The sequence below is a fragment of the Bos grunniens genome, chromosome 23, assembly GCF_055505025.1.
Source record: "Bos grunniens cultivar Pamir isolate PY7600 chromosome 23, Bosgru_T2T1.0, whole genome shotgun sequence".
Classification (NCBI taxonomy): domain Eukaryota; kingdom Metazoa; phylum Chordata; class Mammalia; order Artiodactyla; family Bovidae; genus Bos; species Bos grunniens.
Window position 1 is genome coordinate 39,530,643 of NC_141187.1, and position 135,078 is coordinate 39,665,720.

Genomic DNA, 135,078 nt, shown 5'->3' on the forward strand with positions numbered 1-135,078 from the left:
GAGGCACAAGAGATATGGGTTCCATCCCTGGGTCAGGAAGATCCTCTAGGGCAGGGCATGGCAACCTGCTCCAGTATTCTTGTCTAGAGAATCCCATGGACAGAGGAGCCTGGTGGGCTACAGTCCACAGGATTGCAGAGTCAGAAATGACTGAAGTGACTGAGCATGTGTGCACACAACTTTACAAGACAGGCGTTAGTGTAACCATTTTACAGAGAAACTGAGTCTTAAGGGGGTTAACATTTTGCTTAGGGACTCATACAGGCAATTCCATGGAACCAGAATTCAAATGTGTGTCTATTTGAACAGAAAGTCCACCCTCATGTAAACTCGGAAATTACAAGAGAGAGCAGAGTTACACAGAAAGAGAAGAGTTGAGAAGAAATCTGGAACTACAGGGTTGAAGAGAATTGGGAAGGAAACGGAAACTACAGAATAACTGGCCAATTATCTGATCACGTTTTGAGACAGAGATTTGACAGCTCATCCCGAGCCTGGTCTAAATTGTTGGGTTTAGATTAAACTGTTTAAGAAATGCACAAGAGGGTTAAAGTATAATCACTTTCATTGCTTTATTTAAGTCATAAAAAAGATTAACATGTACTGAGCTGAACTGAAATTACAGGGGCAAAGCTAACAAGAAGTAATTTTGCTTTTGACAGATTCCCTTCCTTATTCCTCTACTTGCTCCAGACGGAGGATTATGTAAACTTTGTATCACAGGAATAAACGCCTATTGATTGATTAAACATTGATGATGGCACTCTGTCTCCATCTGTATAGGGAAGTGGCTGTTTTCAAAATTAACCCTTTTATAGGTCTGACACATGCTATCAAGATGCATCCTGAATTTTGGAAGCCAGACTGCCCACAGCTGTGCAATTATGTAAACTAGGCTAGTTTCCAGACATCATTTGCATGCAATGGTAAAAAGCTACTTTTGTAGTTTAGTTTAGATACAACACACATTGGAATACTGTTATTGACTTCCTCTCTTCCCCTGTGCAGGATGCTTCCTCATTATTTGGGACGTTCCATTTATTTCACAATAAACAGATTTTCCCTGAGTACAAGTTCGCCATCAAGGAGTTCCCCATATAGTTGCAATGAACATCCTTCCCTTAAGATTTCTATTTCTTACCTAGGTAGTCTTTTGGGCTTGATGAGAAATACATGGATCCTCTTCCTTGCAGTCAGAATAGAAACTAACTGAAGAATTTGTATCTATTTTCTTTTCAAGTTCCAACAGCAGTTTTTCTCTCAGGTACAATCCCTCATTTGGCCTGTAATTGTGAAGGGTGAGAATTGTGCCTGGTTTCCACCTGCAATTCTTCCCACCCATGGCTCTGACTTAGGATTTAGTTTATGGGTAGGTCTGGTTCTACCGGCTTCCCTGGCAGCTCAGCTGGTAAAGAATCTGCCTGCAGTGCAGGAGTTCCCTGTTTGATTCCTGGGTCAGAAAGATCCTCTGGAGAAGGGATAGGCTACCCACTCCAGTATTCTTGGGCTTACGTGGCAGCTCAGCTGGTAAAGAATCCGCCTGCAATGTGAGAAACCTGGGTTCGATCCCTGGGTTGGGAAGATCCTCTGGAGAAGGGAATGGCTATCCACTCCAGTATTCTGGCCTGGAGAATTCTATGGACTGTGTAGTCCATGGGGTTGCAAAGAGTTGCATACGGCTGAACGACCTTCACTTTCACTAGTTCTACAGGATGTGAATCTTAGGCTACTGATGTAAATCCAAAGTATTCTTTTCTTTTTCTTTTTCTTTTTATTTAGCATCATCTTATGAGCAGCTAGCATGAGCAAGGCATTGTTATGCACCACAGAGTACAAACAACATATGAGACACAATCACTGCCTTTAGAATTTCGTAGGGAAAATAAAATGGGCATGTTTGTGTGTGTTCAGTCACATCCAGCTCTTTGTGACCCCCGTGGACTTTAGCCTGCCAGGCTCCTCTGTCCATGGGATTTTTTTCCAGCAAGAATATTGGAGTGGGTTGCCATTTCCTCCTCCAGGGTATCACGGACCTAAATGTAAAGCAGTCAATTATAATTGCTATGAGAAAAGATAAATTAAAGTGGGGGAGGGATGTTCAACCAAGATTTTTAATATAAGGCCATAAATTATGGATACATTGTGTATAAATTTAATCTAAATCCTTGGACATTCTCCTTTCCACCCCCTTCAAAACCAGGCTTTCCTTTTATTGGCTTGTGGTCGGTCTACTGAATGACAGGTCATAAGTTATGGTGTCCTCAAAGACAAAGTTTCAAGTCTGATCCCCCCTTATTTTTATAATGAAATTATTTAACCTAATATACAGCTAGGTGCTGACCGACTACAGAGTCCTAAAAGGTCGGCATACAGGATGTCACCAGCCATGAGTCAGAAGCAGATTAGCGTGCAAACAGGCACCTCTAGGTTAGCAGGAAGTATGTTTTCACAGGTAGGATGAATTACTGGTGCTATTTCCAATTCTGCCCCTTGTTCACTGGGTAGTCACTTAACTGCTCTATATTTTAGTTTTCTTAGCAATAAAATGCAGATAATAAGATGTTAACAGCCATTATAGGGAATTAACAGTAGAAAGGTCTTTGAAATCCTAGTATTTATAATAATAATAATAAAAAAAGCACCATTTGGTCAATGCCCAGGTATAATACACAGGGAGAGAACGTCAAGTTGCTTCAAAGCAACAATATGAACATTTCACAAACGTATAAAGATATTTTAAAAAGTAGATGACTGGTGTTTAGTCATTGCTGTGTTATCTAATGCACACTGTCTTCTTCCTTTTTCAAGCATCTCATTTTCTTTGAAAGTTCATATTATTTTAAGACTATAAAAAATGGTCTCTGGACATCCCACCTTCAGCTGCCCCCGTCTCTGTCGACCATTGATGTCACCTGAACTCAGACTTGCCTTTAGGCAGGAGGAGAAGACCCGCCTGAAACGAAGCCCCGTAGTCTTTGTGATGAGCAGATTGTTTTCAAGGTGACCTGCTTACAACACTGCGGAGGACTCCTGAGCCAAAATCAGGTGTAACAGCTCTCTGGCTTTGAAGTAGGGGGTGTGGTGTACTTTCCTTTCCCCCTTCTAGTTCATGCTTTTGTCACAAAGCAAACTTTATGGGGTGATTGAGGTGGGCAGGTAGGAAGAAAAAGATCTATCAAGTGAATGCCTATAAACTGCAGCACCTTAGGGACTGTAATCAATATTTGATTGCCTGGAGCATGGTTCTTCCTCAAGCTAGGAAACAAACTCTCCTGGCAAACTGCTTAGATACTATGTTTCCCAAGAGTTAAAAGAACCAAACAGTCAAGGTGGCATTCCTCTAAGTGGATTTCCACCCAACCTGTCTGAGCAAATAACTTGGCTTTTTTCATGTTTCACCAAGAAAATGGAGGCTGTCCGGCTCTTCTACCCATAGCCCTGGGCGAGAGGGGCCCTGCTCTGCACCTGTGCTGTAAAGAGCACCATGCTGGCCTCTGCTGCCTGGGCTCCTCATTTTAGGGCCCAGGGTATGTGAAGCTAAGGTGACACATCCATCCAGAGCATACACTTTACTTTCCTGTTTCATTTCTCATTTCCTCATGGAGGCTGACCCTAAAAATAACCTATCAAAGCTGGTTTTCTGTTCCAATCTCTGACTGTTTAACCTTGGCAAATTACTCAACCTCTCTGAGTTTCAGTTATCCGTTTCTTAAAAATGAGAGCATTGATACTCAAAATACCTTAAAGACTTAAATATAAGATATGACACCATAAATCTCCTAGAAGAGAACATAGGCAAAACTTTCTCCAGCATAAATTGCACCAATGCTTCTCAGGTCAGTCTCCCAAGGCAACTGAAATAAAAGCAAAAATAAACAGATGGAACCCAGTGAAACTTACAGGCTTTTGCACAGCAAAGGAAACCATAAATAAAACACAAAGACAACTTGTGGGCTGAGAGAAAATATTTGTAAATGACAAGGCCAACAAATGCTTATTTCCAAATACAGAATCAGCTCATACAACTCAATAACAAAAAACAAACAATGCAATTTAAAAAATAAGCAGAAGACATAAATAGACATTTCTGCAAAGAAGAAATACAGATGACCAATCAGCACATGAAAAGATGCTCAACACCACTAATTATTAGAGAAATGCAAACCAAGATGATAATGAGGTACCCCTTCACACTGGTCAGAAAGGACATCATTTAAGTCTACAGATAACAAATATTGGAGACAGTATGGAGAAAAGGAACCGCTACACTGCTGGTGAGAAGGTATATTGGTATAGCCACTACAGAAAACAGTATGGAGATTCCTCAAAAATCTAAAAGCAGAGTTACCATACGATCCAGCAATCCCACTTTCGTGCATATATCCTGAGAAAACTCTAATTAGAAAAGATACATATACCCCAACATTCATAGTAGCACTGTTTACAACAGTTAAGGCATGGAAACAGCCTAAATGTCCACTGACAGACAAATGGATAAAGAAGATGTGGTGTGTACACACACACACAATGGAATACTACTCAGCCATAAAAATGAACCAAATAATGCCACTTGCAGCAACCTGGATGCAATGAGGGACTATTATACTAAGTGAAGTTAAGTCAGAAAGAGAAAGACAAATATCATGATATCACTAATATGTGGAATCTAAAATATGACCCAAATGAACTTATTTGTGAAACAGAAATAGGCATAGCAAACAAATTTATGGTTACCAAAGGGGAAAGGGGGTGGGGAAGGAGCAACTTAGGAGTTTGGGATTAGCAGATAGAAGCTACTATAAATAAAGCAAACAACAAGGTACTACTGTATAGCACAGGGAACTGTATTCAATATCTTAGAATAAACCATAATGAAAAAGAATATATATACGTAATATATATATGAATCATTTTGCCATACACCAGAAACTAACGCAACGTTGTAAATCAACTATATTTCAATTGAAATAATGAGGGGTATTTTACAATACCTACCTCCCAGGCTGTGGATGAGATTAACGAAACCATGCGTGTGAAGTACTTAGCCCATGCCTAGAAAACAGTGGCACTTAATCAAGAGTGTGGTGGTGGGTCTCAGGCTGAGAATCACCTCTGGAATCATGTTTAGCTTCTGGGCTTTAGGGAAGTACTGACGCACTGACATACATTTGGAGGAAAGAGATGTGAGTGACTCTTAAAATACTAATTACCCTACAATGAGGAGAGCTAAGCATCATTTACATTGATGGTCTTCAGGCCCTCACGTGGATTTGGGTCTGGATGAAAATGGCTCTTCTTATTAAGAGGCCCTGGTCTGGTGTGGGGTTATAATTCTACCATTACAGGCCTGGTCATCTCCTTCTATTTGCACGATTCTTGCCCTACACTGAACAGGAGAGCCCAGGCAAGATAATGTCCTCATTTGTATCAGTTAGGGGCTCAACCTGCTCTGAGATGTTCTTCATTAGGCTTGTAAGCTGTATTTATTTTCATTAGCCTTGTACTTGCAGACCTGTTTGCCGCTGCCTTCTTCTGGACATTTCTCCCTGCAGTGCTCATTCTCCGTGTGAGAAATGCATCTTATTTCTTCCTGTGCCATGCATTCTGTTTTTAGAAATCACATGGCTCTTCTAATCACTTACACACATATTCCCTGGGTCCACGTCCATCCTTAGAGAGGCTGGGCCAAGACTTCTCTAAGATCTCTGTGACCCTTGAGAGTCCCTCTACCCAGCGTCTATCTTCCCACCTACTTTAGTGCCCTGACCTAGCGGGCATCTTCCTTGAAATGTGCACACAGATCGCCGAAGGTCTGAATTTGCGGGTGGGGGGCGGTGAGGACAGGGGGAGGAGGAGGTAGATTTGGGGGGGACATACATAGTTAATCAAGGATTTACCACTAAGTATCCTGCGACAGGAACTGGGGCACCAGAACTGCGGGTGCTCAGGGCCTCAGGTGTAACTGGGCCAGGGCTCCAAACCCAGAGACTGGGTGGTATGTCTCCAGGGTCAGCAAAGGAAACCTGTTTTCTTCTTCTTTTTCTGATTGAAGTGTAGTTGATTATAAGGGTTTGACTCTTTCAAGGGCTGTGTGCTATGGGGAGGAGCGCCCAAGCCAAGCATAGTGAATAAACAGAAAATATCGAAATGGAAAAAACACTGGCTTTCCCTTCTCAAAGCCATCAGACAACCAATCAACCAGAAGGAAGGTCTTCTGATTTTGAGGTTTGCGTGGAATCTCCAAGGAGAGAGACCTCAGCACCAAAGGCATGAAAGCCAAGGGCATGGCTGTTGTAGGAGCTGTGACGACGCTTGGTGGAAATAAGTCTGAGACCCAGACATGCTGAATGCAGGCTGGGAAAGTGAGACCTTTCCAAGGCCCTGGTTGGGAGCAGTGATTCTGGCATCTCCTGTCTCTGTACAAGGTCTCTGCATTCCTGCTGGTCGCCAAAGGCGCCACTCAGAGCGGCAGCATCACAGAAAACCGCTTCTGAGGAAACAGAACTCTTTTCCAAGGTGCCACTGCTGAAAGTAGAAACATTACTTGGTATTTACTACAGCCCTTGCTCCCACGTGGTCTTCTCACAGTAACAAATGTAATTCTGCTAGTAACTGTTTTGGTAAATGAGTCATATTGTAGCAATCTTCATGAATCAAAGCTAATTATATTTTTACTCAGCTAGCACTGGTTAAGAAAACTCCCTCATTCTTCAATTAGCTGCCTTTTCACTCTGCTATTTATCTAGAGGGTCTTCCGCATAATTTTAACCTAGTTCCTTGCTCCCTTTTCCCTATCAGTTGACGTCTTTTTGATTTCCATGCCTCCCCATGTGTTCTTGTATATTCTTTGTCATTGTGCTTCTTTTTGCATTTGTAGGAAACCACAGCGGTGAATTTAACTAGGCTTGCCTGGAGGAGACAGAGATAGTAGTCTTTTATAGCCAGGGGAGTTATTTATAAACCACAATGTTAGTTTTTCATTCTGTAAGGAGAGGATTATTGTTCACATTTGATCTGTCTTTAACTTAAAAACAGTTTTGTTATAGTTAATGTTTCTTGAAAAGTGAGGTGAAAGCCGCTCAGTCGTGTCCGACTCATTGCAACACCATAGGGTACAGTCCATGGAATTCTCTAGACCAGAATACTGGAGTGGATTACTTTTCCCTTCTCCAGGGGATGTTCCCAACTGAGGGATCGAACCCAGGTCTCCCACATTGCAGGTGGATTCTTTACCAGCTGAATGGCAACCCACTCCAGTATTCTTGCCTGGAAAATTCCATGGACTGAGGAGCTTGGTAGGCTATAGTCCATGGGGTCTCAGAGTCGGACATGACTGAGCGACTTCACTTTCACTTATAAAAATCTTCCTCAAAATGACCGTGGAGCTGAAATTGAATTACCACTAATGACAGCTACTGTTTTTGCACATGAGTACCCCAAACTGTCAACAGCCTTATTTAGCTCCTGACAGGTCACAATGGCTCCATGAATGAATTGCTATCTTCTCCATTTTACAGATGATCAAACTGAGGCATGGAGGTTAAATAATTTGCCCAAGGCCACAGAGCTGCCGCAGAGCTAGTTTTGACTCTAGCAGCTATTCCATCCTGCCTCCCTCCCTCCCCTCCCTTACATACCCAGGGTGGTGCATGGAGACTTTAAGAGCCATCTTGCCGTTCTTGCCCTGTGTCAAAGTGAACCCAGAATCATCACCCTTCCGGTCGAGATCACAAGAGTCTGCTGTGACTGGCTCCAGGTCATAAAGTTGCCAAAGGATGAGATGATTGGATGGCATCACTGATTCAATGGATGTGAGTTTGAGCAAACTCCGGGAGACAGTGGAGGACAGAGGAGCCTGGTGTGCTGCAGTCCACGGGGTCACAAGGAGTCGGACACGACTGAGGACTGAACAACAACACAAAGTTGAGCTGAGCTGGACCATCTCTCTGGGCTCTACTTCCTCACCTACATTTCCTTTTCCTGAAGACACCTCAGTTCAGTTCAGTCGTTCAGTCATGTCCGACTCTTTGTGACCTCATGAATCGCAGCACACCAGGCCTCCCTGTCCATCACCAACTCCCGGAGTTCACTCAGACTCACATCCATCGAGTCAGTGATGCCATCCAGCCATCTCATCCTCTGTTGTCCCCTTCTCCTCCTGCCCCCAATCCCTCCCAGCATCAGAGTCTTTTCCAATGAGTCAACTCTTCTCATGAGGTAGCCAAAGTACTGGAGTTTCAGCTTCAGCATCATTCCTTCCAAAGAAATCCCAAGGCTGATCTCCTTCAGAATGGACTAGTTGGATCTCCTTGCAGTCCAGGGGACTCTCAAGAGTCTTCTCCAACACCACAGTTCAAAAGCTTCAATTCTTTGGGGCTCAGCTTTCTTCACAGTCCAACTCTCACATCCATACATGACCACCGGAAAAACCATAGCCTTGACTAGATGGACCTTTGTTGGCAAAGTAATGTCTCTGCTTTTGAATATGCTATCTAGGTTGGTCATAACTTTCCTTCCAAGGAGTAAGCGTCTTTTAATTTCATGGCTGCAGTCACCATCTGCAGTGATTTTGGAGCCCCCAAAAATAAAGTTTGACACTGTTTCCCCATCTATTTCCCATGAAGACACCTGGGCCTCTGCAAATTGGAATACAAATGAACATGTCTTTGAGGCCCTTGAACTTACAGTTTGTGCCCTGCAGTCCTCTCTGAGGTCCTCGCCTCTCTAAAAAACCACTCACGGCAGGCCTTGACCCTCAGAGACTATAACTGCTTTAGCCTGGACTGTGGCCTGTGCATCAGGTGGCTCCAACATGTAGCCCAAGCCTGCTTCTTAAGTCTTGGCAGGCACAGGAATCATCCAGATTCTGACGCCACTGGATGGCAGGGTGGGGGTGGCGGGGGCCTGGCTGAGAGTCTGAATTTCTAACAAGCTCACAGGGACTGAAAGGCCTGACAGATTGGGATTCAAGTTGTCAGAGGTGTGGCCCAGTCATTAGCATTAAAAAAAAAAAAACCCTCAAATGACTATAATGAGCAGCCCAAGTTGGGTCCCTCCTGTGTGGGGCCTGCTGTCTCTCCCAGTCAGAACTTGTTCTCAGATGTGTTGTGTTTCCAGGTCAAAACCTGGAACAACCTGAGTTAGGAGGGTTTTCTGGGTATCTCATGGGCTCTGCTCCACTAACACTGCTGTCTGAGATCTCCCTTCTGCCAGACCTTGACCACAGCATGGACCAAAACGGCTCCGCTATGTCCCTGCTGGGTGACACTGGCCAAATCTGTCTACCACTCTGAGCCTCGGGTTCTTCGCTGATAATAAGAATTGAGCCAAATGTGCATGAAAATTTGTGATTCCCCAAGAAGCTTGAAAGTGAAAGTGTTAGTGGCTCAGTCCTGTCTGACTTTTCACAACCTCACGGGCTGTAGCCAGTTACGTTCCTCTGTCCACGGGATTCTCCAGGCCAGAATTCTGGAGTGGGTAGCCATTCCCTTCTCCAGGAGATCTTCCTGACCCAGGGATTGAACCCAGGTCTTCTGCATTGCAGGCAGATCCTTCCATTGCAGGCTTCCCTGGTGGTTCAGACGGTCAAGAATCTGCCTACAATGCATCTGCCTGCAGTGCAGGAGACCCTGGTTCCATCCCTGATCCCCTGGAGAAGGGAATGGCTACTCACTCCAGTATTCCTGCCTGGACAATTTCATGGGCAGAGGAGCCTGGCAAGGCTACAGGCCATAGAGTTGCAGAGTCGGACGTTACTGAGTGGCTGACAAGACAGTCATACTGGGACAGGGTTGTCCTTCATCTGAGGGGGAAGATCTGTGATGGGCCGGTCTTGGGGACAGGGTGTGGGGGCTCCCTGCGAGGGTGGAAAGGCAGGTGGGAGGAACAAGAGATGGCTGTGGCCTGACGGAAATCCTTGGCCCAGCACACAGCCACTTCCAGGCCTGTCATTTGGGCCTCAGGGAATATCTGCTATGAAATACAACTGAAAAAGACCTGGGGGCCCCTCAGCCCTTTTCCAAGGTGATATTCACACGGGGGAGGCGAGGAGCGTCTGCGATGACGGGTTTCTCCGTCTGAGAGCTAGCCCCGACGGCACATGGATTCCTCCTCGTGAACCGAACGCGCCCGCGGAGGGATGGGACTGCAGGCTTTTCCAGGGAATTCGCTCAGTATCTCTCCTGTCAGTGATATCTGTGAGAAACAGGAAACTGTTTTCCCATCTCATTCACATAATAGATAAGATGAGAAATTAGCTGCAGGACGAGCGACCAGGGGGCTGTTCATTTTATCACAATAAAGAAGACTGCTGCTGCGGCGCCGCCTGTGAGCGTGCGTCTGGGAGCACGGGAACGCATCACATTTCTCGTTGGGGGTCCCCCTCCCCCAGATGCACCCCCTCGGATGCTTCCTTTTGTGTTTCCCCCTCTGACCCTACTGAAGGTTTTTCCAGCCCAGAGACATTGGAATCTGCGGAGGTTTGTAGCCACTGAAAGCTTTGCCTCCGGGCCACCAAGAAGGACCACCCCTGTTCTAAGCCCCCTTCCCACACCTCCACCTTGTGAGGGTCCAAACCCTGCACCCCAGGCGTGGTCCACGCGCCAGCAGCGTGGGAATCACCCAGGAGCTTGTTGGTAAAGCAGCTTTGAGCGGGTCCCACCCCATACTTAACTGAGTCAGAGCATTTCAACAGGATCCCCAGGCGAGTCACTCCTACGCACGTTCAAGTTGGAAGATCACGGATCTGAAAGTGCGCAAATGCAAATCCCGGAGCTGAGGACCTGGAGATACAGCATCCTGCCTGATTGTTCGGGGCTTCCAAGCAGCATTCCCCTCCCCTGGTCCCTCTCGAGGATAGGCCCTGGGTGGCTGCTCTGCGCTGGCACCAACCAGGGACCACAGAGGGGAAGCGGCTGCATGTGTGCAAGGGCCCTGGTCTAGGCACCCGGTACCCATAAATGCCTCGGGGTGCTAGGTGGGAGGGCTCCGAGCCTCTCATACCCTCAGAAGCGGGGATAGCGCTGGGCCTTCAGGGTTCTCTTTCCCTCCTTTGCCTTCTTTACAGTTTCACCTAAAGGGATGAGAAACCGCGGGGAGCCGGGCGGGGGCGGTGGGGGAGGTGGGGATGTGAAGACATTGAGGGGAATTGGATTAAGGAGACATTCGGGGTAGAAGTGAGGGTTCCTTGATCCCTGGGTGTGTTGGACGTAGATGCTGGGTTCGTTTGCTAGGACTGTCCTAACAAAGCACACTGATGGGGTGGCTGAAACAACGGAAACGTGTTCTCTCACAGTCCTGGAGACCAGAAGGCTGAGATCAAGCTGTTGGCAGGGTTGGGTCTTTCTGGAGCCTGAGGGAGGAGCTGCCCTCTGCCTCTCTCCTGGCTGCTGCAGTTTGTCCATTACCATGGAGTTTCCTGGCATCTGGATGCAGCACACAGATCCACGCCTTCATCTCCAGGTGGCATTCTCCCCTTGGACCTGTGTCTGGGTCTAACATTCCCTTTTTATAAGGATAGCAGGCAGATTGGATTTGAGTGCACCCCCAACGACCTCATTTTACCTTGATAACCTCTGCAAAGATGCTCTTTCCAAATAAGGTCACATTCTGAGGGTAAGGACTCCAGCATCTTTTCTGGGAGGAATGGCACAGTTCAGACCCTGATGGACACTGAGTGTGAGGATTCATGTAAATGGTACCTTGTGTCTCTGGGCAAAGGGAATGTCTCCTGCTCACTCCTACCCTCTTTGTGGAAGCTTTCGGGATGAAGAAGGTGGGCCTGATCCTGAGGACGGCGTTGGCAGTACAGCTGGAAGAAAGAAAGTGTAGCCAAGTCAGGCTCGTTGTTGTTGTTTAATGTTTAGAAAACTAAAGAAAGGGAAATCAATTATGGGGCCTACCTGAATTTTATTTCCTCACCAAAAACCAAATTACTCAGCAAACTTATCGCTTGCTATTGCAGGCTTTGGTATTAAAGAAAACAATCAGGCGGGCAGGATTAATCTCTGACAGCTGCCTTATCTTTAACTTGCACCTTTGTTATTTTCTGATGAGCTTCTCCTTTTTTGCTGCCACGTTGTACCATACCTCACTGGTTCCTTTCATTTTATCATCAGGCAAGAGCGGAGGACCTTTCAGTTTATTAAAAAACCTTTATTTGTGAAGAACAAAGAGGGGGGGAAAAGGCAAACAATGAGGTCAGACAATCTCTTTCCAGCCAGGAGTCACTCACCTGTTATTTAGAGTGTTATCAGTTAGAGGAGACTTGCCTCGTGGAAAATGAGGCTGTGACAGGAGATTCGGTTACACACACACACACATGCACACACACACATGCACCCAAATCTGACTGACGCACATCAACCTCCACAAAAGGCCCTTGACTGGCAGAGCAGCAATACTTTCGTTTCTAAGCTTCTAAAAAAAATTAAAAAGCCTAACAAGCCTGTCCCTGTTTCTCCCCACTTTCTCTTTCAATGCAGTTGAGGCTTCCTGGAAAGGATAAAGCCCTGGGCATTTAGTGACCATGTCCTATGTATGAGCTGGAGCAACTTGGCTCTCAGAGGAGTTGGAGTGTCTCTTTTGCATCTTATTTGCTGTTTATTAATTTGGGGATCAGTTGTTGGCACACACCATGGATTTCTGTCTGGAAGGGCAGTGGCACACGTGCCATTATTTGTTAGGTGGCAGAACCTGTGCTTTGTCACAGCTTCCTGAACTGGAAAGAATGTTGCAATCCCCTAATCTCTCCAGGCCTCAGTTTCCTCCTGTCTCGAAGGCAGGGGGCTTCACCCGGATGATGTTGAAGACTCTTGCAGTTTCTAATACTCTGCATTCTTGACCTTCTTGACCCATTTGGCAGCAGATCTTTCCAGGTAAGGGCATGTTGAAGTCTGACCACTGCAGTTGCCACTAACTTGCAGAGTGGTCTTGAGCAAGTCATCTAAGCCTCTCTGAGGGCTGGAAATGATGTTCTCTGTGGCCTCACGTGACGCTGTGAGGCTGTGAAGTGAGTACTGATCAGCTGTTGTGCATTACAAGGAGCGAATCAAAGACACTCAAGGTCCTGGTTACACCTACTGCTTATGTCCTCCATCCAGTGGCAAGGTGCATTCAGGTTTTACTGCTGAAAATTCTGACCATGGTTTCTCAGGGTCAGAAGCCCAGGCATGGGTTAGCTGGGTCCTCTGGTCCAGGTGAAAAGCAAGGTGTCAGCCAGGACTGTGATCTCATCTGAGGCTTGGGTGGTCCTCCAAGCTTGTCTGGGCTGTTGGCAGCATTCACTCCCTTGGGATGTAACACTGAGGCTCCTGTCTTGTTGGCTGTCAGTGCCCAGGCACTGCCTGTGGTGCCCGCCTGTGTGCCCCCCACTCCCAGGGCAGTTCAAAACACGGTGCTCACCTCCCTCCAGCCCATGGCAAGAAGATCTCTCTGATGCTTCCTCTTCTTCTAAAGGCTCCTCTGATTAGGTCAAGCCCACCCCGGACATCCCCCTTTTTATGTTAGGGTGATAGCCCGTCATGTTCCCTGGCCCCACCCCTGCTCAAGGGGAGAGGTTTATATATGCATGTCAGATGATGGGCATCTCAGAATCCCACCTACCAGCCAAGTCTCCAGATTCTCTGCTGGCTTTTCTCTAGGACCCTTCACCCGCCCTAACCAGGTTTAGCATCTTTCTCCAGCATGTTTGGTGGTGGGGGCAGACCCGATTTGACCAGGGTGAGAGCTCTTCCGTGTGTGCTCTCTTCACTCCACTGAAGAAATGAGAAATATATGTAATGGTTTGTTTAATAGCTTTTTGGAATAACCGCAAGGGTGTTATCTCCCTCTAGCGAGAGTAGGGGCTTCGCAGGTGGCACAGTGGTAAAGAACCAACTGACCCATGCAGGTAGACACAAAAGGCATGAGTTCGATCCCTGGGTGAGGAAGACCCCCTGCAGTAGGAAATGGCAACCTGCTGCAATATTATTGCCCAGGAAATCCCATGGAGAGAGGAGCCAGGCAGGCTACGATCCATGGGGTCGCAAAGAGTCAGGCATGACTGAGCTGCTGAGCACAGGGATGGAAGATGAGCTCGTGAGAATAGCTGTCAACTGGGTGGAAAAAGACACGCCACCAGGCATAGCCAGGGAGTTGGGGGACCTCAAAGCATGTTGGAAATCTGCTTCTCTGTGCTTAACAGGTCTTTGTCAGTGACCTTGAACCCTACTACCTCCTCATTTTTTTTTCCTGCCTCTAATTTCCTGTGTAACTGATCCCAATTTAGAAGCTCAAATTGGACCTTCTGGTTTTTTGACCTTGTTTCCTGTTATTTTGCCTCTACTTTAATCCAGATCCTAATCTCTGAGGTTTTGACCTCTCTGGTAACCTTACCCGGATTCTTGATTTCTCCCCTGTTAGTATTTGATTCTATCTTGGAGTTTGAATTGGACCCTGCCTGCCTACAATTAGCTCCAGCAGCTCAGTGAGAGGACCCAGTCCTGTGTCCTAGTAAAGACTCTCGTAGGCCTGTGTGTCCCTCTGCTGGGCCACACCGGGCTCTGATGTATGATCTTGCTCCTTCTGTCTCCTCTGCCCTACACACCCCACTCCCTCTCCCTCCATCCCACTCCCTCTCCCTCCAAGTTTCTGAAGAATCTTTAGGAAATGAGTTTGAAAAGATATGGAAAGATGCCAGCGCCTCAGCCTAACAGGCTTGTGAACTTGCTCACAGCCTTTGGGCTGCGATCAAGAGCTATGTCCTTTCTCTGGGGACTGCTGTCCTGGCCTTACTGAGAGCATGGGGCTCGGAATCTAATGACAGAGGTCTTTTCCGGCCCCAAGAGAGGAAGCTACTCTCTTTCCATCTTTAGCAAGTCACACACACACGGAGGCAATCAGAACCTGGTAGTGAGACAGATACCACTTTGCATCCGTTAAGATGATATTTATTAAAAACAAAAAGCCAAAAAAAAAAAAATCCAAAACAGAATGGAATATGCCAAGTGTTGGTGAGGATATGGAGAAAGTAGAACCTTTGAGTCTTGGTGGGAATGTGAAATGGTACAGCTGGTGTGGAAAGTAGTGTGGGGTTTCCTTGGGAAGTTAAACTTGGAATTACCATTTGGCCAGCAGTTTCCACTTCTGGGTGTACACCCAAATGAACTGAAAGCACAGACTCAAACAGATACTTGGACTTCAATAGTCAAAGTCTTATTCACAATAGCCCAAAGGTAGAAGCAACCCAAGAGTCCATCCACAGATGTATGGATAAACAAAATGTGCTCTGTACACACAATGGAATATTATTCAAGCTTTAAAAAGGAAGGACATTCTCACATGTGCTACAACATGGTTGAACCTTGAGGACATAAGCCATACACGAAGGACAAATATTCTAGGAAGTCCCTAGAGTAGTTAAGACTGATAGAGACAGGAAGCAGAATGGTGGTAGCCAGGAATGAGGAGAGGGGAGATGGAGAGTTACTGTCTAATGGATACAGAGTCTCTATCTGGAGAAAATGAAAAAGTTCTGGAGATGGGTGGTGGTGATGGTTGTACACCACTGTCTTGTCAACGTATTTAAGTGCCTGTGAATTGTACATTTTAAAATAGATAAAATGGTACATTTTCTTTTTATGTATATTTTACCACAATAAAAATAAACACCACATAACCAATTTGTGTTCTCTGAAAGCGTACAAGATGCAGATTATGTAGTATTTTAGAGATATAGAATTCTTCTGGAGAAATGCTGTACTTTAGTTCATGACACCCTGCCAAGAGGATATACGGCAAAAGGAGAGCATCAATGTGTGTGCGTTCTTTCCAGCAAGCTGACATCATAAGCAGTTCTAATTATTTCATATTTATAATCAAACACACCAGCATCATGCTAAGTAAACCATGGTGTTGTTATGTTCAATTTTTCAAACATGGGAAAAGTTTATTTTGAATGTCAAGAATTACCTACTCTGTTCTTCTCTTACAGAATATGTTTAAGAGGATATAAAAATGACCCTAAAAGAAAAGATAAAATAAATTGGCCGTATTAGCTCAGAGAAGAAAAGGCCAAAGAGCTCTGGCAGGGTGGGGTCAGGGGAGGGTGGAGCCCACCAAATGGTGGGCTTTGGTCAAAGGCTAATCAGTTCTATGACTTTTTAACAACTCCTTTAACTCCTGGGGATCTCAGTTTCCTCTTATATAAAATAAGTGGGTTGTACTAAGAGTCACTTGGGCTTTCCTGATGGCACAGTGGTAAAGAATCTGCCAGCCTGTAGGAGATGCAGGGGATACAGGTTCAATCCCTGGGTTGGGAAGATTCCCTGGAGAAGGAAATGGTTAGTCACTCCAGTAGTCTTGCCGGGATAACCCCATGGACAAAGGAGCCCAGCAGGTTAAAGTTCATGGGGTCGCAGAGTCAGATATGACTGAGCGAGTGAGCACTAAGCATCTCTAGAGTCACTTACTCATTCCACGTGCATTAAAATTAACTGAGCATCAACTTTGGGCAAGAGAATCTGCTTGGGTCTCAGAGCCACTGGGGAGCATATGGAGGACCCAGGGCTCAGCATGCTGGGCTCTCAGCCCAAGGCTCATCCTCTCCGGTCTCTGGACTCGTCCAGTCTCCACTTTATTCATTTTTGAATCTTCTGTTTGCAGGCGTTGCTTACTTCCCTCCTCTCGGCACTTACCACGTTTCACTTGCACACTCCATGTACACTTGGTTCATCAGCCCCACTAGACCATGAAGCCCTTGGTGGCACAGGACCATCTCTTGTACCATCCTGTCCAGTTTCTAGTGTCTGATCGTACATGACACAAAATACATGCTCATCCATGTTTTCATGGCTGGCTTTTCTAACTATGAAAGCCATCCAATGAGCAGGCGAGAAAGAGTGGGTACAGGAAAAGTCAGGCTGGTGAGGAGGTGATTGCCATAGTCCTGGAGGAATGATGGGGTTTCAACAAAGGGAGTGGCCGTGGGAGATGAGGAAGCTGGTGGAACGACATTCAGCAGGTGGAATCGGTCTGACCTGGAGCCCTAAGTCCTTTGAATTGCAGGATGAGGATACCTCCGGCCAAACTACTGGCCGCACCCAATAGTGCCAGGCTGCAGGGAGCGTGCAGGCTGGCGGGCGGGGTTGGCTGTTCAGGAATCCAGAGGCAGGTGGCATGTGGAAGCAGAGGCAGGTGGTGGGCGTTGGGAAGGGGCAGGGCTGGAGCGGGTGGGGTGAAGCACAGGAAGCAAGGGGCGGGTGAGAGCCATCTCCCTGGACTGGCTGCGATGGGAGGGCTGATGGGTGGGCCTGCCAGGCATGAGGCAAGGACCAGGCTTGAGAGAACAGGGTAGGTCTTCAGGGCAGAGACCCAGACGTGGGGGTGTCAGACAATGAGCCGGGTTACAGGGTGGGGACTTGATTACGGAGAAAAAGCAGAGGCAAGAATAAAACAGGGTTTGATGTTTATCCAGTCATTCCCTCATTCCATAAATGTAAGTTGTGTACCTGGTGTGTGCCAGACACACTGCCAGGCCAGAGGGGAGGTGGTGGGGAGGGATACTACAAGAAAGATCCCCAACTTCATGGACCCCCACATTCTAGCAAAAGGAGGCATATGGCAGACAAATCAATGACTGAGAAAGTATCAGCCAGATCAAAACATCACATTGTACAGCTAAAATACATTCAACTTCTATTTGTTAATTGCACCCCGATAAAGCTGAAAAACAGAAAAATACCAGATAGTGGTGAGCACTGTTAAAAAACGAACACTGAATGGTGAACGTGGCCATGAGGGATGGGGAAGCACGGCCTAGCAGCAGGCCCTTGGTGTTGCCCCAGAAGGATGGGGTCTGGCGGTCTGTACGGAGATTCGAGTCCAGGCAGAAGAAGCAGGCCAAGGCCCAGAGGCCAGTGAGAAATAGCGAGGAGACTGGCAGGGGAGGAGGGCTACAGTGTCTGTGCCGGGCTGGAGGATGACCCAGGGAACAAGGGCCAGGTCTCAGCTGTGGGATACGGCCAGGGATTTGAATTTTATTCTAAGAAAAGTGGAATGTCATTGAAGTTGGGGGGGGGGCATCTTTTGGTACCAAGAGTGATTCTAGAGGAATAGAAATTTATTTCTCACAGTTCTGGAGGCTGGAAACCTGAGATGAGGGTGCCAATCTTTGGGTTCTGGTGAGGACCCTCTGCCTGGCATGTGGACGGCTGCCTTCTTGTCCTGTCCTTGAGTCACAGGGAAAGAGCTCTGGTCTCTTTTCCTCTTATAAGGACACTGATCCCATCTAAATATAATTACCTCCTGAGAGCCCTACCTCCGAAGACCATCATGTCAGGGGTTAGGGCTTCAACACATGAGTTTAGTGGGGGACAAAGACATTTGGTCCATAGTGGAGTGACTTGACACTTGGAACTGTTCAGCTGTGTGCTGTGTGTGAATGGAGTGTGTGTGTGTGTGTTTGAGTGAGGTAGGGTGACAGGCAGAGAAGGCAACAGCACCCCACTCCAGTACTCTTGCCTGGAAAATCCCATGGACGGAGGAGCCTGGTAGGCTGCAGTCCATGGGGTCGTGAATAGTCGGACACGACTGAGCGACTTCACTTTGACTTGTCACTTTCATGCATTGGAGAAGGAAATGGCAACCTACTCCAGTGTTCTTGCCTGGAGAATCCCAGGGACGGGGGAGCCTGGTGGGCTGCCGTCTATGGGGTCGCACAGAGTCAGACACCACTGGAGCAACTTAGCAGCAGCAGTTGCAGCAGGGTGACAGGAGTTGCTAAGAGTCTGAGATACGGAGTCACTTAAGTTTTCGCAATAAATTCCTTTTGCAAAGGACAGGAAAATCTTCCATAGTATGAGTTTCAGCAAATGAGAGCTGGAAACAAGCTTGATCAGTTGCGGAAGCAGGCTGCCTATGGGTCATGACAGTGAGTGACCGAAAGAACTGTGTGTATGTGTGGTGAGCGCATGCACTTCTGCAGGGGTGCAGTTAGAAAAGAAGGAGAAAGGAGACGAGGGAGGGAGAAAAAGTGCAAACTGACTCCAGACCCCGGCATTTGAATCATAGCCATCATAGGAGAGGAACAGGGCAATGCCAAGTCTCAGCAGTTTCCACAGAGCCTGAATAAAACATAACGTATAGACAGAAGAGTGTGTCCATCACATGAGTGAAGTTCAATGTGTTTTCACAAGGTAAACACTCCTGGGTAGTCAGTATCAAATCAATTCCAGAACCTTCCAACACTCTTCACACTCCCTTTTAGTCACCACCCCCCATCCCCAAAGGTTACAGCTGCCCTCATTTCCGACAGCCTGGATTGGTTTTGCCTGTTTGTGTACTTAAAATAAATGATATCGCTGGATGCTATTTTGAATTTGTTTTCAAAGCTGTTTTGAAGCTTTTCCCAAAAGAGGGAACTTGGAAAGAGGGAAACCAGGGGTAAATGAGACATGCTGTTGAAATCCACAAGAGTTATCTATACAAAGGGCTCTGGCTTCAAAGTGTCTTTAACTGGAGACAGTAGTCCACCATGGGCCTCTAACTCCTAAGGCTGGTTTGGCCTTGGAAACTGTGTTCTGTGTCCTGCTCTATTGAAAATCTGCCCCCTCAGCTGTGAAGAGAAGCAGAATACAATAGGGGGTCTCTAAACACTGACCAGTTGAACGGGTCCCCTTGAGCATATCATGGTGCTGAGTTTAACACTTGGTCTTTGCAAAGCCAAATATAAGAAGATAATAAAAGGAATGGGAACCAATCAGTTTTTATTTCATAGGTAACTTATTTAGTCTTTATAGCAATATTTTGAGGTTGACATTATTACAATTTTACGGTTGAAGAAACTGAGGCTCAGATTAAATAGTTTGCTCAAGATCACATAGCTGGAAAATTCCCGAGTCATTTTCCTGCTTTTTAATCTATTTGCCTTTAGTTAAACCAGGATATCTCAGTGTGACTTTCTCCCTTTCCCTTTATCAATTATGATTTTTAAAATACAGAGAATAATTACACTTAATATAGTCACTCATTCATTCAACAAATGAAGTGTCTCATGTTACTGAGGTTCTCCTATGCTCTGGGCAGCATTCCTAGTATTAGAGAAACTAGTGAACAAATACAGACATGATTTCCATCTTTGTTGGTCTTAGAGTTTAGTGGCAGAGACGTAAAAATAGAACAGCTATGAAACAAATGTAGACATTGTGAAAAGTGCAAAGAAAATGAGAGATACAAGTGTTAGGAGAAACTATTCTTTCCCTACTCTTTCCATCCACAAAGCCTACAGAAGCACACACACACACACACACACACACGTACACTTTCACATCAGGGATATCAGAGAAATCTTCCTGGAGACCAGCTTTTGAGTTGAGTTCTTAGGGGATTGAACAGGGTGAAATGGGAGAAGGAAGGGCATTCCAGGTAAAGTGAAGAGCAAATGGAAAGGCCCTGAGGTAGGAGGGACACTCTGTATACACGAGGGGAGGAGAAAACTGGTGTGGCCACAGTGAAGAGGCACAACAGAGTAAATAAACAGGGAAACGCAGGGTAACGACCCACAGAGACCAGACCACCCAGGGCTTTGTGAGTCCAGAAAAGAGCCTGAAGCACATCTCACTGTGAGCTTTTACAGAGAGACAGGAAAAAGGAACGCAAGTTTTCAGTATCCTTTATCATCTCATATTTTAGAGAACGCTTTGCTATTGAGTGTGAAGTCCCTTGGAATTAACATTATTTGTTGCCTTTTGGGAAATATGTTCATCCCACAGGGGTCTATAGAACCAAATTAAAAATAAATATCTAAACTCAATCAGGCTGCCTAGGAACACTGATAATAAGAGCCAAACCAAAATCAAGTTGAGATGCTGAGTTCGTGTCAGGTTAACATCACTGTGACTCGACTGGTGATTTATCATATTTAATTTTAGAAAATGCTCGCTGTGTCCATCAGTCACGAAGGCTTGTGTGACTTGCATCGCACAGTGAGGGAGGCAGCATCATCATTCCCCGTGGGCCCAGCACAGTGTCCTTAAAGGCTGGTTCCGAGAGGTAGGTGCTTTTGTGATTATGTAAATTGATTACATGTTGTCCTTTTTAGTCTTACTCAGTAGAGAACAGAAGTATAACTGCTGTCCCGGAGGTGACCCTTACAAACTGTTGACACTTAAAGGAGGCCTCATGATCAGAATGCTTCCCAAGTGGCTCAATGGTAAAGAACCTGCCCGCCGATGCAGGAGACACAAGAGACGTGGGTTCAATTCCTGGGTCAGGAAGATCCCCTGGAGGAGGAAATGGCAACCTGCTCCAGTATTCTTGCCTGGTCCATCCCATGGACTGAGAAGCCTGGGAGGCTACAGTCCATGGGGTGTCAGAGAGTCCGACACAACTGAACACACACACACGCTCATGATCAGAAAGTATATGAAGCCCTTGCCTGTTGAAGGAATTGGTATATCTGTACTTGACAAATATCTGGTGAGTAATCAAATTACTAATCCTCACAAGAGGTCAGGGATGCTGGTCTCAGGGACCAGCAAACTGATTTGGGGTATAGCCATGGTAGGTAGCAGTAGATGAAATAGCATCATTTGTAGGGATCTGGTGAGAGAGATGCTTATGCAACTCAATCATTGCTAAGATTTACCTATGGAAGCTGTGCAATCAAAGTGCCTTCATCCATGACTAAGTCCCCGTCTTAATGCACATGTGAAAATGCACATCCATATGTGTACAGAGTTGGCTGTGAGGCTGAAATTGGGTAACCTCACAAGCACTCCCAGAGAGAGGTGGAAGTCAAATTCCATATTCATTTTCTGCCAAAACATCTCCAGTACCCTAGGTGGGAAGCTTAAGATTTGGGTTGTCTTCCTCCTCCTTTGGGTCGGGTAGTGAGTAGCCTCTGGTACTAGTGGGTCCCCAACCTCAATCAGAGAAGTATTTTTCACTACCAGCCCTCCAACCACATGTACTTTGCATTAAGCCATTACCTTTTGTAAGAAAGACTGATATTTTTTTTTTCATCTTCTTGGTTGGCAAAGCAGAACCCAGGTATTTCACTCCTATTTTCAAGAGACAAATGAAGATCCTGGGGTCATGAGCATCCTGCCTTCTGCTCAGGCAGTTCCCAGGGCATGGTCACCCCAGGGGTAATTTAGTAGAGGTTGGGGAGGAGCAGGAAGGTAGCTAATAATTGAGTGTCCTTTGCATACCTAGCTTTTTCTGTGCTCTGCTGCTGCCGCCGCTGCTGCTAAGTTGCTTTAGTTGTGTCCGACTCTGTGCAACCCCATAGGCGGCAGCCCACCAGGCTCCCCCGTCCCTGGGATTCTCCAGGCAAGAACACTGAAGTGGGTTGCCATTTCCTTCTCCAATGCGTGAAAGTGAAAAGTCAAAGTGAAGTCGCTCAGTCGTGTGTGACTCTTAGCGACCCCATGGACTTCAGCCCACCAGGCTCCTCTGTCCATGGGATTTTCCAGGCAAGAGTACTGGAGTGGGGTGCCATTTCTGTGCTTGGCCTCATGCAATTCTCACATCTCAACAAGACCAGTGCTATCTTTCCATTTTATAGTTGAAAAGACTGAGGCAGGTTTTGCTCAAGGTCTTATAGCAAAGAGAAAGAGCAGGGACCTGAAGCTGGGTCTGTCTGACTCTCGTCAGTGCCCTTTCGTGAACACCTTGCTGCCTCCATTCACTCTTAAGCAAAGGGAAATCTGGAAAGTTCTGTCCCCAAAGCCCCAGTCTGAATGTTTCAGCTTACGCACAGAATGTGGTAGGACACCCTTATCTCAAATGTCCTTCCCCCACCAAGCCTGCCTGCCCCGTTGGCCAGATTGTGGCGGTAAAACCCTGGCTGGGTCACTAGCAACAAAATTAATTTCAATTCCCATTAATTTTAATGTGTGTGTACATATGTCACCCAGTCTTTTCTCCCCTTGGGTGATTTTCAAAACTCTGTTGCAAAAACAAACAAAAACAAGGAATGACAAGCCCAAACAGGTTGAGAATCACCAGGGTATGGATGAAATTAGGTTTTCTTATTGGCAATCTCAATGCCTCCTGCTTCAGCATAGATTTATTTCACTTTTTTATTTTCTATCTTTCCTGTGGTTGGTGGAAATGAAGACTTATCTCCTTGGGTAACTGAAGACTATTATTATGCCATTTCCTCACCATTTCTTCCCTAGATACAATAATCCACTTAATCTTTCCTCCGAGGTCCAGTTTTCACCTCTCTAATCAATGTCAGGAAAGCTCTGTTGATTCATGTAAATCTTCTGGCAGACGATAGTCTTTAGGTATTTGGCTGCCATGTGTGGGCTGGCCCTTTCCCGTTTGTATTTTTTTTTCTAGGTCCTTTTCCTTCAGTTCAGTTCAGTTGCTTAGTCGTGTCTGACTCTTTGCAACCCCGTGGACTGCAGCATGCCAGGCTTCCCTGTCCACCACCAACTCCCAGGTCTTGCTCACACTCATGTCCATCGAGTCAGTGATGTCATCCAACCATCTCAACCTCTGTCTTCCCCTTCTCCTCCTGCCTTCAATCTTTCCCAGCATCAGGGTCTTTTCCAAGGAATCAGTTGTCCACATCAGGTGGCCAAAGTATTGGAGTTTCAGCATCAGCATCAGTCCTTCCAATGAATATTCAGGACTGATTTCCTTTAGGATTGACTGGTTGGATCTCCTTGCTGTCCAAGGGACTCTCAAGAGTCTTTTCCAACACCGCAGTTCAAAACCACCCTTTTCCTTACTGCTTCCGAATTTCTTCCCAAATAATCTTCGAAGTGTGAAAGCAATCAGAAATATCTCCAGCAGGGATTTTGCTCCATCTGGACTTGATCATAATACTAACAAGGCCTCAGAGGCTCAGGAAGGTAAATACCCTGAAACCACACTGGTTTCAGAGCGGCAAGGATGCTGGTGGAGCCATCAGCATCTCTCCTTCTAAGAATATTCACAGAACATGCAATAGCTCCTATAATGGTGCCCATCGCTCAAGGTGAAGGGCTTCCCAGGCGGTGCCAGTTGTAAAGAATCCACCTGCCAATGTAGATGCTGCAAGAGACTTGGGTTCAATCTCTGGGTTGGGAAGATCCCCTGGAGGAGGAAATGGCAACCTGTTCCAGTATTCCTGCCTGGGCAATTCCATGGACAGAGGAGCCTGGTGGGCTCAAGTCGACGGGGCTAATGGAGAATCAGATGCGGCTGAGCGACTAAGCACACCCGAGGTGAAGATCTGATATTAATGCCCACCAAGGCAAGTATTGCATGATGGTGAGGACAATTCATGTGAGGATTTGAATCTCACTTGGGGTTTGGCATTTTGAAGAAAGATTGTCACATGTGTCATTAATTACTGTTTTGGCTGCTCTTTTTTAATGGCTGTTGTGAATGGGCTTTCTCTAGTTGCGGTGAGCAGGGGCTACTCTTTATAGGTTGATCTGATCTGATCTGATGGGCTGCTCACTGCAGTGGGTTCTCTTGTTGCAGAGCACAGGCTCTAGGTACATGGGTTTCAGTAGTTGCAGCACATGGGCTCAGTAGTTATGGTTCAGGGGCTCAGTTGCCCCGAGGCAGGTGAGATCTTCCTGAACCAGGGATTGAACCGGTTTCCCCTGCATTAGCAGGTGGATTCTTACCCTCGGCAGTGCTAGGGGAGTTCGTGTCACTAGTTACTGACTGGCTGTGTGACTAATTACATTCAACTCTTTTGAACTTGTTTATCTATAAAAGGGAGATTAAAAACCACCTACTTAAAGTCTTATGAGTATGAAGTGAGATAAATGATTACTGACCTCCTAGTGGAGTGACTGGTTCTTCAAGCATCCTACCAGGGATTGGATCTGCAAGGTTAGCCCCCAGCTTCATGGAGCATGCAGTGCAGAGAGGATACCAGTGAGCACATATCTGGTCTAAAGAAGCTGTTTCACACATGCTTCTAAAATTGGATGTCACTGTTTTAAAGTCAAACCAACCATAAGCTCTGTAAAATGAAAATTTATCAAAGTATCTACTTTGTTAAAAAGTTGTAGATCTGAACATGGTGTATATATATATGCTGCTGCTGCTGCTGCTGCTAAGTCGCTTCAGTCGTGTCTGACTCTGTGCGACCCCATAGAGGGCAGCCCACCAGGCTCCCCCGTCCCTGGGATTCTCCAGGCAAGAACACTGGAGTGGGTTGCCATTTCCTTCTCCAATGCATGAAAGTGAAAAGTGAAACTGAAGTCGCTCAGTCGTGTTCGACTCTTCACAACCCCATGGACTGCAGCCTACCAGGCTCCTCCATCCATGGGGTTTTCCAGGCAAGAGTACTGGAGTGGGGTGCCATCGCCTTCTCTGGTGCATGTGTATATATATATATTCAGTGTTAATATCCTTTTTGGACTGACTGAAGGGTTATAGAATGTTCTTATCTCTTGTTCTTACTATTTTAATGAGTGTGATTTCATTCTGGAGATTTGTGGGAAATACTTAGTTTTAGTATAGTTAAACCATTAAATACACACACACACACCCCAACGGCACACTTCTTACAACTCACTGTGATAAAAAGATGTGCCTACTTGCAGCCAGCAACAGCTTGTCCATCGCCTGCCTGGTTGCATCTCAGGGTCTGGACGCCTCACCAAGCAGTGTATATCAGCAAAGCAAATGTCCTGTGCATTTCCAGTACTAACTGGAAGGAGAGGGTCAAGGTGGCTTGAAGGATGTTCTGGCTTGAAAGAGGCTGGGCATTACTCATCCCGCAGCCGGCTGGGCCTTTTGAGGTAAAAAGAGTTGTTTCTCTTGCTGGAGCCAGGAACCAGACAGCTGGAAAACAGGTATTTCATTTCATCTCTGACTTACTCCATACTTCCTGGAAGGCTTGTTTGGTGGTGCTATGCTTTCTCCCACTCCTGTTTCACCTATGACTCTCGGAGGGTGGCTTAGGGAATATTTTATTCTCATTAACTTTATGTGCCGGGCAGTTTACATCCTATAAATTCAGCATCAAAGCCTGCTATCAAACAGCTTATGCTTTCTGTTTTCCACATCTTTTTGTTATTGTTGTTGTGAAAATCCCTCCATTTTAATGATTTTTAGCCTCAACTCATTTTACATATTTCCATTTTCTTACTCTGCTTTGAATTCCAGATCTCACTTCACAAACTGAATCTTGATTTGGGGAAATATTTTGGTTTTGGGTACTGAAGACAGATTTAGGCCAGAATTGTCTCATGAGTGGTAAAGATCTCTGTACATTCTCATGAATTTCTGATAAAGATACAAGATGTCTCAACTAATAATCTATGAAAATACACACCCTGTGTATATTTTACATCCTTTATGGCATCTAGATTTATAAGAGCATTATGGCAAAGAAAAAATGGTAATTTTTTTCATTTTAAAATTTTAATAAAGTAAATAAGTAAATGAATAATGAATAAGTATGCCATTTGTCTCTGTTTAAAAATTAATGAATTGTTTTAGTGACTATTTCTAAATGTATATATCTGATAAATGAACTTTATAAATATTGCACTGATATACTATGAGCTGGATTTCCAGGAATATAAAGGACATGATAGTTGGCAAAAAATTTTCACTAACTTTGCAGAAAACAAAAAAACAGGCAAGGAGTGTGATTTATTCATTCTACTTCTACTTGGTATTTATAGGAATTCTATCTGATAAACTCAAAGCCCAGCAGGTGGGTCCCTGCTTATCCTTATGGTGCTCCTGAGTGGCTGTTAGGCCATAGGCACGAAGCAGGCAGTTGAATCCAGGTCAGCAGGCTGGGGTTCTGGACCTTGCAGATCATTACTGCTCATGCCTTGTACCAAAAAGGAGCAAAAGGAGATCAATTCAGTGTCCTTTTCTCTAGGCATTCCTTTAACCCCAGCCCTCAAACCAACCGCTCCTTCCTGGAGTCCCTGTTACTACAGGGGTAGCACCTGCAACATCCTATCAATTTCTTACCTGTTCCCTCACTTGACTCACGGGCTCCCTGATGGCAGGGGTTCTCTTAGTCATCTTTCTGCCCTGGCCCTAGCCCAGCACCTGGCACACGAATCACAGATGTTGAATAAATGCATTTAGTTGCCTAAAGTGTTAGTTAGGCTTCTCCAGAGAAACAGACAACAGGGGAGAGTGTGGGGTGTGGGGTTTGGAATTGGCTCATGGGATTGTGAGGCATAGCAAGTGCAAAATCTGATGCAAGAGACTGGCAGGCTGGAGACTCAGGAAAGACTTGCATTTCATATCCAAAGGCAGTTGGCTGGCAGAACTCTTTTAGCTTGGGGGAGGCTAGTCTTTGTTCTGTTTAGGATACCCATCCACATTATGGAGGGCAACCTGATTTACTCAAAGTCCACTGGTTTAAATGTAAATCTCATTCAAAAACACCCTTGTAGGGACTTTCCTGGTGGCCCACTGGTTAAGAATCCACACTCCCAGTGCAGGGGGCCTAGGTTCAATCCCTGGTCAGGGAACTAGATCCCACATGCTGTGACAAAGATCCCAAGAGCCACAGCTAAGACTTGGGACAGAAAAAAACAAAACAAAACTCTTATAGAAACATCCAGAACAATGACCAAATGTCTGAGCACTGTGGTCTAGACAAATTGACACATAAAATTAAATCATCTCATAAAATGAAATCATTGCACTTGATTTAACTATAGTTTAATAGGCACTGACATTATTTTCTAGGCAACCTTGAAAATATTGCTTTCATTGGGGAAATATTTATCTAGCTGTAATATATTTTATCTAGGCAAATATTCTAGCAAAAATAAGACTGGCAAATTTTGATATCAGGGAAATAATAGATTTCTCTTCTGTTTCAATTCTGATTCTAAAAAAGACATGCTGTGTAAAATCAGACTGTATGCAAGAAGTAGGGAATTATTTATTTAGGGTGTTTCTAATGACAAGAGGAAAAAGTGTGGTTACTTAGTTTGACATTTCTATTTCATTTTTTGGAATACATTTATATAGTTTGATAATTAAATATTTTAAAGAATTTAGCCAAACTTCCCTGGTGGTACAGTGGATAAGAATCTGCCTGCCAATATAGGGGACGTGAGTTTGATCCCTGGTCTGGGAAGATTCCACGTGCTGGGGAGCAGCTAAGCCTGGGTGCCTAGAGCCTGTGCTCCACAACGAGAGAACCCACCACGGGCACTAGAGAGGAGCTCCCGCACTCCGCAACAGAGAAAAGCCCGCCCAGCAACAAAGACCCAGCACAGCCAGAAAATAAATACATTTTTTCGTGGAAACTCTTGTGCCCATTTCTCTCCCCACATCTGCTTAGTTTTCCATCCTGCCCACTGTAGTTGAATTTCTAGATTAATTTTTAAGGTATATTTACAGAGTTTCTTTGTGCAATTACAAACAAAAACAAACCTATGACTTTATTTTTCACCCTTTAAAAATTTAACTTGTTAAAGAAGAAAAACAGTCATACATTAAGATCAGACTATATAAATTTTAGTCACTAAGTGCAATGAATTAAAATTTTAATATTAAATTTCAGTGTTCCTAAAAAGTTCAAGATTGAGGAAAGAAAAGGAAGAAAATGCAGTAGAGAAAGAGTGTCTCAGGAAAAGTAAGAGACACAGGAAGAGAAAGCCTGAGCCACAGAGAAGACATTAGAGGCTGCATCTATATCCATCACAGAGCAAAACACACCAGCGGAGCCACATCCTGAGACAAATAAAGCTTTCATGGGTCCTTGTGGACCTTCAGGGACCTTTGTGAACTTTCTGTTCATCTTTGTGGACTAATGGCCTCATACTCTGTTTTTCTAAGACATTTCCATGAAATAACTTTAAACAAGCCCATTAAGTTTTTTCATGAAATAACTTTAAACAAGCCCATTAAATTTTTTCATCGTTAGGTATAAATGCTGCTATTCTCTTTTGGTATCAGTTATGCAGGCTCTTGGGTTTCCCTGGTGGCTCAGTGGATAAAGAACACGCCTGCAATGCAGGAGATGGCAGGTGATGCATGTTTGATCCCTAGGTCGGGAAGGTCCCCTGGAGAAAGAAATGGCAAACCACTCCAGTATTCTTGCCTGGGAAATCCCAAGGACAGAGGAACCTGGCGGGCTACAGTCTGTGGGGTCTCAAAGAGCTGGACACGACTTAGTGACTAAACAGGAGTACAAGAAGGTAAACAGTAACTCACTAAACTGTGGCAAATAATGAGGTAATAAATTCTCTGTCACTAGAAGAATTCAAGCCCACCTGAAGAAGAGACCGCCTCTTCAAAGAGCTATAGAGGGGATTTCAGGATCAGAAGGGAGAACGCAGAGTGGATTCCATCACGAAAGCAGTCATTCATTGGTTTCAACTTCTGGTATGAAATAGAACACTTGAAATTCAAACCTGAAATGCAAACAACAATTTCATTTTCTAAAGGCCTGTGAGTGAGAATAAACTAGCAATTTTATTGGTTTGGTTATTGCTTATTATTATCATTAAAGTTGGTTTTTTGTTACTTTTAAGGTTCACTAGCATGTATATTTTGGAGAAGGCAATGGCACCCCACTCCAGTACTCTTGCCTGGAAAATCCCATGGACGGAGGAGCCTGGTGGGCTGCAGTCCATGGGGTCGCTGAGGGTCAGACACGACTGAGCGACTTCACTTTCACTTTTCACTTTCATACATCGGAGAAGGAAATGGCAACCCACTCCAGTGTTCTTGCCTGGAGAATCCCAGGGAAGGGGGAGCCTGGTGGGCTGCCGTCTATGGGGTCGCACAGAGTCGGACACGACTGAAGCGACTTAGCAGCAGCAGCAGCAGCAGCATGTATATTTAGCCTTAATACAAATCAAAAAATAATAGGTCTATTTAATAGCTGAGTAATATTCCATTGTGTATATGTACCACAGCTTTCTTATCCAAAAAAGGATGGGGAGGGAAGTGGGAGGAGGGTTCAGGATGGGGGACACATGTACACCCCTGGCTGATTCATGTCAATGTATGGCAAAAACCACAATATTGTAAAGTAATTAGCCTCCAATTAAAATAAATAAATTAAAAAAATAACGAACCATTAAAAAAAAATAATGATAATAGGTCTAGAGCTTCATTGGTGGCTCAGTGGTAAAAGAACCTGCCTGCTGGTGCAGGAGACACAGGTTCAATCCCTGATCCAGAAAGATCCCACAGCTAGGCATGTGCGCCACATCCATTGAACCTGTGGGTTAGACTCTGGGAACTGCAACTACTGAGCCCATGTGCCGCGACTACCGAAGCCCTTGAGCCCTAAAGCCTGAGCTCGGCAGCAAGAAAAGCCACCGCAATGAGAAGCCAGGGCACTACAATAGAGAGTAGCTTATGCTCTCCGCAACTACAGAAAAGCCCGTGCAGCAAGGAAGACCCAGCACAGCCAAAAGTAAATAAATACATAAAATTATACATTAAAAAAAAAGGTCCAGAAAAGAACATTCTTTTGAATGTTTGTGCCAATTGCCTAGAGAAGGCCTGGAAGTCACTGGGCCTGTCCTTGAGGTGTAAGGGTCATACTCATGGACTTGCCAGGCATGTCCCTTCTGATTAGAATCAGATAAAAAGCCATGGGGCCGTTATGCATAGAGTGGGATTTTTTTTTTTTTTCAAGTCTAAGGGAATCCGTATTGAATGCAGATGATATAATTCCAAGGTTTCAGTTTTGACTCTTTTCATTCCAAAGTTCTTACAATTGTTGGAATTTGTTCAGAACAGCTGAACTTTTGGATGTGAAAATATGGGTGTAAATTCTAGTTTGTTCAAGTTCTCAGTGTAAAACCATTTAATGTGCTTCCACTGGGAAATTTTCAAATATTTGTTTATGAATTTTTGTGTAAGACTCTAGATAAGTAGAAAGAAAAAAGGACATCTAGCGATAAAGAGATGTGAAAACTATTCTACTTGTGCTTATGAGATTTTTTAAAAAATGAATGCATCCTGATTGCACACATTTATAGAATTAACTCTGCAATACTTGCTATGTGAGAAGGGTAACTTCTTGAAAGACTCAGTAATTTTTACAAAATTATCTTAACTAGCTAAGTACTAAAGAAATCCAGATTATGGATTAATGTCTCATCCAGGTGAGACTTTATCCTCCAGTTTTGCTACTTGTGAAATAAAATGTTTCCTGGGAAATCATAGTAGAGTACTTTTGCCTAAGCGGCCACCAGGGAAATAAATAAATATTACTTAGTCATACAGCACCATTATGATCAAAAACATTTCTTAGGTAACTGCACGGAGAGGTAGCTTTTGACCATGTGGGGCAGATGCACCAGCCTCTGGAACCAAAACTTGAGCTCTGTGAGAGGAGAGGAAGAAACAGTGGAGGGGTTTCATGGCACGTGAGCGGGGCACTTGGAGACAGGAGGTGGTGAGCAGTCCTGGAGTCACCCCAGGCCTCTTGCTCGGGTGGCACATGAGGGTGTAATGCTGCTCCCTTGGGCGAGGAAGCTGGTTGACAAGAGAGGCTCATGTCTGCCTTTGCCAAGTTTCTTTTAGATGGTAATCAGAGCATTCTCTAGCTTTGCAAGTTGGGAGGATGTAGAGGCCTGGCTCAGAGCAGTTTTTGGAATCAGGCTGACTTAGGTTTGAATTTTTTTTCCCCTGCCACTTATTACCTGTGTGCCCCGACACTGTATCTGTGCCTCGGGTTTCTTAGCTGAAAGATGGATAGTGCCTACATGATACGGATGTTGTGAGAATAAATGAGACGATACATGTAAAGCACTGACTGATCCAAGGCACATGGTAGGTTCTCAGCAAATAGCAAAAAGCAACTCATGACACACGTAAGACACACACAGGAAGAACTGTACACACAACAATGCCAGTAGCTGCTGCTGCTGCTGCTAAGTCGAGTCAGTCATGTCCGACTCTGTGCGACCCCATAGATGGCAGCCCACCAGGCTCCTCCATCCCAGTGCCAGTAGCAGCCCCTGGGGATAAGTGGAAAAGCAGGGTATCCAGAAATGGGTCAGATGGAAATGAAGACAATGGTTGATTCCAAGTAAAAACCGTGGAAGAGGCAGGATGACAGAGAAGTGAAGATTCTGGAATCCTACTGCCTGAGTTCAAGTCTCTGTTCTATTACTTAACAGATGTATGGCTGGGACAAGTCACTTTGCCTCTCTGTACTGCAATTCTATCTGCCTCACTGAGCTGTTGTGAAAATGAAAGATTACCCATCTCCTGGGTTTTTGTGTATTTAGAATAGTACCTGGAACTAAGTGCTTTGAAAGAAAAGATGAGCATATATTAGATTGCCTTTACTTATAAGACAAAAGAAAGGCAAATGATAGATTACATGCTGTGAAAAACATAACATAGGGTTAACATCCAAAATACATAAGTGCTCATCAGTTCAGTTCAGTTCAGTTGCTCAGTCCGACTCTTTGCGACACCATAAATCGCAGCACGCCAGGCCTCCCTATCCATCACCAACTCCCGGAGTTCACTCATACTCACGTCCATCGAGTCGTCCCTTTCTCCTCCTGCCCCCAATCCCTCCCAGCATCAGAGTCTTTTCCAATGAGTCAACTCTTCCCATGAGGTGGCCAAAGTACTGGAGTTTCAGCTTCAGCATCATTCCTTGCAAAGAAATCCCAGGGCTGATATCCTTCAGAATGGACTGGTTGGATCTCCTTGCAGTCCAAGGGACTCTCAAGAGTCTTCTCCAACACCACAGTTCAAAGGCATCAATTCTTCAGTGCTCAGCTTTCTTCACAGTCCAACTCTCACATCCATACATGACCACTGGAAAAACCATAGCCTTGACTAGACGGACCTTTGTTGGCAAAGTAATGTCTCTGTTTTTCAATATGCTATCTAGATTGGTCACAACTTTCCTTCCAAGGAGTAAGCGTCTTTTAATTTCATGGCTGCAGTCACCATCTGCAGTGATTTTGGAGCCCCCAAAAATAAAGTCTGACACTGTTTCCACTCACTTGTAAAAAAAAAAATCTAATATCTCAATAGAAAAATGGACAAAGGGCATGTATGAGTGGACAATTTATAGGGAAAAAGTCCAAATGGTCAATAAATTTGTGAAAAAATGATTCATCTTCTTAGTAATCAGGAAAATGCAAATTGATGTGCCAGTGTAATTAAAATTTTTTTCACTCAACTATTTGCCAAAAGTTAAGAAATAGCACTAAAACTCAGTGCTGGTTAGAAAATGGGGGAGGGGCATTCCACTTATTGCTGGTGGGACTGGGAAACACCATAGCCTTTTTGGAAAACAATCTAACAACATTTATTTCGATTACAATTACATGTATTTTAAAATACATCATTTTAAATATACCTACTATAATCACTTTTACTTTAAAACACATGTAATTGGCCTAGGAATGCCATTCTTAGGAAGCTATTCTATAGAAACAAAATTCAACTTTTAAGGACATGGAAACAGGCATTTTCAGCAACACTGTTCATAGTGGTATTCTTTGTAGTGTGTGCATGCGTGCTCAGTCGCTTTAGTCTGTCTGGCTCTTTGTGACCCCATGGACTGTAACCTGCCAGGCTCCTCTGTCCATGCATTTCTCCAGGCAAGAATTCAGGAGTGGGTTTCCATGCCCTCCTCCAGGGGATCTTCTGGATCCAGGGATCCAACCCATGTGTCCTTTGTCTCCTGCGTTGCAGGCGGATTCTTTGCAGCTGAGCGACTGGAAGCCCTTTTATAGTGCAAGTAACCTCAGTTATCATTAGTAGAGAAATGATTGAATGAGTTGATGAACACATAACCATAGAATACAATGTGTCTATCGAAGAGAATGAGAACTATATCCATTCACCACGGGGGATATTTATCATGCATTGCTAAGTGAGAAATCAAATAACAAGGAAACTAACCTAGTATGAATTCATTTTTGTAAAAGAAAAAATACAAAAAGGAAAATTCTTACGTATACTTAAAAACATTTGTATGTGTTCATATGGCTATGAATAAAGACGTGTCTTTAACGCTGAAAACTGGGAGGCAGTGATGCTAGAGAGAAGGAGGAGGTGAGAGGGAATATAAATCAATACAAAGAGGGAATTCACCAAAATTCCAACAACCAAATAAATACCAAGTAGACTCCTGGCAGTTCTCAACTATACATACTGGAGTGATTAGGTGGTAAAAACAGTTTCCCTGCAGGCTGAAGGCAGAAGACCCCCTTCAGAAAGATGCCTGTCGGTGGTACCTGGTGATTAGATACTTTCGTTTACACAAGATTTCTGGACGTTGCTACTTGGAAATCCTACCATGACTCAAAGTGCCCATTCTCTTTATCCTGTTTCTCTCAGGACTCAGCAGAGTGCTGTGCCCAGGTGGATCTCTGTAAATGGGACACTATTGTGGAGGAGGACAAGGACGCAAAGCAAGAGAGATGAATGAGGATGGGGTGGGGCAGTCTTACTGTGTCCTGGTTCTCCCTCTCCGGGGCTCAGCTCACAAAACAGAGTCTGCTGGGCTTTCTGCCTGGAGGCAGCAGAAGGAAAGGCCATTCCTGGACATGATCTCAATAGGTGTATTGAGTCTTTGCACAAAAAGTGAGTTTGGAGCTGGCAAGTGCTCTGTCCAGCGGCCTGAACAGAATGAGATGGGGTGATCAGGCAGCATTTTTTTCAGGCTGTGCTTTGGCCACAGGATGCAACAGCCTTGGATTTGTTTCCAGGGTAGGGAATCCTCGAGTCCTGGTATGCTGGTATGCCTTTCATGTGCTTTGTCGGATTCAGCCCCAGGACGGAGGTGGAGGGCTGACAAAAATGTCTATCAGGTGAAGCAAAAACCATCTTTGTGAGGACAGCAGCACTGTAAGGAGAATCTCTGCCTATGGCAACAAAGCTGGAGCCAAACCCCCCTGTTTCTGTAGTCTGGGTCCCTGCAGAGATCCGCCCCCCTTCTCATCGTCCCCCTCCTGCACGCCCTCCTTTGTGCAGTGGTCTGAGTTCACTTGTTTGGATTCTTTTCATTGCAGATTTCAATTCAGCCATCAAACTGAATTCTGCTTGAAGAGGAGGGAAGGAAGAGTGCTCCCATTTCTTGTGGTCTAACTGGGGAAGTAAGACCCGTGTACAGAAGCACTGCCCTTCCCAAGGGCCACGTGCAATTCTTGGGACCCAATACGAGCTAGAAACCTGAGGGGGCGGGGTGGGAGAATTTCTGAACAATCTCGAAGGTGCGAGTTTGTTTTTGATCATATTTGTGGAACAGCCAGAGAAGGACTGCATCACATCGCAGGTGCAGTAGGGATGTCTGGGCCATCTGGACCTCCAAGTGCTGAGGGAAAGGAGAACAGCGGAGAGCGTAGGGAGGTGTGCTGGCCCCTAGGTAACCTGGGTGGGGTAAGAGCATTCTGTCTGGGGGGGGATCTCCATCCTGTACAGGTGTGACCTTAGGCAACTCGTTTCTCCTCATTGGACTTCCGTTTTCTTATTTGCAAAATGAAGGGGTCAGGTCTTATGGTTTCCAAGGTTCTTCTCAATTCTCATTCTGTGAGTTATTGTGAGATAGTAGGAAATGGTTAAATCAAGGAAAGAGCAAAGGTAGAAAACGAGCAAAATATGTAAAGCAAGGAGGAGCTAAAGAAGTTAGTTATTGCCTTTCTTGCCCCATTCATACTCCTTCCTCCAGAAACAACCTCCAAAGAAAAAGCAGATTTATGCCTGTTTGGACAACCTGTAGCAGAAGACAGTGAAGCAAAAGAGACTTACACTGAAAATAATCTTGCCATTAAACGCAAGATTCGTGACATCCAGGAGCTCCTGAACCTGTGGCATCTTCAAGGAGACCCAGCATGCTTGGAAAATTGCCTGATAAATATGCCGCGTCCCTCTGCACAGGTTCAGACACATCCCTAGTCACGTCAGTTTTTTGATGCTTCCTGGGGCCCTTCTCTTATGCATTAGCATTTTCAGAAGGTTACAGGACTCAGATCTGTTAGTCAGATACCCCCTGCCCTCACCAAGTTGTGAGGGGCTGGAGAGAGAGAAGACACAGGACAATGAACTCAAAGGAGACTCACACCCCTGCCCCACATTCTTCTCGGAGCTGGAAAAAGTCTGTGTCTTCCGTGGTGAGAGAACGGGTTACGACCCCTTCAGACACTGTCTCCGGAGAAGCAAAGTTCACAGGCTGCAGAGGAGGGGGCCCTCAGTCTGAGGGACCTGGGCAGCTGACTCCACCTCTGTCCTTGAAGAGACTTTTTTCTTGCTTCTCTAGACACTTGCAGGCACCCTGGTGAGTTGACCCCAGGGACTCACATCTCATTTCACGATCAGCCCTTGGGCTGTCACATTCACTTCAACTTAAGCCCCTCCTTTCATGAGAATGACCTAGAGGTGACCCTCTGAAGGAGACAGTGTGTCTCTGGTGTTTGGCGAAACAGATAACTATGGTCTGTTCTCAAGAGTAGCAAGGAGGGATGAGGGGGAAGCACAGACACATGGGTGCCTCTGTCTAGCTATTCAGGAGTTGAACTAAAACACTGATTTGAGAAAAGAGTAGCTCAGAGCAGAGCAAGGCTCTCATGCTGTCTGAGGGAAAGTGAGCAGGAAACAAAAGGTTTTATGTGCTCGGTCACATTCGACTCTGTGACCCCAAGGACTGTAGCTTGCCAGGCTGTTCTGTCCATGGGATTCTCCAGGCAAGAATGCTGGATTGGGTTGCCATTGGGTTGATCTTCCTGACCCAGGGATCAAACCCCCACCTGCAGCGTCTCCTGCACTGCAGGCAGAGTCTTTACTGCTGAGCCACTGGGGAAGCCCAAAAGGTTTTAAGTCAGGAGCAAATTTGACTTGAAAGGAACTGGTAACTTCTTTGAACCAGACAATAAGTGGATTTGGAAATAAAGACAGATTAAAAAAAAAATCTGCTTAAAATAAACCTGGGAGGAGAACAGCCTGGATGTGAGTCCTTAATAGAGGTATCTAGAAGAAATTAAGTGATTATCTTTTTCTCATCTGGGTAAGGCTAGGGAAGGTATTGATTCTCTCTCTAGGCAAATGCAGGTTCAGATCATGAACTCATTTACAATGTGTGCAAGGAAGTTGTCTCCTTTCACATGTATAGTGGTTCACAACAGGCTTTAGGATAAGAAACCTGGTGCTCTCCAGCAGAATGGGTTTGGGAGGAAAAGTATGGAACAGGAGGTCATTATAAGACTCTTGCTATTTAACATTAAGATCATGAGAGCCTGGACCTGCCATGGTAGCGCTGGGACTGGAGAAGAATTTGTTACAAGTCCAAAAGTATAGAATTACTGGCCTTGCAAAAAAGCTCCTCAGTGAGAAAGAAAAAACAGGCAAAATGTGGGGGAAATACTTGCCATAAATATGATGGACAAAAATGAATATTCTAAATATAAGTGACAAATAGATTCAAGGGATTAGATCTGATAGAGTGCCTGAAGAACTATGGACGGAGGTTCATGATATTGTACAGGAGGCAGTGATCAAGACTATCCCCAAGATAAAGAAATGCAAAAAGGCAAAATGGTTGTCTGAGGAGGCCTCACAAATAGCTGAGAAAAGAAGAGAAGTGAAAGGCAAAGGAGAAAAAGAAAGATATATCCATTTGAATGCAGAGTTCCAAAGAATAGCATGGAGAGATAAGAAAACCTTCCTCAGTGATCAGTGCAAAGAAATAGAGGAAAACAATAGAATGGGAAAGAGTAGAGATCTCTTCAAGAAAATTAGTGATACTAAGGGAACATTTCATCCAAAGCAATGGCACCCCACTCCAGCACTCTTGCCTGGAAAATCCCATGGACAGAGGAGCCTGGTGGGCTGCCATCTATGGGGTCGCACAGAGTCGGACACGACTGAAGTGACTTAGCAGCAGCAGCAGCGAGGGAACATTTCATCCAAAGATGGACACAATAAAGGACAGAAATGGTATGGACCTAATAGAAACAGAAGATATTAAGAAAAGGTGGCAGGAATACACAGAAGAACAATACAAAGAAGATTTTAATGGCCCAGATAAACACGATGGTGTGATCACTCACCTAGAGCCAGACATCCTGGAAAGTGAAGTCAAGTGGGCCTTAGGAAGCTTCACTACAAACAAAGCTAGTGGAGGTGATGGAATTCCAGTTGAGCTATTTCAAATCCCAGAAGATGATGCTGTGAAAGTGCTGCACTCAATATGCCAGTAAATTTGGAAAACTCAGCAGTGGCCACAGGACTGGAAAAGGTTGGTTTTCATTCCAATCTCTATGAAAGGCAATTCCAAAGAATGTTCAAACTAGCACACAATTTCCCTCATCTCACACGCTAGGAAAGTAATGCTCAAAATTCTCCAACCCAGGCTTCAGCAGTGAACTTTCAGATGTTCAAGCTGGATTTAGAAAAGGCAGAGGAATCAGAGATCAAATTGCCAATATCCACTGGATCATCAAAAAAGCAAGAGTTCCAGAAAAACATCTACTTCTGCTTTATTGACTATGCCAAAGCCTTTGAATGTGTGGGTCACAACAAACTGTAGAAAATTCTGAAAGAGATGGGAATACCAGACCACCTGACCTGCCTCCTGAGAAATCTGTATGCAGATCAAGAAGTAACACTTGGAAACGAACATGGAACAACAGACTGGTTTCAAACAGGGAAAGAAGTACGTCAAGCCTGTATATTGTCATCCTGCTTATTTAACTTCTATGCAGAGTATATCATGCAAAATGCTGTGCTGGATGAAGCACAAGCTAGAATCAAGACGGCCAGGAGAAATATCTATAACCTCAGATACGTAGATGACACCACCCTTATGGCAGAAAGTGAAGAAGGACTAATGAGCCTCTTGATGAAAGTGAAAGAGGAGAGTGAAAAAGTTGGCTTAAAACTCAACATTCAGAAAACTAAGATCATGGCATCCGGTCCCATCACTTCATGGCAAATAGATGGGGAAACAATGGAAACAGTGACAGATTATTTTGGGTGTTCAAAAATCACTGCAAATGGTGACTGCAGCCATGAAATTAAAAGACATTTTCTTCTTGGAAGAAAAGCTATGACCAACCTAGACAGCATATTAAAAAGCAGAGACATTACTTTGCCAACAAAGGTCCATCTAGTCAAAGTTATGGTTTTTCTAGTAGTCATGTACGGACGTGAGTGGTGGACTACAAAGAAAGCTAAGTGATAAAGAATGGATGCTTCTGAACTGTGGTGTTGGAGAAGACTCTTGAGAGTCCCTTGGACAGCAAGGAGATCCAACCAGTCAATCCTAAAGGAAATCAGTCCTGAATATTCATTGGAAGGACTGATGCTGAAGCTGAAACTCCAATACTTTGGCCACCTGATGGCCACTGATGCGAAGAACTGACTCATTTGAAAAGATTCTGATGCTGGGAAAGATTGAAGGCAGGAGGAGAAGGAGATGACAGAGGATAAGATGGTTGGATGGCATCACTGACTCGATGGACATGAGTTTGAGCAAGCTTCAGGAGTTGATGATGGACAGGGAGGCCTGGTGTATTGCAGTCCAGGGGGTCGCAAAGAGTCAGACATGACTGAGCGACTGAACTGAACTGATACAGGCAAAACAAGACACCGAGACCTAACCCCCATAAGGGCCGAGGAAGTGGATGGAAATTTTTCATAGACAGGACATAGATCTATTAATAAACCTGAAAAAATGTTTAACTTCACTCATGGTTAACAAACTAAACATTTAAACAGTGATTATTTATTTTTTAGTAATCACATTATTCATTTAAAAACACAATATTGATAACAATAATAGTGTGTGCCTTAACTGGCATAATCTTTCTGGATAGGAATTCGCTGACATGTATCAAAAGATTTAAAACAATTTCAGTCCTTTGATTCACATTCTACTTTTCAGTAACTCTCCCAAGGAAATAATAGCCAAATTGTTAACAGATTTACTTGTTTGTCAAGGTGGTTTTTAGACTAGCATAAGCAAGGAAGAGGGGGAAATGACCAATCATTCAATTCTGGGGACATGTTGAATAAATCATGACATATCCTACCATATGATGATCCATTAAGGAATCATTAAAATTGTATTTTCTTAGTAGTTAAAAAAAAAACTTTTTTTGGCCACAATGCTTGTGGGATGTTAGTTCCCCAACCAGGAATTGAACCCAGGCCCTTGGCAGTGAAAATTCAGAATCCTAATCACCAGACCACCGCAGAATTCCCTGAAAGTATTTTTACATAATGTTACTACATATTTTTATGTAATGTTTTATACAGTTATTTCATGATATGATCTCAGTTGTATATATATGTACATATATCATACCATGAATATACATAGAAAGATATGATCAAAACAAAATTGAATTCTACATTTTCATCATCTATTATAGAAAATAAAGCACTGATGCCATTTGCAACAGTGATAATGGGACAGAATGGTAAGTCTTTCTGTTAAGGATTGCAGCATGCCTTTGAAATTTTTAACTCTAACATCTCTCATCTCCAAAGCTAAACTGCCAGCCAGGAGGCCACTGTTCTAAACAGTTACTACAGTAAGTAATTTTGGGCAAATTGTTTCATGTTTCTGGGCATCAGTTTCCTCATCTTTAAGTTGGAATCAATGATAAAAAAAAATACCTATTTTTGGAGCTGTATTGCCTTAAAATGAACAATGACAGCTTATAAAATGCCAAAAAACATTGTTTTAAATTTCTGACAAGTGGGTGAATAGAAAATATCTCATGTGGTTTCAATCTGCATTTCCTTCCTTACTAGAAGGTTGATGCAACTTCACATGTTTATTGCTAAATTGTAACTCTTCTGTGATTTCAGTCTTTTCTTATGATTTCAAGGAGTACTTCATTTATTCTGAATAGGAAGTTTTGTTATATATGTTGGAAATATGCTATCAGTTTCTTTACTGCCCTTCGCTTCATCATACAGAAGTATTCATTGTATAGGAGTTTAAATTTTTATGCATTAAATCTAATTGCCTTTTTCTTTAAACCTACTATGGAAAGAAACTCTGACCTTCCAATTAAAAAAATATTCTCCTACATTTTTCTGATGTTTTGTGTAGTTACATTTTTATAGAGCTAGAAATAAAGATCTAGAATCTTGCTACTTAAATTGTTTCATAAATCAGCAGCATCAGCATTATCTTAGAGCTTTTCATACAGAATGCGGAATCTCAGGACCCATTCCAGAGCCCCTCGGGTCTGCAGCTGTATGGCTGTTAGCATAACGACTGCCATCTTGGGCCAGCACAGTCCCTTCTGTCATTCCACTCACCTGACCCAGGACTATACTGTGTAGCAAATCACTTCTCTGTCCTGAAGGGCTTTGTAGTTAATAGATATTATTTAATGATTGTTAGGGCCAGGTGGGGAGAAGGCAATGGCACCCCACTCCAGTACTCTTGCCTGGAAAATCCCATGGACGGAGGAGTCTGGTGGGCTGCAGTCCATGGGGTCACGAAGAGTCAGACATGACTGAGTGACTTCCCTTTCACTTTTCACTTTCATGCATTGGAGAAGGAAATGGCAACCCACTCCAGTGTTCTTGCCTGGAGAATCCCAGGGACAGCAGAGCAGGCTGCTGTCTATGGGGTTGCACAGAGTCGGACACGACTGAACTGTCTTAGCAGCGGCAGCAGCAGGGCCAGGTGGCCTCAATGCTCTGTTAGTCCCCAAACAATGATGAAGACCTCTGCTGAGGTATTCGCAGCACGCACGAGACTAGTTACCCACTCATAAATCTTGACTTAGGAATGCACATACTGTTTCCAAGCACATACCTTATACCCTAGGTTAACTATAAAATTGTCCCTGTGGATACTTGGTGCGGGGCGCAGCTGTGGATGCTTCTGAATCCTTGCCCCCCCAGTCTTACCCTGCGAGTGAGTTGCTCTACAATAAATGGATCCATTGATCACATGGAACTGCCTCCCTCATTTTTTGGTCTCAAGATAAGTTCTCAGTTTGGTAAGCACTTTACTTTCGTGTCCTCCAACAGCAATTTACAACACCTGCCTATGAACATTAATGTTTAAGAAGCACTGGTCTAGAATATAATTTTGTTTGTGAGATAAAGATATATTATGTTTTGCTTTTTCTGTATCACCATTTAGTTCTGCATTTCTTTGGATTTGATTGCCATTTTGTTCAACACTGCCAGAGTCAGTGTAGGGGAGGAGAAAATGAGTCTGAAAAAGTTGAAATCTTCACTTTGAGTACTCAAGAAATCAAATAGGAAACTCTAAAACATGGGTCTACCATGTGTATTCATTCTGAAAGAGCAATCAGAAGAGAGAGGAAAGATAACTTGTTTGGGATGCCTATAATTTGGGGGTGTAAAACTTGAGTGTAGTTTACCATTGAGCAACTTGGAGGTTAGATGCACCGATGACCTCCACCCCATACATTTGAAAATCTGGGTATAACTTTATAGTCAGCCCTCTGGATCTGTGGTTCCTCCCTATCCAAGGTTCCACGTGTATGGGTTAAACCAACCCCAGATCATGTAGTCCTATGGTATGTATTTAGTGAAAAAATAAATCCACATATATGTAGACCTGCTGTGGTTCACACTGGTGTTGTTCAAGGGCCAGCTGTATACACTAGTATAAGTGGAACCAAAGTTTTTCAGACAGAAGTGACAACTGATACATTTTCCAAGGCATGTATTATGTTGCCTTTTGGATACAATTAGAGTTGTACATGGGGCTTCCCCAGTGGCTCAGCTATAAAGAATCTGTCTGCAATGCATGAGATCTGGGTTCGATCCCTGGGTCAGGAAAATCCTCTGGAGGAGGAAATGGCAACCCACTCCGGTATTCTTGCCTTGGAAATCCCATGGACAGAGGAGCCTCATGGGCTACAGTCCATGAGGTTGCAAGAGTTGCACATGACTTAGTGACTAAACTAACACTACCAGAGTTGTGTATGTATAGAGTTTTGAGGGTATCCTCTTGTTTTCATAGTGTTTTTTTGATACTGACAAAGACCAAAGATCATAATAATTCACTAGGTGAACTCTGAAGTGTAGAAATCAGTTATACTGACTGTAAACTTACAAATACCTTAAAAGCAACATGACCAAAGAATGTACTGCCAACTATTCCACAATGGCTCCAAACTGCCAGATTTCACACCATCAAATGCTATGTAAAAATCCCTAGAAATATAGAATCAAATACTGAATGAAATGCAAAATATTTTTGTATGATTAATACAAAGCAATTTAGAAATATTTTTTATTCCTACATAATGCAAATACTTTGCTTTCCTGGAGATCAGAGTAAAAGAGAGCACGGATTGCTTTTGTTGATCTTGGTCCACAATAGGGTTTCATTTGTTGAAACCACACATTTATGTGCAAAATTACCTTGTATATATAGAGTAAATTTAGTTTGGATCAAATTATTCAAAACACAAAGTGAAAATTATCTCCGAATTTTTGTTCATGCTTTGGAGGGTTTTTGTTTTTTTTTTTGGACCACCTTGGGATGTAGGGATGGGGCTCGTCTGACCTCAGTTACCAGTGACCAGAGGAGAGGGGGCGCTGTGCTAGTTTGTTAGGGCTGCTCTGCGAAACAGACTGGCTGCTTTAAATAGAATTTATTTCACAATGCTGGAGGCTGGAAGTCTAAGATTGAGGTGTGGGTTTCCTCCTGAAGCCTCTCTGACTTATTGATGGCTTTCACCCCGTGTCCTCACAGAGTCCTCCCTCTGTGTGTTTCTGTGTCCTGATCTCTTCTTCTTCTAAGAACACTGGTCACTGGATTAGGGCTTCCCCAGTGGCTCAGTGGGGCAAGAATCTGCCTGCAATGCAGGAGATGTGGATTCAATCCCTGGGTCGGGAAGATCCCCTGGAGGAGGGCATGGTAACCCACTCCAGTATTCTTGCCTGGAAAATTCCATGGACAGAGTAGGCCTGGCAGGTTACATAGTCCATGGGGTCGCCAACAGTCAGACAAGATGAAGCAACTTAGCATGAGCATGAGTCATTGGATTAGGGTCCACTCTAATAACGTCATTTTACTTTAATTACCTGTTTTAAAGACCCTATCTTCAAATACAGTTCCATTCTGCAGTACTGGGGGCTAGGACTTCAATATATAAAATTTGGGAGGACACATTTCAGCCCATAACAGATGATGCTCTGGGAAAGGCCGTGACCAGAGAAGCAGGTCACTGAGTTAATCCCAGGCTTGCCGCTAGCCCTGTTCCTTGCTTTTAGTCTTAGGTCTCAGGGCTTCTGTTCCTGCCCAATGTCTTTCACTTCATCCTAAGACTCAAAGACTAATATCAGCTTTATTAGTGAGCTATTTTGTTTATGCATTCCTGACATCTCTCATTTCTGAAAAATTCTGTGGTCATTCTTTACTATGCAGATAAGATAGTTTGAGTATCTCACAGGTTGCAGAAGGATTCTCTGATGTGCCTGCCTTTTCTGAGGGGCTTCACTCTCTAGGGCTCCCAGGGCTGCAACTGGTCATTGGTCTTGGCTCTGACACCTCTCTCTTCTTGGATCAGCTTGCTAATGCAGGACTCAGCCTCAGTCCCTTCTCTCCAAAGTGTCCCAGCAAGGATGGTGGAGCAGATTCTGACCCAAGGTTTTAGGGAAAAGGGAAGGGACGGGGCGGATGATAACATTAGAGGGCACTGCAAGTAAAAACCTTTAAAGTGCATGGTAGACCTCCCTGACTTACGGTTCCATGGTCTTTTCTTAATTCAGGGCATTTCTTACTGGGCCAGCATCTCCCATTTTTACTTCAGCTTATGGATGCCACTCAAACCCCTTTCTTTTCCTCAAGATCTTCCTTCTATTTCACCTCCTTCCTCCTTCCTGGTTCCCACATCTACCTCACCCGTTTATCTCAAGTCATCAATGAACAGCTCCTAATTCTGTTATTTTCTTATCAAGAAATGCAGCTCTTTTCCAGTTTCATCTTTTCCTTTAGTTGGCCCCTGGGAGCAGCAGGTGGGGGTGGGGCTCACTTTCCTCAACCAAAGACCTATCAAGAAATATTTCTGACACAGTCATCTTCTCTGCTATGAATTATGCCTCTAGCGTGTGAGAGCTGTTCAGTCTCTTTAAGGTCAGATCCTCATCTTTTTTTCCCCATATCTCCTCTTACAAACTCTCTACAGTGGCTTTAGGAATCACTCTTCCTTCTGTAGTGTAACAAAGTTGATACTATAACCACTTTGAACACGTTTTGGTGCTTTTGTGTACCATGAATATCAACGGTAAGAGAAGACACAACTTGTTGTCCTGGTTATGTAGTACCGATGATTATTTCAAACAGAAAAGCATTATGGGGTCATCTATTTAACTCTCTCCTCATCAAGAATTAAGTGGATCAAGGAAGAAATAGTCCATTTCATAGTTACTATTGGTGCAAGGTGCCAACTCTTTTTTTTCTCTCTGTGTGCTTATAAAGACAAAACAACAGCCCTGAAACCCCTGAAAACTCTCAGCAACTATGCTCATGTTTCAGCATCTTCACCTTGACCAATCCTTCTGTAACCAGTGCTTTTAATCTCAATGGATTGAAGGGGTGCAGAGCATAGATTCAAAAGGCAGAAGGTTTGAGTTTCGGCACTTAGTCTATGACTTGTAGATTCTGAAATCATGGGGAAGTTGGTGAAGATTTCTAAATCTATTTCCCTTGTCTGTAGCATAGGGAAGACTCCCACTCATAAACTCTCAAGACTGAATGAGATTTTATTACTTAGAAATGCGTCTTGGCTAGAAAGACTGGAAGCCAAGTATCCGAGCTGGGTATCGTGGCTGTGACCAGACCTGTTTGGGCAAGTCTGGAAGGTTAATTGGCACATTGGCCAGGTTTGAGCTTGTCTGACAGCTCAGGGGAGCCATAGTGACTGGTTTTTATTAAATCTGACAATTGGCCCCCAAGAGCACACCTGGCACCGTGTCTGATGGGGAGCTAGAACACAGGTGCTCGTGCTGCATCCAGGAATGCTGGTTAGAAGGGAGGCACTGATCGCTGTGAGCACAGATGAGAAGAAGCCTCTGCGCTGGCTTTCTGTGCAGCCTCAGAGAACCTGCCTCCTATCATCTGAGACAGGGAACTGGTGTGAGAGCGGCCCAAGGGACACAGGTTCCTCCCTGGAGATGCCCTCAGCTACTGAGGTCGTCAGCACGTCCCCCTCAAGACACAGTAGCCCGGGTGGCACTGAAGCTGGTGCATCACTAGAATAGTGCCAGACGCTGTGTCAGGGCTGGACTTAGTGGGGCCTGAGGGCTATAAAATGTTGGGGGCTCTTTAAGAAAGGAATACACAGTTATAAATATAAAACTTGGCACAAAAGGGACTATTTTTTAGAAAAATTAGGTCAATCCCAATAACTTAAACTTTTAAAAAGCTTATTTCCAAAACAGAAATAGACTTACAGATGTTGAAAACAAACTTATGGTTACCAAAGGGGAAAGGGGGGATAAACTGGGAGACTGGGACTGACATGTTAATACATGTACCAGTATATATAAAATAGGGCTTTCCCAGGTGGCTTGGTGGTAAAGAATTCGCCTGTCAATGCAGGAGATGCAAGAGACGTGGGTTCGATCCCTGGGTTGGGAAGATACCCTGGAGAAAGAAATGGCAACCCACTCCAGTATTCTTGCCTGGGAAATCCCATGGATAGAGGAGCCTGGTGGGCTACAGTCCATGTGGTTGCAAAGAGTCAGACATGACTTAGTGACTAAAACAACAAATATATAAAATAAATGACTAATAAGGACCTATTGTATAGCACAGGGAGCTCTATAGTCAGTACTCTGTAGTGACCTATATGGGAAAAGAATCTAAAACAGGTGGACGTGTGTATATGTATAAACGATTCACTTTGTTGTACAGCAGAAACACAACACTGTAAATCAACTGTACTCCAAAGAATAATAATTTTTAAAAAGCTGATAAATAGTACCAAGCCCAGAAATGTAACAATATATTTTTACTAGTTGCCTGACACATCTCTTTAAGACTTCTTTTCCTTACTCTCTTGGGTGGCATACTTTTGATCACTTCTTCATCTGATGATGATTTTGTAATATCACTTTCTGCAGAGAGAATGAAAACATAATTTGGTCTTTTTTTTTCTAGAATGGTTAATCAGAATTAATTCTCAATTATTGATTGTTAGGGTGAATAAAAGAATGAAGACAATGCAAATGATGCACTCTTTGTAATATTCCTACCAGCTTGTGCTCAACAAACAAGAATTCTGAAAGATTTTGAGTGATTTCTATAATAAAAGGGGGAGGAAATGTATGGCATATTTATAATTGCATACACTCACCAAAGACAATCACTGTTTTGACTAGGTGTTGTTGAGAACCAAATTGTCTGCTTACACATTTACATGCCTAAGGATTAGAAGGAATTCTCACAGAGAAGCTTCTGACAGGGCACATTTCAAACTTTGTGCTCTATTACCCGTGGATCTGATGCCAGGAGTCACAGAACCTGTACATGCTGCATTAGAGCTCTTTTATGTTTGGACACCAGGTAGGTTGGCACAAAGGGCACTAGGAGAATTCCTGGAAAACCATTTCTATCCTGGTTCAGCCAGCAATAACTTCGATATACCTGGAAGTGATTTTGAACCAGGTAAATGACCCCATGAAATCCAAAATAAACTTCCTTTAGCCAGATTCCAAAAATGCCCCCTGGACACTCCAATGCCATTAGAGACAAAGTGACATATAATAGAGAAGGAATTAAAGAGGAAAAAGAACGTGGGCTTTACCACTTGTAACTAAAACATTTGACTTCTGCAAATTTTAGGAAAAAAACAAAAATGACCACATGAAATCATTTCCAGGGACCTTTCTTGGTTCTTTGAAGGGGGCCATGAATGTGAGGGGTCCCCAGACTTAAGCTTTCATTATCTTTTCATGAAATATACCCCTGGCTGAAATAGAAAAAAATCTGAATTTCATGGCTTCATGTAATGATTCACGTTTTGTTGACACAAAGAGCAGTTGGTAGGCAGTGGTAGTGAATCTGGAGAGGTGCGAGGAGGCAAGAGGTAGGGAAGACCTTGCTCGGGGCAGTCATTCAGTGATCCAGGCCAACAGAGGCTCTGGCATCTTCAGCAAGTTCTGTGGACACCAATAACTAGCTGCCAGACAGAGGGAGAGAGAGTGAGAGAGCAAGAGGTCACAAGGGAGGTTTTACTGGCCAGGCCCGGACATGGTACTTCACTTCTTCTCATAGTCTACCTGCTGGAACTCAACCCCAGGGCCATGCACCTGAAAGGAGGCTGGGAAATGCAATACACCTGTACCCGGGGAAAGTGGAAACGCACTTTGGTAATTCACAGTAGTCTCTGACATGAGAAGAGACAGGACATGCCCGCAGTCGGGGTTGGAGTGACACACGTATGGCAAGCCCATCTGCTGGAGCCACAGGAGGCGCCGAGATGCAGTAGGAGCTTCTCTGCACTCAGTCACTTTAGCCATGTCCGACTCTGTGTGACCCCATGGACTGTAGCCTGCCAGGCTCCTCTGTCCAGGGGACTCTCCAGGCAAGAATACTGGAGCGGGTTGCCGTCCTCTTCTCCAAGGATCTTCCCGTCCCAGGAATCCAACCTGTGTCTCCTGCATTAGCAGGCAGGTTCTTTACCACTAGTCCCACCTGGGAAGCCCCCGGGAGCTTCTGAGAATCCCCAATACCCTCTCTTTTTTTTTTTTTTTTTGTCCCTTAGGATGGAAGTAATGGAGTTTTTCTACAAACATATTTATATAATTGTAAAGTCTTTGCTTCTTCTATTACATATGCTGCCCAGTTTTTGATGTAAGATACATAAGCTCTATTTTCTTCCTTTACTCTCCCCCTACCCCATCCAATATCCTCTTGAACTAGGAAAAATGTCTGGGGCTTGGCACTGTGGGACTAGAGATGTGTTGTGCTGTGGGTGTTCACAGAAACTATCATTTTGTTACTAGCAGTTTTACTCTTTGTACCTCCCATTTCACTATGATTTAAGGAAACCTGCTTGGAAATCAGTCTAAGGGATGATGATAATAATGTAGTCAGCACTGAGCAAAAAGAGATTTTTAGGGAGATGTTTGCAAAGTCACATCACTCAGTTCTACCTACCGCCATTTACTGAAGGGATCCTCAACCCCTGACTTATTAGACTGTTCCCTCTTAGGAGAAAACATGTTAGACTGTTTATTAGACTTATTAGACTGTTCCCTCTTAGGAGAAAACAGTGACGAGCTGGGTGCTATACTGGATTGTGAGAATTTTCCTTTTACCCTCCTAAATACAAGCATTAAACATTTTTTGATATGTAGTACTGTTAAGAGCCTTGTCAGAATAAGACATTAATGCCCAGGTTCAACGAATATGTTTATTTTGATCCACAATTCCTGGATATTCCATAATTAATTGAACTGGGGGTCTTGCTTTGAGATTCTTTCCGTCTGACCTTTTCTACAACAATTAAAGAAAACATAAGGCTTATGTGTAGAAATTATTTTTGGATTTCTTAGAATGTGGAAAGTCTCTAAATCAGTTGGAAAAGGTAAGTTCTTCATTTCTTCTGGCAGATGGAAAAATTACTTTTCCCTTGAAGCTTTTCTCTCCATGTAGGTTAAAAATCCATTAGCGAATTAGGCTTAGCTGGGTCCATTCATTGATATTTGATCCTTGGAACCTCTCAAGGAAAATCAATGTGTGGCTTTTCAGTTAATTAACATAATGTTAATAGAATGCATAATACCAGCAGAGCTGGAATCCTCGCACTTAAGTCTTTGGCTCAGGCTGAGTGAGCAGAAATGCCTGATCGATATTTCTGAGAAGAGAGCATATTTGTACCACTCAAGGGAAGACAGGCACAAGGAGACTCTTAGGTTAAAGACATACCTGTCTGCATGGTCCTGCGTACTTGCTTGAACAGGCTTGCCAAAGCAGGAAGAGAAAGCTAGAATAAAGCTAAAATGAGAAGGCTTGAAATTCTGTCCACATATGGGCAATTGTGTCAGCAATGAAATCTGAAAAACAGATTCAAATTCAGCCTTCTGAGACATCAAGTTTGAGGAAGGATGTGATGAGAATGTGGGGGCTAGTGAATGAATTTCTTATGTGGTTTCTCTGGTTAGAGACTGTAACCATGAAAAATAGCCTCATAGTACAAATAGCAAACACAGCCCTGATCCCAAGGTATTCAGATATTTCCCTACTTTTCCTGCACCCACTTAAAAAAAATTGTGATGAAATACACATCACATAAAATTTACCATTTTAATCACGGAGAGGGGGTGGGGTCAACATTTTTTTTACTCACTGGAAGAAACAATTCAAAGAGAGGAAAATACTGAAAGGAGAAAAACCCCGCTCTGCATACTTTTAAACTGGTATCATTGTTGCGATGATAAAAAATTAAGCTGTGATATAGTGGTCTTCATAAAAGCATATTGACATGCTAGGCCTTGGAAGGAGTTCTAGGCTTCCCTGCTGGCTCAGATGGTAAAGAATCTGCCCACGATGTGTGAGACCCAAGTTCGATTCCTAGGTTGGGAAGATCCCCTGGAGAAGGAAACGGAAACCCACTCTAGTATTCTTGCCTGGAGAATCCCATGGACAGAGGAGCTTTGTGGGCTACAATCCACTGGGGTCATAAAGAGGCAGACACGACTGAGCGAGTAACACTAGCTGGCCCAGCGGGCAGCTTACAGGAGACTCTAGACTGAGTGCCCTGGGCTGCCCTTTTCATTCAAGTGGATTAAGTACATTCATTGTTGTGCAGCCATTACTATCATTCATCTCCAGAACTCATTTTATCTTGCAACACTGAAACTCTGAACCTGTTAAACAATAACTCTCCTTTCCCTTTTCTCCAGCCCCCAGAAACCATCTCTCTACTTTCTGTCTCCATGAATTTGACTGCTCTGAAGTATCACATATCAGTAAAATCATACAGTATTTTTGTGATTGGCTTACTTCACTTAGCATAATGTCCTCAGGGTTTATCCTTATTGTAGCACATGACAGTATTTCCTCCATTTTTTACGCTAAGTAGTGTTCCCATGGTTTGTACATATACCCTGTTTTGTTTATCCATCCTTCTGTCAGCGGACTTGGGTTTCTTCCACTTTTGCGCCATTGTGAACAATGCTGCTATGAACACGGGTGTACAAATATTTCCTTGAATCCCTAGTTTCATTCTTTGGGGTGCATGCTCAGAAGTGGAGTTGCTGGATCATATGATACTCTTATTCTTGAGTTCTGAAAAACCACCATACTGTTTTCCATAGTGGGTGCACCATTTTACATCCTCATCAATAGGGTGTCAGGGTTCCAATTTGTCCTCATCTCTACCAACCCTTTTTCCTTATTTTTCTCCTTTCTTAAAACATTTTTTATAATAGCCCTCCTAATGGGTAGGAGGGTGGTCTCAAGGTCAGAGGCTCCAGCCAGAGACCACTTGCTGACCATTTTCTCTCCCCACCAGCCCTTCTCCTAAACCCTGTCTGTCTCCCACACCCCACACCTTTCCCTTTTCCCCTCTCTCTTTTCCAAATCTCCCAAACCATCTGTCGTGACTAGTGTTCTCATTCACCTTTTCCTGCTTATCTCCTCTTCAGCAGGAAAGTGCTTCCGAGGCTGACAGCCTAATCTCCGCGCTGATCCTGTGTTTCTGAATTCATCATCCCGCCCCTTGGCCTGCTGCCCCTGCTCTGCTGTCCAGGCTGGGCGAGGAGGCCGGACCGGATCAAAAAACTACGAAATGTAGGGGAGTGATCTGGGTACCGGGAATGATGCTGTTGAACCCCAGAGGGCCCCGTGGTTCTGATGGGGCCCTTTTTTATTTTTCTTCTTTTGGTCATTGCAAACTGTTCACTAAAACATGAAACAATAGGCAGTGAAACATACCCTGAATTTTTCCCCTACTCTTTGGTGGCAGTGTGGTGGGGCCTGGTAGAGGCAGTGACAGATGGAGGCAGAAGGGAAGACAGCTCTGTCCACCCCCTACTGCTTGCCTCCCCAGCTATGTTCAAAGCCCTCACTCAGTTCTTACGGTGGCAACAGATAGCAGGTTGGTTTGGCCCCTGCAGCGGGAGGATGGACATCTAGAGCAGGAGTTACAAGGACTACTGAGAACTTGATGCTGTTCTCCAGAACCAGTAGACAGTAGAACAGCCAGACCCGATCTGGGGTGCGGTGGAGGGGAGGGGCGCTGCTGGTTTCTGACAAGCCAGGTTAGATCCAGGAGAGGCTGCCCTGAGCTCTGGGTGGGCAGCTGCTCCTCACTTGGGAAAACTTGGTGGAAGGACAATCCAAGGACGGAACTAATCCAGGGTCAACTTTCTTTTCCTTCCGTGAATCAAACGTGACACATCAGGGACAATCATTTCTAGATTGGCTGTAATGTTTCTCCCGGTCAATTCTCTCCTCCCGCCTGGCAACGCCTCTCTCTGTTCCTGAAAACTGTGCTTTGAAAGGATGAAAAGAGCACTTCAGTTTGCTGTTGTTTTTCCTTGTACTGAATTAAAACCCCAAAGCTCATAGCAGAGCTAAGATGGGAACTGTACTTCCCTAAGCGCTGTGTGCCCTCATCTTGATCTTTGATGTATTATGTGAGATGTACCATGTAATTGGCAATGTATACATTAGTTATATATACTGTATATGTTACTTCATATATATACATATTATTTTATTATATATATTCTTCTTACCTGACTATCTATCTCTCTGCTTCCAGGAAGGAAGCTGCTCATGGCTATTTAAGCTCTGAGAACTGCCCTTTTTGGCTCTGCAATTCATACCTTGAGCAAGGTCACCAGCTGAGTGGGCTTTCTGTATTGCTATCCAGAAGGTAGCTGTAAATCATTTTTTCCTTTTTGTCTTAACTGGGAGAAGCTGAGACTCATCACCTAGGGAAGAGGGCAGGAAACTGAACTGCAAAAAAGCTACCTTAAAACAGAGACCTATAAGGTCAGGCCATTACCGTGTATGGTCCTACTACAGATTTTCCTTAGACGTTCATTTTTTTGTTTCTGTTCTACTTCAGCTCATCCACTCCCCCTCTCCCACTTCCCCTACCCACCCCTCTAATCACCCCCCACCCTGGAACCATGGAGGATGCAGACTCTGCTTCATATATATTATTAACATCACGTGATTATAAGATCATTTAATATTTCCAGAACAGTCTCCTTTTATTTTCTCTTTGACATGTATACACAAATTCTTCCTATATTCCTCCTCTCTTCCAACTCTGACAGATGGGTTAGACCTTTTTTTTTTTTTTTTTTTTCTTTTTTGGCTCATTTGAGTATGCTCAAATGAATAGTGTAAAACAGGTATGTTTTCAGCACAGTATTGAAGCGCTGAGGAGTGCACTTTGGGGAAATGAAGCTCAGGTAATGTCCACTCTCCGGGAAGGGGAAATTATGATGAAGTGCTGGAATTCTGTCTGTTAATGAACCGGCATGTCTTGGAAGGAAGTCTTTGTCATTACCGCAGCTGTTTTCTTCTTGCTCCTCTCTCCCCCACCCTAACATATCATATAATAAAATATATTTCTGGAACAAGTCTAAAAATAAACAAACAAACTGTGCTTGGGGAGTGGAAACTGAAGCTGATAAAATAATGAAACTAGGCCGGACCTTTTATTATCTTTTTAAAAAGTTACTTTCTCCGGCAGCTAATACATATCACTTGCTCCAGTTCAATTCTTTGAGTTCCAAAAGTTTCACTTCATAAGGGCACTGCCCTCTGTTACAGTAAGTCATTTGTCCATTGACAGTGCAAAGGCTGAATTTACAGCATTAGGGTTTTAGGATTTTTTTTTTTTTTGTCTAAGTTTTCTTCTTGTGATCAAGTAAATCTCACCCAATGGACATGAGTTTGAGTAAGCTCTGGGAGTTGGTGATGGACAGGGAAGCCCGGGGTGCTGCAGTCTATGGGGTCGCAAAGAGTCGGACACAACTGAGCAACTGAACTGAAACCTAACTCATGAATCACGGGTTGCTGCAGCTGTCAGGAAGGAGCTTAAAAAATCTCATGTGTAAATGCCATGATCAGCAAACGGTAGTCTCACGGCTCTGAGTGGGAAGGTCCCAATTCTTGTTTAGCTTCCTGCCTGGGAGGTAGTAACAGTAATACAATCTTTGGTCAAGGGAAAAGTTGTAAGGGCCACAGAACAACTCAAAACTCAATAGTAAGAAGCTGGGTAGTTTCTTATGAAATTAGGCCTATATCTACCCTATGACTCAAAAGTATTTACTCAAGATAAACAAAAAAAAGTATGTTCATAAAAACATTTTTACAAGACTGTCCATAATAGTTTTTCTAATAAAGCTGGAAATGTCCACATGTCCATCAAGAAGAGAATGGATAAATAAATTATGATATGTTTGTGTAATGAAATACTACTCAACAATAAAAAGGAATGAGCTATAGATATGCTAAAGAACATTGATAACTCTTACAGAAATCATGTTGTGTAAAAGAAGCCAAGCATTCATGCTAAGTTCTAAAACAGGCAAAACTAATCATTAATGATCAAAATCAGAAGAGAGTTGTCTCTGGGTAGCAGAGAGTAGGGATCAACTAAGAAGCAGCATGAAGGAACTTTCTAGAGTGATGGAACTGTTACATATCTTAATGGAGTGTAGGCGATGTGGAATTTGTATTTGTCAAAAGTCATCAAAACTTGGACATAAAACGTCAGATTTTCACATTTCATGAAATGCAAATTTTCTCTCAAAATTTAAAGTGGACTACAAATATATATATATGTGTATCAGTTCAGTTCAGTCGCTCAGTCATGTCTGACTCTTTGCGACCCCATGAATCGCAGTACGCCAGGCCTCCATGTCCATCACCAACTCCCAGAGTTCACTCAGACTCACGTCCATCGAGTCAGTGATGCCATCCAGCCATCTCATCCTCTGTCGTCCCCTTCTCCTCCTGCCCCCAGTCCTTCCCAGCATCAGAGTCTTCCAGTGAGTCAACTCTTTGCATGAGGTGGCCAAAGTACTGGAGTTTCAGCTTCAGCATCATTCCTTCCAAAGAAATCCCAGGGCTGATCTCCTTCAGAATGGACTAGTTGGATCTCCTTGCAGTCCAAGGGACTCTCAAGAGTCTTCTCCAACACCACAGTTCAAAAGCATCAATTCTTCAGCGCTCAGCTTTCTTCACAGTCCAACTCTCACATCCATACATGACCACTGGAAAAACCATAGCCTTGACTAGACAGACCTTTGTTGGCAAAGTAATGTCTCTGCTTTTCAATATCCTATCTAGGTTGGTCATCGGAGAAGGCAATAGCACCCCACTCCAGTACTCTTGCCTGAAAATCCCATGGACAGAGGAGCCTGGTGGGCTGCAGTCCATGGGGTCGCAAAGAGTCAGACAGGACTGAATGACTAAACAACAGAGCCTATGTGACTGTAGTGTTCCACAACTGGAGGATCTTTTATGAATTCCTGGAGCTCTGGTTGTGATTCCCAAACCTGGCTGCACATTAGACTTCTCTGTGGAGCGTGCATTCTTCAGGATGCCTTGGATTGACTTATCACCAAAGATTCTGATTCTGCGGGTGTGGTTTAGGAATCTGCATTTCGGGGCTTCCAAGGATCACCCTTCAGGGAGAGAATTCTAAGGTTTAGATAGTGGTAGACGTTTTTAAGCATCTGGTCACAATCACAACTACCATTTTTGAGTTAAGACACCAGTGAATAAAAAGGTAAGTGTTTTGATTCAAACCTATGTGTATCTTTAAAACAGAAATGGGTGTGAAGTGAAGACAGAGGGAAAGAACTAACATGTATTCAGGGTCTAGGATGTGCCAGGGAGATTGTTAGGCATTTGATATAGATAATTGCATTTAAGTTCTCTAAGAAGCATACTTATTTACTGTCTATTTTTATTGCAATCACCAGAGTCCAGACACCAGCAAAAGCAACTTTCTTGCAAATCTCCTAATAGGATGGGCTATTTCAGGGCCCCAGGCCTTTGCAATGCCTGGGATGCATTTTCTCTTAGTCTGTTAGATGTATTTCTGCTCATCTTCTAAGAACCAGCTTAAGTATCCCACATTATATGAGTCCTTCTTGCTCTTTCCCTTGCCCTGTTGGAGGAATTTCATTCCTCCTCAAGTAGAAATTTATCTGCTATCCTAGGAGTCATACCAAAATGTAACTGGGATTTTTTTCACATGAGTTAGAGACACTCATTGGTAACTGATTTAATGCTGCTAAGTCGCGTCAGTTGTGTCCGACTCTGTGTGACCCCATAGACAGCATCCAATAGGCTCCTCTGTCCCTGGGATTCTCCAGGCAAGAACACTGGAGTGGGTTACCATTTCCTTCTCCAATGCATGAAAGTGAAAAGTGAAAGTGAAGTCGCTCAGTCATGTCTGACTCTTAGCGACCCCATGGACTGTAGTCTACCAGGCTCCTTTGTCCATGGGATTCTCCAGGCAAGAGTATTGGAATGGGTTGCCATTGCCTTCTCCATGATTTAATGCTAAATCTACTTAAATGGAGAACACACTATAAATGAAACTTTTGAAAGGCAAATGTAGGTTTGCATTCGACTGATTTCTCCTTTTAGTATTACATCTGTCACATGACATTGTAATCTTTAATGTACATTTCTCTCTCACCACCTTTGTACATTTCTCTCCCACCCTCTTTGAAGACAGGACCGTATCTTATTCATCTTTGTAGTCCCAGGACCTGGCACAAAACCTGGCACTTAATGCCCAATAAATTATTGTTGAGTAGAGTAGATGAATGAACAAGATTAACTTGCTTTTCCTTAAATCCAGTTTGTACCCAGTGAGTTTTCAATACTAACTCACTGACCTCAAACCAAAATGTAAACCCTCAAAATGAATTTTAAGGGTTCCCGTAATTACCATCTGCCTTACCCAATTCTAGCTCTAACTTAACTTGGGGGCTACTGATTACTAAATTAAATCTCCTGGTCAAGATATATCAACCCATTCCTTGAATATCATATGCTCATTTTTTTTTCCATGCCCTTCATTAAATTGCCATCTATTCCCTGGTATAATGGAGAGTATATGATGACTGAAGAGCTGAGAATGATTCTTGCTGCTGCTGCTGCTGCTGCTGCTAAGTCACATCAGTCATGTCCAACTCTGTGCGACCCCATAGACGGCACCCAACAGGCTCCTCCATCCCTGGGATTCTCCAGGCAAGAATACTGGAGTGGGTTGCCATTTCCTTCTCCAGAGAATGATTCTTACTTCCCACCATATTATCTGCGTAACTGTGGTCAAATGACTTAACATCTCTGAGCCTTGTTTTTTTTTCTTATTTATGAGATGGGATAATATCTGAAATAATGTATATAGATTTTCCTGAAAGCTGTGCAAAATGATTAATATTACATTACTATATTGTTATTATATTATTACAGCTATGAAAAGAACTAAGCAATTATTATTCATTATTGTCATCATGCATATCCTTCAGTATGAAGCTTAAGGCCCAAGTTCCTTTTTAAGTTTGGAGAACCTACATTTTTTTTATGAACTGTCTGAACCACTAACTATGTTACTTCATCATATACTATCATTTATTATTTAACTGTTTCATGTATATGTGGTCTTTCTCTTCAACCTGATTAGAAGCCTCTCAAGGGCACGAGCAGGGAGCTTGTGTTACCCTTAATTTTGTGTCTCCAAATCACTCAGTGGAGCATAAAATATCTTAAATTTTATTAATATTAAATTGTGTTAAATAAGGAAAATGGAAAATATATCGAATCAAAGTGTTAGAGTAATAAGTTCTTAAACATTGTTTAATATAACATTCTATTTCTATTGAAACTGTAACTTATATGTGTCATTCCTAAAATCACAGTTAATAATTCTAGCTAGTGATTCGTGAGAAAATCCTGGCATCGTGCCAAGTAATTTAAATTATTGATATAATTTAATGACATTGGAGTTATCATTATCCCCATTTTATAGATGAAAAAAAAAACAATGCTTTAAAAGTTGGGATTCAGATAGGCATCTTTTCTCCCAATATCTCACCCTTATTCTTGCCTTTGGCATTGGCATTTCATGATTCTCACACCAGTGTGCTTCCCGCTACTGGGGTAACCCTTATCTTCTCTGTAGGGCAGTGGTTCTTCAATATGACTCCGACTAGCAGCATCAACATCATCTGGGAAATTCTAACCCCACCAGCCTCATTGAATCAGAAACTCTAGGGGTGATGTTTAACTATCTGTGCTTTGACAAACTCTCTAGGTAATCTGGATGTACACTCATGTTCGAAAACCATGGCTTTAGAGTGAATACTGAGCTTGTATTTTGCTTCTTACATTGCTCATGCCATTGCTTAATAGAGTTTTATATTATATGTTTATATAACAAGGGAGAGAAAGCCTACACCTCTCAAATAATATTCAATGAGTCCTACATCCCGTATATGAAATTCCACTCCAGGAAAAAGAACTAACAAACCTGAAATTTGCTGCCATGCAGCTTATAATTTTAAGAGCCTTAATTGATTTTGTTTCTTTTTCTTGGTTTTACATTTATTTTTGTATTTTACTTAACTCAGTTATAAGTAACAGTTAGATTTTCCCCTGCACGGTGTCTGGAATTTTTAACAAAAGTTGCATCTTTCTCATCTCCTTCCAGAAAGTTTCTATTTTGGTTTGAATCCTTAATAGGACTTTAGGACTTTAAAACTTTTTAAGACAGAGCAAAAATGTTTTGTAGTAAAATTTTGGCTAGATTTCATAATGAACGAGATATATACAACATAGAACAATTAGGGAAGAAACCCAGACTTGGTTTTTTATGTAACATATATACTGCTAAAAATAACAAGTTACTTTAGCCAATATTCATATACTTAGTTTACAGGAAAATATCCAGAACAAAGGTTAAATGACATATGTGGTTTCTTTAGAGAAGCTTGATTTCTTCAGGGCCCTTAAAATTTCTTGCAGTGATTTTTCTAGAATGTAGTACTGTGCAAATCTAAACACATGACTGTTCCGAGACTTGTGTATGTTGTTTGTCATTCAAGTACTTTTAATATTAAAGCAATGACCACTTATTTACTTAAAATGAGTAGGTAACTTAAGGAAAAGACTATCCTGTTTTTGATACTAATCTTAGAAGGGCAACAGTTTAATGTCCCTACCACTGACAATTTTATGACAGTTTAAAGATTGCATCAAAGGACCTCAGATCCATTGGGAAATGTTAAACATTCAAAATTTTTATTTTGGAATTCTAGAGAATAGAAGGTTAATGACTCCATTTTCCACAGAAGTAAAAAGGTAAAAAAAACCTAATGGCTAGCGGAATGTCATTGTTAAGATTTCAAATCAAGTCCTTAATTTCAAGTTAAGTCCTTAATAGATCATTTCACAAAAAAACTTGTTCTGTACTTTTAATAAAGTTAATGCAAATATTGTTCCTCTTATTTAAAGGCAACAATTACTGACGTAATGAAGAATTAATTTGGAATAATAAATATATATTTTTTGTCTTCTAAAGGGAAAAGCCATGATTACTTACCAGAAAGTGTGCCTTCAACTGCTTTGTGTAAGCAACCCATTGTGAAGGGATACTAAGAAGCACAAATAAATGGGACTTCAGGTAAATTTCACGGAGTTGAGCATTGTAGAAATGTTAGCTGACATCTAGTCTAACCTCCCATATAACTCCAAATCTCTTTGGTAAAATCTCTGATAGAATGTTATACAGCTACTACTTGAATAACTTCCCCTTTATCTTAGAAAGGAAACCCATTCTATTCTTGGATAATTCAATTCCATATTCTTTTCAGTTCCACTCACTAGTATGAGTTCTGCCTTCTGGAGACACACAGAAAGGTCTAACCCTTTATGCATAGTCACCAACACCAACAGCTGTTGGTGACTATTGTTTTTAGTTTGCGAGTGTCCCTCTCTAAATGAAGTTTCCAGAGCAAACATAATGAATTCAATTCAGCTGATGCCTTAATGCAAGTGGGCAGGACTGACCATGATCTGGCCTGAAGTTATCAAACATATATCACTCTTTCCTCTGATGTCATTTTTTTTAATCATCTGGTTTACTGATGAGTAATTTACATGCGGTATAATTATAATATACAGTCCTATGACTTTTGATGAGTGTGTACCACTGTGTAACCACCAGCACAGTCAAGATATAGTAGAGTCTCATCACTTTCCTCCCTTTGTAGCTAACTCCACCCCTCACCCTCAGCCCCTGGCAACAACTAATCCACTGAGTGTTTCTATGGTCTTGCCTTTATTTCTTCTATGCCATCTTGATTACTTAAGGAAAATATTGTTTTAGTTATGAGGGTCCTCATTAGGACTGCACAAGGTACCTGACAAGGGATAGAATAAAGAATTTTTAAAAAAGGAAAAAAGGATGGGGAAAAAATAAGTAAGCAAAAGGCTTATTTATTAAAAATAAGTAAAGTGAAAGAGAATTTTAAAAATGAGAAAAGGGTCTGGAGAGGGGCAAAGACAGACCAAAAGAAGGGCCTATAGTTGTGATAGAAGGTACCTTGGGTATTGGTGTCAACATCTCTTTGAAAACATTATATGCCACAGTGGTGAGCCAACCCATCATACTGATTGGAAATTAGAGAGAACATGAAGCTGGTTCACAGAGGGAAAAGCTAATTTTTGAAAAGTCACAATATCAAGAACAGTGAAAAGGAGAATGCCTCCTCTATGGCAGTAACAACCACTGTCCATGGTGCTGAATATTTATCTTCTGTTAGCTCATATTTCTAGATTTTACCTTTGGATTCTGGTGACTTCTAAGTGATCTGACCTCTCCTAGGAATTCACAGAGGTGATGGTCAAAGTTTTTGTAAAAATAATCAAATCTGGGTTTCAGGAACTGAGTTTTGGAGAGACATTTTCAGAAAATGAGACATTTGTTGTTTTAAAATAATTTTCAAGCAGTTGCAGCTGCCTTACATTTTTTTCCCTTGGCCAGTTGGGAAGGTATATTTCCCCTTCTCCTCCTGACTCATTACTTTTTTGGGTTAATGAATTGCATCTCATATTGGCTTAGCTGAAACTTTCCTCCTAGGTTCCTCTTTGGAAGGTGCTCATGGTTAAGTGTCTAGAGATTTAAGTTCTGATCTCAGCCCTGCATCAATTACCTGGCTACCTGTTCTGCTTCCTCTCAGGACTTCGGGATAGGGTTGTCAGATTTAGAAAGTAAAAATGCAGGTTGTCCAGTTAAATTTCAATTTCAGGTAAGTAACAAAGGCATTTTAAATCGTAAGTATGCCCCATTCTGAGACAGATGGCTAAAACTTCCTGAAATATGCAAATGTTTTGAGATGTTAAGTAGTTGCTTTGTTTAAAAAGGTGTTCTTTACTTGTGGGTGACCCCTACTGATTTGGGAGAACAAACAGTATATGTGTGCTCAGTCATGTCTGACTCTTTTTGACCCCTTGGACTGTAGCCCACCAGGTTCCTCTGTCCATGGGATTCTCCAGGCAAGAATACTGGAGTGGGTTGCCATTTTCTCCTCCAGGGAATCTTCTCAACTCAGGGATCAAGCCTGAGTCTTCTGCATTGGTAGGTGGGTTCTTTACCACTGAGCCACCTGGAAAGCCTCAAATTATATATAACCTTTGCCAAAGAGGTTACTTTTGAAATTCTAAGTATTGAAGGTAGCATTCACCAAATTGTACTAGCCCCTATTTTGGGGGGCTCCAAAATCACTGTAGATGGGGCCTGCAGCCATGAAATTAAAAGACACTTACTCCTTGGAAGGAAAGTTATGACCAACCTAGATAGCATATTGAAAAGCAGAGACATTACTTTGCCAAAAAAGGTCCGTCTAGTCAAGGCTGTGGTTTTTCCAGTAATCATGTATGGATGGGAGAGTTGGACTGTGAAGAAAGCTGAGCACTGAAGAATTGATGCTTTTGAACTGTGGTGTTGGAGAAGACTCTTGAGAGTCCCTTGGACTGCAAGAAGATCCAACCAGTCCATCCTAAAGAAGATCAGTCCTGGGTGTTCACTGGAAGGACTGATGTTGAAGCTGAAACTCCAATACTTTGGCCACCTCATGTAAAGAGTTGACTCATTGGAAAAGACCCTAATGCTGGGAAGGATTGGGGGCAGGAGGAGAAGGGGACGACAGAGGATGAGATGGCTGGATGGCATGACCGACTCAATGGACATGGGTTTGGGTAGACTCCGGGAGTTGGTGATGGACAGGGAGGCCTGGCGTGCTGTGATTCATGGGGTTGCAAAGGGTTGGACACGACTGAGTGACTGAACTGAACTGAACTTGCAGTTCAATAGGGGTGGGAGTTGGGTAAGGGGTCTACAAAAGAAAGTATAAATGGTAAGGAAACTTCTAGGGTTATTACTATTTAAGATGATGGCTCTGTTCCTAGTTTAGGTGAATTATAATGTTTTCTATAATTTTTAAAATGTCTTTTATTTTACTTCTTTTTTTCTGTTTGCTCATCAGTTCATTTTGGTCCGCCATTTGTGTTTTAAATCGTTGCTGTTTCTTTTAATTTAGGATGCCATCCCATGAAAAACAGTTTTTAAAAAATTCTGTGCCCTGGACACAGTATTGCTGATTTTTATTTATTTATCCATCTTTATCCTGCCTGAGGGAAAACAAGGATTTAAAATGCATTGTTGTCTGCATCTGTGAGTAGATAAATTTAGTATTTATTTGCTGTAGTGCCAGAGTGTACTTTCTCACTCTTAATTTTGCCACCAGCAATTATTTGGCCACAATCTTAAGCAGATTGTCTATTCTCCGAATGTCTCTGCAGAGTCTCACTAGCTACTTAGTCATGGTAAGATGGATAAGAGTAGAACAAACTATGGAAATGGACATTGGATAATGAAGGTTAATTCTTACCAGAGAGTAAATCTGGTTTCAAGTTTTAGCTTTTTAGAAAATGACTATATTAAAAATTTCCTAAGTTCATCTGTCCATCAAAAATCTAGTTAGTACAGATCAGAATAACAGATTAAAGGGAAACATGATTTCTGAGTGGCAGGAAATTTTGTTCTAGATGGAGCTGATGTCTCATCCGTACGTGACTGACAGGTTCATAATGGCACAGTACATTTACTCTCCCACTCCTCTTGTGTGTAGATTAAAAAAAAAATCATTTACAACAAAGGTAGTCACATTTCCAATAACGCACTGTTAACTCATCGTGTAATGGGAAGTCCTTTCAAAGAATACTCGAGCAATATATTACATATTCATTTTCTCTTGGTGATGCCTCTGACTCCCCAAATCATTAGGTATTAACTAAAAGAAGGAAGTTACAAAAATGAGATTATGCTTTTCTGAGCATGGGCAACTCAATGTTCTGGTGAGTAGAACCTACTAATAAAAATCAGCCTTTTAAATGTCACCTGGAAAAATAAATAAATAAATAAATAAATGTCACCTGGTATTTATAGGCCCCACAGCTGGGCATCGCCGGATCTATGAAGGTCGTGTCAGGAGACTGTCCCTGAAGGGGAAGTTCAAAGGTAGGATGATGAAGGTCCACACACCTCCTGGTGTTGGCAGTACTGGAAATCAGAACAACATAGCATGCTTAACACAGGACAGAGCTCAGAACTGAGAGACAGAAAGGTTTTTCTTTTTTTGCCCCTAATTATGGAAACAACTTCAGTTACCTAGTTTGTCTTCCTTTTATAAAATGGAGAAATTTTGAGCTAAGAGAGACTTTAGCAACTCCCAACTCCCGATAACCTCATTATATTCACAAAGAATCTAATATCCAGATGTGTTAATTGAGCTACTCGGTGGCCAGATAGCTAGGATCAGAATTCCATTCTCAGATTCTTAATCTAATACTCTTGAAAATGTAATTGAAAGGAATGAGCTTGGCGTCTAGGTTTGAGTCTCAGGAGTAACTACTTGGGCTAAATGACCTTTTCGGGTAACAAAGTCCTTGAACTCAGTTTCCCATCTGTAAAATGGGCTTAAAAACACCTGCTCTATTTATCTCTTAAGGATATTATGTGTTTCTAGGCAAAAATACAAAAAAGAGTACTGTATTATTTATTACTGCTGTGTAACAAGTTACCCCCAACTGCACATCTTAAACAACATCTATTATCCCATAGGTTCCTTGGATCCAGAATCTGAGCCCAGCTTAGCTGGATGCCTCTGGGCTCAGCATCTCTCATAAGCTTGTTGTCAGTCCATCAACCAGAGCTCTGGTCTCCTTTGAAGGCTTGACTTGGGAGCTGTGGGGTGAGGTCTTTTTCTGAGCTCGCTCATGTGATTGTTTTTAGGATTTAGTTCCTTGCAGTCTGTTCACCAGGGGCCTCTCTCAGTTGCATGTGGACCTCTCTTTAGAGCTGCTCACAGTGTGGCAGCTGGCTTCATCAGAGCAAGGGAGCGAGAGAGCAAGTGAGCAGGAGCAGGATGCAAGCAGGTCTTTCTGTGACCTGATCTTGGAAGTAACATCCCATCACTTTTGCCATCCTCTCTTCATTAGAAGCAAGCCACCAGGTCCAGCCCACACTCAAGGGGCACAGATCACACAGGCATGATGAGGGCCACTGGGGGCCCCAGAGGCTCCTATCACACAAGGGGCACAGATCACACAGGCATGATGAGGGCCACTGGGGGCCCCAGAGGCTCCTATCACACATAGTGTTCTCATTTTTATGAGTTGTTACGAGGAAAGGACAAGAGATTCGTTGCATACCCGCTTTAACAAATCAAAAGCTTTTGCAAAAAGAAAGCGGCATCAGTATTTTAATTTGGAATTACTGATTGCCTCTGCTTCCAAAGAAGGTTTGAAGTGGCATCCACATTCACCTACTTTGCATGTGTGAGTCCTCCTGTTTAGAGAACACTCCATCTCAGCCCTGTTCACCTGAGAACTGCTAAATAATCTCCTGCAAATGCACTTAAATATGGCTTCATGGATATGTTACGTGGTTCAGATACTATGTGTGTGAGTTGCTCAGTAGAGGCTGATTCTTTGTGACTCCATGGACTATGACCTGCCAGGCTCTTCTGTCCATGGGATTCTCCAGGCAAGAATACTGGAGCAGGTTGCCATTTCCTTCTCTAGGGGATCTTCCTGACCCAGGGATCAAACTCAGGTCTCCTGCATTGGCATGTGGGTTCTTTACCATCTGCCCACCAGAGAAGCAACTAGACTTTCTAATATGAATTGGTTGTAGGACAATGTCCAACCTGGACTACAGTTGCTTTTTCTAGTTGTCCCATAGTTAGTTGATGTGTTCACTAATTACTAAATGTGTCTTTCCATAGGAACAGGAGGGAATGACTTTGGGCAGGAAGACATAAATAATAAAGGTCAATACTTGTTAGTCCTTTTTTGAAGACTAGATCTTCAGTGATGTGTAAAGAATTATAGAAAACTTTCCAGTTGCCTTTCTAGGAATGGAGAAGCATTTTAAAATGTTTTATCAAATGGGGCAGAGGATTACTTGGACCCCAAATATTGGGAGACTTTAAAATTGCAGATTTCTGGCCCTTGCCTTAGACTTACTGAATCAGAATCTCTGGGTCAATCCCAGAAATGTGTGTCTTGACAAAGTGATTCTGATGTAAAGTTTGATAGACCTGGGTCTACAGGAACCCTGGAAAACTTATGAGGGACAGCATCCATACGGGTGTTCTTATTTGCTTTATTTGGCTATGGTTTGTGATTATAACTCTTCTAAGATAGCAGTCATTGTAAAATGCACCATTATATTATGCATTATTAAGAAAGGAAACTCTTCAGATTAAAATTTTAAGGATCCATAAACATCCATTCCATCTGAGATGTTAAAATATGAGAAAACTTCAGAACTGAAGCAACATGACAAAATGCTTTTCTTCTGTGACCTAAGCAGGTCTATAAGATAGCAACTCTATAACCCACTCCAGTACTCTTGCCTGGAAAATCCCATGGAGGGAGGAGCCTGGTAGGCTACAGTCCATGGCGTCGCAAAGAGTCGAACATGACTGAGTGACTAAACTTTGTGCTATATTCCATTTCCTAGAAATCTATTTTTTTTTATTCATGTGCTCATCTATCCAACCATTCATTCATTATTTCACATATAGCTACCAAAGGCCTACTGTGTGCCAGACCCTATGCATGGCGGTTGGGATATAGTGGTAATGAGATGCCTCGTGGGGCTTGCACCCTAGGACGTAAGACAGAAACTGAACACGCACACAAATAAATATATACCTGCTAATTAGGATAAGTGCAATGAAGGAGAAAGAGGAATTGTCACCTAGATGGATAGACAGAGAAGGTCAAAGTAATTGGTGAATGTCTGAGTATACACCCCTCTGTGGGGCTGATGGGGGTTAATGAGCAATTGTTTCTGAAGAAGCAGGAAGGGATGGCAGATGTGGGGTGTTTGCATTTGCTGGGCTCACAACCGAGACTTCTCCAGGAATACACTTGGGCTGTGCATTGTGTGTGTTTTCCTGCCCACAGCCCTACACAGACACAAGTATGCACAACAGTTTACTCTCCTTAGCATCCAGTTGACTGACATCTGCGAAGGCCAACTGCTGACGGTTTAAATGTAATTGAGGGTGGCTGATGAAATGGTCAGAAAGAAACAGTGAGGGGAAGGGGAAGAGCCTTAACTCCTCTGCAAACAGCCTTTCAGAACCGGCCACAGTGCTGTGCCTGGTCTCCCCTCTCTCAGCATGCTCTGGGCCTGAATTCCCTGTTTACTTCTCAGCTTACTGCCGCGGTTTGTCTTATTCTGAACTTCACTTAATACCCTGAATCATCAATGTCATTCTGAGATGGATTCTTTACAATCCTTAATGTGACAAACTGGATTGATCCCCTGCCCACTACCTGCCAGCTCACTGCAATTTCTCCTTAAATCTCTTCCTCTCCCTCCCTTTTACATCCTACAATGCGTGTGTTGAAGGAGAGGCATTGTCCGACAAGCATCCAACAATTACACTGTGCTTAGGCAAGATGGTACGGTGTTGAGTCCACCCTCGCCCTCATTTTCCTTTTCATGCTAATTTGACACGATGGAATCCTAAAGCCTTGTCAGCGCCCTGCTTGTACTTCAATCTTTATTTTGTGAGAATTTTTGAATCAATCTAGGTGTCATCTGGCAGCCTAAAACAAATGATATTGTAAAATTGTTTATTGCCAAGCAGGAATTTGAATACCACCTCCCCTCCCCACCTCCCCAAATCCCTCACATAGAAGGAAAGCAGATCAGTTGTCTCTGGGAGATTTAAAATGAAAGGTACTTTTCATCTTAAAAATGGAATTCAGGATGCTGTTTAACTAAGTGCACGGTGCATTCAGTATTCACAGGGTAAAACATAAGAGAAATAGCATGGATTTTTAAAAAGATATTATTTTCTGCTGCATGCTGCTTCTATCAAACCACCTGAGAGGTGATTTGAGAAGGGCATTTTAGAATAAAGACATTGTTCTGACAGCAAATACAAATGAAATAAAATTGGCCTAAGGCTTTGATGCCGGAACCCACATGGAGAGCTGGGACACAGCAGCACTCTGGCTGAATGCACTGGAGAAACAGAACCAGCATAATTTGTGGTAGTGTGTGAAGCAAAGATGAAAGAGGAAATTTAAAAAATAAAACAAAGTACATACATGCAGATTAAAACAGACTTTTCCAGTTGCATTCATTCCTTGATTGTAAGAAGTTATCCATAAATTCCATAAATTTAACAAGGATACAGAAGTTCGGCTATAATCTCTTTGTTCCTAGTGTCAAGGGAAGATATGTGAGTCAAGAGGAATAATCTGTGTTCCTCTAATTTTTGAGAACGTCAAGAGAAGAGAGAGTAGAATCTCTTTTGGGGGTGGGGGGTATGAATGAGATTCTGGCTTCTGGCTCAAGCATGTGACATACCTAGAAACAAACCTGAAGCACCTTGGCTTACAGAGACTTTAAGTGATTTTAGTCACCTGTGAGCTTTGCCCTCAGAGTGAGGAAAGTACTTAAAGTGGCATTTAGCAGTCAGTTAGGTATAAACTCGGAGAAGGCAATGGCACCCCACTCCAGTACTCTTGCCTGGAAAATCCCATGGACGGAGGAGCCTGGTAGCCTGCAGTCCATGGGGTCGCTAAGAGTCGGACACGACTGAGCGACTTCACTTTCACTTTTCACTTTTATGCACTGGAGAAGGAAATGGCAACCCACTCCAGTGTTCTTGCCTGGAGAATCCCAGGGACGGGGGAGCCTGGTGGGCTGCCATCTATGGGGTCGCACAGAGTCGGACACAACTGAAGCGACTAAGCAGCAGCAGCAGCAGTAGGTATAAACTGAAGCTTCCCTGGTTTCTCACCTGTAACGTAGGAGATGCGACTTTGATCCCTGGGTCAGGAAAATCCCCTGGAGGAGGGCATGGCAACCTACTCCAGTTTTCTTGCTGGGAAAAATTCATGGACAGAGGAGCCTGGTGGGCTAGAGTCCATGGGGTCTCAGAGTCGGACTCAACTGAAGCAAATGAGCATGCACTCTCATAGGTATAAATTAAGTAACAAAGGAACCAAAGGAACAAGAACACAGGAGCAAAGCTATCTCAGACTTCCCAAGTGAACCTACATCCATGAGTTGTTTCTGATGCACAGATGTGCAAGAGGCTTAAGAAAGAGGAATCTAGTCACTTAACAGACTTGAAGGCAGTCTCCTACACAATCTTTTTTTTTAGACCAATCACAGAGTATCACAGAAAAGGTCTGTAGGAAAGATTTTGTGTGGCCTTACTGTTTTACTAGTGAAGGATGTATTTTCCATCCAGAGGTGGTATTGCCAGATGAGGCATGTAGAAAGAAAACAAGGGTGCCTATAGACTGCTAGCTGTTTTGCTCTCGTTTGAAAAGCTAAAACAACACTGCCTGATTTTAGAAAAGACACATCTTGAAGTCTTTTGCTGCTCATTAAATCTCTAAACAAAACAAACCAAGGCAATGCAAAAGCTCAAATTAAAAGCACATTTTAATCTCATTCCTTAAATAATTAAATTTGTAATTATTTTTCTTCTTAATAAATGACTTAACCCGCAAGGGAGGTCACTTCAGGTGTGTCTAGCATTGGTAATAATGTGGAAATAATACAGCATTCAAAGACTAGCTCTAATACTTACAATGTTGGGCAAGATACTTAAATTTTTGAGTGTTAGGGGTTCTTCATACATAAAAAAGGGATGAATATCTATTTTCAGGGTTACCATAAAGATTAAATATGTCCAATTGCTTAGCATAGCGCTTGACACATATGGGTTACAATAATTTCCCTTCTAAGGATTAATATTTAGAAAATTTCATTTATCACAGAAGATCTAAAGTAGGAAAAGTAAAAAATTCCAGCTAAGTCCTTTAAATCCATATTTTCCCTCAATTGTGAAAGTAACACATATTCTTATAAAGAATTAAAATACAAAATATTAAAAAAAGATTATTGTCATAATCTTACCACTCAATATTTGTCTGTTAACAATTTACTGCATTTATGATAGTCTTTTAAAGATATTTTTACATTAGATATTATATATACATATGATTAAAGTGGGAGAGGATTTTTCCTAAAATGAGCCAAATGAGAGTAAAATATTTACAATACTATATTCTATTTTTCTTTCTCAGAATATAGTGCCATTAGCATTCCTTATATTAGGAAAAAACCTTTGGCATGTGTAATTTTTACTGGTTGTATATTCCATTTATGTACATGTGTATCACAGACATGATATTTTCAATGTTTTGTTATAGAAATTCACATTGAGATAAATATATTTATATTTTTAAAAACTTAAATAATTTCCAGATATTTTCCACAAGGGAATTTCAGGATAAATAAATATGATCATTTTTAGGAGTTTTGGAACATTGACAAACTAATTTCCTATAAACTGGATCAATTTATATACCATCAGGAATGTGAGAATCTCAATTTCCCCTTAACTTTATTGAATAGTAGTATTCAAAAATTTTTGCAAAAGTGAAGAAAGGTATTTTGCCCTATTAATTAGCATTTCTTTATTATTGTGTTTGAATGCTTTGCTCTTCCGAATTGTCTGTTCACACCCTGTGCCATTTGACTATTGGGACCCCCAGATTTTCCCATCCATTTAAGTGTACTTTCTCTATAGAGAAGTTGAACACTTGGTCACACTTGCTGCTGATAATTCTCTACCTTATCTCTTACCTTGTTTTATACGTATGGAATTTGCTTTAAGTTTTTAAAGTTGCATTTATTCTTTTCTCATGAATGTCTCTTTTTTCTTAAGGTTAACCCTCTAAGAGAAGGTCTTGGGGTTATTATTTGATTTTCTTTTAAAAATTGTGCTGACCCAAGGGTTTCTATGCTGTACCAAAAAGTCCATTCTTTCTCTCTTCTTTTTTTTTTTTGATGCCAGTTAAAGGAACTAAAGGGCAGAGAATGGGAGAAAAGATCACAAAGAGGAACTTCAAACATGGTAGAACAGATTTGTAAGTTTTTTTTTCTAAATCCAAATGCAAATAAAATTCCATTGTGTGGTTTCAAGGGTTGGAGAGAATAGGATGAGCTGCTGACAACAAAACGGAAGGTTAAAACCAGCAGGCTTGACAGATGAGGAGCTGTTCGAGACATCAAGAGACAGTATAGAAAGTGGCAGAATCTACCCAGACTTAGCTACTTGAAAACACATTTCCCGTTTGCGTTTGTCTGAGCCTGCCTGTGACATATCGAACTGAATCTGGCCCCAGGAATCAGCGAACAGCTAAAGGGAAATGAGTAATTTCCCCATGGGAAAGCATCTCCAAGAATGGGATTCTTCCTCAGCTCACAGGAACACAGAATGAAAAGTCTTTCTCAGATTATGGTCCCAATTAAGATATCTCAACAGATTTTGTAGCAAATTCCGTAAACCCCAACAAACACAGTTGGCTACATGTACACATTTCAATAAGCAAGACATTTTTCTGTTTGAAAGTTTCTCTATTTTCAAGTTTTCTTTTCAAACATTAGTTCTAGTGAAAGAGAAATAAAACCAGAAACCCTATACTTTTCAGTTTTACCAAATGATAATCAAATGCAGTCATGGATTTGGCATGCAAATGAGCAAAGGAAATTACACAGACATCATACCTGGCTGCCAGGTGCTTACAGTACAAGGGACCAAATGGACACCAGTGCTTCTGAGTTGTTTAAAACTCAGAAAGAGGAAAATGGCGCTCGGTGTTGAAGTGAGAAAGGAAAATAATAAAAATCCAAAGCACATTTTTCTAAATGAGCTGATGTACACTGTATTTTATGATTCAAATACACAGGTGGGATGATAATTTGTCAGCTTGTCCTAAGTTGATTGTCTTCATGATTTTGACTTTTGACCTCATCCTTTGGTGGTGGTCATGAGGGGTTGTGGATTTCCTGAATCCTTTTGAAATCTGATTTTAGAATGGAATGAGTGCATTTAATGAAGCTCTGCCAACCTTTGGTAACAAAGGTTTCTATAAATTGCCTCTGAAAAGAAACTACAACTATTACTAGTCTCTAAAGATTAAGATCCACAAGACATAAAGTCTAAACAGAACAGTTTCACATTCTGAACTTTTTCCTACATGCTTTCAACTCTTTGTGTCAAATGTGAAATATCAGCAGTGTACAAAGAGACTAGGGGGTGAAAAATGCCTTTGCTTTCAGGAAAGCTTGCTGTTTTTCCTTTTTATTCCTGTCCATTTGGGAGCAGATATTAGCCCTTCTTGTTCTGCAGCTTTTATTTGAGGGGGAAAATACAAATAGAAGCCAAGAGTATATTTTAAAAATTGAAGAGCATCAAGACATCACAGCCTGAGTTGGCCATAAAGATTTACAATTACATTTCCATCACAAAGACCCTGGCCCATCATCTTTGGCCATGACCATTTATGTTTTGATTTCTATTTCTTTGGCGGGACAACACCCCAATTAGACAGATGAGCATTCAGTTTGGATTTTGGAGCCCATCCTTGCTGGCCTAGGTTACTCCAGGGCTCCAATGGCTATTCTCCCCCATTTGTGCCTTGATGGTTATAATCCTGCTATCCACCAATTCTTAGCATATAGGAAAACTGTGACAGTTAATATACTAGTGGTCATTCGACCTTGATTATGCCTGAATTCTTCTACTGCCTGAGCCACCAGGGAGACCTGTTTCCCTGAATTCTCTAGGTTCTTGCCTCTGAGCCTTTTTCACTCCATGCTGTGTAAATTGAGTGGCGGTGACCTGGGGACGAAGAGGAAAAGGTAGCGAATTCATTTTTCTCTCCCGAAGACTGGTAACTGGGTCAGACTGTCTATTGTAACCTCCTGGTAGCAAACTGTGTTCTCTTAAAAAATATCACACCAAGTCATCACTGGAGAATTATTATTATAAAAGCTGAGTTGTTACAGCAGATTCTAACTTCCATGGAAAAAGAACCGTTTTCATTCAGAACTCATATATTACTAACACAATGTACAGTTCACCCTTTCACAATTATATACGATGTAATAGGTAAGTTCACCGTTCATCTTCAGGAAAGGAGATATAAAAGGAGAAACCACCCGATTTCTGCTCGCAAAGAGTGATACCCACTGTCACAGGGCTTTTTTCCCCTGCATTTCACACCATTCCAAGAAGAGGGAAAAAGCGAGTCTGTGGACACATTTTCCTTTCATTAGGATAAGAGCCGCATTTCATTACTTTAAAAATCCTCGTTCATTTAAGCAACACTAAATGCTTCCTGGTCTGGATATATAAAATTATTGGATGGCCACTTCTGGCCATCCGTCTGAGACCCTGGTGTGCCACAGTCGATTTTTGAGAACTGCTCTGCCACTTAATGTGACAAACATCCAGCCTTGCAGTTTAAGAGATCTTTGAGAAAGGCCATCCCCACATGAAATGAATTTAACAGCAGCAATTTGTCATTTTGCCCTTCCTTTGCTGGGGGAAAAAAAAATGCTGGTGATTTCTTTTGACTTAAACTGGGCATTCAAAAAGCTGTTTTTATTAATGAATCATATTAAGCCACTAGAGAAAGGCTCCCTGACTCTGTTTAAATAACAGGCTATGATTCCTCTCCCCTCAAGCTCCCCCCCACCCCCATTTGGCTCCGCTGCTATTAATTGAGGAGTTTCTTTGTTTCTTTCCTAATGAAGCTAACAGAACACATCTGTCAGGTGCTCGTATTCTTTGCCTGTCTATAGTATGTAATAGACCAGCTGGAGGCTATAATGCTACACAATACCCCTGGCCGTTACAGCAACTATTTATTCCTGGGCTTTTCCTCCGAAAGGGATTTGAAAAAAAAAAGTCTGAAATTTGGGCCTAATTGCTATTTACCCAGCGATAGACACCTGTTCTAGCTGAGACATTGGCTCATGAATCCTACACCTGAGACCTTCGGGAGAGTAGAGGGGGAAATTTCAAGCAGCTGCCAGTCCATTTAGATATAGAGAGCTTTAACTTACAGGGTTTGTGTGTTTATACGTATAGGCATATATTTAAAAATACTGTATGTTTAGTATGCACACCCATAACCAGAGGGTATATATTAAAAGCCATGTACTATTATTTCACGGTCAATTGCTTATCTGAAGGCTATACACATACTGGCATACAGCTACGACTGTGACTGCTTTAAAAATAGTGCACTGAAGCTGAATTCAATATCAATAACAGACATGTGTCCTTCAGAAGTCCACTCCAGGCCTTGGGGAAAAATAGCTTCTTAGGATGAATCAGAGGAAAAAGTTTAATCAAACATAACTCTTCTTGGAGAGATTCAACTTTGTCTTAGCCATTCCCTTTGCCAAATAGCTATGACTTCTTTCTTTTGACATATTGCAATTGCTTTCGTTTTCTGTCTTGATCAGAGGAGCACAATGTCCTGTTTATTTTTTGAAATCAATAGATATTTATCCTACTTTTCATGGTTGGCCTTCATAATGCCCGCTAAAGCTAAAAGAGTCCATGACCATAATGACAACATTTATTTCCTTGGGACAAAAAAATACAAAACCTAAAAAGCTTAAAGGAGACTCCGTGTAATGTGTAATAATGTCATCTAATGTTTAGTTAGTAGTTTATCTTATTCAGGATTATTTTTAAAAGTATTAGAGCATAAAAAGAACCCCCTTGCACTTGTAAAAGAGTGAAAATGAGAGGAACAGTATCTGTATATATACATATATATGTGTGTGTTTACCCTGACTTCACACACTCTAATCCCACTGCCCTATTCGGGCTTGAGATGTTTATGTGAAGAGAGGAGATAAGAGGGACGTAGCACAAGCTCATTGGCAACAGAACAGAAATAAAACGTTACTGCTCTGCTATTTTATCTGGCCTCTAATCAGAGAACATTCCTGCTGCAGAGGGCTCGCAGGGTGGGGGAGGTGAGAGGATTAGGTGGGGAAGAAGGAGAAAGGAGAAGCAGGGATTTTTTTTTTTTTTTCCTTTTCTTGTCTTTGGTATTTGGTGTGACTTCTGAGCTTTTTGCTGCGGACTCTCATTGGTATTTCTAAAATAGCCTCCCCCTTACGTACTGTTTTGAGAAATTTGACCTTTCTGAACAGATCAAATAATGCTGCCAAATGACACCTAATTTGTTACCAAACTAGAAAATTATTTATTATTTCTCCCAAAGGGTATATGAGCTATATTAGATGAGAGTTCATGAAATGAAATTAAAAGGGTGAAAGTAGATTTAAATAAAATGTAGAAAGACAAGTCATAAATGAAATAAAAATTATCTGAGAGATATTGTTCACGTGCGTGCACACACACACACAAAATCATGCTGGCTAAGAAACTCCCCTTGGTCTCATCTGCAGCCAGAGATGACCGAAAAGTCAGAGCCTTCGGAGGTGGCTAGCAATGACGGGAGAGATGGACAGTACTCACATACAAATGAGTGCTTCGCCTCAGGGCTCACACGGTCGGATAGTGAGCTGATGCCGAGACAGAAATTCATTTCCCAAGAGAAAGGAGAGAAGTGCACGGGGAACTCAGGGTCACACCAGAACAGGTGATAATGAAATTAGAGTTAATGAAGGCTGGAAGAAACCAAGGCCAGATGGGTTGGTGAGACTGTCATCGGAGATGCAGGCTAAAACCAGACATGGTATCTCAGGACGAGAGACAACAATTGTTGAAGGCACACATCAGAAAAGTTCCAGGAAATATAAGAATCCTCCTCTCAACTCTGAGGCGGGCCATCCCTGTGTCTCCACGTGACAGCATTTTGAAAGTGCATGATGCTAGGAGGCAGATGGTGTGACTAAGGGGAAGATAGATAATGTTTCTGAGCCTCCGTTTCCTCTCGGGTAAGTGGGGATAATAATACTTACCTTCTTTTCGCTGGGAAGATTGAACGAGATAGTGTTTGTAGAATGGCTAACACAGGTGCACGTGGTTGGTGTCAATTATATGATAACATAATTATAATCCTGTATAAGTGATTAAGTCATTCTCACAAAAAAAATGCCAGTAAGGGCTTCCCTGGTGGCTCAGTAGTAAAGAATCTGCCAGCAATGCAGGAGACATGAGATGCGGGTTCAATCCCTGGGTCAGGAAGATCCCCTGGAGAAAGAAATGACAACCCACTCCAGTATTTCTGCCTAGGAAACCCCACAGACAGAGAAGCCTGCTGGGCTACAGTCCATGGGGGTCACAAAAGAGTTGGACACGACTTAGTGACTACACAACAAGAGCAATCACAGTTAGCCTGTCTGTGTGGTTGTCCACTTCTGGGAATCTTAATAGTGAACATGCCATATCAGAAAAGAGATATGAAGCCTAAATGTATCTTGCTGTTCTTAGTAGGTTTTCATATCTCAGTATATTATGAAAGATAAGGATCTTGTCAGAAGGAATTGAGAAACTAAATGATGCAGAGAAAATACACGGAATTTGTTAAAATAGAGTGTTTATGTCATGTCAGGGATCACTGTTGGTCCTATATATTTTGAGCTTGATGGCAATATAGGTTAAAATTTTAGGAAGCCTTTCTTTCCCAGCACTCTGTTCATAACTCCACCTTATTAATTGTTGTGTGAGGCATTTAATGAACACATCCTTCTTTCTCTGGGCTAGGACTGATTTGCCTTAAAGTACATTCTCCTGGGGGTCTCCCAGGTGGCGCTAGTGGTAAAGAACTCACCTGTCAATGTAGGAGATGTAAGAGATGTGGGTTCGATCCCTGGGTTGGGAAGCTACCCTGGAGAAGGGCATGGCAACCCACTCCAGTATTCTTGCGTAGAGAATCCCATGGACAGAGGAGCCTGGTGGCCATCATCCATAGGGTTGCAAAGAGTTGGACGTGACTGACGCAACTTGGCACACATGCGTGCACATTCTCCTGGATCTCTACAAGCAGGGAGTAGGGTTGCATGCGGGACTACCTCTTGTGTTGGTACACAATCTTCTGGATACGCTTCTTACCTTCGGCTCTCCCCACGTGGAATCCGACTAGACACACCATCACCATACTCCCTCGGGGGCTAGGGTTCTGGCACATGGTCTGGGCTCTGCCCATCAGACTTCCACATGTAAGTGCACATGAAGACACTTCTGGCATCACTGAAGATGAACGTCTCGGCAAGCGTGGTGGCAAAGGTGTTCTGTTTCTTGGTGTCGGTGCTGGCAAAGTGTCTGGTACCCAGCTCTAAATGCCACAGTGCCAAGTGGTATTTACCAGGTGTTTCCATAGCGAAGAACCTGCGTGGCTGCACAGCTCTCTGGTCAGATCTCTGACCCTTTGGAAAATCCTGTGAGTTACCTAACACCCTTTAATAAAAGCCTTTTCTTTTCCCATTACCCAGAATGGATTTTGTGTGTTTGCTTGCTATTAAGAATCTTAACCATTGCACAGGTGTTACATGCTTTCTAATGCAATTAAGAGTAATGGAACAGTTTTTTAAGTAGTATTGCAGAGGCAGTACTTATCTCCCAAGCATCCATTTGTCCTTTTCTTGGCAAAACAGCTCTTTCTCTTGCCTTGCATATTGAGCGAGATAATTCAAGGAGTTGCTTGCTGCCTTATTTCAGCCACAAGAAGGGAGCCAGATCCAGGGTGAATATGATACAATGGAAAATGTAGCAAACAGCCAGAAAGAGATCATGTCCTTGACAATATCCTTGGGCTACCAGATCAACTCAACTCTGAAGTCCACCTAGATATGGACTTACTTGACATGGAAAGTCTCTTAACTTACTGAACTATCTCTTTTTTTTTTTTTTTAAAGCAGCAATGTGAAGGACAAGGGAAGCCTGGAATGCTGTAGTCCATGGGGTTGCAAAGAGTCAGACACTACTTAGCCACTGAACACGACAATGATGCTACTGACATGACTCACCAGTATTTTATAAACTATGAGGAAAGTAAAAAGGCTTCCAGTTAAACTGACACCATGTTTTTGTTATTTAGAATTTTTGTTTTGTACTTCTTGCAGCAGCTCTTTTATACATATTTAGATGTTCGTGTTTGTCATTTATGACTTCAGTGCTTAGATACTTGTAAAGGAAAATGTCAGGGAAATAAATTTGTCAAGTATTCTAACACTCCTTCACATTCTCTGTTTGGCCCTTCAGATCTGTTTGCTTTTTCCTGCCTGGCTCTGTGTCGTCTGTGGCTGACCCCTGTGGACTGGATCTTCCAAGCTTGGTGCCAACTGGATGCTGGTTGGTTCAGCCAATGAAAGGCACCATCTGGAGCCCAGAGGACACGAGGAAAGGGAGGCTGGGGCATTTCTTCCAGCTGTGCCAGTGTCTCTGTTAGTAGCTGTGACCCTCCAGGACTACATCTTCTCCAGTTCTCACTGAGTTTCCTATTAAGATTTCCTTCCCTTATTTCCTCTAGGGCTTGCTTTGTGGCTCAACTGGTAAAGAATCCACCTGCAGTGCAGGAGACCCAGGTTTGATTCCTGGGTCAGGAAGATCTGCTGGAGAAGGGATAGGCTACCCACTCCAGTATTCCTGGGCTTTCCTTGTGGCTCAGCTGGTAAAGAATCCACCTGCAATGAGGGAGACATGGGTTCGATCCCATTACCGTGGAGAAGGGAATGGCTACCCACTCCAGTACTCTGGCCTGGAGAATTTCATGGACTATATAGTCCATGGGGTCACGAAGAGTTGGACACGACTGAACAGCTTTCACTTTCCCTTATTTCCTCAGTCTTAGGAGTAGTAATGGCTTCTTGGTGGGACCACATTTATTTATTTATTTATTGGCCATAAATATCTACTTTTTTTTAAATTTAATTTTATTTTTAAACTTTACATAATTGTATTAGTTTTGCCAAATATCAAAATGAATCTGCCACCGGTATACATGTGTTCCCCATCCTGAACCCTCCTCCCTCCTCCCTTCCTATACCATCCCTCTGGGTCGTCCCAGTGCACTAGCCCCAAGCATCCAGCATCGTGCATTGAACCTGGACTGGCATCTCGTTTCATACATGACATTTCCATGTTTCAATGCCATTCTCCCAAATCTTCCCACCCTCTCCCTCTCCCACAGAGTCCATAAGACTGTTCTATACATCAGTGTCTCTTTTGCTGTCTCGTATACAGAGTTATTGTTACCATCTTTCTAAATTCCATATATATGTGTTAGTATACTGTATTTATGTTTTTCCTTCTGGCTTACTTCACTCTGTATAATAGGCTCCAGTTTCATCCACCTCATTAGAACTGATTCAAATGTATTCTTTTTAATGGCTGAGTAATACTCCATTGTGTATATGTACCACAGCTTTCTTATCCATTCATCTGCTGATGGGCATCTAGGTTGCTTCCATGTCCTGGCTATTATAAACAGTGCTGCGATGAACATTGGGGTACACGTGTCTCTTTCCCTTCTGGTTTCCTCAGTGTGTATGCCCAGCAGTGGGATTGCTGGATCATAAGGCAGTTCTATTTCCAGTTTTTTAAGGAATCTCCACACTGTTCTCCATAGTGGCTGTACTAGTTTGCATTCCCACCAACAGTGTAAGAGGGTTCCCTTTTCTCCACACCCTCTCCAGCATTTATTATTTGTAGACTTTTGGATCGCCATTCTGACTGGCGTGAAATGGTACCTCATAGTGGTTTTGATTTGCATTTCTCTGATAATGAGTGATGTTGAGCATCTTTTCATGTGTTTGTTAGCCACCTGTATGTCTTCTTTGGAGAAATGTCTATTTAGTTCTTTGGCCCATTTTTTGATTGGGTCATTTATTTTTCTGGAGTTGAGCTGTAGGAGTTGCTTGTATATTTTTGAGATTAGTTGTTTGTCGGTTGCTTCATTTGCTATTATTTTCTCCCATTATGAAGGCTGTCTTTTCACCTTGCTAATAGTTTCCTTTGATGTGCAGAAGCTTTTAAGGTTAATTAGGTCCCATTTGTTTATTTTTGCTTTTATTTCTAATATTCTGGGAGGTGGGTCATAGAGGATCCTGCTGTGATGTATGTCAGAGAGTGTTTTGCCTATGTTCTCCTCTAGGAGTTTTATAGTTTCTGGTCTTACATTGAGATCTTTAATCCATTTTGAGTTTATTTTTGTGTATGGTGTTAGAAAGTGTTCTAGTTTCATTCTTTTACAAGTGGTTGACCAGATTTCCCAGCACCACTTGTTAAAGAGATTGTCTTTAATCCATTGTATATTCTTGCCTCCTTTGTCAAAGATAAGGTGTCCATATGTGCGTGGATTTATCTCTGGGCTTTCTATTTTGTTCCATTGATCTATATTTCTGTCTTTGTGCCAGTACCATACTGTCTTGATAACTGTGGCTTTGTAGTAGAGCCTGAAGTCAGGTAGGTTGATTCCTCCAGTTCCATTCTTCTTTCTCAAGATCACTTTGGCTATTCGAGGTTTTTTGTATTTCCATACAAATTGTGAAGTTATTTGTTCTAGCTCTGTGAAGAATACTGTTGGTAGCTTGATAGGGATTGCATTGAATCTATAAATTGCTTTGGGTAGTATACTCATTTTCACTATATTGATTCTTCCAATCCATGAACATGGTATATTTCTCCATCTATTAGTGTCCTCTTTGATTTCTTTCACCAGTGTTTTATAGTTTTCTATATATAGGTCTTTAGTTTCCTTAGGTAGATATATTCCTAAGTATTTTATTCTTTCCATTGCAATGGTGAATGGAATTGTTTCCTTAATTTCTCTTTCTGTTTTCTCATTATTAGTGTATAGGAATGCAAGGGATTTCTGTGTGTTGATTTTATATCCTGCAACTTTACTATAGTCATTGATTAGTTCTAGTAATTTTCTGGTGGAGTCTTTAGGGTTTTCTATGTAGAGGATCATGTCATCTGCAAATAGTGAGAGTTTTACTTCTTCTTTTCCAATTTGGATTCCTTTTATTTCTTTTTCTGCTCTGATTGCTGTGGCCAAAACTTCCAAAACTATGTTGAATAGTAATGGTGAAAGTGGGTGCCCTTGTCTTGTTCCTGACTTTAGAGGAAATGCTTTCAATTTTTCACCATTGAGGATAAGGTTTGCTGTGGGTTTGTCATATATAGCTTTTATTATGTTGAGGTATGTTCCTTCTATTCCTGCTTTCTGGAGAGTTTTTATCATAAATGGGTGTTGAATTTTGTCAAAGGCTTTCTCTGCATCTATTGAGATAATCATATGGTTTTTATTTTTCAATTTGTTAATGTGGTGTATTACATTGATTGATTTGCGGATATTGAAGAATCCTTGCATCCCTGGGATAAAGCCCACTTGGTCATGGTGTATGATCTTTTTAATGTGTTGTTGGATTCTGATTGCTAGAATTTTTTTAAGGATTTTTGCATCTATGTTCATCAGTGATATTGGCCTGTAGTTTTCTTTTTTTGTGGATCTTTGTCAGGTTTTGGTATTAGGGTGATGGTGGCCTCATAGAATGAGTTTGGAAGTTTACCTTCCTCTGCAATTTTCTGGAAGAGTTTGAGCAGGATAGGTGTTAGCTCTTCTCTAAATTTTTGGTAGAATTCAGCTGTGAAGCCGTCTGGACCTGGGCTTTTGTTTGCTGGAAGATTTTTGATTACAGTTTCAATTTCCATGCTTGTGATGGGTCTGTTAAGATTTTCTATTTCTTCCTGGGGACCACATTTTTTTTAAGTAGTCCTTTCATCAAAGTCTTTTTTATTTGACTCACCGATAGGGAAATCTGATTCCTGACAGTTCTCCGAATGGCACAGAATCCGGTCTATTCCAAATCTTTTTCTTTCATGCTTTCTCCCATTACTTTCATTCCCTGTACCATTAAGAATGTTGATGATGCAGCATTTATCGGAGGAGTGGTCATTCTTTACTATAGTAATATCATCAAGATTTAACTTGAAGAGGCAGTCACATTCCTCTTAAGTACCTAATTCTGCTGCCCATGTGCCTGTGTGCTCAGTCGTGACTGGCTCCTTGGGACCCCATGGGCTATAGCCTGCCAGGCTCCTCTGTCTATGGGGATTCTCCAGGCAAGAATACTGGAGTGGGTTGTTATGCCCGCCTCCAGGGGATCTTCCCGACTCAGGGATCGAACCCACATCTCTTAAAAGTCTCCTGCATTGGCAGGCAAGTTCTTTATCACTAGCACCAAAGCCAGGCAAAAACTTCTAATCATTAGAAAGAAGACATTTACATGCTCTACATAAAAGTAGTTGTTTTAGTTGCTCAGTCGTGTCTGACTATCTTGCAAACCCACGGACTGTAGCCTGTCAGGCTTCTCTGTCCGTGGGATTTTCCAGGCAAGAAGACTGGAGTGGGTTGCCATGCTCTTCTCCAGGGCATCTTCCTGACAGGAGTGGAACCCGTACCTCCTGCAGTGCGGGCAGATTCTTTACTGCTGAACCACCAGGGAAGCACATGTTGTTGCCTACGTGTGTGCTCAGTCGTGTCTGACTCTGTGCAACCCTATCGACTGTAGCCCCCCAGGCTCCTCTGTCCAGGGGATTCTCCAGGCAAAAATGTGCCAGTGGGCACATCCTCCAGGGGATCTTCCCAACCCAGGGACTGAACCTGCATCTCCTGCATTGGCAGGCAGGTTCTTTGCCATGAGTGCCACTGGGTGCCCATACGGCTGCTTTGCAATAGCAGATTTCTCTTATGCTCTCGTGCACATCTGTGCCATCTCTCCCATGTCTGTAGCTCTCCTACTCAGGTTCAGGCCTGGCAAGTGTTCTCAAAATAGCCCTGCCTCCAGCCTGTCTATCCTCCTGCTCGTCTGTACACCACTGTCACCACTACTCCTCTGGCCAGTGCTACTCAGAGTGTTGTCCGGACATCATTCCTGGTCTGCTGACGATTAGTAGTCTGGATGAGAGAAGCACAGATACTGAAGCAAGTGTTTAGAACCCGACGAAGGGCGAACTGGTAGACCCTGTCCCCACTTTCAGCAAGTCTTACAGCCAAGAAACAGACATAGACTGTAATGGGGAAGAAGGAGGTGCTCTGGAGCATGCAGTGGGGCTCTGTCTCCGATTTGGAAGCACAGGGCAAGCTTGTGGAGGAGGGCCATGTCAAGCCTGGGTCCGAAGAGATGGTTCCTGTCGGTTGTGGGTGGAGGGCAACGTGTGTTCTCCTGGTAGAGAGGTTCGGTGGGTTCCAGGCTGGAGTGTGAGGCCGAGGAGATAGGTTGGAGTGGCAAGACAGGGCCCATCACGCCCTGTCGTGGACAGCTTTATGTGAGTAGTTAGCAATGGGAACACTCTGAAGGGTGCTATAGAGGGCAGTGACAAGTACGGACCACTCATTCCCAAAACTTGCTGATCAGATGTGTAGTTCAGAGAAGTGAGGAATCTGGATTTATGAACTGGGATACTGAGACTGATATATGTGCACTGCCATGTGTAAAACAGATAGCTAGTGGGAAGCTGCTCTGTGGCACAGTGAGCTCAACCCAGTGCTCTGTGATGACCTAGATGGGGCGGGATGGGGTGATGGGGAAAGGACGTTCAAGAGGAAGGGGGTAGATGTATACATATAGCTGATTCACTTCGTTGTTACAGCAGAGAGTAACACAACATTGTAAAGCAACTGTACCTCTAATAAGAATCAAAACAAAAGAGAAACTTGGGTAAGACTTGAAAATTAGGTTTAGTCACTATTAGAAATCCATATCAAAGAGGGTTTCAAGCAACAAACTCTAAATTATGGCTATATTAATAGAAAATTGAGTATAGTAATATAACAAAGTTTATGCTATGCTATGCTAAGTCACTTCAGTCGTGTCCAACTCTGTGCGACCCCATAGATGGCAGCCAACAGGCTCCCCCATCCCTGGGATTCTCCAGGCAAGAATACTGGAGTGGGTTGCCATTTCCTTCTCCAATGCATGAAAGTGAAAAGTGAAAGCGAAGTTGCTCAGTCGTGTCCAACTCTTAGCGACCCCATGGACTGCAGCCTACCAGGCTCCTCCATCTATGGGATTTTCCAGGCAAGAGTACTGGAGTGGGGTGCCATTGCCTTCTCTGTAACAAAGTTTAGGGAGCCAGTTAAAAGAGGTAAAGACTTCAGCACATTTACTGAGTCTATGAGTCACTGCATTAATCATGCAGTCATAACGTTGGTGGGCATAATGAGACATGTTTTGGTTTTCTTGTTTAAACTTGCAAACAACAAGGTGGGATTTTCGGTGTGTTGATTTGTTTAGTTTTGATCAGCCAGATTGTTTTTTTTTAATGAATTTATCTATTTGATGGCAGCAGGTTTTAGCTGTGACACAGGATCTTCAGTTGTCATTAAGGCATGTGCGATATTTAGCTGTGACATGTGAGATCCAGTTCACCAACTAGGGATCGAACCCAGGCTCCCTCCATTGGGGAGGGCAGAGTCTTAGCCATTGGACCACCAGGGAAGTTCCCCAGATAGTTTTTTTAACTCATTAAAATAGTTTCTTGACCTTAATTGCTTTAAAATTTTTAAGCCTTTTCTCTATTGTGGATCCATTAATTTGTAGGTGGGCAAACTACAAAAGAAAAGAGGTGGACTTCTAGATTTTGCCCTTTTTCTACCAAGTCTCATATGTCAGATGCTATGCAAGCTCTCCTTTGGAGCCCTGCATTAGTTTTCTCAGGCTGCTATAACAAATTATCAAAGCCTAAAGGCGTGAAACAATCCAAACATATGATGTTCTGGAGGTCAGAGGTCCAAAGTGGGTAGGTAGGGCTACTTTGCTTCTGAAGGTTCTAGGGGAGAAACCAGTACCTTGCCTTTTCCAGCTGCTAGATACTGCCTGCATTCCTTGGCTCCCATCTGCATAGCTCAGTACTCCAACCCTGGCCTCTGTGTTCACATCTTTTTCTGCCTTTCACCCTCTTGCGTTCCCTTTATAAAGATCTTCATGATTACATTGGGGCTGCCCAGATAATCCACAATTATCTTCCATCTCAAAGTCCTTAACTTAATCACACTGCCAGGCCCCTTTTGCCCTGTAAGATGAACATATTTACAGGTTCTTGGGAATAGGGCATGTGCATCTTTTGTGGGGGTTTCTCTGGTGGCTCAGTGGTACAGAATCTGCCTGCCAACGCAGGAGACACAGGTTCAATCCCTGGTCCGGGAAGAGCTCCCAGAGAAGGAAATGGCAACCCACTCTAGTATTCTTCCCTGGGAAATCCTATGGGCAGAGGAGCCTGCTGGGTTACAGTCTATGGGGTGCTAAAGAGTTGGATACGACTGAGTGACTAAACCACAGTCTTTGGTGGGGCAGAACACTATTCAGCTGAATAAACTAGAAATTTATTATTTTTGTTATTTAATGTTTGGAAATAAAGCAAAAAGTTAGGAGACATGTTCTTTTAATGTTAAAACTGAGGCTTTAAAAAACAGGTTCACCCCAACATTACTTTATCTAAGGTGTATATCTATGTTTGACTTTGCTGTTATTGTTAATGAAAGGTTCAGACACTGGGCAGCACATGAAAGCTTGTAAAGCTATTCAGGGAGAGATGCAAGTTAACTGTTGCCCAGTAGAAAGGATAATTCCAAAGGTTTTGATTTTATAACTCCATGGGTGACTTCCCTGGTGGTCCAGGGGCTAATACTCTGCACTCCCAATGCAGGGGGCTGAGGTCTGATCCCTGGTCAGGGAACTAGATCCCACCTGCCCCAACTAGGAGTTCAAATGCTGCAATTAAAGACTCCACGTGCAGCAAGGAAAACAGCTAAAACCTGGCGCAAGTGAGTAACTATTTATAACTCTATAGACCATTAGCCAGTTTCTCCCTCTATTTCAGCAAACTTAAACTTTTTTCCTAGTAATATATCTCTTCTTATTATTTTCATTTTGATCAGTTTTACCATTTTAATGGTTAAACTCAATTAGCTGGATACATTTTTAACACTGATCCATTTTGCATTTGTATGAGGGCCATGGTTTTAACTTTCCGACAATTATACTTTGACAGTGAATTTGTCTGCTAAACTACATTAGGTGGCCCAGTAGGAAACTGTATATTAGAAGATATTCACTAGTCCCTCCAACTCTAAGAGTCTATAATGATCTCTCCCTCTGATCTGTACTCCCAGACCAATAGTACTCTCTCAGGGAAATAGAGTATAGACTGAATTTTCTTTCTACATGTTGAAGTTTCAGTTTTATTCTGTGGAAAACACGATTAATTTTCTATATGTCACCATTTTTCTGACTGATCTATGGAGTTGTTGGCAATTGTGATGAATAGCTGATCTGGCACACTATAACATTTACATAATAATAACTTACTTAATGGAGCTTGACAATCAGCACAACTGAAAGGTGGGTAAGAAAGAGAATCTAGCAGGCTGGGAACTAGGGAGTTGGCACGTCTGGCTTGAATTCGAGGAGCAAAGCGATGCTGATGTGACTGTTAATAGGTAACGAAACCAGCGTGCAGTGTGAGAGGTGCAAGGTAGTCTACCATCATAAACTGTTGGGGAACAAAGATTAAATACTCTTGGTTTAGAAATAAAGAGGGGAATTCACTACTGCTGACCTTCTTTTGAGAAGTAATTAGAGATGAAATGTAAATTGTCATATAGAAACGGTTTAAAAGATGTATGTTACCTGTTCCGACAGTTTAAAGTGTGGCATTTTTAAAATAGTAAGAATTTAGATATGTCAATAACTGCAGAAAGACATAAAAGGGTATTGTATTAGAATTCTGTGGACAAACTTGCACCCCATCAGCCACTCAGACAAACATAGCACATTCCTAAAGCAAAGGAATGTAGCAATGCAATATTAAGACGGCAGAGTCTATGGTGGTTCCGTGTAACTGTTCTCTGATATTATTTACCAGAGAATATAAGAGTTGGACTGTGAAGAAAGCTGAGCACTGAAGAATTGATGCTTTTGAACTGTGGTGTTGGAGAAGACTCTTGACAGTCTCTTGGACTGCAAGGAGATCCAACCAGTCCATTCTGAAGGAGATCAGCCCTGGGATTTCTTTGGAAGGAATGATGCTGAAGCTGAAACTCCAGTACTTTGGCCACCTCATGCAAAGTGTTGACTCATTGGAAAAGACTCTGATGCTGGGAGGGATTGGGGGCAGGAGGAGAAGGGGACGACAGAGGATGAGATGGCTGGATGGTATCACTGACTCGAAGGACGTGAGTCTGAGTGAACTCCGGGAGTTGGTGGACAGGGAGGCCTGGCATGCTGCGATTCATGGGGTCGCAAAGAGTCGGACACGACTGAGCGACTGAACTGAACTGAACTGATTCTTAAGAAAGGGCTTTCTAAGTGGCTTAGTGGGTAAAGAACCTGTCTGCAATCTGGGAGACGCTGAAGATACAGGTTCGATTCCTGGGTCGGGAAAATCCCCTGGAGGAGGGTGTGGCAACCCACTCCAGTATTCTTGCCTGGAGAATCCCAGGGACAGAGGAGCCTGGCAGGCTACAGTCCATAGGTCACAAAGAGTCAGACGTGACTGAGCACAGCATATTCTTAAGAAGGAAAAAAAAAAAAAAAACTGCCACTCAGTAAACACTACAAGGCTGTAAGGATTGTACCCTCTCTGTATAATATTTTTCTGTTTAATTTGGTAAGAAACATGAAAAAAGGCAAGTAATGCCTCAGTGATGAGGCAGGGTAAATGATGAGAGGAGATATTAGAGACATTGGATTAAATAGCACCGACTGGTATCCCCTTGCCTGCAAACTGCACTTCGATTTTTCTTACCTCTGTTTTCATTGGACTTCTCAGTCACTTTCAAATTTGCACTTGTACTTTTTTTTTGTTGTTGTTAAATTCTCAATTATAATCTTTACTTATTTTTTATGTATCTTGGCTCTCCATTAAGGATTTGTTTCTAGAGATATCTTGAGCCCCTTAGAAGTTCTTTTTTTTGCTTGTTTTTGCTTTTTAAATTTTTTTTTTTCCACCACAGGTATACATGTGTGCACTTGTACTTTTGATTTACATGGCGTATGTTTATTTTCATATATTTCAATCCAATCGGTACTGTTTATCTCTTACTAAAAGACAAATCCTTTTCTAGTAATGCCCATACAAGCAGCTGCCCCTGTGTGTCACTGCCGTGAAGACAGAGTTACATGCGCTGGGTGGGGGTGAGGACGTATGAGAGGGTCCTAACCAGACAGACCACCCCACACAGCTTTCTTTGGTAGGAAAAACCACTATTGCCTCCCTGTTACCTTAAGGCAAGAGTCTAAGAAAGGGCATGTTCTAGAAGTGGGCAGAATGTTCAAGGGACTACAGTGGTGGATTTTTTTAATGTCAGAGAAAGCAAAGTCTAGTAAAAACGTTCAAGATACTCCCTTGAGATGATGGTATTAGAAAATGATTTCTGGTAGAGCGAGGCAGAATTTAAATTAGGCTGCTGCAGATACCTATAGATAGCATCAAACAACTTCCATTTGGCTGCCTAGGTAGCAAATGACGGCCCCTGGATGTGATCAAAGCCCCCCTCCGTTCTCGGGGGTTCCCCCATGAATTGAACCCATCGTAGCTCATTTAGATGCCGCACAGCGTTTGGCAGGGCACAGGAGTTGCTTTTCCTCCCAGTGCTTAACCTCTTTTCCCCAGATACAAATGTCAATATTGGATTTAGTCTGGTTGAATGAATGTGTCAGAGGGGAGATTAGTGACTGGCAGCCACAAAAGGGTTTTTCAATTGGCAAAAGTAAATTTCTCACAAATGAATCAAAACAGTTTGAGGTGGAATAGAAGCAAGGGGAAAAAAAAGCCTTGCCAAGTTGAGTCAGGATGCCTCATTAAATGGATCTGAAAACTTCAGCATGGGCATTTTATCGAAGCTCCTGGACTCACACAGCAGGGAGCAAGGGATGAGGGAAAGAGGACACACACACTTTAATATCTTCAACAGGGCATTTCTGTGAAAAGTCTCAGTGTTTTTTATTTATAGCATAAAACCATCCACGTGAACCATTAACTTCAGATGACTGCAGTGCCGAGCTCATTATAACAATTCTTAGACCACTGAATGTGATCAACTAAAATGATGTAAGTTTTAATTTTCACCTGTGATTCCATTCGTGTCTTTTGAAATTGGTTGTACTGCTTGCTTTATTGTTTGCCTTGGATGCCTTTTTTTTTTTTTAAACAGTCTTACATCTCTAATGTGACTGGTTGAGAATAAATGCTGGTGGTTCCCACTACAGAATCACCTTTCTTACCCAATTCCCACTTCTGGCATAATTACTAAAGTCTTTGTGTCTGTGCTCACGTTAAAGCTCCTAGTTGTTTTCAATAATATGGGCATGTTTACCTCAGGAAACCTGTGTTCTAGGGTGGAAGGAAAAAGAATAGATAGGCTTTGGGATGTAGTTATTGGATAAATAATAAAAAGCAGTTCTGAATTATCCTTTTTAGGTTTAGTGAAACATGTTAACAGTTATAAACTTAGACATCTCAAGAAAGGAACTTGAAGGTTATGGGAGAAGGGCACAAGTATCAACTTACCTTCTGGTCTACTCTGTAGACTCTCTGAGAGCTGATAACAGAATGTTTAGAATGTTTCAAATCCTCAGGAAACAGCATTTTCATTACTACCCACTTCAGTTAAATCTTCTAAATTTGAAGCTTTTTTCCCAAACGACTGAAGAAAGCAATCAGTCAATTTGCTAGTCTAGAGTCAGAGACTGAGCACTCGCGCGTGCGCGCGCGCGCACACACACACACACACACACACACACACACACACACACAGTCGGAGCATATGGCTGGCCCTTGCTGACTCCCTGACTTTTTCTACATCAAAAAATACACAACATCCAAAAAGTCTCTATTTTATAAGGTGAATTAGGAGGCTTTATTCTTCTAATAATAAAGAATAATCAGGCTACATGAGTGAGAGTGAGATTTGTACCAAAAAGAGTGTGATTATGTGACCCAAAACCGATGTCTTGACTACACAAGGTTCATTCTCCTACCTGGAGCAGATTCAGAGGTTTGACAGTGGAAGACTGGTATGGTGGCTGCATATTTAACTGAGAATTTTGCTACTTCTCTCTCAGTATTCTGCCACCCTTAGCCTGCTGCCTTGACAGGAGACAAGGTACTTGCAATCTAAAAGCTTGAAGAGGCTCTTCTGTAGGAGACATGTACACAGAAATTTAATTATAATAAATTAATAAAATTATAGGGACATAGAAATAAGAGGGATTTTTTTCTTTCTAAGAGAATTTAGGAAAAATCATAATGAACAAGTAGGAAATAATGTGTGCAGAGGGGAGGAGAAATAACGTAATTATTTTTTTGCACTCCTCTTTCTCTCTTATTTCTCATAGTTAACCAATGAATATGACCTGACAATTCTTTCTACAAAGTTCCTTTTCAGTTTTTTCTTTCCCTTCTTCCACATCTCCATTGCTACTGCCCTGCCCCACCCCCTCCTGAGCTAGTGCAGATTTTGAAATGGTGTTCTCCAATTTTTCTTTAATATTGTTCTCATATTGTCATTTTCCTTTAAAAATAACCAGGAGCTGTCATTGATTATAGAACAATTTTGAAATGCTTTAGCTTGGCATCCAAACCTCTTCACAATCTTTCCAGTGTTTTCTATAAAGACCCAGCTAAATTATTCCCTTCATAGTCCTTCGGATCCTGACTTCTGCATCTTTATACATATTCCTTTTTCTCCTTAAAATGCCTTATACATTCATGTTAAGAAACTATCAATTCCTCTACCTCAAATCCATTAAAATGGCTACTATTAAAAACAAAAAAACAAACAAACACACACACAAAACCCCCGAAAGTAACAAGTATTGGTAAGGATGTGGAAGAACTGGAACCCTTGTGTGCTGTTGATGAGATTAAAATGGTGCGGCTGTTATGGAAAATAGTATGGCAGTTCCTCAAAAATTGAAAATAAAATTATCACATGATCTAGAAATTCTATTTCTGAGTATACATCCTAAAGAACTGAAAGCAGGTACGTCAAGAGAAACTTGTACATTCATATTCATAAGCAGCTCTATTTATAATAGCCAAAAGGTGGAAGCAACCCACGTGTCCTTCCATAGATAAGCGGATAAACAAAACATGGGGTATACACACATGGGAATATTATTCACCTTTGAGAAGAGGGGACAGACACTCTGACACGTGTGACAACACTGATGCACCTTGAGGACATTATGCTAAATGAAATGAACCAGTCACAAGAGGACAAACTCTGTGTAATTCCACCTCCATGAGGTACCCAGAGTACTCTACTTCATGGAGACAGAACAGGGAATTGTGGTTGCCAGGGACTGGGGGAGGGGAGACAGGGGAGTCATTGTTCAACAGTATGAGTTTCAGGTATGGAGTTTCAGTTTTGCAAGACGAAAACAGTTCTGGAGATGGATGATGGTGATGGTAGCACAACAATGTGAACGTACTCAATGCCTCTGAGCTGTATGCTTAAAAATGCTAAATTTCATGTTATGTGTATTTTAACACAATTTATCCAGTCCATCCTAAAGGAAATCAGTCCTGAGTATTCACTGGAAGGACTGATGCTGAAGCTGAAACTCTAATACTTTGGCCACCTGATGCAAAGAACTGACTCATTTGAAAAGACCCTGATGCTGGGAAAGACTGAAGGTGGGAGGAGAAGGGGACGACAGAGGATGAGATGATTGGACGGCATCACCAACTCAATGGACATGAGTTTGAGTAAACTCCGGGAGTTGGTGATGGACAGGGAGACCTGGTGTGCTACACTCCATGGGGTCGCAAAGAGTCGGACATGGCTGAGCAACTGAACTGAACTGAACACAATTTAAGAAAAATCTACTGATTCTTTTGGAGGCAGCTCACATTCTACTTGTATTTTGAAGCTTTCCCCAATCCATTCCAAGTTGAAATATCTGTTTTCCCCCAGATCTATGTTGGGGGAGCACTTTTCTTTGCTTTAAAATGGGAACATCTGTTTTTCCTCATCCTGTGAGTCACTCCTCTTCTGATAGGTGAGTTTGGGAGAAGAATCTGAGCTTATTTAAGCCACAGAGATGAGCTTTTCTCCCTTATCTTCTGTTGTGAGAGGGTGTGCTCTGTGGGTAAACTCAGCAGGGTGGGCTTTGCCCCACTGGAGCAGTCCATAGCTGTCTGTTTGTGTCATTCATTCGGGGTAAATCAAACTCTTGGAGATATGAGGAGCATGTCTAGCCACGGAGCTCTATCACATTATTTATCGTTAAGAAAGTTGGTTTTTTTTCATCATTTTATCTGTCTCCTGTATCTTACATTTCAAGTGTATCCAAACTCTGTAGAGAAAGGGGTGTTTTATATTGACTGTCTGCAACCTTAACAATACATATATCACATTAACCACGTTTGTCAGTTTCCTTCAGCTTATTGCTGTAGTAACTGCCCACTGGTCACAGGCACTGTGGCCTTGCCCCAGACTGTTGTGCCCTGATGGATTACAAAAGGGTTACAGATCCATGTTTTAAAACAAGTGGAAATTGGCAGCCACAAGCCAAAGGCAACCGGTAGTGATGAGTTTGGGGTTCGTTTTTTTTTTTTTTTTTTAATTAATTACCAACATTTACAAATGGAAAGATTTCAAGGAACAACTTGACTGCTGGATTCTCTTGAAGAAGTAGATTAGCTTTGGGTCTCTGTGTGTACAAGTCTTCTGGAGTTGATCAACTGCAGCCCCTTGAAACAGACATTTTTTCCAATTTCCCACTGATCTAATCTCTCCTTACTCTATATTACCTACTTGGCTCTGTAGGCACTCATATGTGCAACTTTGGTCTACCATTTTTGATGTTCCCTATAAGCACATCCTGAGGCCAGCAAGTTCTTTGGGGGCTGAAGTGTCTGCACCAACTTCTTTACAGCTTTGAGACACCTCTTTTTATATTTCTTCTTAATAGTACTTTTGGGACCTTGAGAATGGATCCTCACAGCTAAAGTAGCTTAGATTTGCTGGGAGGCATAGAGTACAGAAATGACCCACCTCTCCCCCTCAGCCCTCATGTTTACCTAACAGGGGTTATTGGGTCATCTGGAAGCTCTCCTTTATCCTACTGCTGCTGCTGCTAAGTTGCTTCAGTCGTGTCCGACTCTGTGCGACCCCACAGACGGCAGCCCACCAGGCTCCCCCGTCCCTGGGATTCTCCAGGCAAGAACACTGGAGTGGGTTGCCATTTCCTTCTCCAATGCATGAAAGTGAAAAAATAAAGTGAAGTCACTCAGTTGTGTCCAACTCCTAGCGACCCCATGGACTGCAGCCTATCAGGCCCCTCCGTCCATGGGATTTTCCAGGCAAGAGTACTGGAGTGGGTTATCCTAGACCACCTTTGAAAGCTCTGGGAGAACCTCCCAGAGCTCTGAACCTACCCCTGTACCAGAGTTATGAACCCAGAGTGGTAACCAGTGGGCACTGAATTTTGGTACTCAAGCAAAGACGACTGGGACTTCCTAACAGTCCTCTGCTGTTTTGCTGTGGCAGATTCCACCCTGGAAACTTGCAGCATGGGGCCTCAGCTGTCCTTAAGTGCCAATGTCCCCCAGAAACCTTCTGCAATGAAATAATTAGGAACATCTCAGCTAAGTGTCTTGGACGGCCAGTTAAACTTAGAGAATTCTCATAACTTTGACCATATTGCCCTCTCTCACTATGAATCAACTGAGGTGTCCACAACCCCAAGCTATTACCTCATTATTGCTAAACAACTCTATAATAATTTTCACTAGGACAAATGAAAAAGTTAGTGACTTACTAGTTACTCTCTTTGCTTCTTTGCATTCTTTATGAGTTTCCAATGCATTTAGCAAGCAACTAACTCAGCTGTAGCTGATATTACTTCATTTATTGGGTCCGAGGTCAGAGCTAATATCAGCTATATCAATCTTTGTGTCAAAAATATTTGCACAGTTCAGGACACTCTACTTTGATTAGGTGTAGCTGGTTATGTCCCAGGAAGAGGGCAAGGCAATCCACTCCAGTATGCTTGCCTGGAGAATCTCATGGACAAAGGACCTGTCAGGCTACAGCCCATGGGGTCTCAAAGAATCGGATATGACTGAAGCAAATGAGCACTCACGCACGCGTGCAGCTGGTTGTGTGAAAGAGAGTATGGAAGCCAAAGTAACAACAGAAAACAATCTGAGTGCAATATGTAACAGGTAGTGTGTCCTAGGGACTGCTGAAAGTGCTTGATCCTTTGACAACTCTGGCAGTAGGTGCTACACTGTTTCCCCATTTCCCAGATGAGGACACTACGGCAAAGAAGAGTTAGGCAGCAACTCAGGCTCATGAAGCCAGGAAGTGGCAGAGGTAGGGTTTGAGCAAAGGCAGTCTGGCTTGAGTTCACACTTTAAAACAAAAATCTATCTTTACCATATAGAACTGGATGGGTCTCCATGGTGAAGCTGAACTCACTTTAGCCTCACTTTGTGGTAGTTTCATGAAAATGAACATATATATAATTTTAAATATAGTGATACAGAATATAAATATATTATCAATCAATATATACAATAAATGGCTTTGTATCTAGACTATGCAAATAACTTTTACAACGCAATAATAAGAAGACCAAAACTGGGAAAAGACAATTGATAAAATGATGTATGAATGACCAGTTTTGTTGTTCAGTCACTTAGTTGTGTCCAACTCTTTGCACGCCCCATGGACTACAGCACTCCAGGCTTCCCTGTCCTTTACCATTTCCCAGAGTCTGCTCAAACTCATGTCCATTGAGTCTGTGATGCCATCCAACCACCTCATCCTCTATCATCCCCTTCTCCTGCCTTCAATCTTTCCCAGAATCAGGGTCTTTTCCAATGAGTCGGCTCTTTGCATCAGGTGGCCAAAGTATTGGAGCTTTAGCATTAGTTCTTCCAATGAATATTCAGGGTTGATTTCCTTTAAGATTGACTGGTTTGATCTCCTTGCAATCCAAGGGACTCTCAAAAGTCTTATCCAACACCACAGTTCAAAAGCATCAATTTTTTGGTGCTGCGTCTTCATGATCCAACTCTCCCATCTGTATATGACTACTGCAAAAACCGTACATTTGAGTATATGGAGCTTTGCTGGCAAAGTAATGTCTCTACTTTTTAATATGCTGTCTAGGTTTGTCATTGGAGAAGGCAATGGCACCCCACTCCAGTTCTCTTGCCTGGAAAATCCCATGGATGGAGGAGCCTGGTAGGCTGCAGTCCATGGGGTTGCGAAGAGTCGAACACGATTGAGTGACTTCACTTTCACTTTTCACTTTTATGCATTGGAGAAGGAAATGACAACCCACTCCAGTGTTTTTCCCTGGAGAATCCTGGGGATGGCAGAGCCTGGTGGGCTACCGTCTATGGGGTCTCACAGGTCGGACACGACTGAAGCGACTTGGCAGCAGCAGCAGCAGCAACTAGGTTTGTCATAGCTTTTCTTCCAAGGGGGAGGGTCTTTTAATTTTATGGCTGCAGTCACCGTCTACAGTGATTTTGGAGCCCAAGAAAATAAAATCTGTCACTGTTTCCATTTTTTTCCCCATCTATTTGCCATAAAGTGATGGGACCGGATGCCATGCTCTTAGTTTTTTGAACGTTGAGTTTTACGCCAGCTTTTTCACTCTCCTCTTTCACTTTCATCAAGAGGCTCTTTAGGTCTTCTTCACTTTCTGCCATAAGGGTGGTGTCATCTGCATATCTGAGGTTACTGATATTTCTCCTGGCAATCTTGATTCCAGCCTGTTCTTCATCCAGCCCAGCGTTTCTCATGAAGTACACTGCATATAAGTTAAATAAGCTGGGTTATAATACACAGCCTTGATGGACTCCTTTTCCTATTTGGAACCAGTCTGTTGTTCCATGTCCAGTTCTAACTGTTGCTGCCTGACCTGCATATAGGTTTATCAAGAGGCAGGTCAGGTGGTCTGGTATTCCCATCTCTTGAAGAATTTTCCACAGTTGATTGTGATCCACACAGTCAAAGGCTTTGGCATAGTCAATAAAGCAGAAATAGATGTTTTTCTGGAACTCTCTTGCTTTTTCCATGATCCAGCGGATGTTGGCAATTTGATCTCTGGTTCCTCTGCCTTTTCTAAAACCAGCTTGAACATCAGGAAGTTCACGGTTCATGTATTGCTGAAGCCTGCCTTGGAGGATTTTGAGCATTACTTTACTAGTGTGTGAGATGAGTGCAATTGTGCAGTAGTTTGAGCATTCTTTGACATTGCCTTTCTTTGGGATTGGAATAAAAACTGACATTTTCCAGTCCAGTGGCCACTGGTGAGTTTTCCAAATTTGTTGGCATGTTGAGGGCAGCACTTTTACAGCATCATCTTTCAGGATTTGAAATAGCTCAACTGGAATTCCATCACTTCCACTAGCTTTGTTCATAGTGATGCTTCCTAAGGCCCACTTGACTTCACATTCCAGGATACCTGGCTATAGGTGAGTGATCACACCATTGTGATTATCTAGGTCGTGAAGATCTTTTTTGTACAGTGCTTCTGAGTATTACTGCCACCTCTTCTTAATATCTTGTGCTTCTGTTAGGTCCGTACCATTTCTGTCCTTTATTGAGCCCATCTTTGCATGAAATGTTCCCTTGGTATCTCTAATTTTCTTGAAGAGATCTCTAGTCTTTCCCATTCTATTGTTTTCCTCTATTTCTTTGCATTGATTGCTGAGGAAGGCTTTCTTATCACTACTTGCTATTCTTTGGAACTCTGCATTCAAATAGGCATATCTTTCCTTTTCTCCTTTGCTTTTCACTTCTCTTTTTTCACAGCTATTTGTAAGGCCTCCTCAGATAGCCATTTTGCCTTTTTGCATTTCTTTTTCTTGGGGATGGTCTCGATTCCTGTCTCCTGTACAATGTCACAAACCTCCGTCCATACTTCATCAGGCACTCTATCAGATCTAGTCCCTTAAATCTATTTCTCACTTCCACTGTATAATCATAAGGGATTTGATCTAGGTCATACCTGAATGGTCTAGCAGTTTTCCCTACTTTCTTCAATTTAAGTCTGAATTTGGCAATAAAGAGTTCATGATCTGAGCCACAGTCAGCTCCCGGTCTTGTTTTTGCTGACTGTATAGAGCTTCTCCATCTTTGGCTGCAAAGAATATAATCAATCTGATTTTGGTGTTGGCCATCTGGTGATGTCCATGTGTAGAGTCTTCTCTTTTTGTTGGAAGAGGGTGTTTGCTATGACCAGTGTGTTCTCTTGGCAAAACTCTATTAGCCTTTGCCCTGCTTCATTCTGTACTCCGAGGCCAAATTTGCCTGTTACTCCAGGTGTTTCTTGACGTCCTACTTTTGGATTCCAGTCCCCTATAATGAAAAGGACATCTTTTTTGGGTGTTAGTTCTAAAAAGTCTAGTAGGTCTTCATAGGACTGTTCAACTTTAGCTTCTTCAGTGTCACTGGTTGGGGCATAGACTTGGATTACCGTGATATTGAATGATTTGCCTTGGAAACAAAAAGAGATCATTCTGTCATTTTTGAGATTGCATCCAGTTACTGCATTTCGGACTCTTTTGTTGACCATGATGGCTGCTCCATTTCTTCTAAGGGATTTTTGCCCACAGTAGTAGATATAATGGTCATCTGAGTTAAATTTACCCATCCCAGTCCATTTTAGTTTGCTGATTCCTAGACTGTCGACGTTCACTCTTGCCATCTCCTGTTTGACCACTTCCAATTTGCCTTGATTCATGGACCTAACATTCCAGGTGCCTATGTGATATTGCTCTTTACAGCATCGGACCTTGCTTTTATCACCAGTCACATCCACAACTGGGTGTTTTTGCTTTGCCTCCGTCTCTTCATTCTTTCTGGAGTTATTTCTCCATTGTTCTCCAGTAACATATTGGGCACCTACTGACCTGGGGAGTTTGTCTTTCAGTGTCCTATCTTTTTGCCTTTTCATACTGTTCATGGGGTTCTCAAGACAAGAATGCTGAAGTGGTTTGCCATTCCCTTCTCCAGTGGACCACATTTTGTCAGACCTCTCCACCATGACCCATCTGTATTAGGTGGCCCCACACAGCATGGCTTAGTAAGGTGGCTTAAAAAAAAGGAATGACTGAAATGACATGCTACACATTCAACTTAAGAAAACCCAAAGTAAATTTAAAGAAATGATAAACAGAAGAAATTAGTAAATAATAAACAAAGATATGAGAGGGAATATCAATAAGGCCCCAAACTGGTTTTCCAAGAAACTAAACAAAATTAATTTCTGAAAAGAAAAAGAAGAAATGACACACATATCCAGTATTAAAAATGAAAAGGGTAGATGTAGAGATAATAAAAACAAGGATATTGAATTAATAACTTTAGGCTAAAAAAAAAAAACACACATTCAAAGTAGACAATATCTTAGAAAAATCTGAATACCAAACCTGACTTAAGAAAAGATGGAAACTCTGGAAGGATTTGTAACCAATAAAGAAATTGAACTGGGAGTTAAATATATACTTTCTCTAAACTTTACACTTTACACAAAAATATTTAACAGGAAAGTTCTAAAACACATCTCATGATCGAAGATTCAGATCCTGTGAACACTTCTACAGGATAAGAAAAAAAGGAAAATCCAAAAACTCATTTGAAAACTAAGCTCACTTAAATGACAGTGTAATAATAGAATATTACAGGCTAGTCTTACTTAAGGACATAGATCCTGAAATTTCCAACAAAGTACTAAAAAAAAAATCCATCAATGTATTCAACTATTTGATTTATCTGAGACATTAAAGAATGGCTTAATATTTTTTAAAAATGTAATTCACTATTCATTCCATTAAAAAATCTAAGACTAAAATACATCTTGGTAAATGCGTGGTAAAAGCAATTGGTAAAATTCAACACACATTTAAATGTACTCTAGATGACTAGAGATAGAAAGATATATTCTTTCCTGATGGAGGACTTTTACCAAATATCATACTTAATGGTTGTCAAAGCTTATTATTAGGTCAGATCATACAAAATTTCTGCTTCTTCTCTATCAGTCAAGATTAGTATTAGAATATGTAAAAGTGGCTAGAAATCAATAATAAATATACAAACAACTCAATAGAAAAAAAAGAGCAAAATAAGCATTGTTGTTTATTCACTCAGTTGTGTCTGATCTTTGCAATCCCACAGATTGCAGCATACCAGGCTTCCCTGTCCTTCACTATCTCCCAGAGCTTGCTCAGACTCATGTTTGTTGAGTTGGTGATGCCATCTAACCATCTCATCCTCTATCATTCCCTTCTCTTCCTGCCTTCAATCTTTCCCAGCATTAGGGTCTTTTTTCATGAGTCGGCTCTTTGCATCACATGGCCAAAGTACTGGAGCTTCAGCTTCAGCATCAGTCCTTCCAATGAATATTCAGGGTTGATTTCCTTTAGGACTGACTGATTTGATCTCCATGCAGTCCAAGGGACTCTCAAGAGTCTTCTCCAACACTACACTTCAAAAGCATCAATTCATCAGCACTCAGTCTTCTTTATGGTCCAACTCTCACATTCGCACATGACTACTGCAAAAAACCATAGCTTTGGCTATATGTACCTGTGTCAGCAAAGTGACGTCTCTGCTTTTTACATTGCCATGATAAGACCTAGGTGGCTGTGGTTGGAGCAGTGACAGCTCAGTCCCACCTATCATTCAAAAACTCCTGAAATATTAATCTGTCATTCCAGTAAGAATATTTTCCCTACCTTCTGAGCATGTGGAGGAGATTGCTTCCCAATTACAGTTCATGCCCTCTTCCCTCACCTTCCCACTAAATGTCCAGATGCTTTCACCTAATTTGTGAGTTAATTTCATTTAATTTGGAGAAGGGAATGGCAACCCACTCAAGTCTTCTTGCCTGGAGAATGCCATGGACAGAGGAGCCTGGCCGACTACAGTCCATAGGGTCACAAAGAATCGGACACGAATGAGTGAACTAACAGTTCAATTAATTATTTTTATTGCATGTTCTCAATATTTACTAGCATCCACTTGATTGACAAGTCAGTCTTCCATCTGCTCTATTCATTCTTTCAAAGCATTTCTCACAGATACTCCTTCAGCATCTGCTTGCAAACTTCTGCTGAAACTGGATCACTACCTTCCTGCCATGTAAAGGTATTAAAGGGTTCTACTAGAAGAACACAATTCTTTATTTTAGAAATCTGACCTAGAGCAAGCTTATGAGATACATGAATACACTGTGGCAACCTGGATCGGTATAACATAGAATAGGTGGTTTAATCAGCAGAAATTTATTTTCTAACTGGGAGCCTGGGAGACTGCAAAGTCCAAGATCAAAGCCAGCAGGATTCAGTTTCTGATGAGGGCTCTCTTACTGACTTACAGATGGCCGCCTGCTCTTTGCATTCTCACTTGGCAGGGAGAGAGAATTGTTCAGTGTCTGTTCTTATAAAGGTACTAATTCCATCATGAGGGTCCCACTTTATGACCTCATAAACAACTACCTCTCAAAGGCCCCCATCTCCTAATACTGTCACATTGAGGGTTAGGATTTTAACATTAATTTTAGAAGGACACAACTAAGTCAAGAGCACAACTTATAAAATGACTCAGAACTGCTTTTTGTATTTGAGATCAGAGATTTTTATTCTTTAGGGAATATTTTTATTCTGTATCCCTTTAGGGAGCTCATCTCTGATGCCTTGGTAATTACTTTTGCCAAGAAATGATCATGAAGTAAAGATTCTTTCTCCTGAACTCTGGCATTTTCTGCCTCAACTCTGGCACTGTGTTTGGGGTGATGGTATGAAAAGTGAAAGTCACTTAGTCGTGTGCAACCCCATGGACCCCTGTCAGGCTCCTCTGTCCATGGAATTCTCTAGGCAAGAATATTGGAGTGAGTAGCTGTTCCCTTTTCCAGGGAATCTTCCCAACCCAGGGATTGAACCCAGGTCTCGTGCACTGCAGGTGGATTCTTCACCATCTGAACCACCAGAGGTTGATGGTAGGTATACTGTGGGACAGTCTTCACTTCCATGAAACAGAGAAAGCAGGAAAATTCTCATTACTGGATGCTGCCCCCGATTCTTCAGCATATGAGTAATGAGTTAGTACTATTTACCTAGAAGGTTTATAATGATTATTTCATGTTTTAAATTCAATCCTGATTTTTCTGCAAATGCAGCATTCAGAGGAAAAGAAAGAACTCAGCTGTCTGTACAAACATATGGAAATCAATGATAAATGGGCAGAGATTGCACAGTATATTTATTAACCAAGCTTGTATAAATCATAATTTTTCAACCATTTATTAAACTAATAGGATTGTTTTGGGAACATCAAAGAAATCTTTATTAGGTAAATAATCGTGTTTATCCACTCAGTTATGGGGAAAAGCAAATCATTCACACTGCATTTACTCTGCCTCATCAGATTTCATTTCTCTTAAATGTCAGCCGTTGATAATTTTTACCAAACAACCTAGGAAAAAAGCCAAAATTTCCATCACCTCTTTAGTGCAGGAAAAGGATTGCTGTTTGTTTCTCGGATTCTCATTTCTTTCTTAATGATTCTTCCATATGGAACTCAAATTTAGGTAGTTGGCTTTGCTGGCCAGCTCTCTCTTCCTTCTTTCTTGATTCATCCAATGCCAGTCTTTATATTATCTAACCACCCAGGCACATCTCAGTGGCTGCTTTGTTAATTAAGCATGAGCCAGATCCCCTCAGCACCTGAGACGATTCCCTCTGTTTCCACTCTTCTCCATCATGTAACCAGATGATGTGTGCTGAGAGAACACTGACTTTTTCCAGTGTTAATAGGGAGAAAACATAATTAGAAAGCTAAGTCAGCTGCCTGACAGGGAAGAAACATTCCTTATTTGTTATTTTGATTTGTAATATCAATGTTGTCCTGAAAAAAAGACTTTTATAAATCAGAATTTTACAAATAAAACTGTACTTTAGCCATATCAACATGTATTGTGGGAGTTAGACATTTCATTCATTTAGAAAATAGTTATTGATCCCTCGAAGACCAGTCATTAGACATAGTGGGAAATGTGAAGATTCATTGATTTACCTGATAAACATTTGCTGAGTACCAGCTGTGTGTCAGACACTGTTTGAGATACTGGGGACAAGAAACACAAGACTCCTGATCTCAAGAAGCTGCTGCTCCATTGGGAAAAGGCAGATGATAAACAAGTAAATAAGCAAATAAAAATAATCATCCAGTAATGAGTGTTATAAAGAAAATTCAACAGAATAATATTTTTTTAAGTAACCAGTAGCAGTGAGGAGAGCACTCGTTTAGACCAAATAGTCTATAAAGGCATCTGAAAGTTGACATTTGATCTAATATAGATGATGAACAGAGAAGGGCACAAGCCTTTCCTTGGAAAATTTACAGTCAAGAAAGATTCTAAGATTGTATTCAATTTAGTATATAATCCCAAGCGTGTTACTGTGAATTTTATGTTAAAAAGAGAGACAGATAAACATGACACTACCAAAGGAAACTAATATAGTTCCAATAACTGACCCTAAAGAAATGGAGTTGTATTTCTATGTACTAACAATGAGCTATCCAAAAGAGAAATAAAGAAAACAGTCATTCACAATAGCATATAGAATAAAATAACCAGGAATAAATTTGTCCAGGGAAATTAAAGGCCTGCATAGTTTAACTATAAGACATTGATTAAAGAAACTGATGAAGATGCAGATAAATGGAAAGATATCCATGTTCATGAATTGGAAGAATTTTATAGTTAAAGTGTTCATCCTACCTGAAGCCATCTATAGATTCAAAGCAATATGTATCAAAATTCTAATGGAAAGTTTTACAGAAATAGGACAAACAATTCCGAAATTTGTATGTTTTAGAGGTCACAAAAGACCCAGTATAGCCAAAGAAATCTTGAGAAAGAACACAGTTGAAGAATCACACTTCCCAATCTCAAACTAATAATAATCAAAGCAATATTGTATTTGCATAAAAACAGACACATAGACCAATGCAGCAGAATTGAGAATCCAGAAATAAACTCACTCATATATGGTCAGTTAGTATTTGACAAGGGAGGCGAGACTATCCAATGGGGAAAGAATACTTTCTTCAATGGATTGTGTTAGGAAAATTGGATATTCACATACAAAAGAATGAACCTGGACTCCTATCTTAAGCCACTGTTCTATGTCCTATGCATGCTTGCGTGCCAAGTCTTTTCAGTCATGTCTGGTTCTTTGCAACTCTATGGACTGTAACCCTCCAGGCTCCTCTGTCCATGGGATTCTCCAAGCAAGAATACTGGAGTGGGTTACCATGCCCTCCTCCAGGGGATCTTCTGGACCCAGGGACTGAACCCACATCTCTTATGCTTCCTGCAATGGCAGGCAGATTCTTTACCATTAGTGCCACTTGAGAAGCCCTGTTCTATGTCCTAGTACCACCAAATAAAGGAGAAAAGCATGGAGATAACAAAGCTGCTCTTTACTGCCTATGCCTAGAGATGATGTATATTACCTCCTCTTACATTTTATTGCTAATAATTAGTTACATAGTCATACCAAAATCCAAGAAGGATAGGAAATGGATTGTAGTAGTACATCCAACAAGAAGCAGAGAATATATATTTTGGTGAGTCCTATTAGCCTGTTATAGTTTTTGTTTTTTGTTCTCTACTTAATTAACTTTTTTTTTTTTGGCATATATGAAGTCCCTTTAACCACACTATAGGCTCTGTGAGAGCAAGGATGGGCTTTTTCACAAATGTATGGTAGCTCCAAGATGGCGCCCAATGTTCTGTACATCCTGTACTCATACTTCTGAGTAATACTCTCCCATTGTGAATAGGCTTGACCTATACAACCAATAGGATACTGTGGAAAGATAGGGTGGAATTTCTGAGGCCAGGCCATAAAAATCATTATGGCTTCTGCCTTGTTCTCATCTGGATCACAGGCTCAGGGAAAGCCAACAGCCATGTTGCAAGGATGCGTAAGCAGATCTATCTTCAAACAACCAGCACTAAGTTGGCAAGTATGTGAATAAGCCATCTTGAAATGGATCTCCCTCCATCCTCAGTCAAGATTTTCAGGCCTACAAGTTAGAGCTGTCAAAACATTTTACTACAAGATTCACATCCATCCATCCAATACTCTTCATTTATTTCTTAAGACCTTACCCAAGAAGAGATGGTGATTTGGATTCTTCTTACACTTCAGCTCCCATTGGTTGGAAAGTGAGTCTGTGGCTAAGTCGAGTCCAACTCTTTGCAACCCCCTGGACTGCAGCCTGCCAGGCTCCTCTGTCCACGGGATTTCCTAGGCAAGAATACTGGAGTGGGTTGCCATTTCCTTTTCTAGAGGATCTTCCCCACCCAGGGGTCGAACCCAGGTCTCCTGCCTCGCAGGCAGATCCTTTACTGTCTGAACCACCAGAGAAGCTCAAGTGACTGCTAGTGTTGTTTCTAAGTCTCTAAGTTTGTTTCCAAGAATAAAGGGTGCAAACCTTTATTCATCAGCAAGACTTGCTAGGGAAATGGAAGTAGTAGTAGGTGGTTCATGAACTACAAATGTATTTGCTGTCTATTGTCCAGGTATTCTGATTTGTGTTTTTCAAGTTTACATCCCCAATTAGGAGCTCACAGACTGGTTAAGTATCACTTGGCCTGGACAAGGGCCCAGAGCCGAGGCAGGCTTGACAAATGGCATAAGGGGGAAGCTAAAGCCAGACGCTTTTGGGCCTTAAGTCAGTCAATTAATCTGATTCTATTTATTGCCTAACATGTGTCTTATACTACGTAGGGATTCAAACTGGTTTCTGAGAATCACATGGTTCTTGACTCTTGCAAAAGATCCCACTTCTTAGCTCTAACCTCATATTCTTACGATAAGATTTTTCTAGCACCAGAGTCAAGGGCAAAAATATTTGTTAAGTAGCTGCCGGAATTTGAAAGAAGCATGAGATACATTCTATCCTATCAGGGCTCATTTATATTCTTGGCAGAGTCTAGTGGCCTAGGTTTGCTAACTGCATAAATTTTCAGGTGCTTGCAAAATGCCAGGGTCATAAATCTTTTTAAAAAACAAAGCTTATTTATTTTCCTTGAAAATAAAGTGCTTTATTTTTTCATGAAAAATAGAGAAACTCTCAAAGAAGAAAACAAAAAACCAATGATCCACCATGCCTCCACCTGTCAGAGGCAAGCAACGTTTCGCTGTTGTGCAAGTTAGAAAACACCTATAAGTGGAATAACATCATAAACAGACTCTCGTTCTGATTTCTTCAGTCAGCACCATAACAAAAACATTAGCAGCATTGCTATGAACTCTTCACAAGTATCATTTTAAAATTATTGTCTATTTCACATTCCATTATCAAAATGTACAGATTTGTATTCCTAATGTTATGTTATTTTTGTGGAGAGAAGAAAAGCACTCAATTGCTGTAAGTCTTCAAATAAGCAAAGACATTACTCTTTCAAAGTGAGATTGTTGGTTGACTCATGGAGTCTTAAACCTGCAAACCTGCCTTTGAGTGAGTGGATTATAATGCTTTTCTTTTGTATAAGAGGAACTTGAGGCACCAAGTCTCTCTAGGATTACCCAGGCTCTCTAGGATTTCCCAGCCAGCCAACAGCAGAACCAGGTTTATAACCCCTTGCTCCTAGCAAGTCTACAAATATTAAAAGGAGAAAGCACTTTTCCTTAGCAGATATTCATCGCACTGCCTAAACCTTTGAAGTAATTGTTACCAGCAGTGTGGCTTAATCAGAAAGCAAAGTGGCCTGCCTGTTCACACAAGTTTGGATTGTCAGTAAGAAGGGCTTGAGTCCACATCTATGGTGGGAAGAGATCTCTCTGGGAACATGGGATCCAGCTGTGCTTTCATCTGACAGTGTGGTTTGAGAAAGTTCAGCATAAGTAAGTTAATCTCCCTGACCTCAGCTTTCTCACTTTTCAATGATTCCATTATACTAGTTGATATTTTCATGGTCTGACATTTCAGCTCCTTAGCCTGATCTTTTGTGTCAATTTCAAACTCAATGGACATTTTGAGTCCTGTGGGTGGGATTTAGCAGGCTTCTGCTGCTGCTAAGTTGCTTCAGTCGTGTCTGACTCTTAGGGACCCCATGGACTGCATGGGGTCCTCCTACGAGGCTCCTCCATCCATGGGATTTTCCAGGCAAGAGTACTGGAGTAGGGTGCCATTGCCTTCTCCAGATTTAGCAGGAAGTTGCAACAGAATCTGTTAATGGGATGAGAATCTTACCCAAGCTTACCTAGCTCCTTACTCAGCTAGGGAGTATAAATTGGTACAGACTATGGAAAGCAGAATGGAGATTCCTCATAAAACTAAACATAGAACTACCATATAATCTAGAAATTTCACTCCTGGATATATTTCTGAAGGAAACAAAAACACTAATTCAGAAAGATACATGGAACCCAATGACCATAGCAACATTATTTACAATAGCCAAGATATGGAAGCAATTTCAGTGTCCATCAAGAGATGAAATGATGAATTGATGCTTTTGAACTGTGGTATTGGAGAAGACTCTTGAGAGTCCCTTGGACTGCAAGGAGATCAAACCAGTCAATCCTAAAGGAAATCAATCCTGAATGAATATTCCTGGAATATTCATAGTCCTGGAAGGACTGATGCTGAAGCTGCAATACTTTGGCCACCTGACTCATTGGAAAAGACCCTAATGCTGGGAAAGATCAAAGGCAGGAGGAGAAGGGGATGACAGAGGATGAGATGGTCGGATGGCATCACTGACTTGATGGACATGAGTTTGAGCAAGCTCTGGGAGTTGGTGATGGATAGGGAAGCCTGGCATGCTGCAGTCCATGGGGTCGAAAAGAGTCAGACATGACTGAGCAACTGAACTGAACTGAAGAAATGAATGGATAAAGAAGATGTGGTACATACATATACGATTGAATACTATTCATCCATAAAAGTGAATAAAATTTAGTCATTTGCAGCAACATGGATAGACCTAGTAGTATTATGCTTGGTGAAATAAGACAGAGAAAGACGAATACTCTGTTAATGCTTATATGTGGAATCTAAAAACTAAGCAAGTGTATATAACCAAACAGAAACAGACTTACACATATAGAAAATAAACTCATGGTTACCAGTGGAGAGAGGGAAGGGGGAAGGGGAAAACAGGGGTAGGTGATTAAGAGATACAAACTACTAAGTATAAAATAGATAAGTGACAATGGTATACTGTACAGCACAGGGAAATAGAGCCATTATTTTGTAATAACTTTAAATGGAGTATAATCTATAAAAATATTGACTCACTCTGTTGTATGCCTGAAACTAATAAAATATTATAAATCAACTATACTTCATGTGTGAGTGCTAAGTCACTTCAGTTGTGTCAGAGGATTGTAGCCCACCAGGCTCCTCTGTCATGGGATTCTCCAGGCAAGAATACTGGAGTGGGTTGCCATGCCTTCCTCCAGGGGATCTCCCTGACCCAGGGGAGACCCATGTCTCTTCTGTCTCTTGCACTGGCAAGTGGGTTCTTTAGCAATAGCACCACCTGGGAAAACTCAACTAGATGTCAATTAAGAACAAAAAAAGAGAAAGAGAGAGAAACTCCTTCTCTTAGAAAGGAAATGCTCTTGATGCAGTGTTCTTAACGTTAGAGGGTAAAGGTGGCACAGTGATCCTTGAGTAGGATTACCCCCAAACTTGCTCCATTTTCCAGTTGTTTAGACCAAAATCTTCAGAATCAGCTTTGATCTGTTCATCACTCCTTCTCTCATGCTCTGCCTTCAAACTAAGAGAAAATCCTGTTGACTCTTCAAATCTACCCAGAGTCTGACCACTCAACCACTTTTTCCCTATTGCTACCATCCTGGTTACAACCATCATTGCAATAAGGGCATCATTTCCTGCTGTCCTTCCCCTTGCTTACTTGCTCTAGCACATTGACCTGATTTAGAGCTTTCAAACTGGGCTTTTTCCTCTTCACAGAATATTTTTCCAGCAGTCATACACTTGCCTACTTCATTCACTTCCTTCAAATCTTTGTTCAAAACTCACTTTTTCAATGACACCTATCTGGACTACTCTATTTCAAGCTGTAAAGAGAATCCCTACCAAGTTCTCTCTGTTCCTCTTAGCCTGCTCTATTTTTTCTTTATTGCATAAAACCTACCTCCTTCTAACATAATAAACTTTCATTATTGATTACATTTATTTTTATTATCTGTTTTCTCTCATCCATGTAAGATCAAGTAGGGTAGGAATCTTTGTGTATTTTATTCATTGATGCTTCCTAAGTGCCTAGGGCAGTGTCTAGCCTGTAGCAGGTGATAAAAAAACAGTTCCTTCATTTAAAAGTCCATAAACACCTTGAAATTGTTTGCAAGATATATGTATGAAATTTTCCAGGAAGCAGTGTAACATAGCTTTTATTAGATAATCAGAGGGAATTGTGATCCAAAAAAGTTCTAAAACCACTATGTTATGCTTACCTATAATGTAGTTGATTTGAGGATTTCTTTGAAATAATTTAATTAGGAAAAAACCCACGTGTAATTGTAACAAGTGTCTTATTGTATGGTTTCTTGACTCATGTACTGGTTGTGCCTAAAAATCCTTGTGAGGACCAATTGTAGAAGAAAAGAGCAGATACAAGAAATGTCAGGAGTGTCTTAGCGCACGCACACACGCACACACACACACACACACACACGAAACAAAAAACCTACAGCTTGAATGATAATGAAGCTGGTAATGAATGTTGCAAGTTAATAATAATGCTAATACTCGTAATTATTGTATGTGGAATTTTTCATTAGAAAGTCTCTTGGTGCTTTATAAACATTAGTTAGTGACACTTCACAGCACCCTAGTGAGATAGGTAGTATTATTTCACCTATATTATACCTTTGGGGGCTTCCCTGGTAGCTCAGATGGTAAAAAAAAATTCTGCCTGCAATGCAGGAGACTCAGGTTCAATCCCTGGGTTGTGAAGATCCTCTGGAGGAGGGAATGCCTACCCACTCCACTCCAATACTTGGGCCATATGATGCAAAGACCCTACTCATTGGAAAAGACCCTGATGCTTAGAAAAACTGAGGACAAGGGGAGAAGGGGTGGCAGAGAATGAGATGGTTAGATGGCATAACCAACTCAATGAACATGAGTTTGAGTAAGCTCCAGGAGTTAGTGATAGACAGGGAAGCCTGGTGCACTACAGTCCATGGCGTCTCAAGGAGTCAGACAGGACTTAGCAATTAACCAACAAACAACAAAAAGCCAGTCCAATATTGTCTGGAAAATCCCATGGACAGAGGAGCCTAATAAGCTACAGTCCTCGGGATCACAGAGTCAGACAGGACTGAGCAACTAACGCTTCACTTCACTTCATTATACCTGTAGATAAAAGAGTTTCTAAAGGGAGTATAGCAAGATAAGAATAGAAACTAAAGTAATTCTTGGAACCCACCCCCCTCCCTGCAACTCCAGTTCATCTCATGCCTGTAGGGGTATTAAGTCTCTCTCTCATAGGACTGATCTATGGACTCTCACGAAGGTGGAATGTTCAAGGTGACACAGAGAAACAGTACTCTACCGTGGCCTCAAAGGAGCTGCTGGAGCCACATGATGGACCTACTGCTTTGTTTTTATTTTAAAAGAACTTTGCAGCAGATGATATTCCCTGTGCCCTTCTTTCCCCATCTCTCTTTTCTTTTGCGGGTTGAACATGCTTTTCACTATTTTGTCCCCGTTCTGTGTATTACCTCTCCAGCCTTTCATCCAGCACCTGTGCTCCAGTCCTATAGCTGTCAGTGCCTCAAATGAACTGTGGGACCCAGGCACGTCCCTGAGCCCCCTGAAGCTCAGTTTCTTCATCTATTAATGGGCACACTGGCTTCAGCATCTCTGCATTTCCTTTAACAATGAAAGAATCTGGTTCAATCTAGAGAAACACCTGGAGAGGATTTCTTCAGGGCGATGTTCACACTGGAGGAATAACAAGGCCAAAAGTTACGGGAGAGGTGCTTCACCAACCTGGAAGAGAAGACTCAAAATGTTCTATTATACAAAATGGTCTAGGGCTACCCTGGTGGTTCAGTGGATAAGAATCCATCTAGCAATGCTGGCGACACCAGTTCAATGCCTGGTCTGGGAAGATCCCATATGCCCTGGAGCGACTAAGCCTACAAGCTGCAGCTCCTGAGCCCGTGTGCAGCAAATACTGAAGCCTTCGTGCCTAGAGCCTGTGCTCCACAACAAGAGAAGCCATTGCAATGAGAAGCCCACTCACCACAACTACAGAAAGCCTGAGTGCAGCAACGCAGACCCAGCACAACCAAAAATAAACAAATAAATAACATTTTTAAAATGGTCTAGAATAGGTTTTATGGCAGTTTTCATTCACTTCTGAGACTCTCTTATTGATGATCACAAGCTTTTCTTGTAGGCAGGTTTAGAAAACAAGGTTGGTTCCTAGTTCTTTTTGGGTCTTTGAAAAAAGAGTATTTTTTTTCTTGGGAACAGCTCTTCCTCTTATACTTCACTCACTTCTGTTTCTGCTTCTTTAGCAACCTCATCGCCTCTCATGGGGAGTGTCAATTCACATCTTAATCACTCTGACTGTAATCTCATTAAAGATAATCCCATTTGCCAAAGTGTCAGTATCTTTCCTTGGTACTGAGGAAGGGATTCCTACCATTTGTTTGGAAACCCAATCCAGCTCCAGTTAAAAATAGAGTGATCATGGCTGAATGCTTCCTCTGACTTTTGATCTTGGCGCTGAAATATATGAGGTGGATTCTTTAAACCTGTCACACTAAATTTCTATCAGTCTTGGCTTTAGACATAAAGGGCATAATAAAAAAAATGGTTTTGTTGGCAGTTAAATGAGGAAAGCATTTTGTTCACTTATGAAAAAATCTAAAGGATGTTAATAGATTAGGCTAGTGGCGCAGTCTATGAGGTCGCACAGGGTCGGACACGACTGAAGAGACTTAGCAGCAGCAGCAGTGGCGCTAGTGGTAAAGAAACCACCTGCCAATGCAGGAGATTCTTCTAAGAGATGTGGGTTCAATCCCCGGGTTGTGAAGAGCCTCTGGAGGAGGAAATGGCAACCCACTCCAGTATTCTTGCCTGGAGAATCCTATGGACAGAGGAGCCTGGCAGGCTACAGTCCATGGGGTCACAAACGGACACAACTGAGTGACTAACACCTTCACTTTCTTAATAAATTAATCTAGTAATTATGTCTTCTTTAGACTATTCTGCTTTTCTTTATGGGGATAAAAGTACTCATAATAAGCAAACAAAAAAACAAACACATATAGAACACACACGTGCATAGAACACACACAAGTACGAACACATGTGCAAAAGACCTCCCCTTCCCCTTTTTTTACTTTGAACACTTGTGTTATAGTGATTTTCATCAGGCAGTGCTGAGATGGTAAAATTCCAGATCATTCAAGCAACCACATTTGGATGGTTGAAACCTTCTTTCAAGGAGACGCAAGATTGAGAGTACGTGAAACCGGATGATGGGAACAAGCATACATTTTTTGCAGGAAGTGCCGATCCATGTAGCTCCTTGTTTGTCATGACATACACTGCATTAAACGTGTGGAACCAACTTTTACGGAAACCCAATCTCTCTCTGCAGTGCCCCTTCCCAGTATGCAGCAAATTTAAATCCTCATATTTTTAAAGTTGGGGGGAGGGGGCAGTGGTGAACAGCAGTCATTCTCATTTGATGGTTTGAAAAAAGAAAAGATGTTGGTACCACTCACTGACTGGCTAATGAATAATCAGATTTCACAGCGAGAGGGCTGGGGTGGTAATTTGGTTGCACGCCATGCCGCAAACCCATGGAATAGTGCTTCATTAATGTGAAGACCTGTATAATCAAACAATTAGCAGTCTCTCTGCAATGAAAGCAGCTTTTCATCAGCATATATACTTTGTCGGAAGATGAGTCCCAAGTCAGTGAATCTGACAGCAACTAGTCTTAACACTAACTCCACAACAGTATCGTGGAAGGTAACGTGCATTTTTCACCCTTAACCTTTACTTAAGGATCTGACAGCAACATGGGCTTCAAATAGCACTGAATGGTAGCAAACGTGTAGGAAATGTGACATTAGGAGAACATCTTTTATCTTTATTCATATAATCTCCTATTTTATAGCTTCCATGTTTTTCCTCAGGTTACACTTTTTAGAGTTAAGAAGCTTGGGAGGGTCCTTTGAATTATCATCGGGAAAGAGAAAGCTTTTTTTTTTAAAAAAAGGACTCCTGCTTCTTTCATTTTGCTTATTTACATCAATGATTTGTGTCATCTTCATTTTAATATGGCTGATTAGCCCCTTTGGAGACTTTCTCTTGGTAACCATGGAGAAAGGATGCTGTTTTGTGGTAAAATCTCTCTCTTCTGCTGTGTTGACTAATTCACATCAAATGAATGCCCACTAGGAGGGTTCACAGAACCAGGAGGCAGAGACCTTGGGTTCCTGATGCCCTATGGTTTCGAGTCTATTTCTACCTCCTAAACAAGCCCTGAATATATTGGGTCACTTTCAACATATTGCTTAGTGGCCAGGAGATGAGAAGTGCTAACTCAATAATTTTTTTTAAAGGTAAAATAAAAATTATCAATAAATTTCAGTAAATTGGTGATAGTTTCATGATAAGTTTGGCTATTCTGAATCAGGAACAGGGAATTTTTTCTGCAAAAGGCCAAATAGTAAATATTTAGACTTCACAGTTTAAGGGAAAAAAATCAGAATTATTGTATAAGAAAGAAACCCTCAGAATTATTAACTAAATAATAACTACTTAGGCTTTGTAGGCTAAGAAAAAAAATCAAATAAAAACCAGGATTATCTGAATTATTATAGTTTTCAAATAAAACAACTATGTGTGTGTTAATCACTCAGTCATGTCTGACTCTTTGTGACCCCACGGACTATGGGCTCCTCTGCCTCCAACAGCCCTCCAGGCTCCTCTGCCTATGGAATTTTCTAGGCAAGAATACTGGAGAGGGTTGCCATTTCCTACTCTAGGGGATCTTCCCAACCCAGGGATAGAACCTGGGTCTCTTGGGTCTCCTGCATTGGCAGGAGGGTTCTTTATCACTGCGCCACCTGGAAAGCTCCATATAACAACTACCTGAAAGCTATTCTTAGTTTATGAAACTTACAAACATTACTGTGGGCCAAATCTGGCCAGCAATCCAAATGTTTGGTCTAAATCACAGGCTTGAAAAAATATCTGTTTCTGTCATTAGCAAATCAATAGCTTCTGCATATCTTAATTTCCTGCCATACATTATTGAGTTTTTATTGAGGATAATGAAAAGTTTACAAATATTGTGTATTTGGGTGATACAAATGTTTAGCAATAATCAGCAAAAATGGGTGGAAAGATGAGAGTCTACTGAGAGGTAAACTTGAATAAACCTGGAATACTTTCTAAGCACCTTTTCATTGACTGAGATTGGTAGTGGATCAAGACACACAGGGCCCTTGAGTCTTTTGTTTCTAGGGATGAACTCCAGTTCAAATGATGGAGGGTGGCACTGCCCAGGTCAAGGTTTGGGGTCTGATCTCTGGATAGGTGTGATAGTTTCACGCAAAAGAGAAGAACTGTTGTATGGCCACAATCTGCATCTTTACTCAAGTCAACTCTCTAAAAGCTGGATGGACTATCTATGAAAACACGGTTGAACTAACAACAGTTAGCACCAACCCTGGAAAGAGCATGCTCTTTCTGACTGAAATCTTAATCAGATTCTACACTTGATTATTAAGACAATTATTTGTGAACATAATTACTAGCAAGATGGAGCAACAGTTCTCCAAGTGGGAGTTATCTACTCGATCAAAGGTAGATTATCTAGTAGAATGTTAGATTTCAAAGAGTGCTGGCTAAAGCTTTCTTTTGTTTGTTTGTAAGTTACTGTATATTTTATTTTTTTAATTAATTTATTTTAATTGGAGGCTAATTACTTTACAATATTGTAGTGGTTTTTGCCATACACTGACATGAATCAGCCATGGGTGTACATGTGTTTCCCATCCTGAACCCCCCTCCCACCTCCTTCCCTATCCCATCCCTCAGGATCATCCCAGTGCACCAGCCCTGAGTAGCCTGTCTCATGCATCAAACCTGGACTGGCAATCTGTTTCATATATGATAATAAACATATTTCAATGCTATTCTCTCAAATCATCCCACCCTTGCCTCTGTGTCTCTTTATACAGCCTTAGATAAAGATTTCTAGAGACATGCCCATTGGAGGCTGTTTTCACCCTGTTCTCATCCACATTTTAAAATTTAAAACTTGCATGAGGACAAGAAGGTATTCTTATCAAGTCTGCAGATGATGAAAAGCCTGGTGAGCTCACAAATTCAATGGATAGTAGGGAGAATCAACTAAGCCACTACAACTTACTAACTCTACATTTACTGTGAGTTAAATCCAACACAATACAATTTAGCTGCAGTAAACGTACAATTTGTTATTTGAATTAGAATAACAACAACTGTTATTGAAAAGCAGAGACATTATTTTGCCAACAAAGGTCCATCTAGTCAAGGCTATGGTTTTTCCTGTGGTCATGTATGGATGTGAGAGTTGGACTGTGAAGAAAGCTGAGTGCCGAAGAATTGATGCTTTTGAACTGTGGTGTTGGAGAAGACTCTTGAGAGTCCCTTTGACTGCAAGGAGATCCAACCAGTCCATTCTGAAGGAGATCAGCCCTGAGATTTCTTTGGAAGAAATGATGCTAAAGCTGAAACTCCAAAACTTTGGCCACCTCATGTGAAGAAGTTGACTCACTGGAAAAGACTCTGATGCTGGGAGGGATTGGGGGCAGGAGGAGAAGGGGACGACAGAGGATGAGATGGCTGGATGGCATCACTGACTCGATGGACATGAGTCTGAGTGAACTCCGGGAGTTGGTGACGGACAGGGAGGCCTGGCATGCTGGGATTCATGGGGTCGCAAAGAGTCGGACACGACTGACCGACTGAACTGAACAACAACTGTAACAACAACAAAAATAACTAATTATGCAAGTCCTGGGTGAGAGAGTCCTTAGGAAAAGCAAAAACGAAAACTTGATTTCAGTTTTCAGTAGTTTCAGTGGGCTCACAGGGTAATTAACATTATCTGTGACCACATTCAAAATTCAGTTATCTAAACAAGTTTGCTTATAGTATTAAATTTTACTCTATTCCATTCAGAGCATATTAAGACCATGAATACAACAAAAAGTAAATAAAAGTATATTTGATTAAGAATTACTGCAAAGTTGAGTAGTTATGAAAAGTTAACTCATGTTATACTCTGTGAATGAAGGACTGTCAAAGAAATTGTCTCTTCTATCAGATTCCCCTTGGACATCAAGGAGATCAAACCAGTCAATCCTAAAGGAAATCAACCCTGAATATTAATTGGAAGGACTGATGCTGAAGCTGAAGCTCCCAATACTTTGCCTACCTGATGCAAAGAGCTGACTCACTAGAAAATACCATGATGCTGGTAAAAAGGAGAAGAAGGCGACAGAGGATGATATGGTTGGATGGCATCACTGACTCAATGGACATGAGTTTGAGCAAACTCCTGGAGATAGTGAAGGAACCTGGCATGCTGCAGTCCATGGGGCTGCAAAGAGTCAGACACAACTGAGTGACTGAACAACATCAGATTCCTGGACTCTACCATGTGCCTGCTGAATTGGAATTCCCAAGAGTGGTGCCAGGGAATCTGTAGTTCTAAAAATCTTTCCAGATAATTCTGATGAGAAATCCAATTAGGGCAGCCAAATTATGAGGAAAAAAAAAAACACTATCAAACTAAGTGAAATAATTACTTAAAAACTTAGATTTGACTCAGTAAGTTTCAGTAACTTTTTCACTTTTCTTTCATTTGTTTTTGAAAACTCAACACTAGACTATAGCTTGTCTATTTGGGGACCAAGAAGTTAAGAGTTTAGAATTCTTTCTCTATGTGGCTAATTAACTCTGCTTGTTGATAGGCTCAGACTACACCCCTAATTCTAGCTATTTGAATAGATAAGTATACAGGAATTACTGGAAAAACAAGCTGGAATCAAGATTGCTGGGAGAAATATCAAGAACCTCAGATACGCAGATGACACCACCCTTATGGCAGAAAGCAAAGAAGAACTAAAGAGCCTCTCGATGAAAGTGAAAGAGGAGAGTGAAAAAGTTGGTTTAAAGCTCAACATTCATAAAACTAAGATCATGACATCTGGTCCCATCACTTCATGGCAAATAGATGGGGAAACAATGGAAATAGTGAAAGGCTTTATTTTGGGGGGCTCCAAAATCACTGCAAAAGGTGACTGCAGCCATGAAATTAAAAGACTCTTGCTCCTTGGAAGAAAAGTTATGACCAACCTAGACAGCATATTAAAAAGAGAGACATTACTTTGCCAGAAAAGGTCCATCTAGTCAAACTATGGTTTTTCCAATAGTCATGTATGGATGTGAGATTTGAACTATAAAGAAAGCTGAGTGCCAAAGAATTGATGCTTTTGAACTGTGGTGTTGGAGAAGACTCTTGTGAGTCCCTAGGACTGCAAGGAGATCCAACTAGTCCATCCTAAAGGAGACCAGTCCTGGGTGTTCATTGGAAGGACTGATATTGAAGCTGAAACTCCAATACTCTGGCCACTCGATGCGAAGAACTGACTCATTTGAAAAGACCCTGATGCTGGGCAAGATTGAAGGCAGGAGGAGAAGGGGATGACAGAGGATGAGATGGTTGGATGGTACCACCGACTCAATGGACATGAGTTTGAGTATACTCTGGGAGTTGGTGACGGACAGGGAGGCCTGGCGTGCTGTGATTCATGGGATTGCAAAGAGTTGGACACGACTGAGCGACTGAACTGAACTGGATAAATCCACATAAACCTGTCGCTTTCTCTTGGGAGAACAGTTCAAAGATGTTTTTTCCACAGATAGTTAATCAGAGTTAATACAGAAAGAGGAATATATAGAGAATCACAGTGCTGTAGGACTTCACCATTTTGTGTTGTTATGTATATGTACAACCATATTCCATATATAATATCTAAACTTATTAAGTTAATTCTTCAATGGACTTTCCCTTCATAAACAGCCACCTAAACTCAAAGTCCAAGACTTCTTTCTTTTGCTTGCTGCTCACATCTAAATATTTACAATGTCTGATAATTCTATCTCCAAAATGTACTTTTTAAATCCATTTTTACCCTTATGTTGTTATTGTCTTGCTAAAAATCTAACAAACTATTACACTAGCCTTCAACTTCCTAATTCTCTCTCTTTCTCAAGGATGCATAATTCATCGTCTTAGAGCATGACTCTGATCCTGCTGCTGTACCAAATATGTATAAGGTAAAGTCTGAGCACCTAAGCATGCTATGAATTATGCCCTCAGGTCAGGTTCCAAATTTGTATTCATTATTTCATTAAAAAATAATTTACTGAGTGCCTATTGTTTGCCAGGCATTGGGGTCACAAAGTTGAAGAAGCAATTTTACATCTCATCACACTAATTCCATGTTTTTGCTCTAATTCCTTTGCTCTCTTACCTCACTCTTTGACTATCAAATACCTTCCAACTATAATCTCTCCAGTCCCTAATGAACTCTTTCCCAGTCTCAAAGTTGAGAAATGACCTACTTTTTGAAACTTCACAGTGCATTGTTTATGGCAATTATTACTTTTTAGTAGTTTGGATATTTAAACATATCATTTTTGTTGAATACAATCATCATTAAGTGTAGAGACTAGACCTTGTTTATCTCTGTTGCCCAATAGCTAAGACAAGCTCAGTACATATTTGTTGAAAAAGCAAAGGCAACAAAGGAAAAATAAGCAAGTGGGACTACATCAAAGTGAAAAGCTTTTGGATGGCAAAAGAGATGATCAACAAAATGAAAAGTCAACCTATGGTGTGGGAGAAAAAGCTTATATCTGAGAAGGGGTTAATATTCAAAATAAGGATGTCATATAATTCAATAGCTAAATAACAAGTAATCCAATTAAAAAATGGGTAAAGGATCTGAACAGATATTTTTTCAAAGAAGACATCCAAATGGGCAAGAGGCACATGAAAAAGTTGCTCAGTATCACTAGTCACCAGGGAAATGCAAACCAAAATCTCATTCCTTGTAGAATGGCTGTTATAAAGGAGACAAATGATAAAAAGTGCTGGAGAAGATGTGGAGAAAAAGAAACCCTTGTACACTGCTGGTGAGAATGTAAATTGATTCAGCCACTATGGAAAACAGTATGAAGATTCCTGAAAAAATTAAAAACAAAACTACCAGCCATCTTACTTCTGAAGGAAAATGAAATTAGTATCTTGAAGCAATATCTGCACCATCATGTTCACTGAAGCATTATTTACAGTAGCCAAGACGTGGACACAGCTTAAGTGTCCACTGACAAATAAATGCATAAAGAAGATGTGATGTATCTGTATGTGTATACAATGGAGTATTATAATACACAATTAAGTATTATCCAACCATTACAAAGGAAGGAAACCTTGCCATTTGCAATATCAAGGGTAAAACTTGAGTGTATTATGTGAAGTGAAATAAGTCAGACAGAGAATAACAAATACTGTATGATCTCACTTATATGTAAAATCTAAAACAACCGAACTCATAGAAACAGAGAAACAGAGACTAGATTGGTGGTTGCCAGGGGTAGGAGGTGGGTGGTGGAGAATGAGAGAAATGGGTAAAAGTGGTCAAAAGCTACCAACTTCCAGCTATCCGATGGATAAGTTACGGAGATATCACGTACAGTATGGTGACATTATTAACAATATTGTAGTGTATATGTAAATCTTGCTAAGAGACGAGGTCTTGAGTATTCTCACCACACACACACAAAACAATAACTATGTGAGGTAATGGATGGGTTAATTAGCCTATTGTGTAATCAGTTCACAATATATCCATGTATCAAATCATCACACTGTACACCTTAAACCTACACAATGTTATATGTCAATTAAATCTCAATGAATAAAAGAAATAAAATAAAAAATAACTTACTTGATACAAAAAGAGGCCTCTGTTGAAATAATAGATGCTTCAGCTGGATTTTGACAAGAGTTTTTGATTTATGATATGTGGTAACCACAAGAGAAAAAATAAAACAAGTAAACTCTTGTTTAAATAGATGTGTACCAGAGTTCTCTTTATGAAAATCAGCCTTCTTACCAAGAACACATCATAGTCGGGGTGTCACTCTCCTGTTCTGCCCTTCCTGAGCACCACTAACTCCTTAAATTGGTCAGTTTCTGGAAGGACTTGATGTTGACCCCTTAGTAGCCTTCTGCTTCCACACCCTAGAGTCAGCAGAGGGTGGGTGTGGGAGAGTCTGAGCTCCATTTAGCAAATGGGGTCCTTTATTTTCCACCCAGCATATGGCTATTTGAATGTGTCAGACTTTACTACCATTCAAGAACATGGAAAAGATTACACTGGAATAAGGGAAACAGTGTAAAACACACTGAACGCTCCTGTTCTAAAAGGTCCTTTAGACGCCTTTCTCCTCAGGCTCTATCTAGTCTCCTGACAAGTTATTAGTCTTGTGTTTCCATTTTTCCTAACCCAATTCCTGACCATCCCTCATCCAAAATGGTGAGCTGGCTTTTTATTTCTATCTCTTTCAATGTTAGCTTTTTCCTTCCCTGTAAAAACGTAGTGAAAGAAAGACAATTTGCTCTCTCAGAGGTATATTTGACAGTCAGTCATAGACACTTTCCTTCCCAAATACAAGGAAATCGAACATAGAAATCGGATTCTGGAAAATCCTAAAGCATTACAGGGTTTGGGGCTGGTCTTTTTGATCACACGGTTTTCAAACACGGTTATACACTGGGTGTATAACCCAGTGGACTACGCTGGTGGTTCAGTTGGTAAAGAATCAGTCTGAAATACAGGAAATTGGGTTTGATCCCTGGGTTGGGAAGATTCCGTGGAGAAGGAAATGGCAACCCACTTCAGTATTCCTGCCTGGAGAATTTCATGGACAGAGGAATCGCAAAGACTACAGTCCATGTGATTGCAAAGACTCAGACACAACTTAGCGACTAAACCACCACCATCACCATATAACCCAGAAGTGGGATGAGCAGTCATTCAGTTCTTCATTTTAGTTCTTCAAATTGGAATAGAATGAAATAGAAAATACCAGCATATTCCTGCCTATAGGAAGGGTAAGTATTGTGTTAAGGTTCACCTGTTTCTGTTGTGTGTGTCCTGAGCTGCAACATGAAAAGTGTCTCAGATTTTTAAAGACACTTCTTTGACCGCCTGAGGCTCAGCTTCCTCATCTTTTGGCTAATGAGGAGAAGGGAAGGTGGAGAGGACTATGGGAACACTCTTGCATCTCTCTGAATCTTTCAGTTTCTTACTGGGATTTTTACCTCTTACTGGTTTCTTACTGGGCTCACACTAGGACCCTGATTTTGGACATAGATACGTCGTTGCTGATCACTTCTAGCTTATAGTTTGAAGGCGAAAACCATGTAGCTTTAAAAGCCACTAAATAACTTTCCAGGTTCTTGCGGAACTTTAAGAAAGCACTGACCATTGTTATTTGGGTGTGGGGGTTGGGGCTGAGCTCTGGCGTAGACACACAAGCAGGACTCCTGGAAATGTGTGGGTCTTCCTAAATAGAGGCTTGTTTAAGAACTGCCTTTATTAGCAAAACAGGCCACTGACAGACACACTGATGAAACATAAAGGCCGACACGTCTCCCTTCTTTTTCTCCATTGGAACTTCTCATCTACTCTCCTCTCCCAGCCCCAACTCTAGCCTGGGGACAGGCAAGCTGATGCTAGAGATTCCAGGCCACTTACTGGATTAAATCCAGGCATGGTGAAGCCAGGGACAGACACTTTTCTGATTGATATCTTTCTCCCTCCCAGTTTCTTGCTCAAATATAGCCCAGCTCTCAGAGCCTCGTCACTGACGTGCAAGTGCTAAGTCACTTCAGTTGTATCCGACTCTTTGCGACCCCATGGACTGGAGCCCGCCAGGCTCTGCTGTCCGTGGGATTCTCCAGGCAAGAATACTGGAGTGGGTTGCCATGCCCTCCTCCAGGGGATCTTCCCAACCCAGGGATTGAACCTGCATATTTTACATCTCCTGCATTGGCAGGTGGGTTCTTTACCACTATCGCCCCCTGGGAAGCCTCGTCATTGATGGCGATGGACTTTATTCTCTAGGCAGCAGGCCTGAGAAATGCCCTCCCCCGCAGGGGCAGTGTTTCAAAGGTTCTGAGAGAGAAGCCGCCAGAATTTCCCAGTTGTTTCACCCCTAGCAGGTCCCTCTTCTCCTGTCATTTCCTCAACACCCTGGCAAGAAACAGGGTATGTTTTCTCTTCCCCGAGCGTTCCCAGACACTAGGAAAAAATCAGGAAGGGAAGAGTGAGGGCAGCTGTCCACGTCTCCTGCCCACTCAGGCCTCTTGCCCTGCCCTGCTCACTGTGCCCAGCCCTGCCTCAAGCAATAGGAAAGTGAAAATGCGGCCCAAGTTGAAAGAGACCATTTCTGTGTCACAGGGATGTGCTATTGGGCTGAAAATTAAGAGATTCTAATACCAGGACCCACTCCTTTTAGCATACCGTGTTTCAGTAAAAAGGATATTTTAGGGCTCACAAGTAATGACTGGTTGGCCCTTTAAAGACCAATTTCAAATAGGAAGTAGAATAAAGATGGGGCAGTGAGACTCACTGTTTTTGAAGTGCCACCATAGAAGAGTCAGTCCTTCAAATTAGCAAAAGCTCTGTCATCTTGCTGGGCTTCCCTGGTGGCACAGATGGTAAAGAATCTGCCTGCAATGCGGGAAAGCTGGGTTCAATCCCTGGATCGGGAGATCCCCTGGAGGAGGGCATGGCAACCCACTCCAGTATTCTTGCCTGGAGAATCCGCATGGGCGGAGGAGCCTGGTGGGTCACAGTCCAAAGGGTCTCACAGAATCGGACACGACTCAGAGACTAAGCACACACACTTGTCATCTCACCAAACAACCACAGTGTGTGAAGACGCCTTGGCATTTCCAACAGACACACCAGCCATCCCTCACATGGAGGCTGACCCAGCATCAACACAGAGAAGCAGAGAACAGAAGTGGATCACAAGAAAAAAAGGAGAAGGTGATGCAAACTTCACTCTTGAGATTCAACAAGAAAATCAGTCTTGACTTATTTCTAGAATTAACTGTCAGGGCAATAATAATTAAACTTCTTTTTTTCATTTGTAAAAAATATAATTCCAGAAATAATTGAGAAAAATGTAAATATTGGGAAATCTAAGCATTTAATAGCTATCTGCCAAGCTTAGAGTATACCGAACCCCTCTAAACTGTGTGATTTGATGTTGACATGCTCATGAATATAATGCTATAATGTGTGAATATAAGAAAACAATGGGTTTTGATGGTTAAGCTTATCACCAGAGGGAAATGCATTATAATTGGTTTATAGTTAATAAATATTGAAAACTAGAATAAAGTTAAAGCCAGTCTTTTATCATAAAACCCAGCATTTTTCTTCCCCCTCCTCTAACCCTAGTAGAAATATATTCTTTTTCTTTCTTTTTTGGCATTTTATAACCCAAAGAAATACTCTTTTTTTTTTTTTTTTTTACAGAAAACTTAGGGTTACAAATCATTGCCATGAGCTAACCCACATCTGAATCTAGAAAATGCACTTGGCATTATCCTTTTCTGTTCACATATATTTGAAGTAAATTACATCAAATTGTATTTGAAATACCAAACTGGCATTAATGGAAGATTTTTTTGCTCCAGGCACCATTTTAAAATAGATGAGCATAAAAATGCAGTCTGCATCATTAAGTTTATATGAAACTAGTGAGAATAAAAATCACCATGTAAGTTCTAATAAGATGTGTTTTTCATTCCAGTTTAATAACCCAAGACTATATTCATCTTCCTGTATAATAAATACACCGAGAGGAATGTATTCTTTTGTGGGCTTAACATGTTAAGGTTCCGTTTTTTTTCCCCCCAAGAAGATAGAGTTTTCTGGGAAGCTGGGTGAAGAAAATTCTTTAATATGGCAGTGCGGAGTATTATTATCATAAATAATTAATGTGCACAGCAGAAGAAAGCCGAGCTTCATTAATAATTCTTATTTTTAGTTGGCATAAGCTAGAGGTGCTGTGTCTTCTTTCATCCTATCTATGTCAATTTCCTTGATTTTAATTTCATAGATGTTAAAAATTTTAAAGATATGGTGCCTTATGCAGTGGGTTTTTTGTTTTTGACTAAATAACATCCTACCGCTAATTCTTACCTGCCCAGATATTTTTAGAAACAGGCAAAAGGAAGGAGGAAAAAAAAAGAGTTGTGATGAGGCAAGGTGCAGTGGGCATCAATGTCAGTGCCTTTCATTTTCCATTCCCTCTGGGGCCAGTTAAGATGATCCTTTGATTAGAACCTCAGGAAATATTAAGAAGCCCTGCCATGAATTTCAGTTCATCAAACCTGCCTGTTTATTTTTCAGATTCAAGGCTCATCTACATTCTATAGGCCGAAAACAAAGGTTCTCCCTAACACAACCTTGCATTTGTGATCAACTAAATCACTTGTCAAAACCTCCAAATCTCTGATAACAGGCATTTGTAATTTATTAATTCAGCATCTGAGCAGGAAAGCAGCTAAGCATTTCTGATGAGCACAATGGGAGGAAATAAAGAGCCTGCAACAGAGGGCAGCGAGTTTGTACTTTACGAGGAAGAACAAGGAGCATGCACACAACATTCCAACTTAGGTGGATGGATAGCTAACCCGAACAGCTGTGAGATAACTACTGATTGTCACTTCACAGGGGCTAAAGCCAGGAAGGAGTAATTGACAAACCTTGGGGGGAAAAGAATTCTGACATAAGAACCCAAATCCGGGGTTCATGCACCTATGTTGGCCTCCTTGCTCAATACCTGGGCTGAGATTCTTATTTGCACCTGAGCTCTTTACCTAGCTGACCTTCACCTCACAGGTATCAAGTAGTTTTCCATACAGTTCAGCTCAGGTGAGGATGGAAATCCAAGAAGCACTTATAATGGGATATAAGATCCTCCTGCACCGTCTCTTGTATCTGGATGATTCAAGTGCTCAGTTTAATACCATTTGCCTGAGTATGTATTGTCAGTCCTAGAATTCACTGCCATTGTCACATGTTTTTTGCAGATCCCCAAGCCACACCTGGCACCTGGGCTCATCCTTAGAGCTGCACCACAGATGCAAAAAGGACCTGGGGTTAGGCAAAGTCCTCTACTTGCTTCTGAGGTGGATTTTACCTGGATCAGTAGGAGGCAGTTTACTTGCAAGTGTGGGTCCATCTTTAATCTGGGCTCAAGGTCCGTGGAGCCTTGACTGCCCCACAGCAGGAACTGAGTCTGGGCTGATAGTACACAGCCTGACATTCTAAGACCAGCCTCTGCTGTTAGATGGCAGACTAGCTATTTTATACCTAACTGCCTTTGACCTCACAGACTCTGAGCCTTGCCAGTGGGCTTCTAGTCTTTGCAGACATTCCTGCAGACACAGGTCCTAGGCTGGACATGCTCTGCCCTCTTTCCACCCGACACTGTCCACCTTGTCCATTTTGCTGTCACTCTCTTCCCACTTCTCTGGTGGGCCTGCTGCTTGGAAGTTGATTTCTGGTCAAGCCAGGTTCCTGAGCTAGGCTACACTTTTGCTGAGGGCAAGAGACAGCTCCTGTGTTTTTCAGCACTTGGAACATAGTTGGCCTTCAATAATAACATGTTTTTATGAATAAATAAGAGATTTAAGAGTTCACTGTGGAAGATGAACAACCCCTTCAGGCTACAAGGTCTCCTGCTACTATTCCTGTTTCACCAACCTGGTGTTCCGTTCAGTTCAGTTCAGTCGCTCAGTCGTGTCTGACTCTTTGCGACCCCATGAATCGCAGCATGCCAGGCCTCCCTGTCCATCACCAACTCCCGGAGTTCACTCAAACTCACATCCATCGAGTCGGTGATGCCATCCAGCCATCTCATCCTCTGTCGTCCCCTTCTCCTCCCGCCCCCAATCCCTCCCAGCATCAGAGTCTTCCAATGAGTCAACTCTTCGCATGAGGTGGCCAAAGTACTGGAGTTTCAGCTTTAGCATAATTCCTTCCAAAGAATACCCAGGACTACTGCCTAAATCCTCGAGTTACTTTTGTTACTGTTGTTCAGTCACTTAGTGTCCAACTTTTTGCGACCAAATCCATGTACTGCAGCATGCCAGGCTTTCCTGTCCTTCGCTACCTCCTGGCGTCTGCTCAAACTCATGCCCATTGAATTGGTGATGCCCTCCAACCACCTCATCCTCTGTCATCCCCTTCTCCTCCTGCCTTCAATCTTTCCCAGAATCAGGGTCTTAACAGAATCCAACTGGGTTCTGCGTTGTCTTGGCTGGGCCTGATGGCCTCAGTCCCCTCCACGGGACCTGTCTACCTGCTTAGGCAAGGCCTGTGGCTGGAGCACCTGTTTCATGCAGTTTGCTGTGCAGGTGCCCCTGGCAGGCCATGCAGAATGCATTGTCAAGGTCACGCTCTGAGATCAGTGTGTCTCTTTAGAGCGCCCCATCCTTCTTGTTCAGCGACACAGTGAGGTTACCTTACTCTCCCTGGGTGATATCTTAAAGAATTTCCACGGCAAAGACTCCAGTGAGACAAACACACCTGTGTTTTAATTGTGTGTTTGCTTCAAGAACAGCAAGGGAGAGAAGTTTTTGTTTAACACTCCCAGGGTCAATAATTGGCAAAGGAGAAAAATGATATAAGCTGAAAGTGGCTGGCAGTGTATCCACACTGAAAAACAAATAAGAATGGCAGCCGGGTCCTGCCCTTCTCTGCCTTTCTCTGACCCAACCATAATCTTTGCATTGCAGGGTATTTAATTACTCATAGTAAACTTGCGGTTGGAAGTCAAGGGGTTGATCTGGCAAAGAATGTATCACATATCAAAACTGTGACCTCAGACACATTGGAGGCATGAAGAAAAGATATATTCCTGAATACAAAAGTCAAAACAGGGTGACAGAATGCTAGGGAATGCTACTGCAAATGGAGAAGTCTTCCTTCACTTAGTAAAACTTTTTTCTGGCTTGATTGGAGAATGGCACAGGCTACTCAATGAAATATTTACTTAATAGAGAGCTTTTGTCTAGTGATAAGAGGATGGACTGAAGATCTTAAGAGCCAAGGCTCAAATCTTGACTGTGCCTTTTGCTAGCTGTGTGATCCTGGGCAATTTATTAAACCTCTCTGTGCCTCCATTGTCTGATCTGTAAAATGGGGATAAGGCATGTGATGAGGATTTTTAAAAAATAACATACATAAAAATCTTAAATGAGTCCATGACATGAATCAATAACTAGAGTGATAACTGACTTAATAACTATTAGGTATTAGTATTATTATTATCTAAATCATGATTTTCAGGGAATTACAAATATAACATAATTTCCATTTAACATGATTTAATGTTTCTTGGAAAATGTGCGCAGAGCCTTGCAACACTTTGGTGGTAACATGGGAATTCTGTTAGAATCAACATTGGTTTATGCTGGATCTCACTGCATGATGGGAATCAGGACTCTAAGTCCCTCCAGCATTCAGCACAACATGAATCTGTACCTGAATGTCAATTTACTAATTTAAAACGAGTATAATTTACCACCAAATTGAATGACTGATTTGCTTGGCTCAATCAATGTATTTCCTTTCTTTATCAAGAAGCCAAATTAAGATTCTGTTGCTGTCCCTGGTGGCTCAGTGGTAAAGAATCTGCCTGCCAATGCAGGAGACACGGGTTCGGTCCTTGGTCTGGGAGGATACACCTGTGGCAGAACAACTAAACCCGTGTACCACAACTACTGAGCCTGATTCCTTAAACCCCTGCACCCTAGAGCCCGGGCTCCACAACAAGAGAAGCTTCCACAGTGAGAAGTCCGAGCATCGCAACTAGAGTGTAACCCCTGATCTCTGCAGCTAGAGAAAAGCTAGCACAGCAACGAAGACCCAGCACAGCCAAAAATATAAATACATTTTAAGTAAAAAAAAAGAAGATTCTCTGGCTGGTTTATGGAACACAGGGAGTTGAGAGATCTCCAGGTCATTTCCATGGCGTGGTGGTGAATTGCTGAATTACCTGCATCCAATTACCTGCTTGGCCCACATCACAGTACTTTCAGCATTCCAACGAGCTTTATCTTTGCACTGAAAACAAGCAGTTGAAAATTTCTTACACCCTCAACTCTACATTCCTAGATTCTGTTTAGGGCCATGCCTCTCAGATCTGTTTGCCATGGCAATTCCCTATCACGAGTGTCTCAAATAGGTTATCATTTCAAGTGTACACTGACTAAATTTTCACTTCCTAATCACATCAAAAGGGGCTTCTTAATTCCAGTATTAGAAATACCCCAGAATCACACCCTGAAATCCTACAATAAAGAGGATTTTCTTCCCTTCGATGAGTGACACTTTCTAATGTTCCCTGCCCCCAAGGACCACTTTGGTTTCCATCTGACTTTTTGACTTATGGCCCACTGTTCTCTATCATCCGTGTAAGTAACAACTATCGTTTTGCTAGCAAACTCAGAAGCGCCATTTACTAGATAATTTTGGTCAATAAAATGTCAGATGTACTATATTTACTATGTCTTTTAAACTAGTAGCCAATAAAATAAAATCCAGACCAGAAAATGGCTTACTAAAGAAAGAGATCTGTGAAAGTAACAAGGGGCAATGCTTCATTCTTAAGGTAACTTGGGCCTGTTTATTATTCCATTTACATCGATTTCAGCAAAAGAAAATCATAAGAACTGTGCCCCTCCCTGCTTTTTTAAAAAGTATCTTGCTCCAGAAGATTTTTTTCCAAAAATAATATAGTCAAACTTGGGATTTTTAACAGTATTTGTGCCATAAAGTGTTTCACTTTTGATTAAAACATGTAACACTTGAGCAATGATTGAAAGTCACAAAAATATTAACTATAATGAACTCAATTAAATAGAGACAGACATGCATCCCCACTGGTTGTCGAAAGTTCTTAAAGACAGTTTTCAAAGACAGGGTCCTACAGACTTTATCCATCTGTCTTCACTAAAGAACAGCTTACAAGTTATGGAAGGAAGTGGTCCTATAAACACTATTTGGAATTATTGAGCTCTTGATTACTTGTAGATCTCAGTGGGATATCAGAACAGCCATGGGCTCAGACGGGAATGTCAAGAACATTTTTTTAAAATTTGGATTAATAGGTGGCTGGAATGAACATAAAAGCACACTTATTAAGGAGGAAATGTGTTTCACTTTTCTCTTTGGATCCTGTAATGGGATTGTTCTAGTCTTCTCAAGTCTTGCTTGGTCTTTCCTCCTCATAGTGAAAGAAACAGAAGTAAATTGTATTCCTTATGTCAGCCTCTCTGTCTCTAGTTCCTAAATTCCTGGTCTCCATTTCCGAAGATGCCTATTTTAAACTAAATACTTAGCAGGGCTCTAAGAAATAAAAATCTAGGTTCTTGCTTAATTGTCGCTGATGAATTAGAAAAAGCATTATGACTCCTAAGGGCATTTTATAAGATGTTTGATGACACTATGCATGTTATCTTCCTGCTATATCCTTAAACCCAGACCATACAATTCCAGGGGAAAAAAAGGGAGGGAGCTTAGATATTAAATTTACCCCTACTTCATTTTGCATAGAAGTGAAGGCCCAGCCAAGTGAGATGAGATTTTGTATTCTATGCTTACTTTTTCTTTAGGGAAAAAACTGTCTGCATTTAGTGATGTGGAAATCTGACTTTGCAAAATAAAATATAAAGAGATTGGCTTTCGAACCTAGTGAAAAGCAACCCTCGTGAGTTATCTTTCAGAATCTCCTTTGTGGTTATAGATAGGTCTCCAGTATCTAGGAGCACTCATAAATATTTGACGAGTGATTAAGTAAATGAAAGAATGTGTTCTATATCAGTATCACAAATAAGTTCATGGGTTATGTTGATACATAGTTCATGAAAATGTGTGAACTAGTGTTAAATTTTGGAAGAAAAAGGTAACAATTATAACTGTGTACAAATGTATTTTTTAATGTTACTGAAGCCCCCAAAAGAATGCAAAGTCATGTATGATTTAAGGTTTTCTGAAATGTTATTTTTTTTTAATATTTTTTAAAATTTATTTATTGGGCTTCCCAGGTGGTGCTAGTGGTAAAGAACTCACCTGCCAATGCAGGTATTTGGCTCTGCCAGATCTTAGCTGCAGCATGTGGGATCTTCAATCTTGGTTGGTTCATGTAGCATATGAACTCTTAGTTGGGACACATGGGATCTAGTTCCCTGACCAGGAATAGAACCTGGGCCCCTACATTGGGAACTCAGAGTCTTAGCCGCTGGGCCACCAGAGAAGTCCCCTAAAATGTTATTTAAATCTATGTTAAAATGATTTTGGTTTCAGGATTAAGTTCTTCCTTGGCTTAACTGCATGATCATTTTCTGTGGGGTTTGTTTTTTTTTTTTTTTTTTGCATTTTGCTTTAGAGGTGTGTGATGAGGAAAAATAAACTAACTGGGACAAACTTTACTCCGTGTTGCTTTAGAGGAGTGTAGGAGGAATTCCTATGTGGAACACAGGTTCCTATGTTCATCTCATATCCATCTTCACCGTCAAAGAAATAGTCTGTCTTCCTAGCTGTTTCTCTGCCCTGTGAGACTCCCAGGAATGGTTCCTACACAAGGCATGTCACACACCATTTCCCCTGGGTCAGCTCAGAGCTGGAAGGAAGTAGTGTGTGAATAAGAGTGCCATCTGCGGTAAACACAGCTAACACCTCTATCAGCCCAGATCACTTCCTGGGTGCCACCCGCGGGGGCCGTGTCCGTGCTTTCTTCTTATCCCAGGCTCTGTTTATATCACCTGTTCAAAGACATTGCCAGAGCCAGCTCTCCTCCCCATTCAGATGCTAATCCAGCACGAAAAAGAAAATGAGCCTTACTTAAAATGAACCACAGCTAAGGAGGCTTGTTAAACAAAGCAAAAGGCACTTTGAAAAAATAGTAATTGGTAGAGAGGAAAGAAATGTTCAGTTTCTATTTTATTTTTTTTCTGCTTGGCAGAGGACTGTCTATGTAATAAGGACGAAATGGATTTTAGAGGGTAAGGACCCAACAATGCTTGAGAGGCTGGCTAGGGGAACAGCCTCTAAGGCAGAGCCATTCAACTGCCTTCAGTCACTTCCTATTTTTAATATTAAAGGAATATGGAGAGAAACAGGACAGAACATAGCGTTCTGGGAAACCAGTAATCAAATGGCCTAAAGCTAATGTTTACTTTTTGGAATGTTTTACGAAGGCAATACTTGGAGATGTAGAAAAGAGAGAGAGCACCTAATAATAGCCTTTCAGTGGCGGAAATAGAAAAGCAGCACAGACATGATAATTGAATTTGGTTTGGATGGTCAAAATCTGTGTGATCCTACAGCTGTATTTTCTAAACCATCCGCTTGACTTTTAATACATGTTCTAAGTTTTGTTTCCTTTGCCCATTGCTGCATTTGAAAATTGCTAATTACCTTAAAGCCTGTTCAATTTTCCTTTGCTACTCTGTTTTCTCTTTCTCTCTTACAAATGGAGATGCTTTGCCTTCATGAATCCTCAGTCCTCAGTTCTCTCACCTAGACCTCAAAGCAGGTCAACAGGGGATTTGGGTCAAAGCAGAGCCTGAAATTATTTTTGTGGGAAAAAATATGAGAGAAAAATCAGTAAGTCCAGCTCTAACCCCCAGAAGCATGGCTTGACACCTACTTGCACGTTGCCTTACATAATTCAACTTGGTGCACACAACAGGCAAAGGAATGGGAGAGTTGTTGTTGCACTTACTTCAAGATAAGGTATCATTTGAGTTATGAAAAGTTGTAACTTCCAGAGTAGTAATATAATTCTGCTTATACATTTTGAGTCCTTATTCTGTTTTGTATAAACATTTATGTCCACAAACCCTTTTTGAAATCTTCCAAGAGAAGAATCTGTCTTCCAGTATATGTGTATTTGACCTTGGGTTGTCATTAAGAGCAGTGCCATGTCCGTGCTATAAATTAATATCACTCTCTAATGTTTGTATTACGACTTCTGGACATTCCGGAGTGCTTAGGATGATTCTGGAATTTGAACAGTAGTCCCAGATATGTGGGCTTGCCTTGACTTGCAGTATTAAGAAAATAAAAGATCTATTATAGTTGGGCTCAGAAAAATGACTAGACTGTTTGTCTTCTTTACTCTTTGTTTCTTGTTAGCCCAGATTAACAACCTTTGATATTTGAATGAAATGTTCATAAAGTATTTCCAAATATCTTCTTCCATTTGAATGAATCCCAATGAATCCCAATGAATCAGAGCACTATCTTCACAGACTCCTGAAGCTCAGGTGGGAGAACTGAGCTGCTCAAGGTAAAATTACTAAGAAGAGGTAGAGCTGGGGCAAAGTGCCATGTGTTCATTGATACTTATTGAGCACCTATTATGTGCCAGGTATGATGTTAGGCACTGAAAACACAACCCAATTCTGGCCCTCAGGGAGTTTGTCATCCAGTGGAGATGACAGATACACACTAAAACTAAACAATTATTTAGTTGCAGTTGTGACATATACTATGAAGGAAAAGTATAGTGAACAATAAGGGTATAGAACAGGAGACCTATAATAGTTAATTGCAAAAACAGGATATCCTCTACCTAGCCTAAGAAGAAAAGAATTTTTAGACGATAGAAGTTTCAGAAACTTCAGAAGAGACAAGTAAACAAGCTAGGATAGAACCATCAGGAGTTAGAGCAGCCAGAAGAACCACCCAAACTCCTCTAGATGGCTCTAGTAGAAATCTCACTGCTGCCTCCTTTTGTTACTCATCACAAGGTTCCTATGATGTTCAGTTCAGTTCAGTTGCTTAGTCATGTCCAACTCTTTGCTACCCCATGAATCAAAGCACACCAGGCCGCCCTGTCCATCGCCAACCCCCAGAGTTCACTCCAACTCATGTCCATCGAGTCGGTGATGCCATCCAGCCATCTCATCCTCTGTCATCCCATTTTCCTCCTGTCCCCAATCCCTCCCAGCATCAGAGTCTTTTCCAATGAGTCAACTCTTCACATAAGGTGGCCAAAGTACTGGAGCTTCAGCTTCAAACATCATTCCCTCCAAAGAACACCCAGGGCTGATCTCCTTCAGAATGGACTGGTTGGATCTCCTTGCAGTCCAAGGGACTCTCAGGAGTCTTCTCCAACACCACACTTCAAAAGCATCAATTCTTTGGCACTCAGCTTTCTTCACAGTCCAACTCTCACATCCACACATGACCACTGGAAAAACCATAGCCTTGACTAGATGGACCTTTGTTGGCAAAGTAATGTCTCTGCTTTTGAATATGCTATCTAGGTTGGTCATAACTTTCCTTCCAAGGAGTAAGCGTCTTTTAATTTCATGGTTGCAGTTGCCATCTGCAGTGATTTTGGAGCCCAAAAAGTAAAGTCTGACACTGTTTCCACTGTTTCCCCATCTATTTCCCATGAAGTGATGGGACCGGATGCCGTGATCTTTGTTTTCTGAATGTTGAGCTTTAAGCCAACTTTTCACTCTCCTCTTTCACTTTCATCAAGAGGCTTTTTAGTTCCTCTTCACTTTCTGCCATAAGGGTGGTGTCATCTGCATATCTGAGGTTATTGATATTTCTCCCAGCAATCTTGATTCCAGCTTGTGCTTCTTCCAGCCCAGCGTTTCTCATGATGTATTCTGCATATAAGTTAAATAAGCAGGGTGACAATATACAGCCTTGACATACTCCTTTTCCTATTTGGAACCAGTCTGTTGTTCCATGTCCAGTTCTAACTGTTGCTGCCTGACCTGCATATAGGTTTCTCAAGAGGCAGATCAGGTGGTCTGGTATTCCCATCTCTTGAACAATTTTCCACAGTTGATTGTGATCCACACAGTCAAAGGCTTTGGCATAGTCAATAAAGCAGAAATAGATGTTTTTCTGGAACTTTCTTGCTTTTTCCATGATCCAGCGAAACTCAAACCCTGACCGGAACTTTAACCACAAAAGGACCCAGTGTCTCTGCAGTTGTGCTTGCCAGAAGAGCTAAGAAGCCCAGTGTCCTTCATCTGCCCTTCCCTAGGCCCCTGCCAGCACTGCTTTTCATGACTCATTTCTTCTGCCAAGTCTGTTGTGGATGCCTCTACTTGGCAGAACACAGATCGTGTCCAGATCTTGTTGCAAGAGCTTAGAAAGTATAGTTTTATTTTTTTAGCTTTCTAATATTTGTAACATTTTTAACATTACCATGATTCCACAACCAGGAAAAGAAACTACAAAAAGAGAAAATTACAGGTCAATATATCTGATGAATATAGATGCAAAAATTCTCAACAAAATATTTGTAACCGAATTCAACAATATATAAAAAGGATCATAAAGCATGACCAAGTGGGACTTACTCCAGGGAAGCAAGGATGGTTCAATATTCATGAATCAATTAATGTGATATACCACATTAACAAAAGGAAGGATAAAAATCACATTATTATCTCAATAGATACAGAAAAAGCATTTGACAAAATTCAACCTGTTGATTATAAAAACTCTCATCAAAGTTGGTAAAGAGGGAACATATCTCAACATAATAAAAGCCATTTATGACAAACACTCAGCTAACATCTTACTCCTTAACTTGTTTCTAATTTTAGAGGAAAGACTTTCAACTTTTTACCATTGAGTATCACAGTTGAGATGTTAAACTGTCAGATGTGGAAATCAGTCCCTAGATTTCCCTCAGCATGCAGCTCTCTAAGATAGTTGGTTGAACTAAATTTTAGAATAACTCACTTTCTCTGAAGAGAGTCTAGCAATGAGATTATTGATACCATAAGATTACAAAACCTATGAGGAAGAGTGGAAAGACCAATAGAATAAGACTCTGACGACCTGGGTCACACTCATGGTTAGAATACACTAACAGTTTCCCACTAATTTTAGGGAGCAATTCAAATTACTTAATCTGTTCCCAATGTCCGTTTTGACCCCTGTCTACTCCCTTGATACACTGGCTACACTGGGCTTCTTTTAGTAACTTTAATGCATAAAGTTCTATCCTGCACTGGGACCTTCTGACAGGCTATCTCCAGCACGTGAAATGTTTTTTCCTCCAGTCCTTTCTCCCTTCACCTACCTATCTCAAATTTCCCTACATCCTTCCTATGTGAGCTGTACTCAAGTCTTGGCAAAGACAACCATAACCTCCAGACTAGATTAGGGTTTTAAAGCAGTATGGTGGATTGACTGCCTAACAACTCCCCAAACCCCACTAGGGGTCTTTCCTATCTACACATTTATAATCTTATTCACCTTTTAAAGAATCATGGTATATGTTAATACTGGGAGAAATTCTACAACAAAACAGCAGCAAGCATGAACTTTAGTAGTTCTCAAACCTGATGAAATTGGAATTCTGTAATAGAACATGTAATGATTAACATCTAATGGACATATTTTAATAAATGCTGATATGCAGTAGGGGAACTAATTTTACCACAAAATCACAAAATCTTAGTGAGAGGAGCCTCAGGAGGTCATCCTGTCTTTTTAACAGAATTACAACCTAGCCATTGTTAGCAAAGGAGAATATATCCTATTTCCAAGCATGATCCTTTTCTATTTTTACAGTTCATTTTTTTAGGGAGGAGACATTTCATAAGGCTTCCCAGGCTAGTCATAAAGAACCTGCCTTCCAATGCAGGAGACTTAAGAACCACGGGTTCGGGATTTCCCTGGTGGTCCAGTGGCTAAGGCTCCATGCTCCCAAAGCAGGGGGCCAGGTGTTCAATCCCTGGTCAGGGAAGTAGATCCCACATGCTGCAACTAAGACCTAACACAGTCAAAGAAATAAATTAAAAAAAAAAAAAGAACCATGGGTTCGATCCCTGGGTTGGGAAGACTCCCTGGAGGAGGGAATGTTAATCCATTCCAGTATTCTTGCTTGGAGAATCCCATGGACAGAGGAGCCTGGCGGCCTACAATCCATGGAGTCTCAAAGAGTTGGACATGACTGAAGCGACTTAGCAAGCACGTATGTATACATTCCATATTTAACAACATTCTTCATCACAATATTGTCTGTCAGAGTAAATGTAAATGCTTCTTCCTCTGATGAATACCCTTCTTTTCTCTTTCTCCTTGTCTCCCTATCCTCAACCCATGGAGTTTAGAAACAACTCACCGTGCACTGTTGTAACAAACAGCTCCTTTTGGGGAACTGTAGACCTCTCTTGGAATGGCTTACAGGGGTCCCCTCTCCTCTGGCAACTACTCCTAAAATATAGGAGTTGATGCCCATGTGCCATATCTATATTCTGTCCCTGTTCCTGCTCCTGGCCTCACAATCAGTCAGGACTGCTGGTAGACCCAAGAGACTTTTCTCTCCCTGGGGCCAGAGAGACATGCCTTAGAACAGAGGACTTGAGTCATCTTGATATCAAAGGGAGAGAAGGCTATGGGCTTTGTCCTTCCCCAAATTGTTTCACATGGTTTGATAACTTCAGCTTTCTTTTGCATTCAGTAAGTTACCCCAGCCCTTCAAGTAAGGTCCCTTTCGGTTTCTGTTAGTCAGATTTGTTACTTGCATCCCAGAGAACTTGAACCCAATAAGATGTCTTA

At 41.9% G+C, this 135,078-nt stretch overlaps 2 long non-coding RNA genes across 6 annotated transcripts; one reads left to right on the forward strand and one right to left on the reverse strand.

Annotated features, from left to right (window-relative positions):
* Positions 1 to 25,420: 25,420 nt before the first annotated feature.
* Positions 25,421 to 63,485, reverse strand: LOC147347667 (uncharacterized). 2 transcript variants are annotated; one of them, XR_015152434.1, is made up of 3 exons: positions 63,359 to 63,485; positions 29,199 to 29,339; positions 25,421 to 25,779 (listed from the first exon to the last, which is right to left on the reverse strand). It is a non-coding gene; the product is annotated as an uncharacterized LOC147347667 (long non-coding RNA). The 2 variants fall into 2 exon arrangements; XR_015152435.1 differs by lacking the exon at positions 25,421 to 25,779 and adding an exon at positions 26,343 to 26,782.
* A 4,777-nt stretch (positions 63,486 to 68,262) lies between these two features.
* On the forward strand, positions 68,263 to 99,705 carry LOC147347668 (uncharacterized). Of its 4 annotated transcripts, none has more exons than XR_015152437.1 (3): positions 68,266 to 75,245; positions 77,512 to 77,693; positions 86,179 to 99,705. It is a non-coding gene; the product is annotated as an uncharacterized LOC147347668 (long non-coding RNA). The 4 variants fall into 4 exon arrangements; XR_015152436.1 differs by having other exon boundaries at positions 68,286 to 75,245; positions 77,512 to 77,601; XR_015152438.1 differs by lacking the exon at positions 68,266 to 75,245 and adding an exon at positions 76,509 to 76,690.
* The last annotated feature ends 35,373 nt before the right edge of the window (positions 99,706 to 135,078 follow it).